General features: G+C 42.5%; 3 protein-coding genes and 1 long non-coding RNA gene across 4 annotated transcripts; 3 read left to right on the top strand and 1 right to left on the bottom strand.

Annotated features, from left to right (window-relative positions):
- The first annotated feature begins 10,949 nt into the window (after positions 1-10,949).
- On the top strand, positions 10,950-27,766 carry LOC124256634. Its single transcript, XR_006893015.1, has 4 exons — positions 10,950-11,017; positions 11,763-11,925; positions 16,364-16,368; positions 27,755-27,766. It is a non-coding gene; the product is annotated as an uncharacterized LOC124256634 (long non-coding RNA).
- Positions 25,551-41,641, bottom strand: LOC124256633 (mitochondrial carrier homolog 2-like). The gene is given in 12 exon segments (XM_046690609.1): positions 25,551-26,968; positions 31,993-32,059; positions 33,031-33,098; positions 34,332-34,367; positions 34,969-35,062; positions 35,505-35,564; positions 36,277-36,328; positions 37,482-37,539; positions 37,743-37,832; positions 38,860-38,966; positions 39,941-40,025; positions 41,540-41,641. Coding segments are annotated over 12 exon segments (912 nt in total). The 5' UTR covers positions 41,630-41,641; the 3' UTR covers positions 25,551-26,863.
- A 5,578-nt stretch (positions 41,642-47,219) lies between these two features.
- LOC124256628 (cation-independent mannose-6-phosphate receptor-like) lies at positions 47,220-54,273 on the top strand. Its single transcript, XM_046690602.1, is given in 4 exon segments — positions 47,220-47,391; positions 52,461-52,752; positions 54,027-54,209; positions 54,211-54,273. Coding segments are annotated over 4 exon segments (693 nt in total). The 5' UTR covers positions 47,220-47,236.
- On the top strand, positions 54,140-122,949 carry LOC124256632 (cation-independent mannose-6-phosphate receptor-like). The gene is made up of 41 exons (XM_046690608.1): positions 54,140-54,265; positions 55,485-55,687; positions 56,813-56,975; positions 62,132-62,318; positions 62,883-62,986; positions 63,621-63,785; positions 64,251-64,373; positions 72,336-72,488; positions 73,561-73,698; positions 74,523-74,697; positions 75,716-76,003; positions 76,808-76,979; positions 77,578-77,751; positions 79,642-79,857; positions 86,543-86,720; positions 86,928-87,227; positions 87,923-88,110; positions 94,196-94,276; positions 94,831-95,050; positions 96,141-96,509; positions 97,157-97,223; positions 98,052-98,205; positions 99,112-99,250; positions 99,800-99,925; positions 100,687-100,946; positions 101,741-101,965; positions 104,223-104,372; positions 107,195-107,365; positions 108,343-108,553; positions 109,147-109,226; positions 112,585-112,742; positions 112,974-113,116; positions 113,843-113,987; positions 114,286-114,354; positions 116,320-116,412; positions 116,946-117,127; positions 117,621-117,739; positions 117,894-117,979; positions 119,405-119,572; positions 120,380-120,455; positions 120,862-122,949. Exons 2-41 carry the CDS (start codon positions 55,550-55,552, stop codon positions 121,021-121,023), a joined length of 6,516 nt encoding a protein of 2,171 aa, XP_046546564.1. The 5' UTR covers positions 54,140-54,265; positions 55,485-55,549; the 3' UTR covers positions 121,024-122,949.
- Positions 122,950-129,634: the final 6,685 nt, after the last annotated feature.

Here is a 129,634-nt window from a genome sequence, read left to right as displayed (position 1 = left end):
ATGGTGGCTGAGTTTCGGTTACGTATTGCTTCTCCTCTCATTTACCGCTGACTAACCCATCTCGAAGTGAGGCTATGGGGCGACCTCCATATGAAATCAACACTTCGTTGTTCTCATACAGTCGGGTTTAGAACCAACAGTCAGCCTCCTAGCCGAGTGCCGACAGATCTTATTAAATCATGAAATCAAAATTACCTTTAAAAGAAAGATGCAGTGAACACCAAGCTATCCACTTCATTCATTTTACTCCATAGAGTGTTATATAGAAACAAAACTTGTAAGACATCACATTAGGGTTGAATTCGAATACATTTTCAATCCAGCATATTAGTGGAGTCCGCATCATAATGAGAATTCCATAGTCACTGAGGCTGGTTTCAGTAACTCTATTCAAAGATGCATTTGCTTCGCATCAATAGACCAAGGTTCGCATCATTTGAACGAGGAACACTTTTCTCATTTACCATGATGGCTTACTCGAGATTCAAAGTGAATGGGAGTCATACAGTCGGGTTTAGAAACCATCAGTCAGCCTCTCCTAGCTGGTGAATGAAATTTAATTCTCACCTTGCATAAACAATATAGTAGCTAAATTAGAGATGTATAAACTTAAAACAGTTAAATAACAATAGGTTTTAAAGCAAAGGAGACAATTCATTCATACCAAGCTTTAACACTACACCTGCCCCTCGCTAACGGTAGGAGAGGAAACTGTGAGCGACATTAAAGTATTCTGTCTCCCGAGAAGCTCGAAAAAACGTCTTCTCGATCCCGACTGACCGCTGATAAAATGACACTTGAAGCAGGTTTTCCATGCAATGTCAACGCTGACAAGCAAGAAGCTGTTTGTCCACGTCCTGACGCCTACTGCTGGAGTGATAAATGAGATAGCGTAAACTTTCATATAAGTCAACAAATAGAAGGGTTCATGTTAGCCACGGGGGTGGCGAGGGTGGCATTCATTCATTGCGTAAGCCTAGTCACCTTAAATGGGTCAGTGAATCACCCTTTATCATTAACTCGGCCAACCGTTACTCAAAGCCCCGTGCTGTGGAGCCAGTGGAATGCGTTGCGAGAGAGATATCTAGATCACACGTTATCGCATAGCAATTCAGAGAGGGTTTGTTTATGATACGTTGGCGCACCCATCTACCAACCATACACAATTCACACAGGGGTGCGAGGGTTTACGCCTCAGCAATTCACAATCTCTCTGTATATCGGTTTGCGGTATACACTGAGTTTACGTAAAATATTCTCAATGTTTAATAAGTTTGAATTGTTTGAGTATGGAAGTCATATTCCTGTATGTGTATTACAGCTTTGTTTATCGTGGACTGATGACAAAGCAAAGTGAAGACTGGCAGTAAGTGAAAGGGTAGTTGAAAGATATGGCTTGGGTGCTGGCACAGTCATTTTCATTATGTCTCAGCCTGTATTGCAAACCTGACAATCGCTCGTCGATTTCAATTCAAACTGGCTAGATGCGACCTACTTTTTTAAAATTTAGCTACACCACATTTTGTGTTGTAATAATGAGTGAATCCATTTTTAACTAATTGCAACCTCAGTAATTGTTGATGCTTCTATAGGTTAGATAAACTCACTTTATGCACTCTGCGATATAAATAAATCAAAACTTGACTGAATGATAATTTTGTAAACACACTAGCCCTAGCCACTGTGTACAAGAAGCAAGCGCAAGGTGGGATGAGAGATGTGTACCGATAGTGTTGAACCAATTTGCTATGACCTCCATAGCCCATAAGCATACACGAGCATGTTAACGTGGTGAGACTGTACATAAACACCAGGCATTGCCAAGTTCAGCTAGAGCTGTGTTAAAGAACAACCATATCTATTTTTGGCGTGACGTCATGAGGCGGAATTAAAGACTGACCAATCAAAATGGCGTGGCACCATCGTCCAGGTGGCGTGGCTCTCTCATTTTACTATCATCCTTCTTCAAGCTGGCGATATTCTTCCCTGGAGTCTCATGCAATCACCACCCTGCAACTACATTAGTGTTATTTCTGTGTAGTTCTGTTCTGACTTTATCAGATTGGTAAATGTGTGGCTACTTGTGCTAGCCCAGACTTAAGCTGGCGAGTTCTCGTGTTCGGCTTTTAGCCCGAGAGCAGAGTCTATTTAAATAACTACCCTGTGAGGTGATTAACCTATACATACCCTAGTAAACTATAATCCCATGTGGCCCATATTTTTGGAAAACGCTACATTTACTAAACTTTCTTTCCCTTGCAGGCGTCTCTGGGGAATTGGAGGAATTGGTTCACTGATGCCATGCTGGACGGCTATTACAGGGTGTATGGGGAGCACGCATGAAGGGGTCCAAAAGATTCTACGAGCGCTACAACAGACATAATGATACCCAGTAACAAAGAGTGGGGGCGCTATGTTTCCCTGTTCAAATATCATCTAAATCTCAGGAAAAGAACCCGGGCGAATTGTTTCACTACTTTATAATAATATAATAATTGTGCATTCATAATGCGCTAAGCTTCAATCACTTGGTGGATGCTCATAGCGCTAACAATCTGACAGGCATTACCCCGGGTAACCCAACCTGCCAGTGAGACGCTAGGTTATTAGTCACATGACTAATCCCACCGGAGTACCAAGCTCTGCTGGATGAACAGAGGCAGGGTACAGACAAAACTCCCCACTTGCCTAAGGTGAGAGCACATGTATGTATCACATGTACTTTGGTGTGGGGCAGGACTGAAGTCCTGGAAACTCTCAGGAGCAAGCTGCGCCAAACACGGTCCACCCATCCAAGGACTCCACCCCTCCATGTACACCTCTCTCAAAATGTTTACAAGATTGACGTCATAAATATGTACATGAGACGGAGTATATACAGAAAAGATAGCATGAAACAGAGTTTTTATTAACTGTTACTGCCAGTGTCGTTGAAATACGTGCATAGAATACATTTGTTTGACTTGTTGATTGTGTTGTGCCAACCTTCCAATTTATTGTTAGTTCTGTGTTCATCATTTTCAAAATAATTCCATGTTGGCAGGGTCCATGGACCTTCTACCCAGGTGGTAGTAACGGAATCCAAATGTATCAAAATAAATGTTTTTAACAGCATTTCAATAATCCTTATACTCCCAATATCACAAAATAATTTGTAAGCTCTCTGTTTCTTTCCGGTATTATTTTTGCATGTTAAACTCCTAAATGGTAATCCTTCCAATCGCATAACGTAGTTTAAAAATAATAGTTTGTTTGCAACCTTAATTCTCTTACAAATTGTTAAAAGACATTCTCTATAATTAAAGTACTTCATTTACTCATGAAACGAACATGGTCACTTGCAAATCACTAAGCAAACATTCTCTTTCACTAATTAACACCGTCACGGTATGTTGAGCACGCGATGTCGACACTCCGGTTTTTATTGTTCTGTCGACGATTAGCAACATCCTATTTTTCATTTGTCGACAGATCTCGTCAGCCGTCCCCAACCCAGGCTTCACTGAGTAAAATCAAACATGGCGCCGGTATTAGACGCAGCTACTCAGGCAAGACTGGAAATGGTATTGGTACTACCCATCTGGCGCAGTTGATTCACGGCTGAAACAACGAAAAGGAATATATTAAAATCTTCTGATCTGATGATTGGTCTTATTTATAGATGTAGGCACATGAAAGAAACTAATTGTGTTAATAGATTCTCAATGAAAGGATACAATCTTGACATATCTGTCTGATGATAAATTCTATTTATAAATGAAAGGCTATAATTTGGAAAGGGCCGTACCGCGAAGCTCTTCTTTGTACAAATTCATTATTACATCAAGACCTATTAAAACAGTTCACAATTTATAATTGGCCTTTGCTCCCTTCTACTGACAGTGAGAAGTGTTCACCCGTGACACTAATTAGAACAGACCATAGTCCCACATCCACAGTCCAGTGACCTTCTAATCCCTTATCCAAACATTCAGATGTGGGGACAGTGAGGTTAAACCCTTAGACTAAGGCTTAGTCTCTGAATATATATAATTTTGATAGTAACAAACAAGCCCATTTATATTGAAAAGGAGCCCTAGGGAGACCAGAGATTAACCTGAGGAAATCTAGACTTGCTTTATTTAGGGCTTTAGCACTGCAGAGAGGGCTTGGCAGTAGGGAAATTAATGTGGTTCAGGGACTGTGAGACAGACTATTAAACCCTGTGCACATCACATTGCCCGCAGCGTGATCGCAGCCGCATTCTACAGGCACGCTTCGGCTCTTCTCAGGCGTACGACATGGCGACAGAGAGCAAGCAAGCCGCATATTCAGTAAGTCACGTTATGATGATTTTGTCTGTGACATCTCGTTGGGGTGTAAAGGCAGAGTTACCAGCTGTATGAAACATGTTTGTGACTCGATAGTTCGGCAATGACGTAGCAGTTGAGTACCTCATATACTATTGTGCGAACGTCTCTGGCTGGCTGTCAGCGTTGCCGTGTTCTACAAATTAACATTAAGGCCCAACAGGGTGAGAATATACTATGTACCATGAGCCCGCGCCGTTAGAATTTGTTGGTTGTGAATTGTAGATTCGTGGTGTGCGAATTAAACAGAGCGGACAAACAGAATGCGTTTTGCTAAGACTGTGAATGTAAGGCAAGGTCACGGGTGCGTTCATCGATCAATGCCATTCCTCCACTGACCTTAAAATACTGATATAATACCGACAAGAATGTGAATTACCGGGCCCAGCAACAGCCAGCGATGGCTGCCCGTAGCTGAGCAATTATCGCACTATATAGCGCATCTATAGAGGCAAACAACCCTTTCCGATCCTATGGGTTTAGGGTTAGGGAATGGCACCCTTTCCGATCCTTAGGGTTAGGTACCCATCCGATCCTTAAGGTTAGGTACCCTTCCGATCCTTAGGGTTAGGAGATTCGATGGCTGTTGTTATCTATGGCCTTTTTCCTGTGTAATATTGAGTGTAGAAGATTTTCACGTTATTGAAAAAGTTCTTGAAGTGTCTCTCTCTCTCTGTGAGATAATCCATAACTTTGTATATGGTATACGGTAAAGATGGCAGAGTAGATCTAGAAATTATTAAGCGACAGAATCTGTAATATGTGACCGGGAGGGTCAGCTATCTACACTACACACAACCAGTATCTTTCACCCTCTATGTCCTCAGGTCAATGACAAGGCCCTGGAGATTGACCTGACAGTGCAGGATATAGTCTGGGAGAAAGACCGACATGGGGAAAGTCTAATGTTTCAAATGTATGAAGGAGTCCGATGTGGCTGCTTCGTAGATCCCGGCAGAGTGAAGAACTTCAAGCTCCGACCTGATGACATCTATTTCCCAGGGTATCTAAGAACAGGTGAGATTTCTGGCTCTGTTTGCCTTTTGTCTTCACAGACGTTTTTATAAGCTGGATATATTCTCTCAATTGTCAGCACTATGTGAGTATTGAATCTTATTTGAAACATCAGGTTAAACGATCAGGTCATGGCATTCTTCAAAGGCATGTATCTGTTTTTGTTTGAATTACTGTTTCTTCAAACACAAGAGACCCGTGAAGATCTGGATTAGAATTGGTCTTCAGCAACCCATGCTTGTTGTAAGCGACTAACGGGATCGGGTGGTCAGGCTCACTGACTGGATGGACGCATGTCATTGTGTCCCAATTGAGTAGATCGATGTTCATGCTGTTGATCACTGGATTGTCTGGTCCAGACTCGATTACTTACAGACCGCTGCCATATAGCTGGAACATTGCTGAGTGCGGCGTAAAACAACATAAAACAACAACATTAAACATCCAACACAAAAGCCCATCAGTGGGTCCATGGTGAGGAGTTAACAGAGACCAGTGTGGTATACAATGGTAACAACATTTCCAATTTCAAAATTGAATTTAAATTTACGAAAAGCTGAACAACAAAAGGTTGACACTATTATAAAAAGTACCGCCTCCGTGGTGTAGTGGTTAGAGCGTCCGCCCGGAGAGCGGAAGGTCGCGGGTTCGATCCCCGACCGCGTCATACCAAAAGACGTTAAAATATGGTACTTGCTGGTCCCTGCCTGGCGCTCGGCATTAATGGGTACAACAAGGACTGGTCGGCTCGGAGTCAGTATAATGTGTCTTGAGTGGGGTATCTATGCTTCACTGCGGCATGGTATCTCAGTGGGCTAGCACTATAAAACCAGCTTAAGTCTGGGATAGAACAAGCAGCCGCACATACACACACACACACGCGCATGCACGTCGTCATATGAGCGATATATTCTCAAGCATGACGTTAAATCCAATTTCACCTGAGAAAGTTTCACCTTATAAAAAGTGAAACTTTCTCAGTTGAAAATACAGTGGAAACCTGATTAGTAAAATTTCAAGGGACTCGCCAAAACTGTTTACTTATCAGGTATTTTACTTATCCAAAGTTATCAAAACCTGCAAATGACAACCATATGCATGTATATGTAAACAGCAGAATTACAGACAACATTGGTAAGTAATATGACCAAGCTACATAAAACTATGAACAACTTATCAGGGTCGGCCTCCAGTTGTCAGTGTATTGTCAACTGCATGACGCCAGCGAGCTGTAAGTAGGATGTTTGTTTGACTGGAGACTGACACGTGCCCCTGATGCCGGATTATGAGGTGATCGCTAATTTAATTACCCGGCCTCTAAGTAATTTACTTCCAGGGACAGTGAGAAAACGTTAAGTTAAGCGGTATTGTTTACTTATCCTAGTTTAGTTAACCGGACTCTAATAGTGATAATGAATTATACAAATTATTTTGAATACAGCTGGTCTTTGAGTATCAATCAACCAAGGTGTTTGTGTTTAATCATTCGTCATTACTGCGACATCACCAAATCAATACGATCACCCTGAAACATGTCACTGTAGTAGATCAAATCTGGGACCAATAACAATCTTTGATGAGTTCGGTGAGATATTCTCCTGGAGCTTGTCTCTGTTGGATAGGCAACCAGTGTAAGGATTTGAGAACAGGAGAGATGTGATCAGATTTAGTCTTCAGAGAAATAATTCTTGCAGCTGTATTCTGTACTTTCTGTAGTCTTGAGATATTGTGTTTGCTGAGGCCGATCAACAGTCCATTGCAGTAGTCTAGTCTGGACATCACCAAATCAATACGATCACCCTGGGGAAACATGTCACTGTAGGATCAAATCCAATAACAATCGGGGCGGTGGGGTAGCCTAGTGGTTAAAGCGTTGGCTCGTCACGCCGAAGACCAGGTTCGAATCCCCACATGGGTACAATGTGTGAAGCCCATTTCTGGTGTCCCCGCCGTGATGTTGCTGGAATATTGCTAAAAAGCGGCGTAAAACCAAACTCAGTCAGCCAATAACAATCAAGGTGAACTGCTAATTGTATACATGAGTTATTGATCCATGGACTGCACAAGTCGATGATCTCAATATTCCACTATTTTACGTAGGGTTCACATGACTGTTACGTTGTGTACACGTGCAAGTTATTTTGTGTACACATGCAACTTATGTTATGTTGTGTACACATGCAAGTTATGTTGTGTACACATGCAAGTTATGTTGTGTACACATGCAAGTTATGTTGTGTACACATGCAAGTTATGTTATGTGCACATGTACAAAGTTATGTTGTGTATGTTGTGTACGCAAGATTATGTTGTGTACACATGCAAGTTATGTTGTGTACACATGCAAGTTATGTTGGGTACACATGCAAGTTATGTTGTGTACACATGCAAGTTATGTTGGGTACACATGCAAGTTATGTTGTGTACACATGCAAGTTATGTTGTGTACACATGCAAGTTATGTTGTGTACACATGCAAGTTATGTTGGGTACACATGCAAGTTATGTTGGGTACACATGCAAGTTATGTTACGTAAACATGCACGTTATGTTGGTTACACATGCAAGTTATGTTGGGTACAGGTGACTGTTACGTAGGGTACACGTGACTGTTAGATAGGGTACACATGACTGTTACGTTGTGTACACATGCAAGTTATGTTGTGTACACATGCAAGTTATGTTATGTTACACATGGCTGTTACGTTGTGTACACATGCAAGTTATGTTGTGTACACATGCAAGTTATGTTGGGTACACATGCAAGTTATGTTGTGTACACGTGACTGTTACGTAGGGTACACATGACTGTTGCTTTATTACCCACATGTTATGTTGTGTACACATGCAAGTTATGTTGGGTACACGTGACTGTTACGTAGGGTACACATGACTGTTACGTTGGGTACACATGCAAGTTATGTTGGGTACACGTGACTGTTACGTAGGGTACACATGACTGTTACTTTGTGTACACATGCAAGTTATGTTGGGTACACGTGACTGTTACGTTAGGGTACACATGCACTGTTACGTTGTGTACACATGCATGTTATGTTGGGTACACATGCAAGTTATGTTGGGTACACACATGACAAGTTATGTTGGGTACACATGACTGTTATGTTGGGTATACATGCAATGTTATGTTGGGTACACATGCAAGTTATGTTGGGTATACATGCATGTTATGTTGGGTACACATACAAGTTATGTTTGTACACGTGAATGTTATGTTGTGTACACATGCATGTTATGTTGTGTACACATGCAATGACTGTTATGTTAGGGTACACATGAATGTTACGTTGTGTACACATGCAAGTTATGTTGGTACACATGCAAGTTATGTTGGGTATACATGCAAGTTATGTTATGTACACATGCATGTTATGTTGGGTATACATGCATGTTATGTTGGGTACACATGCAAGTTATGTTGGGTACACATGCATGTTATTTTGGGTACATGACTGTTACGTAGGGTACACATGACTGTTACGTAGGGTATACATGCATGTTATGTTGGGTATACATGCAAGTTATGTTGGGTACACATGCAAGTTATGTTGGGTATACATGCATGTTATGTTGGGTACACATGCAAGTTATGTTTGGTATACATGCATGTTATTTTGGGTACACGTGACTGTTACGTACGGTACACATGACTGTTACGTAGGGTATACATGCATGTTATGTTGGATACACATGCAAGTATGTTGGGTACACGTGACAGTTACGTAAGGTGCACATGACTGTTACGTTGTGAACACATGGAAGTTATGTTGGGTACACGTGACAGTTACGTAGGGTGCACATGACTGTTACGTTGTGTACACATGGAAGTTATGTTGGGTACACGTGACAGTTACGTAGGGTGCACATGACTGTTACGTTGTGTACACATGCAAGTTATGTTGGGTACACATGCAGGGTACACATCCATGTTATGTTTGGCACACTTGCCTTAATCACCCACGGAGTGAACTAACATATAGTAAGATACAAAACCTCACTCACTCACTCACTTCATCTCTCGATCCAGGCGGACATTGGATATGGGAGATGACCTGCATGCTGATCAATGGCAAAGCTGAGACCATCACCCGGTTTAAGGACTACCTAGGACTTGCCACTGTTGGCGACCTTGACAAACAAGCCTCGCCCCGAGTCCTCAACTGCCATGCTCACTTGACGCAAGCTCCGTTGGACCTGAAGGAGAAGAAGTGCCGAGTCATCTTCACGATGCGCGACCCCAAAGACGTGGCAGTGTCGTTGTATAGGATGCACCTGGCCAAATGGCCATCGGGATGCCGGTGGGAACGTGTACAACGGAACATTTGAAGACTTCCTCCAGCTGTTCTTGGAGCAAAGGGGTTAGTGACTCTTTCTTCTGCAATGTTTAGGATTTGGGAAGCTGGAAACATTTGGCTTAAAATTGAAGCCAGTAAATATACTCTTCAAAAAGGTATGGGAACTTAATTGGGAGACATACTGGAGTCAATACATGTTCATATGATAATAATGAATGTTTTGAGAGTGCATCACCACTTGCACTTCCTTATGGCCATAGTTGTTTGTACAGTAATCGCTCTTTAAACATGATTGGTGTATGACGTGTGCACGATTTTCATTTTCAAACAAAAGTCGGCTAGAAACAAACACTAACAACCGTGTGCTGCAAGATGATTGTCAAAATGAATGGTCTACAGTGATTTTTCTAAAAACCGTCAAAATGAAGAATGACAAACCCGTGCACGTGTATGGGGCTACTGCGTTGTTCACGTGCACCCGATGGGATGTGTTTAGGGATGTAAAGAGAAATGGTGGTGCGTTCACAAGATGTCTGTCTTTGAAAAGTTTGTTAACGCTCATGCTTCCTATCCAAGTTCAGGTTCCCCTACGTTCTTTAAGAGTTATAATAACTTCCTCAGGAGTTGCACTGACAAGTCACACATCTTCAGTTGTATTGGAGTCGCTAGGAAACTGAAAGGTTGCTCTGCTTTGAAAATGGACAAGAAAATACACAGAACATCAAGACGTCCTGAATATGTTTGCTTAGAAAGCGGCCATTTTTTACAATTTGGTGTGAAGGTTTGGTTTAGAATAATTGTGAAAGCTAAAACAATTGAATACGTATGTTGATAAAGAAATTGTCGGTTGGAAAAGGTTCCTAAAATGGTATATCAACGGTAGAAACGGTAAAGAGCCTGGCGAAACTTAAATTCCAGGGCCACGTTTCACAAAGCTCTCGTAGCGCTACAAGCGTCGTAAGTCAATGTTACAGTACAGGAAGTACGAAAGCTACGAGAAAAGTTACGAGATCTGAGGCTTACGAGAGCTTTGTGAAACGGGGCCCAGAATGTTGGATTGTTGTGAGTTCCATCACCTTATCTCACATTTATACGTATTGTAAGAGAACGATACAAAGATCACGTTTACGGGGTTTAGGAAAGAAGTTTTCACAATTTAATGTGCAGCTTAACGGAAAACATTGAGGGTTATCAACAGTGGATATGTTAAATTGTATGTTTTATTGACTTGCAGTAAACAGAAATGGAATATTTGAACACGCCCGGGATGCTGAGAAATATTTCCAAGAAAACCCAGACATACCTGTTCACTACCAGCTATACGAGGACACCCAAAAGGTTAGACTATTAGAGAAGATGTGCATTCGCTCACACTGGTATAGATGCATACACATTCTCGGCTTGTTAAATGTAGGAAATTGTTTCGAAGTGAGTGAATACTACAGGCCCGCACGATGGTGGATACAGTGAGTGAATATTATGAACAGTGTTTTAGTGACGTCACGGCGTGTCAGCTTGTGGGAGCAAAACCCGGAGTACGCAGCACGCCTACCGCTTTGATGAAAACCACGTGCTCAGGTGTGGCTCTGGCAGGCCATGAAACATAACCGGGGCGACTCGGGATTATTAATAGTGTCCATTTATATAGCGCCAAACTCCACACTAAGTATGCTCATGGCGCTAACAATGAATAGCAAGTGCATTATTACCCTGGATAACCCAAGCTGCCTGTTAGGCGTTAGATTGCTTCAGTCACAGGACGTATCCCACCGGGTACCCATTTTCTGCTGGGTGAACAGACAATTTTGAACAAACTCACTTGCATAAGGTGAGACCACATGTATCACATGTGTTTCGTTGTGGGACAGTACAGAAGTCCTATAAACTCTCAGGACTCAAGCTGCCAAATCCGGTCACAAATATAATGACTCTCTGCTCTCGACGTTGCTTATCTTCAACTAATTTGTGACCTGAGCCCTATGCACTGGACCACATGAAGACAATCGAAGCATAGAACAGAACGTAAATGTGGTATAACAGGTGTAAACAGTGCAGGTTTAACTATGACGTTCTTATTATTCAGGATCCAGTTGCAACGGTGCGCGCTTTATCCGACTTTCTGGGTCTCCAAAGGGATGATGATCTGTGTTGTGCTATTGCTGATGAATGTCACTTCTCCAAGATGAAAGTGAAAAAAGAAGCCTACGCAATGAAGGTTGATGGTGCAAATAATCTTTACGGAAAAGGTTTGCTGTTGTTTTATTGTTTGAAAAATCATGAGTGAGTGAGTTTAGTTTTACGCCACACTCAGCAATATTCCAGCTATATGGTGGCGGTCTGTAAATAATCGAGTCTAGACCAGACAATCCAGTGGTCAACGGCATGAGCATCGATCTGCGCAAATGGGAACCGATTACATATGTCAACCAAGCCAGCGAGCCTGACCACCCGATCCCGTTAGTCGCCTCTTACGACAAGCATAGGTTGCTGCAGGCACATTGTAACCCGGACCTTCACGGGTTGAGTGAGTGAGTGAGTGGTCAGCTTTTAATATTGCACCAAAGCACGTGATACAGTTGTTTGCTCTAGGCATTTGAATGTCATTGTTTTATGCAGTCAAGTATGGGATTTTAATTCACAATCACAGGATTTTGACACACTGAAAGACTCGACTGTACAAAGCTTATTGTGTCACCGATGCTCTCTATATTATACTCAAAGTATCGACTTCCGCAAAGATAACGACCCATATTTTCGACCATCTTGGTTCCAACTTTAGTCGATATAGATACGAATACGCTGGACTGATTACTTGTTTGTGTGAAGGAATATATACTTAACCACCGTGGAAAAAAGACACGCCCTGTTCACATTCTAACGCAGTGAACGTGCAGGTTTGTCATAAGGAACACAACCCGTGAAGGTCCGGGTTAGAATGAACCTTCAGTAACCAATGCTTGTCGTAAGAGGCGACTAACGGGATCGGGTGGTCAGGCTCGCTGGCTTGGTTGACACATGTCATCGGTTCCCATTTGCGCAGATCGATGCTCATGCTGTTGATCACTGGATTGTCTGCTCTAGACTCGATTATTTACAGACCGCCACCATATAGCTGGAATATTGCTGAGTGTGGCGTAAAACTCAACTCACTCACTCACTCATAAAGAACAGCCGTTACTGCATGACGAATAATATCACGAAAGCTCACTTCCTCACAAGTATCTTCACCCCACCCAGATCCCACCCGACACACTATCCTTATGGGATCCTTGTGTGGATTCGGTGGTTACGGTGTGTCACGTGTACAATTATCTGTCTATTTCATCATGCTTAAGACTTCAGCCATCGGTTTGTCTGTTTTTGACTGGAACCCTTACCGGCCCTATTTGGTGAGTGAGGTGAAATGGGGTTTCACGTCGTACTTAAAAATAGTTCGCTCATATGACGACGATGGGTGTACCCCAGTTTGCCAGCAGCCAGCAGGGGGATTACCTGGGATTAGAGGACACACATGAATGAGCGTACAGGGCAAGTTGTTCCCTGTCTAATCAGGCTACCCATAAAACTGACACTGTGGACTTCTTTCATTCATTCATTTATTTCAACATACATATTATCATCGTCATCAATCTCATCAACAGTATTATGAAATGCAACCATTAGGCAATATTAGCACCATCATCATGATACAAACATACATTATAACAAAATATCAAATTATACACAACATCACATGCATACATATTTATTCATAGTGTGAGAAACACTATCCGATCCGTAAGCAAGTGGAGTCTTGGTGTATGAGGGCACATGAAGGGGTCCAGATTCTACGAGAGCTACAACAGACATAATGATACCCAGTAACAACAAGAGTGGGGGCGCTTATATTTCCTGTTCAAATATCATCTAAATCTCAGGAAAAGAACGGGCAGATGTGGTTTCACTACTTTCTAATCATATAATAATTGTGCATTCATAATGCTCTAAACTTCAATCACTTGGTGGATGCTCATAGCGCTAACAATCTGACTATTATTACCCCGGGTAACCCAACCTGCCAGTGAGACGCTAGGTTATTAGTCACATGACTAATCCCACCGGGTACCCATTTTCTGCTGGATGAACAGAGGCAATTTTGAACAAACTCACTTGCCTAAGGTGAGAGCACATGTATTACGTGTACTTTGGTGTGGGGCAGGACTGAGAAGTCCTGAAACTCTCAGGAGACCAAGCTGCCAAACACGGTCACCCATCCAAGGACTCCACCCCTCCATGTACCCTCTCTCAAAATGTTTACAAGATTGACGTCATGAATATGTACATAAGACGGAGTATATACAGAAAGATAGCATGAAACAGAGTTTTATTAACTTTTACTGCCAGTGTCGTTGAAATACGTGCATAGAATACATTGTTGTGATCTCTGAGATGGCAGCTTCCATTTGACAATATTTTTCGCTGCTGATCCACACGCCTTGTGTGTGGACGCATGAAGCTATTGTAGTTGGTCACATCGGTGTTCTGTTTGTTCGCAGCTTCCCGTGGTAGTGTTTTCTGAATATCGACGGGTTGCATCAGACGTAGAATTTTTTTAGGAGAAATGGCCTCAAGACTCCTACTTGAGCGAGTATCTCCATCGTCTCTTTCGTCATCAAACGTCTAGTCCGTCTCCAGACAAGTTTTATACTGCTCCGAGAGTGGTACTAGTGCTAACAACCTCTGTAGCAGTCTCGAAAAGCCTTGGCGGAGTAGTTGTTTCCAGTGCGCCGCTTTGGTTGGAGTGCTCCACACACACCTCTGTCATGGTGGTACGCCTGGTAGAAAGCGTTACTCTCATGTGGCGAGTTCAGTCAGTTCGGCGCTTTCAACACAGTTCGGCGCTTCAATATACGCCGCTTAGCTTCCAATGCGGCGTTTTGTTCCAGTTCGGCGCTCTCGCATATCTTCCTGTGGTGACATCAATACTTGACGGTAGCGCAGTGCGGGCGCGTTCAACACCTTTCCGTACCTTGCAGGCGCATTCGATTGGATCAACGCCTTCAGCCCTGTATGCCTTTTCGATTAAGATCAGCAGCAACCAGTGTTCCGTTTTCGATTAGAACAACGATTCCAGCAGTGAACTGTTGTTTGATTGGAACACCTTTCAGTCAATTTACCTGCTTACTGTATGGTACGACGTTTAAGACAGATGCGGAACAGGTTGGGACAAACGGACGGACGGGATAGACGTGAACTGGCACTGGAATGGATAACGGACCGGGCGGGATGGCGGGCGGACTGGATAGAACAGGCGGATGAACATCGGCGTATGAAGTGGAACGGATGAACTATGGACGGATGGTGAGCGGGATGGACGGATGGAACAACCGGGCGTGACGGTGGGCAAAGCCGGACGGATGTTCCGGAGATGACGGATATGGAATGGGCCTGCGGTAGATGACGGATACCGGATGCTGGGATACATCCGTCATACCGCCATCCGGGTATGCGTTCGGGATTTCAACGGAATATCGCCGATGGAACGATGGCTGAATGGATGAACTCGCTGCTGTATGAATGGAACATGGAGACAATGAACGGGTTGGGCTGGTGCGGGCCGACAGGGCGGAATGAACGTTTCTGGTGGGCGGGCGATGAACGAATCGGCGGGTTTGGATAAGCTGGATGGATGCGGATGGTGCGATGACGGACCGGATGGATGGAACTGGATATGCAGGATATTCGATGATGGGGACAATGAATCGAACAGGATGGCGAACGATGGGATCGGATTCAGGAACCATCCGGATATGAGATAATGAATATTCGAATGGATGAATGAACTTTCTTGAACCAATCAACTTTACCAATGTTCCGGTAGACTGACGATCCCATGCATCCCACATCTACTAACTTTCTCACTCCATCTGGCGGACCAACACTTCATTTGGCGAACTATACGTTCCTGCGATCACTGTTTATATGGCCTTCATCACTCTGTGTACAATGTGTACGTTCCTGACATCTCCATGCCACGAACTTCCTACATTCAGCACTTTTTCAGTGCTGTCATGGTAGCTTGGCTACTCGAACGTATCCTATCTCAGACAGCTGTTCTAGGCTCCACAATCGACACTCTCCTTCAGAAACTTGCGATCGAGCCCTGGGCCTGGCTCTGACTGGTTCTATTTGCCAATCTTTCTGGTGCCACAGAAAGATTCGGACAAGTTGAGACTAATTTTCAATATGAAGGTTTTCCATAAAATGGTTTTACAACCTCCGCCTCACTTTCGTATGGTGTCGGGAGACTACATGGTCAGTCTCGATCTCCAGGATGAGTACCTTCACATTCCGATTTTTCCGGCTCTTCGCAAGTGCCTTCGGTTTGTCTTCGAGGGCACCCACTATCAGTGGCGTGTCCTCCCGTTTGGATTTTCTTCGGCCCAGTGGCTGTTTACATGGGTAACGAAGCCCATCCCCAGTTTCCTTCACTGCAAGGGAATAGTGTTCGAGGTTTTCATCGACGACTGCATTCAGGCGCAGACCGATCATGCCCTTCTGCTTCGTCACATGCAGTTTACGATACAGCTTCTTTGCCAATTAGGCTGGTTAATCAATCTGCAGGAATCGGAACTAGTCCCTCAGCGCCGTCTTCAATTCATTGGAGCAGTGTTAGACACAGAGGTCAACAAACTCTTTGTCGAGGGATCGTTTCTGCAAGATACAGTGATTGGTCTCTCTGGCACTGGCGCACCCCAGGGCGCTTCGTCAGTGGAAGGAGCTTCGGCTCGGCGTTGGCTATTCAGGCGTTGACCCTCCGGGTCAACTACAACTTCATCCTTGCAGTTCTTTCTAGCCTTACATCAGGTGGGAGATCCCGTTGCTTTGATCACTCTACCTCTGGAGCTCCATCCCCATCTCCTGTGGTGGATGGAAGAATTGAATGTTTGCGACGGAGTTTGTTAGGGCCGTTTGTTCCGTCTCACCACCTGTATGTGGACGCTGGCGTCTCAACACAGGTGGGGAGCTCATCTTCTCAATCAACAAGTGGCAGGGCTGTGGTCTCTCGTCGATCGCGCCTGTCACATCAACGTTCTGGAGTTCAGTCGCGGTGATTCTTGCAATCAGTCACTGGCAGGATGTCCTACGAGCAACTTCCCTCATGATCCGATTGGACAACGCAGGCGGTGGTTTGGCATATCAACAGGATGGGGTCCACGGGTCTGCTCAACTGCTGCAGTGGACCCAACAGTTCTTTGATCTGGTGGACTCTCTCAACATCTTAGTCCAAGCCAACCACATTCCGGGGGTGAAGAATGTCATCGCAGATTTTCTGTCCGGCCAAGTCATCCCTCTCCAACGGAATGGAAATTACATCCTCAGGTGTTCCAGACCCTTTGTCTTCCATTGACGACTCCGGCAGTAGATCTCTTTGCCACCCGATTCAACCATCAGCTGCCTCGGTTTGTGTCACCGATTCCGGACCCTCTGGCTTGGGACCTCAATGCTCTAGCCATTCCGCGGGAGGACCTGAGCGTTCTACGATTTCCACCAGTGGCCTTTCTTCCTCCAGCAGATTACTGAAACTTCGCGGCGCAACTCAGAGGATGAGTGGCTTTTGGTCGCCCTATTGGCCGGCCAGAAGCTGGTTCGTAAACCTTCAAGACCTAGCCGAACCAGATTGGCTTGGCATCTACATCGGTCGTTAGCGGCGAAGGGCTATTCTAAACGGTGGCTACTGCCATTACTGGCGCATCATACTTCTCACGAGGTCACTCTCACGATGACAAATGGAAGAATTTTGAAAGAGTATTGCAGGAAGAAGGCGTCTCATCCCCTCTGGCCTCCCTGCAGATGGTGGCAGAGAGTACCTTCAGCATCGAACCTCCAGAAACTCAAAGGTTCTACACTATCTACCTACCTGGCTGCTCTTAACACCATTATTGCAGCGGCCTCGGGTGTGAAGGTGTCCACTGTCCCTGAACTCCAGTCTCTCCTCGGTGTTACAAACTGGCTGACCAATCTCGGAAGTTCGGCTTCGAGCTTGGGATCTTTCCGTTAATACTTGCTCATCTCACGTCAGCTGATTCACGAACCTTTGGAGGAGAAAGATTTGAACATGTCTCCTTTAAGACCTTCTTTTCTCTTGGCCTTGGCTACAGCTGCCCGTTTTTCCGAGTTGCATGCTCTTGATGTTTCAGGTGCGGTTTTGAAAGGTCTAGACATTCGAGTTTTCCCTTGGTTTGCCGTGGGATTTTTCGCCAAGAATCAGTTACCAGGACAGCCGGATCGCACATTTACGATTTCGCCGTTGTCCACTATCTTGGGCCCAGATGACACTGAGGATCTGTCCTTATGCCGGTCGCGTGCATTAAGGATTTACCTTGCTGCCTCACAGGATCGCCGCCCAGACTGTAAAGAGATTGTTCATTCCATTGTCTACTGCCCCAACCTCGGAAGTCTCCTGTACTACCTTGGCGTTTTGGATCACGAACTACGATCCTGCGTGCTTATGCCTTTGCTGACCTACCTCCACTGTCGGCCCGGTGAAACCTCATGAGACTCGAGCTCTTGCCTCCACCATGGCTCTTCACAGAAATTGTTCCCTGCAGTCCATCATGGAGGGCTGTTTTTGGAGATCCAATACAGTGTTTGCTTCACACTATCTGAGGGACCCTGCTCCGGTTACAGACGTGGAAGGTCTACATCAATTAATGCCCCTTGGTCCTGGCAGCGGAAGCAATTGTCATCGGCCCGTGTTCGCAGATAAAGCAATCCTTACTTGGTTGGTTTTGCTCTGTACCTAATATAAGATATCGATGTAATCCATATATTGGTACTTTTTTCTCTTGGGCTTAGATCATTCTCACCTATGGGAATAGGGCGTGTCTGCACTGTCATAAGTTATGACTTGATAGACTGTGAGGCCAGTCTTGTGCTACGTGCAGAGATGATCGACACTCCGCTTACTGACCTCTACTCTCTGAGCAATTACGTCAGTGAAGTGTTGATTTCCGATTACCTCCATGGTTTTCGAAGCGTTCTGCTCCTAAGTCCTTTCTCACCTTTGGTAAGTTAGGGAGATTGGTACTGAACGTTAAACTAGTTGAGCAACCGGGCTATTCCTTCTTTCACCGTCTTCCAGCGTGTGTCTGTGGGGGATAGTTTCGAAGCAGGGACTGGCCAGATTAAGGTCTTCGACTTTAATTCACTGGGGTCACCTGATAAATCTTTGGGGCGGTGGGGCCTACTTGCCAAACTGCGTCCTTTGCTTGTCAAAAGTTGCGGCTGAAAACCACATTAATTCGGGAGCGCCCTCCTAGAGTTTTTGTGCTGTGTAAGCCAAGGGGTTACAAGAAACCCATGTCAAGTTTGGAGTCTGCATATCGGGAGTTGGTGCTTTCTCCTGGCCTCCTTCCTTGGGGGTTATGCGTCTTCTCGGTTGTACGTGACGGGGTAATCCTCGGCCCTCCTACCAACCGTGGGATTGTGCATATACCGTGAGATAGGATAAGTTTAAAATTTGTAAATTTTATAATAAATTTGTATATTTATATACTTATCCTATCTCACGCGATGGATATCCACCCGACTTGCCCCACATCACAGATTACTGGAAGCTCCAAGACGAGAATGACAGGCACAGGTAGTCACATGATCATCTGAGCGAGCTGCACGCTTACGGAGATGATTGGCAGGTGCTGATGTCGGAGTGGGGGCAGAGGTCAGGGCGGGTCAGAGGCCAGTAAGATTTGATTCAACTTAGCCTACAGCACGATTCCACACATGCTGGTAGAAGAAGAGAGGTGCATACCGTGAGATAGGATAAGTATATAAACATACAATTTATTATAAAATTTACAATATTTATGTATCAGGGACGAGTTTATTTTAACCAACCCATTTATCCTATTAAACATTATATTTCTTGCTGTTTGACACAAGAAAGGAGATACAGTCATTAGCTACAGTGTGCATTACTTTATGTAGACGCCCTCAATTCCGGTAAATATATTATGACATTTCGAATCCAACTTCGTGTAAGGACGTTTACGTACGCCGGTGACAAATTAAAGAGTGAGTGAGTGAGTTTAGTTATACGCCAGCACCGCCCCCTGTTTCCTCGTGACATTTCACATGGAAGGGATAGAGGGGACTTGATTATGAGAATGGTTATACACAGGTGAAAGAATCAAACCCTGGCTTTGCTTTAGGTATGCCAAGCAAAGCGCTTTGACCACTGAGCTATCAACATGTTTCACTTCAACATGAAAAAAGTGATATGTTTCACAAAAACTTGAGTCTCTTTCATGAAGGAATATCCAGAGAGGAGATTATTCCATCTATCAGCAATATTCCAGCTATATGGGGGCGGTCTGTAAATAGCCCAGACAATCCAGTGATCAACAGCATGATCATCGATCACTTAATTGGGATACGATGACGTGTCAACCAAGTCAGCAAGCCTGACCACCCGATCCCGTTAGTCGCATCTTCACGACAAGCATGGGTTACTGAAGATCAATTCTAACCCGGATCTTCATGGAGTCGACAAATTAGGAATTGTTTGCGAAAAGCTGATCAGCGTTTGGTTTATAAAACCTCTACAGCAGCACATTGCTGGTGGTATCATCATCTGTGAAGCTGTGGTATTATTTAGTATGGATTTCATTAATTCCTTGTATTGCACCCTCGTAGGCTCATTTGTAACAGCTTGAGTGCATGGGTGGCTCAGTAAGCTGTACAGAGTTGCTTGCCCTTTGGAGCAGCAAAATCCTGTGGTTGTGGGTTCGAATACAGCAGGATGTTCCTAGGTTTGTCAGGACCATGCCTGTGTGTGTGTGTGTGTGTGTGTGTGTATATGTGTGTGTGTGTAGAGCGATTCATCGATAGTATCGAGATCGCCATCTCATGTGACCACGATGCATCGATAAAAAAAATTCATTCAGGCAATATGTCACGCGATATTTTTATCGGGTAGGAAGAAGATGGTTCGATGTATCGCATACAAATGACAATGTATTCGATGCGACTTCGTCAACTCAAACAAAACAATCTGTTTTACTCGAAAGTAAACTCATGAATATAAAAGCAAAAAAAATTCGTAGTATTGTGCCAACACTTGATCTGCTTGCTCCCTAGCATAGTCTATCTGGCAGGGAGGAAGTTCGCGTTCATGCCAGTTGAATTGGTCAGTTTTGTGTACGATAGAGTCCAAGGTGCTGACATCAGGGGTATGGAAGAGACATGCCAAGAATCTTTATGAGGGAGACTCTGAGGTCCATGCCAGTTGAATAGGTCAGTTTTGTGTACGATAGAGTCCAAGGTGCTGACATCAGGGGTATGGAAGAGACATGCCAAGAATCTTTATGAGGGAGACTCTGAGATTCGAACCAAGAGACTCAGGTCGGGAATCAACTGGGAGTGTAGACCACTCTCACAAATGATCCGAGTCTCCCGAAGACTGGTGTTAAGTGGATATTCTATCACGCTGTGCGCAGTATTACTGCTACACTATCACGTTGGAGCGTAAGCACTCGGACACAGTCAGACAAACCAATGGGTGATCGCACGACGACAACCCAACTCTTCCTGGTATGATGGCAGTCGGGTAGGAATTAACACTGAACCAAATATTCTTTAAGACAGAGATCGAGACGAAGTTTCGAACCCCCTAAAACTAGAAGGACATCTTGCCAATGACCATGAAGGAAGACAGTTATCATTACCTAAAGCTATAAGCGATTTGACCATTCAGCACAAAGGAAAGCTGAGTAATAAGGGTTCACTCACAAATTTCTTTTCGTTTCATAATTAGTTTTTCATTCCAATTACGATAAATGGGAAGTGACTCTCTTCAGGACTGTCAAAGAGTGAATGGGTTGCGTGGCTTTAAGCAGTACTCCACCTATATAACTGAGTGGAGAGAGTTATAGTGACTGAACTTACCACATCCATTAGCAGGTGAACTGTGCTGACATACCAAACACCTGGATCATGGGGAATCTGCGATTTCAATCATATCATAAAAATCTTTCTGCCCTAGCGGATATAACTACACACGATGGCACACCTAAGATGACTGGGCTACCTGTCAACATCACTGTAACTATGGGGAACTGAGATAACCCTAGCTCCCTGCTGCTTCCTATACAGGAATCTGTGAAGATCTGGTTTTGAATTGGTCTTCAGCAACCCATGTTTGTGGTAAGAGGCAGTGGTCAGGCTCGCTGACGTGTTATCATATCCCAGTTGCCTAGATCGCAGCTCATGCTGTTGATCACTGGATAGTCTGTTCCAGACTCCATTATTTACAGACAACCGGAACATGAAAAGAATTGCTGAGTGTGGCGGTAAACAACAAACAAACAAAGATTCTATGAACAATGTTGACATTGATCTGCATCCTGGCACAGTAATGGGATACAACTTGGGCTGCACAATATAACCGGTTCAGACATAAAAACGATACGTATTGCAATACGCTGATCAAAAACCGGTATTTGGACTTGCATTTGGAAAACTTTGCAACACTCGAAAATCTTCGGATATTTCCTTGTTTCAATAGAGCCAAATATTATTTACATTTCTATTTTGTCATGATTAAAGGTTGTTGTTAAAGCTTAATCAAGCATAGTTATTTTGTTGTGTTTATGCTCTATAAATCATGCTTTAACTCGATTATAAGTAGTTTTTTGTTTAAAAATACTTCTTGCAATATATTGCAATACATATCGCAATATATGCTTTCGCATCGCAATATATCGCAATATGAAAATTATCTGCAATACCCACCCCTAGATACAACCATTAACAGTTGAACTGTCCTGCAAAACATCAGAGGTCACTATGTCCCATCAACACCCATGGCAAGGACGGACACCGCTTATACATTTTTATACACCTCACCTCTTGTGAAAGAACAAATCTGATTCATTATTCAATGAAAACTCAACAAGTGACAATGGTTTTACTGCTGGCTTTATTCCAGTAACAATGGATTATTAAAGGAATTCACATATACATTATCCCAGTCCTCCAACTATCTGTACATCAATACCTGGTAACACAGCTGGGAACACTCCTTCATCCAGCAGCAAAACACTCCTCTCTATCTCAGTCTCTATCTCAAGCTCAGACTCCAATCAAGGGCTACTCAAAATAATCATTATCTGGTTTCTCAAATCAATAGTTGCTCAGCAATGCAGATTTATACTTAACGAGCGAAAATCTCCATACAGCTTCAGGACAGTTTACTGTTTCTCTGATGTTGTTTGCACTGCCTGCATCTTATAAAGCAATATGAAGCTTCGAAACTGAAAGCATAACCTGCAGTACTAGACTTCCAACTTCTAAATAGCTCTTCTAACCTTTGTCTCTGCACCTATTCTCTCTACACATTACAGTAGTTAAAACAACTTTATGTCAGTGATGGAAGGCTAGTTTAACTTGGACTTTTCATAAGAAAAATTATATTTACATAAACTGACCGAAATGACTTGTTTTTCTTCTGGTATGAAAATTTTGAAAAAATATCTGTGCTGACAAACAAATCCTTTCAGTGTTCACATTTCCAATATTAGTTGAGTCTGCCGAAGAAGAGTTTTAGACAACTAAACCAACTCTGACTTTTAGTGCCATTTTCAGTTCTCACTATTGTGCTCATTTTAATGAAGGAAAATTATCTTTCTGATTTATGTGTAAACAAACACATCAACTAAAGCCATACCTCAATTTCATCAACACAACCTTAGCACTTTTGTTTTATACAGGATTCCAACATCATAAAAAAGGCTATTATATGATAATTCTTCCAAACTGTTTCACCTAATTGGAGCTTCCTCAGGGATGTTGCAAAGACCAGCTTAGAGGTTCAAAACACCAGAAAACTATCAGGCATATTACAATAATAAAAATAATTGAAAAACAAACCACACTGCAGTTAGTAGATAAGTGCTGAAGCAAATAAGCTTTAAGTAAAACAACTTTAATTTGCGAAATGTGCTGATTCTTTTTTGGACCCTGTAATCATAAAAAAAATTATTTTGAAATATGATATGTGTATTTTAACGGAGAAACCAAGCTGCAAGTGTGTCACAGTAAAACATCTAGGAACTGAGGTAGCATACCTCTGTGTATCATTCCTCAAGTCTTGTGAATTATGAACTCATGAAGAGCTGCAAGTAATATCAAAGCCTGACTACACAACCATGAGAACAGGCACACCAGTATTGTAACACTGCAATCTAACTGTCAAAAGAATGTATTTCATACCAACATAAATATCATTAATATACATAGACTTATTATTAAACATCATATTCAAATATCCTTAATGACACTTAACACTGACAAACATTAATGGTTATCGGAAGTGTAATAAGAGTGAGTGAGTTTAATTTTATGCCGATTTCAGCAATATTCCAGCAATATCACAGCACCAGAAATGGGCTTCACATATTGTACCCACATGGGGAATCGAACCCGGGTCTTCGGCGTGACGAGTGAACGCTTTAACCACTGGGCTACCCACCACCCTGTAATAAGAGTGTTACAAGAAGTTGACATACAAGGGGCCAGTACAAGCACAGAATATGCTAAGCAATTCATGTTCAGAAACAAATGTGTTACAAATAGTTTTGCTGAAGATTTATGCTTGCATACCCAATAACCTAGTTTCAATCTTTGCACAAAAATGGGGACATGAAATACTACCCAATACCCAACCCTTAACCTGCATCTGATATTAACTGTTATCAACTTAGATTTGGACTCTAAGAAGCGGGGTCAGCTTCCTCATGTCGATCAGCAATATTGGGCGAAAGTAATACAATAGGACAAGCACTGGTCTCTAAAGCTGCTTCATCATAGTCAGGCTGGATAAACAGTTGCATCAGGTAACCTTTGAGCAACCTATGACCGTCCAATCAAACGCGAGACGGCCGAACGGATTTAACCAATCAGGCAACAGCTACTATTTAGTGTTCAGTGGGACTTTCAAAATGCATTTTTCTTCCCCGCTGACACTGATCTCTCAACAAAGGAAAATCTGCACAAAACACACATATTTGACCTGCAGTATATACGATTAGGGGTTTCTGATGACATGGTTATTATTAGTTTCCGCAAGAAGACACCATGGAATACTGACAAAAACGCTATTTTCAGCAACTGTGTACTCCCTGTTGTGAATAATGGCATCGTTCGAGTAAAAACGTTATCGAGGTAAAAGTTCAAACAGTATGTGCGAATATTAACTTTCGCGGTTTGGTAAGCTGTGTTCTGATTGGTCAAATCAAAAGGTTAGCTGACGCGACCTTCTACTAGGGTTTGTTATACTCAGTATAGCACTGTAACGAATAATACTAAGCCTAAGTTTACTTAGACTGGCTGTATAAATGAAGTGTCCTGAAGAACTACTGGCATGTATGAAATGATAGGTCCCTACCACACTCCCTCCTGCTCCCAAGTCTCTGTATCATTCTGTGTTCCCATACACAATGTTAGCAGCAAGGCCATACAGGGCCACTGTTTCCTCGTGACATTTCACATGGCAGGGGGTAGAGCGGGACTTGATTATGAGGATGGTTATACACAGGTGAAAGAATCAAACCCTGGCTGTAGGTATGCCAAGCGAATGCTTTGACCACTGAGCTATCAACATGTTTCACTTCAACATGAAAAAAGTGATATGTTTCACAAAAACTTGAGTCTCTTTGATGAAGGAATATCCAGAGAGGAGATTATTCCATCCAAAGGTAAATAGATTGTACTTTGAGGGGGGTAGTACATGGTCAGTGTAGCAGTGCTTTGAGTGTTACAGAATTGGGGTATAAGCAGTTTTAGATCTCACATGAGAAGAAAGATACTGCAAGTGGTCTGATTGTTTTTAACTATCTTCTTTGATATCCTAAACAGTGATCACTCAGTTTAACTGTCTAATAAACAAAGTTTTATCATTACTATGTCTCAGTATTCTCATCTATATCTCAGTATTCTCATCTGTACCCCTGTATGCCCGCTACTGTACCCCTGTATTCTCAAAACTGTACCCCAGTATTTTCATCCATATCTCAGTATTCTCATCTGTACCTCTGTATTCTCACTACTGTACCCCTGTATTCTCAAAGCGGTACCCCAGTATTCTCATCCATATCTCAGTATTCTCATCTGTACCCCTGTATTCTCACTGCTGTAACTCTACACTCTGATCATTCAATTCCCGTATTCACATGAATGTAATGATGCTGTGGTCCACTGTGATGGACTTCTGGAACATCACAACAGGTCCCGGCTCTCAAGTTGAAACCGAGCCCGTTGAAGGGTACATACTATGTAGCTGAACAATCATTTAGAAACCAAACAAATACACAGAAACTGATACAGTATCTGTCCTGGAAGTCAAATTATGTACAATCAGGGACAAATCAACTCAGAATGATTTCAGGGAAAGTCGGGTAGCAATAAATTATGGACTATCTTTCTCTAGATTACTAAAACATACCCAGTTGTTTGTGTGAAGGTCAGATGTTGGCTGGTTATTAATTACAGTGAAACACAGTGGATGCCAGTATTCCAGACAATAACTATTGAAGTATCACCACTTACCAATGACTTGTTAACCTGGGGAAATCATTAATCCAGACAATTCCAGTTCGGTTCAGGACAGGTCCAAAATGGTGAGATCGGGTCTGGTCAGGTCGGGTCTAGTCAGGTTGGGTCGGGTCAGGTCGGGTCGAGTCGGGTCAGGACGGGATGGGACGGGACGGGACGGGACCAAAATGGTGAGGTCGGGTCGGGTCATGTCAGGTCGGGTCGGGTCGGGACGGGGCAGGACAGGTCCAAAATGGTGGGGTCAGGTCAGGTCGGGTCGGGGTCAGGTCAGGTCAGGTTGGGTCAGGTCAGGTCAGGTCAGGTCAGGTCGGATCGGTGTTTATGTCATGTTATACTAAACAGTCACATGCCAGGTCAAATAACAGACTTGACACTTGAAACAATCATTCATATTTCTATCATTTACCCCTATCATCACAAAAGATCAACAGTCACATACACATCATCATCAAATGAGAATGAGCAATGGACGCTACAGGCTATTTACAGTTGTGTCTATGTTTGTTACAAGGGCCAATTTTACAAAAATATGGTATGATCCTCCAGTCATTATGCTATCCGTGTGAGTGGGAGGACGGTACGAGGGTGGTCTCACTGTAGAAACCTGGAGTTGGCAGGGTAAGGCTTCCCATCCATCAGAATCAGTGGCCCCTGGTAGTACCGCCAGAACATGCTAGAGCCTCGCTTCAGGGCACCCTGTGGGGAGAACATACAGGCCGGTCAATAATCAGTGGGTGTTTCGGAGTAGCAGGATTCATCAACTATGGCTTTCATTTCATTTTAGCAGACCATGTTTCCTTGTAGATAAGTAGCAGGCAATTTGGTTGTTAATGTAAAAGCTGCAATCCATGAAAGAGTGAGTGAGTGAGTGTTTCCTAAGCCGCATCAGTTTGCAGCTATTCACGTGGAAATCCATGAAAGGTGACACAGCTATATCGAGAATATTGAAAATTTTACTATAAATCGTATATTTACATACTTATCCTATCTCACAGTATGCACCTCTCTTCTTCTTCTACGACCATGTGTGGAAACGTGCTGTAGGCTAAGTTGAATCAAAAGTTATCTGGCCTCTGAACCCCCGACCTCTGCCCCAACTCCGATAGCAGTACCTGTCAATCATCTCAATAAGAGTGCAGATCACTCAGATGATCACGTGACTACCTGTGCCTGTCATTCTCGTCTTGGAGCTTCCAGTAATCTGTGATGTGGGGCAGGTCGGATGGGTATCCATCACGTGAGATAGGATAAGTATATAAATATACAATTTATAGTAAAATTTTCAAATGTCTAAACTTATCCTATCTCACGGTATGCATAATCCCACGGTTGGCAGGAGGGCCGCAGATTACCCTGTCTGTTCTACAACCCTGAGGACGCATAGCACAAGGAGGCCAGGAGAAAGCACCAACTCTCGATATGCTAACTCCAACTTGTGATGGGTGGCTTCAGATAACCCCTTGGCTTACACAGCACAAAAAGTCTAGGGAGTGGGCGCCCCCGAATTAATGTGGTTTTCAGCTGCAAGCAAAATGACGCAGTTTGGCAAGTAGGCCCCGCCGCCCTGCGATTTATCAGGTGACCCCGGTATTCCGGCCAGTCCCTGCTTCGAAACTACCCCCCACATACACACGCTGGAAGGCGGTGAAAGAGGGAATAGCCCGGTTGCTCAACTAGTTTAACGTTCAGTACCAATCTCCCTAACGTACCAAAGGTGAGATTGGACTTAGGAGCAGAACGCTTCAAAAACCATGGAGGTAATCGGAAATCAACACTTCACTGACGTAATTGCTCAGAGAGTACAGGTCAGTAAGCGGAGTGTCGATCATCTCTGCACGTAGCACAAGACTGGCCTCACAGTCTATCAAGTCATAACTTATGACAGTGCAGACACGCCCTATTCCCATAGGTGAGAATGATCTAAGCCCAAGAGAAAAAAGTACCAAGATTTGGATTACATCGATATCTCATATTAGGTACAGAGCAAAACCGACCAAGGAAGGATTGCTTTATCCGCAAACACGGGTTGATGACAACTGCTGCGCCAGGACCAAAGGACCAAAGCAGACCTTCCACATCTGTAACCGAGAGATCCCGAAGGTAGTGCGGAACGTCCAGAGAACTTTGCCCGTCCAATCCAGCAGGAAGGCGTCGGAAGCCAACGCCCTCTGGTCCGGTATTCGAGAGCAGAACACGGGTATCTGATTCCTCCTGCCAGACGCAAAGCAGATCCACCTGGAACGATCCGTACAACTGGGAGATAACTCTGAATATCTGCCGGTCGAGCATCCACTCATGCGGGGCCAGGATCCGGCGAGAGAGAGCGTCTGCTCGCACATTCTCCAGCTGCGGGAGATAAACAGGAAGCACCTGACAGTTGCACTGGTCACACAAGAGGAGAAATTCCCACGTCTCCCAAAGGAGCGCTAGGGACACCATGCCGCCTTGCTTCAGGAATGTACGTCATGGCCGTACGGTTGTCCAACTGAAGACGAACCACCTGGCCCTGGACATGCTCCCGGAAGCGCTCGAAAACCAACCACACAGCTCTCAGTTCCAAGACGTTGATGTGAAGGCGGGCTTCGGCTTCAGACCAGAGTCTGGACACAGACAGACTGCCCAGAACACCCTCCCAGCCCGTGAGGGACGCAACAGTTTGAACTGTAAGAGCTGGCGTCGGGATTTCCAAAGGGATCCCCTTGGAGAGATTCCAGACATTGGTCCACCATTGAAGGTGAGGAGACAACCACCCGGGGACTGTGAGACACTGCTCCAGATCCTCCGAGTGAGCCCACAGACACGCCAAAGCTTTATGTATAGGGCGCATCCTCAAAGATAGTTCCTCCATATGACCCAGTAGACGGAGCCAAGTCCGCGCTGGTGCCTGGGGCTGGTAGAGGAACAAAGACACCATCTCCCGTACTCTGGTGACCCGGTCAGGCGACAAGGAGACAAGACCCTTGTGAGGTGTGAACCGCGCCCCTAGAAAATCCGAGTCCTGGGTGGGTACCAGGTAGGATTTCTTGAGGTTTATCATCAACCCCAGTCGAACTAGAATGTCTATCACCGTGTGGGTAGAATCTAGGCTCGCCGGCACTAACATGAGCTTGGTGAACACCCTGGGCATCCTTAGTACTAGGTCGATCGACGTAAGCCAATCGAGCGAAGTGTCTCCATCTTGAGGGATGGAACCTCTAGCTTGCAATTCAACCCCTTGAGGTTGAGAATGGGACGGAACCTGACGTAGGCTGGTGAAATCTGGCGGGCCTCGCTTCCACAGTGGGGATGGCCGACACTGACGGTGGAGGTGAGGGGAGATGAAATTGGGTTTTACGTCGTGCTTGAGAATATTTCGCTCATATGACGACGTGCAAGCATGTGTATGTGTATGTGCGGCTGCTTGTACTAGCCCAGACTTAAGCTGGTTTTATAGTGCTAGCCCACTGAGATACCATGCCGCAGTGAAGCATGAATACCCCACTCAGACACATTATACTGACTCTGAGCCGACCAGTCCTTGTTGTACCCATTAAATGCCGAGCAGGGACCACCAAGTACCATATTTTAACGTCTTTTGGTATGACGCGGTCGGGGATCGAACCCGCGACCTTCCGCTCTCTGGGCGGATGCTCTAACCACTACACCACGGAGGCGGTCACTGACGGTGGAAAGCACCCAAGTGTTGCTGGTAGCCTTCTCCCACTCCGGCAGGAATAGAGAGAGGCGGCCCCCCACTTGGGACGTGTGGTAAGAGGGCGCAAGTGGTCCCTTGCAGACGAACTGACTGGGACGGACCCACGGCGACAGCCTGCAGGTTTAACGCGAGGTCAGGGCAGACCTTCCCGCGACCGCGAAAAGGCTGATGGGAGCCAGACAAAGAGGACTGCTCCTTGCCCTTACCTTTGGCGGGATGGCTTCTCCTCCTACCCCTGCCCAGCGGCCGAAGCCAGCCGGCAGACTTGGGCGTAGGCTGCGCCCTGGAGGAGGAACCCGCTACGGGAGCGAGGGGGCGAGAAGCCCACGGATGCTCCAACAAGGCCTTAGAGTCCTTGAAGGAGGGAGCTCCCGAATGACCTGCTGTGCCCCTGGAAACAACGTTGCTCCCAGCCGGAACGGAAGGGCTAGCAAGGTCTGCTGTGTCGCTGCCGAGTAACGGGACGTAGACAGCCACCTCGTTTTAGGTTGTTTGGCTTTTTTGGCTTTGGACGGGGGGACCACCTGGGTAAGATCCCCTCCCGCCTCTCGCAATTCCTTATAGAAAAGGAAATCCCCTGCCCTTCTCTTCTGGGCCCGGGGGGAAAAGGCCTTACAGAGCTCGCAGACATCAGGGTTATGTCTCACCTTCTCTAAGCAGCACAAGCATTTATCATGCTTGTCGGCTCTAGGGATATTCTGCCCACAGACCAACAAATAAAGACCATACATACAGTTGTTGAAGTCTCAGACATTCTTCTAACGAGTAAATCAGCTTGTAACTCAGGTAGTAAATACGTGTGAACGCTTGAGTGACAGCAGAAGGAATGATGATACGGGCCTAGGTGCTTACCTGGTTGGCTGCGCATGCATAGCAGGGAGGTAACTCCACGTGGTGGGGGCCGTATAATTGATAAAAAAGATTTTTATTTATTGTACAATATTTTTATTAAAACATTGATACAACTGTCACATGACATTTTCAGCAGCAGAAAATGCATATATGTACCCCAAGGACGATCTCTATGAAAAAGAATTCATATGTTCCATACATCTCAGTAAATTCACCATATTTGGCCTGGTTAAATCCATTTTGGGCTGGTAACATTTTGAAGTTACCTGGCTGGACTTATGGCTTATTTCATACATTGTGAAAGCGCCGCACTGGATACTATCGTCATGCCTGACAAACCGATCCCTGTGGTTGAAAGCCCCGAAATGACTGCACTCGCCGCATGAGTGAACGCTTCATCAAGCGCACCTACCATGACAGAGGGGTGTGGAGCACTCAACCAAAGCGGCACATTGGAATCAACCACCTGAGGTAAACTAGGAGTCTGTGAAATCGTACCAAGCTAGAAGGCCGAGACTGTGCTGCAGAGGTTGATAGCACTACCACTCTTGGAGGGGATAAAACTTGTCTGGAGACGGGACTAGACATTTGATGACGAAAGAGACGACGGAGATACTCGCTCAAGTAGGAGTCTTGAGGCCACCACTAAAAAAGCTACGTCTAGATGCAACCCGTCGTTATTCAGAAAAAACATCATCATTGAAGCGTGAACAAACAGAACACCGATGTGACCAACTACAACAGCCTATACAATCCACACACAAAGCGTGTGGATCAGCAGCGGAAAAGTTGCTGTTGCACTGATTACAGTGTTTGCGTTTCTTAGAAGAACTTTGATTCCATTTATTTCCCATCTTGACAATCAAATAATGTCTAACTGAGAGAACAACACATGTCCACTCGGTGTAGCGACAAGAAAGAAAATGACAGGCACAGACCGTCACGTGATCATCTGAGCGATCTGCACGCGTATTGAGATGATTGATACAGGTACTGCTATAGGAGTGGGGCCAGAGGTCGGGGGGTCAGAGGCCAGATAACTTTTGATTCAACTTAGCCTACAGCACGTTTCCACACATGGTCATAGAAGAAGAACAGAGAAGCATACCGTGAGATAGGATAAGTTTAAAAATTTGTAACCCTAAGATTCTGATTAATCTCATCATCATCTCACCTGTCTTCTCAGTTGCCCAAAGCACTCATACCAGCTTCCATACTGCACCCTACCAGCAGCCTGAAGCCTGGAACAAGCAAGTGGCGTTATTGTCTGGGGACCAAGATATGTTCCTCATCATCAATATTCACACTGTATCACAGCATCCTGCTGCCATGGCCAATGGTTCAATGACAAATCATAGATTGACTGAGTAAGGCACATATTAATATATAAATTGTTATAGAAACACTGAAGTGAAAACACCTCATCTACAACATGCAGAGTGCGAAATAGTTTCCAAAATTTGCTACCCAGTAGGGCGAGCTATGCCTGAAGTTACCAGCCCCCAAAATAATTCCCTAGCCCAAAATCTGAACGTAGAAACTAAGCAAAACATTCAAAAATAGATGAGAATAAGATATTGTCGACATGACTCAGGTTTCATCATTACGCTGCCAATATGATGAACATTTCTACCAGGCCATAATCTTGCATGATATAAAAGTGTACACTATCTTAACAAGTCGGAGAGAGTGATATATTTACAAAATGGTCCCATGAAAATTCACTAGCCAATCGGGCCAGTGACTGTGGAGATTCACTGGCCCAAATGGATTTTTACTAGCCAGGGGCTAACGGGCCAATGGCTATTTCGCACACTGACAACATGCCACTTGGAGAGTTCTCATTTTAATCCATTCTTATAGTAGCATAGTGTGCTCAGGTCCTATTCTGCACTGTAAATAAATTTGAAATAATGTTTGGTTGATTTCGTCAAATAAAACACAACTCTCACCTGACTTTCTTAGTTTTTAAATTTTTACTTATGTCTCTGCCATTCATGAAAACATCAGCTTTGTCTGGCCACTCATTCAGATGAGCATCTTCGTCTTATTATTGTGCAGCATCAGTATCCTGTATTAAACAATTGTCTTGAAGAGCAATAACAACCAAGGAGACATCCTAAACAGCCTGAAGTTCCACTAGTCACTGGATACCATTAACATCTGACTGTCTCGAGCAAGTACCACCTTGAACTGCTACTATTCCACTTACCCTGAGCCATTGATTGCCATGATGTTTGTAACAAGAGTGAAGGGGTATGTCAGATGGGACACAATCAACTGAAATGAGACAACATATTTGTTTGAATACACAATACCATGTAGAAAATGGTCAAATGTAACATATGTTATATACTGGACAGAAAAAGGTTGGGATATATGTAAATTTTGAAATTATGAATAATGATCTATTTATTCATTGACACACTGATAAAATATATATCATAAAAATACCAATATCCCTAACTTATTTTGTCCAGTATATTTGGGAATACACTTTCTTAGTAAAGTACAGATTCTAGTACTTTTGTTGGGTTGAGTCCAACCCGGGATTCGAACCCACACCCTCAGACTCAGGCACCTAACCGCCAGCACACAAAGTCAGCCGCCTAACCATATTTGTTTGTTTGTTGTATAATGCTGTAGTATTTCATCTATATGACATCAGCCAGCATATACTTCAGTCTCGACAAACTGATCCAGTGATCGATATCATGAGCAACACTCATGTAGCCTGAGGATATTGAACCACCGAGTCTGACAACCTGATCAATTTCATAATCCAGCAAAGGTTGCTGGAAATTTACTCAAACAATTATTTTCTTTAAAAACCCAAGAAACAAGAGGGCAATGATAATCAGATAGCTCCATCCATATAACAAATAAGGTTAATCAAACAATGCAAATTATATGCTTTATGGTCATGCAAGAGAAACAGTTCCTTTCCCATTATATATACATATATACTGAGAGAATCAAATAAAGGATCACAGAAAAAGTCAAGCGTTGCTATAATACTTTCCCGTTTTCATCACCAGCTTTGAATAGCATTGTGGTGATGAAAACGGGAAAATAATAAAGGAATGCTTGATTTTTCCTGTGATCCTTTATTTGTTTCTCTCAGTATATATTTTATCAGGGAAGACCAGCAGACAATGATAGATTCCACTTCCAGTGACCCTTTTTATGTTTACATACATATCTTTAGCACTTTGCTCATTCAATGAACATACACATTATAAACGAGTGAGTATGGTTTTATACTATTTCAGCATCACTCAGCAGCATCTCAAGAGGGTGTCTGGTGCCTAGTGACCACCTTCACCTCTAGGCTAACCTTGTACTGCTACTAGTTTTACTTGTTTTCCTGAAATTACTCTTGTATGAAAAAGCTGACAATACAACATGAAACCACAGTGGAGTTTGCCATATAAATGGACATTATTTATTATTATGCATTATTATTATTATTATTATTATTATTATAGTCCCTGTAATCTGATCGAGCATTACTCACCCACATGCTGCAGCAGTAACAGACTGACTTAACTATGTCCTGAAATTAGATGTCAGAACAGTTGACAATACAACATGAAACAACTTATTCACTCATTTGTGTATTGAATTAAGCCAGAGAACCCAGCCAGACATCTGGGCTGGTAACTTAGGAAACTTACCAGCCAATCGAAAGAGATTTATCCAGTCAGTGCCAGTGGGCATGTTATCGAATAATTTTTTTCACCCGTCCATTCCATTTGCACGAACTGTAAAATTAGACGATCGAAGGTATTTATGTGCGGCAGAAAATCTATTGTGTCGTCTAATTGACAGACTGCAGTCATATAACAATAAAAACATAGCTGTAACTAGAGATAAAATCAGAAATGGCACCATGAAACCCCGCAGCATCTCATAAGCTGTGATACTTGCACAACTCAAAATCAAAAGATTAAACACAATTATTGACATAGCAACATTTTTGACTGTATATAAACTGTATAGTGTTACAGTATTGAACACCAAACCATGTTTATAGTTTAGGCAAGAATGACAATTTCTTCTGTTCAGAAATATTCATGCTTTCAGATGACAGCTTGTTAATAGAACCAATTCTAACCCAGAATTACCACAGGGAAAGTTCTTGTCTTACCTTATCCTCTACTAAGTATTTGTTGACTAGCTGAGCAAGGAAGTTGGTTATCCACACTGTTATCACCTCTCCCACCAGTCTTGGTACAATGCCACTGTAAGTAATGTGACAAGAATAGTTGCATTCCTAGATTCTGAATAAGGGAAAGTTCTGTATCATTGTAACCAGTTCCTTCATATTCCTACATTCTGAATGAATGAATTTTGTCCAACACTGTGACAAGTAATATTGTATTCCTAGGTTCTGAGAGAGTAATTACTCTATAACACTGTCACAAGTAATATGGTATCCCTAGATTCTGAGAGAGTGATTACTCTGTAACACTGTCACAAAAAATATTGTATCCCTAGATTCTGAGAGAGTGATTACTCTGTAACACTGTCACAACAAATATTGCATTCCTGGATTCTGAGTTAGTCTTGGACATTCAATTGCCATGCTAAAATAGGTTTTGGAAAGTTTTGTTCTATATTTTCCACACATAAAAACTGTTACAAAATGGCATTCCCACTGTGTGAGTTCCTCATTAAACTTACGCAAAGAAGCCAAGAATTCCATCATTCCTATAGACTGCTCCTATAGATGACCATATGGAACTGAAAGTGGAAGGGCATATACACTCAACAGACAATCTGAATCAACATCTCTACACCGAATATACAGTCATAACCTGAAAAACGTAAACATTTCTAAGGCTGTGCATTTACCTGGTATCCATGGTAACAACTCCTCTTTCATTTCCGCGAGTTCAGCAAATGAATCAACTCCACTGAGTGGTAAGAACTGCAAAGCATAGTCTAAGACTGACTGACTGACTGAGTTTGGTTTTACGCCGCCGCTTTTAGCAATATTCCAGCAACATCACGGCGGGGGACACCAGAAATTGGCTTCACACATTGTACCCATGTGGGGATTCGAACCCGGGTCTTCGGCGTGACGAGCCAACGCTTTAACCACTAGGCTATACCCCACCGCCCCATAGTCTAAGAGACTCACAGGGGCCCGAACTACTTGTATGTTTGACATCAATCAATATTTTGTTAAGTGATCCCTAAAAGAGACCAACAACCACCAGAGACTCGTATCAATCATCATGTTTAAGTGGCTGAGGCAAACCCCTAAATCTGAAGAGTTTAACAACAAACAAGGGTTTTTGCTGAAGTTGGACAAGAGAGACAGAGGTGATGACATCACTTCCCAAACAAAGACCAGGTAGCCAATGGAACCCTGGTACATATCAGAAAGGGTACGCAGTATCCTAGATAATCCCTGTCACCTCTATCATGTCTATACACTTCCAATACTCACTTGTATTCTGTTTCCTTGCCTACAAACTGCACCATACATCTCAGCATAATCACTGAAAAAGCATACACAAAATGTTACTCATCTAACAATTAACCACACTGAACAAACTTCACCTGTAGTCAGAATTATTACTGCAACTGTTTGACAGGCTAGTGGCCATTTGACATGTTCAACCAGCAAGTTCCAAGCACATGGCAGTTAAACTTCACTCGTGGTTGGTGTTTAACACCACACTCAGCAATATTCCAGCTATATGGTGGCGGTCTGTAAATACTCGACCAAACAATCCAGTGATCAACAGCATGAGCATCGATCTACGCAATTGGGATACGATGACATGTATCAACCAAGTCAACAAGCCTGACCACCCAATCCCGTTAGTCGCCTCTTAAGACAGGCATGGGTTGTTGAAGACCAATTCTAACATGGATCATCACGGGTCTTCACTTATGGCTGTCACAAACCAAAATGTTAACAGCAGCTGTGACCTCACCACTTCAGATTTTAGTCTGAATGAGACACTAAAATGGCTGCCCACTGCTTTTAGTAACACCACTGTGGGAATCTTCAGAACATCAGGGACACCATGCCCCTAAATTACAAAATCAAACAAGGATGTTGACCATTATCTGTGAACCTTTAACTTAAAGCATGTCCTTTGTTACCCCACTTTCCTCCAGTCAGGAAGAGCACAGACAATGCTCATGTTCCTACATGCAATCTGAGATATGACTTGTGATACTCCCATACTGAATCTCAGATTATGCCAGTTCAGAGCCGGATATTCAACCAAATGTCTTCAGAAAGTGACAGTCCGAATTTCCAATTTGAATAAAAAAATGTACATTTAAAGATTTAAAAATACAACTATATTTACCAATAACATGATTTTTTCCCAATTTGAATGCAGTGGCACTTAGTTTGGAATCCTTGATAAAATCCAGCACATGAAAAAGGCACAATGCTAAGTGAGTGAGTGAGTGACTATGGTTTTAGCAATATTCCAGCAATATCATGGCGGGAAACACCAGAAATGGGCTTCACACATTGTACCCATTTGGGGAATCGAACCCGGGTCTTCAGTGTGATGAGGGAATACTTTAACCACTTGGATACCCCACCGCCCCACAATGCTAAGATTGCTGCGACCTTCCTGCCCTGGAATTAACAAGAGGCGATGTTCATGTCAGAGGAAGTTCCCTTACCATGGAAAGGATGACTGGCTACAATACCCAAACATCTACCAGCAGTTTCTTGTGTGGTCTAATGAAAAAATACAGGAAACAAATTTCATTACATAAAACATTTCATAAACACATTTAACAGACAACAGGAAACGACCAGCATTACAGGAAATTAGCAGTGTTCAAAATATCAGTTACATATCATGCTGTGTTGGTATATCTAAAAAACACAAAAGAATTCAAAATAGTTCTACAATGTTAAAAGATGGATTTGATCAATACCTCTTTGCAGAAAGTTTTAATCCACGTCACAAGTTCATCGTCAGTACTTGACTTCTGTTCTTCTTCAGCTTTATTCATTTCTTTAAATTTCTGTAAAGGTAAATAGCAGTAGTGAGTGGGTGAATGTATCTTTAGACCTTACTCAGCACAATTTACCTGCATCAAGCAGGCTTGAACCTGACAACCTGACAGGCAGACTGGTGGTTGATAGCATGACCAACGACTGCCAGGCTTCAGCTGCACACAATCAGGCAGGTCTCGTATCCTATCAATTACAGAGGATGACAACAAACGATGACCCTGGACTGCCATGTATGAAGCTCCCTTTCATCATCCCTTCAAGGTGAACTTCTAATTACAAGGATCTATCTGGACATTTCCTTTGATTTGTACAGAGTTGGAATGAAAACTGATCCTATTTGTATATGTGGTGATCTTATTGAGAACTTGTATCATTATCTGTTTGAATGTCCATTGTACAAACAACAAAGAGTTAACTTCATGTTATCAGTTAAGCGCATTTGTTCATCAGCAGGTATTTCAGTCGACCTTAAACTTGTGTTAGAAGGAAGGGCAGACCTATCATCATGTGAAAATGCAAAACTATTCAAGTTAAGGCAATCGTTCATTAGTGAGACAAAACGATTTGCATAGCATTTTGATATTATTTTGTATAAGCTCTATCTCTTTTTACTAAACTACTTTCTTGTCCACTATCTGTCATCTTTATTTGCGGAAATCTAAATTACCTATGTACATACCAAGGAGAGGGTATTCTAAGTTGGAGAACTTGTTCCTAATTCTTTTCTCAGTGAATAAAATATGTTTAAAACAAACAAACATTTCCTTGGGAAACATTCTGCCAAAACCTTAAGCAAAGTGAAAATAATTCCTGAAATATTCTGGCTCTTTTTATCCATAATACAGCAAGAAATCGGAGTTCAATAACTGATTTCTGAAATTTTGGGTACATCAACATGATATTTTTTTTTAAATAGTTCTGACAAAGTCTTCCTTGATCAATAACTACATAACACATATGAAGAGTTTTCACATATTAACGGTATACAGGAGTTGCATTAACAAGATTATCAATGTCCATGGTCAAATTGTGTACCTCCATCACTGTATTCTGGACCACATTTCCCAGTGTCCCGGACACAACTCTGGGGAACACGCCTCTGTACAACCCCCAGAATCCATCACATTTCTTAATGTACCCAACTGAAAGTAAAACAAATTGTTTAGGAAGTATACAATAAATAATAGGGGTTGGAAGGATACACTGGTACATCATGAGTTTTCATGTTTCCTTACAATACACAATGTGTATTTTTCTGTTTTTATACACTTGCTAAAATACTTATTAATCATTTAATGACACATAAAAACTCAAGCATTTTTGTCAATCAAATATGGCACAATGAATTGTAAGTTTTCTACTAAGACAGTATTTTTTAATTACAGAAACATTTCATGGGTATTTGGCCAGTGTGCAAATAACACATGATAAAAATCACAGTGACATCATTCAGTACAGTCATCCCTCGTAATAACGCTCTTCCCGATACCGCGGATTCGGTTAAACCGCGGGGTAATCCGTAGCTCCCATAAAAAAAGTTGCCCAATGATCACACATATTCACGTCATCGAAAATAGCACATCAACAAATCCGCTCTTGAGCTCCGGTTAATCACGTTGTAAACTAGTGAAATTCAGTGTGGACTGCAATTAATAGTGTTTATCGTACATATCCATGGTTTTTCAGATGCTTAAAACATGCAGGGTTTTTTCAATAATAATAGAAGAACAGAGAAACATCGTATTTTCATTTACAAAGTTGGGTTTTTTTCACCTCCAACAATACAATATAGTTTTGACTGGGCACAATACACGAAATAGCAGTTTTGTTTTGTCCATGGAAAATATGATTTTACTTGGCCTTTGTTCCACGTTATGTAATCGTTACTATAACGTGGGTGTATAATAACGTGGGGGGTCATCCATGGACCCTAAGACCCGCGTTATGGCGAGGGATGCCTGTATGATGAACATTAAAAGATGATATTGTAATAGCAAAGTGGAAAGAATGAAACTTCATTGTACGGATACACCATAATCATGATAATTATAGTGACATAATCAGTGATAATACTGGAAAAATGTTATAAGTCTTAAACATGTTAAATAGAACTTACCATATTGAATTACATTTGGGTATACTAGTGATTCCTTGCCAAGAACGGACACCGATGGTTTGGGTTTCATTGGCTCATGTCCAACCTGAAATGTGTCAGTATTTGGTTACTAGAGACAACTACGCACAGTGGATTGCAATCAATAATCATACTTAATGTATTAACCATTATTATTTTCATAAAATCATAGACACATTCTTGTGCTAAATTCAGAAATCTGGTGTCCATCAATAGTGATATAAACAAGTGACCCTCCCTCAGGTAGCCATGTCTTGTCGAGGTGAAATGATATACTGCGGTATAAGTAGAACCGTGGTATTTTGCCTTGAGTTCACTATACTGTAATGCAATCCAAAAATTTGGCATTTTCGGTTTTCCTATCTCCATTTCATTAACCTGTTTAAACCTTTTCTAAAATGTCTAGAAATCGAATCATTCTGTGATCATCTGCTGATCAATAATGATCATTGAGACGTGATTCTCTATTATCTATACCAAGTACTGGTAGTGACCTACTCACAGCCAACACCTGACTTAACGAGTTAATTATTACTTAGCAGTTAATCCAGTTACAGGGTGGTGAGTACAGCTAACAGAACAGCCAGGCGAGAGGGCTAGAGGTACTAATTAGTGGCTTGTAACAACAGGGGGCTAGTGGGATGGGGGGCTAGAGGGGTGGAGTCGTTATGATAAATATTTAGCAATTCATGTGAAGTGCATTCATCAGTTGATGACACTCAGGAGGAGTGTATACCTGTAATAAAGTAGATATTTGTTGATGTGTTTCTACTTTCTATTTCCTTGCTTATTATGCTTATAATGCTTATAATGCTTATATTGCTTATATAATCCCTAATCCAAGTAAATTGTAGTGCTACTGTTTGGGATGACTGGCTAGTCAGTGAAGCATCAGCCACGAATTACGTGTCCAGTAAACTGCACTTTAGTAACAACCCTTTCTAGATAACCACGCAATAAATAGCATTAGCCAACTCACAAGACTACAAGGTGTGGAAAGACTTCCGCCCGTAAACCCCCTTAAATTTAATTCTAGTCAAATAATATCACCTGAATATATACCCCTCATCTGATAAAGATGAGTTTTAGCAAGTTTCTTTAATTGTATCTGAACATGCTGAAAGCCATATCCAACTTCTGAAAATGCTACTCAAAGAATTTTATCCTCACCGTTAAAATTTAGAGGGGGATACGGGCGGAAGTCTTACCCAAGGTGTTCTAGATTTTACTGAAAACAAATTACATTTTAGTCATTTGGAAGTAGTGGACTTTCTACATTTTTATATTGTCGGATAACATGATCTTATACTTTTTTTTATTATATTCTTTTTCTTCATCCCAGTTATGATGTGAATCTTCGGACATATCTGGTGAAACATCGGTCCACGTCACTGAAGATACGTCAATCTGAACCCCTGTTGTGTGGTATTGAAACATTGGCAAATAGCTATTTTTACCACGAAATAACCAGCACTAGGAAGAGACTGCATTTTGGTAACTTGTGAAGTAATAACGACATGGATTTGCAAATTGACAACTAATCACTTGCTGCATCTAGACCTGAGTTAAACCAAAACATACCTGAATTAGGACTTTTGCATATCCAAGCGGGTGCAAGGTTGCAGTAACCAATGCCCCCACCCCATACTGAGCTGCGAGAAGAGCCGACATTTTGGATATCTAAGCAAGGGAGATAATACGTGACCTTGCGGAGTTATGTCCCTTTGTGTATATTAACTTTAACAAATATCTGTCATAGTGAAGCACACAACTACTGATAAAATTTCACAAAAGAATTATTACATAATGCCATATTACAAGCAGCATAGTAGTACCATTATATGGCTATGATAATGGTATACAGTATCCTTTTTCTGAGTGTAACGCCTTCGTAAAACCCAAATGTAGTGCCTTTTATGTTTTTGCATGTCTTTCCATACGTTATAATAGTGAATGTTGGAATTCGGTGGGTATTTTGGAAGTTGATGAATAATAAGAAAGGTATATGATATTAGGGAACAGAGGTCAAAATGGCCACACGAAAAATGGCCACACTGACCCTAGGTAGTCAAAATGGCCACAACCCCTAGTCAAAATGGCCATACCAAAAAGTCAAAATGGCCATACCAAAAAGTCAAAATGGCCATAGAAAAAGTCAAAATGGCCATACATTGTTGTTGTTTTCCAATTAATGAGTATTGTTACTTATTTAATACTTTGAGATGTTTTCTTATGTAATACTTTGAGATGTTTTCTTACGTAATACTTTGAGATGTTTAATTACTCTCGCAAACTCATAGAATTTATCACAGCAACCACGGTCATGAAGGACCCAACAGCCAAACAAATGCACTCACTCGCCCACAGAAATAAACACTACCATAAAAGCCTAGTCAGTCTACTATTAGCTATTAAACGTCTATTCTACACATCCTACTCTACTAAGCTACCCTAAGCACCCTATGTTTCTAAATTATTGTCCCACCCACGGTCTTTTATAATTTTATCTTCCATCTTGCAGCAACCATGGCTATATTACAGTGGAATTGTAATGGTCTCCGGGCAAATGGGCATGAGCTTAAGGCACTCATAGCCCAACATAAAATTACATCCCACCCCAACCTCAACTAATATTTCAGCAAGAAACCAAATTAATCCCCAAATCCGAGTTCAAAATTCCGAGAGAAAAATGATGAACTGCAGTGCAACTGTAATCCAGGACCAGGACACCTGTACTAAGGACTCTTCACCACTCTCCCATCGGGGTGTTCCTCTTTTGCCAGTCGGGCAAGTTGTTTATTTAGGGGTTAAGAGGATCACCAGACCATGTTAATTAGCAAGACAATGGTGGGGGATGGTTATGGCCAGGGAAAGCGAAATCTGGACCAAACCTCCTCAATTTAGGTGTCGCTTTCGCGGGAACGGTGAAGCTACAGTGAACACTGAATTTAGCGTTCCCGGGATTCTCAATACACAAGAAAAACAAAGAAATGTGAATCGTCGTCTGATGCCGTAGTCATGGTAGAAAGGTAGCTCTTACCTGCGCATTTGCCATTTTGATCTCAGTTAATCTCAGTTAACAGGCTTCAAAACTAAAACATTTAATTTTTAATTACCATAATTGTTTAATCCGGAGAAACAGATAAGCTGCGTATCTGCGTAAATGTCGCAAACATTTATGTGAAAACTCAATTCCTTTCAAGTCTATTGCGTACAAGTACGCTTGATATTTTGTAAATACTCAATACATTTGATCTAACATGCGTACTGTAACATTCAGCAAACCTACTAGAATGTGAAGTAAGCAGACCCATGTGCTACAGATGGAGGTTAACTTTATTCTATTTTCACAAATAATGGAAAATGGCAAAATACCCAATTTAGTTTGAGTGAGGTTGGTATAATTTATTTGGTTACTCAACGGAATATTAGGATACCCAATTGAGTACATAACTCAATGACCCAAAAGGTTATCTGTAGCTCTGTTATTCTTTGTTAGACAAATGTCACATTAAAATAATCCGACTTATTCATTTATTGTATTTATAAGCTAACAGGAAACTTCATCACAGTTAAGAGGCTCAGAGATCGAGTATTGGGGTCGCGCGCTAATCCGAAGTACGGAAATCCTATTTTTTTCATAGTAATTCGCTTTCGCGGCACTTCTAGCACAACTTTGGTTTTCGCTTTACCGGGAATAGGGAATACATGTATTGAAATTTCGCTTTCCCGGGCCGACACCGACCAAGCCAAGAAAGACACAAGTGGACTATCATTTGTACTTTTATGTTCAGCATTCATAAATGACCCAGAAAACGAAAATACAGAGAACTTAACGATAGACTACAGAGAGAAAAAGACCATCTTCAAGCAGGAAGGAAGACCATGATAGAGTATGGAGATGCTCTTTCTCATCTTGTTGGACTTTAAAGTCAATTGTGTATGAACCATTATTGTGGACATTGATGATGTAAGATTGTGATTGTGATTATTACCATATCAATTTCTTATATTTACGCAGTTACATAATGCTAAACATTGTGTACAGTTATGTATGTTATGTGTTATGTTATGTATGATTGTATGATTGTGATTAGTAATTTATCAATTTATATATGCTGAACATAAAAATACAAATGATAGTCCACTTGTGTCACTTGTGTACATGGCCTGTGATCTGTTCTCACTGTATCCTCGAGGGCGACAAGGAAATGATCTCTGTAGCTTGTGATCAAGTCGTCCCTAGTGTTAATCGTTGCTCAACAAGAAGGATAGCAACATCTCCAATGTGTTGTATTACGCTTGCTAGTCATAATTCGAAACTTATATATCCCTGATACACTAAACTTCTACCACCTCGACCATTTGGAACAAACTGAACGTTCACCAAAGCATTTGCCATCATGGGATAAAGTGAAGACTTGCCACCTAATATACCTTACACATGGGCGGATCCAGGAATTTTGAAGGGGGGGGGTGGGGACATGGAGATGTATGGAGAACAGCCATGTAATAACTGAACCAAAATCATTCCCTCTACTAGTGAAGGCCGTGTGGGATTAGTTAAACAAACAAACCCAGTCGACCATGCCTCATAATCCTCTTACTCTTTAAATGAACAACTTGCCCGACTGGCAAAAGAGGATACCACCCTCCCATCCCATAGAGCCTTGTAAACTTCAGGAGGCACAGGTGAAGATGAAGGTAAGATGCATGGGTATTAGAATAATGACCACTTATCCTTTAATTGGCTCGTTAATTACTACTCAACATGTGATTACGTACATTGTGTAACCTTAATTAAGATGTGAATCCAGAAGTACCTCGTTAACTAATTAAGCCGAAACTGATCAAGGACGGAAAGCTGAGCCCTGTGGAACTTCTCCGCTTGTGTGCCCAGCTGACTGGACAGTGGAATGAACAGTTTTACTGTTTCTGACTTGTTGTAACTGATCTACATGGATGTCATGTAGTAGTAAATAGTACAAAAGTGCATGTGCATGAAGAAGGAACAAACATATACATATGTCTTGTTATTTGTTGAAAATATGATTTGTTGATGTGTAATAAACATCAAGTTTTATTCTGATATAACTTCTTTTGTCATATTTCACCTTGATATCAAACAATACAACATGGGAAAATGTTATCACTATTAAAAAAAATAAAAATATATATATGGCCATTTTGACTGACTGACTGAGTTTGGTTTTATGCCGCTTTTAGCAATATTCCAGCAACATCACGGCGGGGGACACCAGAAATGGGCTTCACACATTGTACCCATGTGGGGATTCGAACCCAGGTCTTCGGCGTGACAAGCCAACGCTTTGACCACTAGGCTACCCCACCGCCCCTATGGCCATTTTGACTTTATGGTATGGCCATTTAACTAGGGTTTTGTGGCCATTTTGACTATTTTGAGGCCATTTTGACTTGGATGTTTTATGGCTATTTTGACATGTGGCCATTTTTACTAGGACCCAGATATGGATGGCAACTTATTTATTCTATCAGGATGCGACGGTATACCGAAACGTCGCATATATATAAATATAGACGTTGTCATGCCTAAAGTACCTTACCTTTCATACAAGTTACGAGTGATTTACCATTTCTCATGTGAATATTTAGAAAGGTGTCGGGTATTCGCTCTTCATGCCGAAGACCCGGGTTCTATTCCCCGCATGGGTACAATGTGTGAATCCTTTTTCTGGTGTCCCCCGCCGTGATAAAGCTGGAATATTGCTCAAAGCGGCGTAAAACTAAACTCACTGGAACAGTCAACTTGGGTTGTTCCGAACAAACAGTGTGCCATACAACTTCAGCTGTGACCTTAGTGCTGTTGCTTCGCCCGATTCTCGGTTGATTTCAAAGTGTTTTGGAACTTAATAAACCATTTCCTCATTCCTGTTACTATATCTTTCGGTAAAGGGAACGAGGAAAGAGTACCTGGATCGGTAGTCAAGTATTTGAAAGATGTATGTCGGTAACAGGTCTGAATATGCCAACAGATTTATGAAGTATTTGAAGGGATCGAATGAATATAATGAAATCATATAAAGGATGTGTACACCACCCAAATTTAAAAATAAAGTAACAATCTTCATTTGATTGGTCACTTACAGTCTGCTCAGTGTAACCCGGATAATCGGGTGCTATTCAAAGCTTGTTTAAAAAGCCCTAAACATGATTTGAACTTCCTTGGTATGTTCTGAAGTAAAACAAAACATTTAACTTGGTATTCATAGTAAAATTGATTGATTGGTGGTGATACGAGCGTTTTCACATTTGGTTTATTCTATATTTTTTAGCATAAAAGATTACTAAGTTGTAACATTTTGCTAATATCGCTCATGTTCTGCCACCATTGCAGATATGTATATTACGTACGGGGTCGATCAAACGACTTACGTATGTATTTGATGAAGCGTGGAGGGAATATATCTTGTTTTAATGTTCTTTTAAGGGGTGATGGAGTACACCCTCATGGGATTTCTTATTTCAACATGGACAGTAGTGTTACTATGATTTTTGTTTTTTGGTGTACTTATAGCGTGAGTGAGTGAAATAGTTTAGTTTTACGCCGCAGGCAACACTATTCCAGCTATATGGCGGCGGTGTTCTTATAGAACCATGCAAGCACATAGGCGGATCCGGGATGGGGGTGGGGGGTTGCAGGAGTTGCCCCCCCCCCCACACACACACCTTTGTCCAGAAAGTTTATAAAATGACGATTGAAACTCTTGTGAACACGGTTGAAAATGAAGTGTGCACTCCACCTTTGTCAAAAGTGTGCACCCCCCTTTGTCAAAAGTGTGCACCCCCCGCCCTACCCCACCCCACCCTCTTTCTCATAAAGCTTGAATATCAGCTAGCATTGACGTATGACACTGAAAATGAAATGAGTAATTAAATACATTTCCGTTTCTGATACATGACGTGCAAGGTTTCCGTCGGTCAGCAGCACATGACAAATGAAAAAGTAGGATATGTCCCAATCATTTAGATCTACTCTTACACGTATGAGGAGTAGAGTCTAATGTCAAAGGTATAATGAATAAAGACATTCTTTCTATGTATGCTTGTGCGTGTTGAATTATACATAATACGATAAACATTTACTTTAAAGTTTGGACCCAACAATTATCAGGTGTTCGAGCCTCAACAATGAAGACAATCCAGTCACGTGACAAGCAATCGGTCAAAGTCCCGTGACTATCATGTGATCAATTATTAATAAATGCGCGGTACCCAACTGCGCACAGTGTTGTGAAAATGGCGACTGCCAGCATGAAAACTTGTCCGTGCCTCGGACTAACGACGCAGTCAAGCACACTGCTTTTCGTTTTCATAATATTTGTTTCATCAATACCCCAAAGTTTTGGAGATGACTGTAATATTCAGGGATACGATGTCAAAATGCTTTCAAAGTAAGTACACAGGCTGAAAATCAAGGATGTCAAAATCACATGACAAAACTCAAACATTACAACAATTTCCGGGTATTTTTAACCTAAAACAACATTGATCCTATGGACAATCTATACCTCAGTGACTCCAAATCTGCTTCCTACACTTTACTTGTTGCCAAGATAAATGTCATAAATAGGAAGCATCGTTTTGAAGTTGATAATGGCGCTGTCACTTGCACGTAACGGTAATAAAGATCACGATACATTTTGCCTATCAGCAAGTTGGTAGGTAACAAGGCTCGGCCTAGGTAATAATAACAACATATAATAACTCAGATTCATGTTATATGCTTAAAGTGTCTAAAATCATTTTGAATTCATAACAACTTAACACATGCAAATTTAGCAGATGACATGAAGCAAACTTGCAGTTATGTGTTCACCACTTGGCTCTCTTTGGTTGCAGCTCACAGGTTTTGAGATGTAAAGCCATGTATAGGCTTCAGGTATATTGATATGGGGAGCTACACTTACCAGCAAATTTAATATCAGCAGGGTGACATGTAAGTTTGACTCAGGCTTCAGTTTACTGTATGAAGATATATTATTTAATTATTTCTTCAAAATCCAAAGTAGAAATGTAGGATGGTTCCTAACTGTTTTAGATTGTGATATGAGTGTAAAAATCTTACAGTTAGTGGGTTGAACATGTTTAACAATATCTTCTTAAGTGGCGAACATAGAGTTAAGCTGTACTGATGACATTTGTACCCTGTCAGCTTATTAACACGCCATTTAGTCTTTGAAAATATGGTCTGTGGTTTGAATCCCATCACAAGACTCAAAACTTTTATGGCTGCTGAACTGATGCCCAAACTGGAGCTGAGCACTTTCATATAAATTTGAACAAGATGAAAGTCTCATTAGCCTTCTATATGGCTGGTGTGGGTTTAATGTTAATAATGTAGCAGGACATGGAATATCCCACAGGTGACATCCATACCATGTCAGCCTGCTGACGAGGTTAACCTGTTTGGTCATGGCGAAAAGCCGACCTTGGACGAGAAGGTCTGTGGTTCAAACTCGCAGCAGGACTGAGACATTAACTGACAGATGCTCAAATATATGACCTGTGCTAATATATCATCATGCTTAGTTGCTAGTTTATGTCTTCTTTGCAACCATGATTACATTCCTGTTGCTAATATTTTCCTTGTTATTACATATGCCACATGAAGTTCATGTCCTCGCATGTATAAAAGACAAACAGCAGGACAAACATGACTAAGTCCCGTCAGTGCCTGGAAACAGAACATTTTATAACTAACACTTGCATACTAAAACTCCAGCAAAATACAGACCCGTGAAGATACGGGGTAGAATAGGTCTTCAGCAACCCATGCTTGCCACAAAAGGCGACTATGCTTGTCGTAAGAGGCGACTAACAGGATCGGGTGGTCAGGCTCGCTGACTTGGTTGACACATGTCATCGGTTCCCAATTGCGCAGATCGATGTTCGTGCTGTTGATCACTGGATTGTCTGGTCCAGACTCGATTATTTACAGACCGCCGCCATATAGCTGGAATATTGCTGAGTGCGGCATAAAACTAAACTCACTCACTCCAGCAAAATACTGAAAATATTTTAACATTGTCACAAAGAAATGGTTGTTCAGAATTTCATGACTTTCAGAAAATGTTAATCTGATGATATAAGCTTTTCAGGTTATGCCTGCCCCTATTACACAGATGCAATGTCATGCTTAGACACAGAGCACTAATTAGTTATTGCGAAGTCAAAATATGTTGAATAAAGTAGCATTAGACAGTGCAGGTATCCCTTTAATGTTGGAATTTAAGAACAGTTAGGATCATCAGATTTGTCAGCATTTATGGTAATCAGACAGCCAGATATAGTGATGACCACACATGTTATCTGGGAGCTGTTACACAATGATTACTGATCATGGCTGCAGATAAATCTTCTAGCCACTATGTATGTACTTGCATGTTATGATTCACTTTGGGTAGTTTACTTTGGGTATTGATGATATTTATATTCCCTCAGATCCTGTCTATCGAATGTTAAGAAACCTGTGAATGAACTGTTTATAAACATGTATCTTAGGTTACTGTGAATGGGACGTAGCATTTATTTGTCATAATTCCCTGCAGGACAGTTCATTCATTCATTCATTCATTCATTCATTCATTCATTCATTCATTCATTCATTCATTCATTCATTCATTCATTCATTCATTCATTCATTCATTCATTCATTCATTCATTCATTCATTCATTCATTTACGGAAATCGTCCGGATATCTGGATTTCTGTCATCCAGGCTTACCGTATACTACCGTCCATAAGCCGAATTTTGAGGATGAAAAAAGCAGTGTGTAGAAGGCGGTCGGCTTATCTTCATCAGTTACGCTTTCGTCAAACTTTTTTCCAGGGGTTAGAAAACAACATCACATCACTTCTCGTGAACAAACAACAGAAGACGACTTTGTCAGTAAAAACATCAAATTTGCAATTAAACATCACTAGACAAGATTATTTACCTTTTAAGTTCTAAGTTGTTATTGTTGGGCATTAAGATTACCGTGTGTATTTGAGCCGGAAATAGCAATCAGCTGTGCACACGTTTTCCGGCGAACAAGTTCACACATGCACAATAATATAGTAGGTGTTTGAACGGTAGCGAGAATACACTTCTGGTTTAAAATCACTTCCAAAACAGCATGGTCGCTTTGATTTGCCAACTATAATTCACTCTGTGTCAGACAGGCCTACTAATCACCACCAATACCCTGCTGATCGATCATTAATCCGGATTAGCAGACCTTGTCTTGTGTCAAAACACGTGGGACACTCCGTTTCACTTCACACGGTCAGCGGAAGATCAAAGCTTCGTGCGGATAAGTGAGTCAATTTTGTGTTGATTTAACCGGTTGGTTTGTAAAATTTACCGTCCGGGAACGGAAACCGCATATCCGTTATAGACAGTCACTTTTATAACGTAAGAGATTGTTTTTTTATGAAAATTGACTGGAAGGCGGGGTTTCTGGATATTTGGGGTCCGGGTATCTGGGGTCTCACTGTATATATATGTATATATATATATATATATATATGGGGGTACGCATTTGTATGTATATTCGTATGTAGTCAATCAGTAAATACAAAGCTATATAAGTATGCAAGGTGAAGAGGATACTAGGGGTAGCTAAGCATCTTGTCATTTTGTGTGAGTTGTTTCAATTCACATCAATGCATATATCCTTACATACTCAACTTAAAGTTGATTATCCTATGGTTATTTATTGTGCATATTTTAACTTGTAAGCTTGAGAGCTGGATTTCCTGAACACTATATGACTGCATGAATATTTCAGCTTCATTTGTCCTGGACCAACCCACAAACTATGTTATCATCAAAAACAGGATTTCCTTTTATTTAGTTATGTGCGCCGGCATTCAAAGTGGCTATGCTCAGGTTAATCTTTGAGATTTAGAGTGCCACTGATAAACAGTTTGATGGGGTGCCCCCAAAAATTTGAATCATGTGAGTTGGTCAAATTTATCACATTTTCCATTAAACAAATCATAGTGAGTATTAATTATCTTTATAATTTTAGTCATGCAGCCAGGGCTGACTCAAAATATTTTATCCAAGCTATTTCAATATTCACAATGCCATGGCACACAAACTAAGCTCTATTTCGATACAGGTACTGAATGATGTAGATCAGCCTTGCAGTCTCTCTTAACCATTCTTGACCATGCTTCTTTAGGAATTGTTATTCAGGGACTGAAGTTTGTGGTGTTAATAGATATGATTGTAAAAATTATACTGAAATATGAGCAGTTCATCTCACCTTGGGAATATGTAAATATGACTAATCTGGTTAGTTCCTTTGTTTCAGTGACCGTTTATGTCACACTTACTTTAAAGAAGGAGTGTGGGGTAGACTAATAGTCAAAGCATTCACATCCTGATATATTTGTTCCATACATGGCAGGGGTGGAAATAACCCATTGCCTGACGCCCGAGTCCAGTGTTTTTTTCTGTTGGGCAAGCAAATTTGTATATCACACTGTACCGGTGTCCAGTTGACTTTCCAATATTAATTATGTTGTTTATTTAAAAAATCAACAAGAAAACGGCCGGTATAGTGGATAAATTATCAGGGCAAGTGATTTTACATGTGCCACTGTACCGGAGTACACTAGCAATTTTAAAGTTATTTCCACCCCTGCATGGATGGGGTCCCATGCCATATGTTGCCTCTGTTCACCCAGCAGAAAATGGGTAACTGGTGGGATAAGTCATGTGACTATAACCTTCCCGCACTTCACAGGCAGCTTGGGTATTCGGGGTCATAATGAAGTGTGACTTGTATGTGCTTTGAGCATGTCCCTCAGTGACGTGGATGAGGCGCTATAATAGTAATCTTATAATTATTATTTTATCTGGAATATCAATAACATGGAGCTAAACCATATCACCCACTCAAAACTTAAACTGACCATAACCATGATAAGAAGTTTAAAATGTTCTTACACACCACATTTTAATGAAAAGGAATATATAATCTGGTAATAAACAAAAGAGTGAAGAGGAAAGCTGAAGGGTTGTGTTGTTTTTTATCTCCCCTGTCTGAAAATGGGTGGGCATAGCGATCACCATGTCTGTTTGCGGAGTGTAACTTTAAAACCACTGAATGTTTCTTGGCGAAAGTTATGCTGATCAGTCTGTTGGTGAACTGATGCCTTTTGATGATTTGGATGTTGGAAAATTCTGAGCATCAACATCAGGTGACAATGTACAAAAGTGGTGTGACTAGGCGAACACATTTGCCCAAATACACCAGGGTCCTGTTTCACAAAGCTATCGTAGCGCTACGACTGTCGTAAGTCTGTGTTAAAGTATGGGACAGTCGCATCACAACGCGTTGTGAAACTGGGCTCAGACCAGGAGGATGTTTCATCTGATGACCTTGTTTAGTCACAAGGTAGGTGGGTTGATGGGGATTTGGTATTGGGACACATAGTACATAATCTTTATGTTTTATTGTTGTAGATATAACCCTTGGATATCGTCATCATTCGATGGAAACATTACATACAAAATTAGCCTGTGCGAAGCTGTGACAGTTTCCAATGCGGCCAACGAGTGTCCCCTAAAGACTTCCATCTGCCAGCTGACGAAGGGAAAACAGGCCATCTCTCTGGGCAACCACACAACCACATTCAATGCAACAAAAAATAGTAAAGATGGAGAAGTTATTGCATTCTTTCGTGGTGACCCTTGCCCAAGTATGCCGACGGAATACAGAACAACAATCATTTACTTTAAGTGTGGAAAAACATTGGTAAGCAGCACAAATATAATTATTATTCAATGTAGATATTTGTTGTTGTTGACTGGCTGAAGTATTCAGTGCTTCAGATAGGGAGTCAGAGTTGGTCTTCACCAACCCAGTAAGATAACAGGATCAGGGAGTTGGTCTTCACCAACCCATGCCTGTTGTAAGAGGTGGCCAACGGGATCGAGGGGAGTTGGTCTTCACCAACCCATGCCTGTTGTAAGAGGTGGCCAACAGGATCGAGGGGAGTTGGTCTTCACCAACCCATGCCTGTTGTAAGAGGTGGCCAACGGGATCGAGGGGAGTTGGTCTTCACCAACCCATGCCTGTTGTAAGAGGTGGCCAACAGGATCGAGGGGAGTTGATGCATGTCATCATATCGCAGTTGCATAGATCGATGCTCCTGATGTCAACCACATGGTGTCAGGAACAGACTCAGTTATTTGCAGACTGTCGTCATATAGCTGATTGCAGCATGAAACAAGAAATAAACAAATGCAGTGCATCTTTTCAAATGAAGTTATGCAATGAATTAATTTGACTAACCTGTGTCTGAAAGTATGCCAAGGTCCGTATTTCATATCGTAAACTATGTATTGACAAAAAAAAGAAGGGGAATATTATAAAAGCAATTGTTATTTCAGTTGATTCCAATATATGATGTATTTATTGACAAGCCTGTTTGCACTCGTTCTTAGTAAGGAGGTCCGTTAGTTCTAAAAAATGCATGAATGAACCTGCTAGCATTGCTCACTGGCCATCATGATAGTATTGATGTATGGTCTTAACCAGGAAACCATGATACACATCCGTTTTAAACTTCACCTTTGGCAACCTGTGCTTGTCATAGCAGGCAACTTGTGAAGATCTGGGTTAGAATTGGTCTCTTCAGTAACCCATGCTTGTAAGAGGTGACTAGCGTGATCGGGTGGTCAGGTTTGCTGACTTGGTTGACACATGTCATTGTCTCCTAGTTGCGTAGATTGATGCCAATGCTGTTGATCACTGGATTGTCTGGCCCAGACTTGACTATTTACAGATTGCCGCCAGATAGCTGGGATATTGCTGAGTGCAGCGTAAAACTATAACTAAGCTAAGCTCACTCACCATCATGGTAGTATTGATGTATGATGTTAACCAGGAAACCATGATACACAGATTGTCTGGTCCAGACTTGATTATTTACAGACCACTGCCACATAATGAGAATGTAGCACACAAACACTAGCAATTTCCATCAAACATTTCACTCTTACAGCCTTATGTATTTTCTCTTTCAGGGCTCGCCAGTGTTCTTGGGAGCTTTTGAATGTTCCACTTACTTTGAATGGGAATCTCATGTGTTCTGTGAAGACGTTAATAAACCTGTGGAGGAAGTGCCTTGCTATCTGTATCTCAAGAACGAAAAATATGACTTATCTCCCTTGGCTAAAACAACTGGGGCCTATTTAGTGGACTCGACGGGCGAATCGCCAGTTTTACATCAACGTCTGCCGAGACATTACAGGAGCAGGTTCTGGTAAGTGACTAGAACTCAGGTTGTGGAATGTTGGTCAACTTTATGTTGTTACTTGTTGGTATGTTGTTGAGACCCGTGAAGGTCGGGGTTAGAATATTAGTCTTCGTAACCCATGCTTGTCGTAAGAGGCGACTAACAGGATCGGGTGGTCAGGGTCGCTGACTTGGTTGACACATGTCATCGGTTTCCATTTGCGCAGATCGCTGCTCATCCTGTTGATCACTGGATTGTCTGGTCCAGACTCAGTTATTTACAGACCGCCGCCATATAGCTGGAATATTGCTGAGTGCGGCGTAAAACTAACTCACTCACTCACTATGTTGTTGATTTTCAAGTTGAAACAAAAAAGTTAACCAGAAATCTCTTTGTGAAAGAATTTGGAGTGAAGTTAACAAACAGCGAAGATATGCTATACAATAGAATGTAGTATATTCCTCATCAACTGATCACGACCAGTAAAGGTCCGGGTTAGAATTGATCTTCTGCACAGTGTAACCCATGTTTGTCGTAAGAGGAGACTAACAGGATCTGGTGGTCAGGCTCGCTAGCATGGGTGATGCATGTCATCGTAGGCAAATTGCAGAGATCAGTGCTCATGATGTCAATCACTGGACTATTTACAGACCGCCATCATATAGCTGGAATATTGCTGAGTGTGGCATTAAACAATAAACAAACAAACAAACAAATCAACTGATCACAGGAATCAGCCAGATGTAGGTAAAAGACACACACAACAGACAGGGCAAATTTTCTGTTTAGCACTGTCAGCTAGAGCTGTTATCACGGATAAGATAATTTTAGCAAGATGTTATAGGAACTTTTCGTTACATGTGTTTTCAAAACTTGCATTCTGATAAACATGTACCTGGGTAATTTCTATCTTAATGATGTTAAGTATATTAACTGTGTTTGTATTATGTATAGTCCTGAGAAATGTTGCTGTAGATTCTGTCATAACTATTTGGAATTGAGCACAAACGCCAGGTCTTCTGATCATAACCTGAATATTGAAATGACCTTCACGTGTTTAAGGTTAAAGACGTATGGGTAACTAAATTCCAATACTCTAAGAGAGATCCAAATTATCCCTTGACCCTGCATAGCATTAAGTATTGTAATATATCTGTATTGAAATTCATCATCAGTGACCAGAATATTGGTCATGAAATCCTTCAGAGCATAACAGTTCATTTGAATGTCCATTTTGCATTTCAAGACCCATCCAGCAAATGTCCTGTTGGGACAAGTGCTTGTCGGATCCTTGACGGCAAGGCGGAGGATATGGGAAAGCCATTTGGCAGTCTACAGCGCTCTGTCGATGGCAACCTGTTGTTGCAATATAAGACTACGGTAAAGCCAGATGGATGTGTGGACAATCCAACAACAACTATAACCTTCGTGTGTCCCACCAGAGGAGGGGTAGGTGAACATGTCTTGCAGTCTAGGCCCGTGAAGGTCCGGGTTAGAATTGGTCTTCAGTAATCCATACTTGTGAGGATTGGGTGGTCAGGGTCGCTGACTTGGCTGACACATGTCATCGCATCCCAGTTGCATAGATCAATGCGCATGCTGTTGATCACAGGATTGTCTGGTCCAGACTTGATTATTCACGGATTGCTGCCATAGAGCTGGAATATTGCAGAGTGTGGCGTAAAACTAACTCACTCACTCATTCAGTCTTGCAACCTATAAATATAAATGTGAGGTATTCACTTGATAAAGATTTTCGTTTAAAAGAACTAATTTGATGAGGGCAGATATGTTTATAAGTACTTTCACTGGACAGTCTCCACAGAATGTCATCATGTAGTAGGAATTTTGCTGAGTTTAGCCCTAAACAGCAAAAATAAAATTACCATCATGTTTTCTCATTTGCCTGTGAAACAACCCCTACTGTGAATGATTTCGTCAAGCAACACTTTGTCCCCAAGTATAAATAAAGCATTTGTGTGCTTGGATAGAAAACTTGATCTTACTTAAAGTAAGCTAAGTAAATTTGGCTAAGGGAAGTAACTCTTAGACTAATCAATCCAAGACAACAGTTTGTATGGCTGGAATAAGCCATGACATGTTAGAGATCACCTTATTATCATCCCCCGCCACGCGTTAAGTGCAAAGCGGGGGATATAGTATTAGGCTCCGTCCATCCATCTGTCCGTATGTACGAATGGGAATATCTTAAGAACCGTTGACTAGATTCTTTTCTTATTTGGTACCTAGGTTCATCACAGTATAAGAAAGGTCCCAGTCAGGTTTGGTGACCTTGACCTTCATTTAAAGGTCACAAGGGACTTTAACGTTTTATTTTTCTTTTGCTGTCCTTTATTGTTGTCAAATACCTTTGGGACAAAAATACCGGTACTGTGCACAAGTGATACTGATGTATTGGCGATAACGGTTACGTGGCAATTACTGTTCTCTAGCTAGTATGGCTCAAATCTGTACGCTTATCACTGATAGATGTCCTCGCTAAATTGTGTCCTGACAATGCTGTGTGACCTATATGAGGAACACTAAACATGGCTTCTGATCCTTGACCTTCAGAGTAAGGACCCGCTGCTGATTGACGACCGGCTGTGTCACAACCAGATCGAGTGGAAGACAGAGTATGCATGTCCAGAATCCACACTGACCAGCGACACCTGTGTACTGACCCAGGAAAACCACAATATCGACATTGATCTTACACCTCTTAAAAACCCACCTGGTGAGTAGGGCTGACTAGTTTAACTATGCACGGTTAACCTTTTGGTGTGGGATATGCTGGGGTGGCTGTTCTGTTTCCAGGTACCAAGAGAAGTGAGAGAGTGGGGATGTTAGGTCTTCTGTTTCATCTATTCTGAATTCGGCCAAGGAGGTTTGTCAGTGAGTGAATGTCAGTGAATCAAGGTTTGTCAGAGGGTGAATGTTTTATCAGAATGAAGGTTTGTCAGTGAATCAGGGTTTGTCAGAGAGTGAATGTTTGTCATTGAGTCAACATTCGTCAGTAAGTCAACATTTGTTAGTGAGTCAACATTTGTCAGTGAGTCGAGGTTTGTCATTGAGTCAAGATTCGTCATTGAGTCAAGATTTGTCAGTGAGTCAAGGTTTGTCATTGAGTCAACATTGAGTTTGTCATTGAGTCAACATTCGTCATTAAGTCAACATTTGTCAGTGAGTCAAGGTTCGTCACTGAGTCAAGATTTGTCAGAGAGTGAATGTTTTATCAGAATGAAGGTTTGTCAGTGAATCAAGGTTTGTCAGAGAGTGAATGTTTGTCATTGAGTCAACATTCGTCAGTAAATCAACATTTGTTAGTGAGTCAACATTTGTCAGTGAGTCGAGGTTTGTCAGTGAGTCGAGGTTTGTCATTGAGTCAAGATTTGTCAGTGAATCAAGGTTTGTCATTGAGTCAACATTCGTCAGTGAGTCAAGATTTGTCAGTTTGTCAAGGTTTGTCAGTGAGTCAACATTCGTCAGTGAGTCAAGATTTGTCAGTGAGTCAAGTTTTGTCAGTGAGTCAAGGTTTGTCATTGAGTCAACATTCGTCAGTAAGTGAACATTTGTTAGTGAGTCAACATTTGTCAGTGAGTCGAGGTTTGTCATTGAGTCAACATTTGTCATTGAGTCAAGATTTGTCAGTGAGTCAAGGTTTGTCAGTGAGTCAAGGTTTGTCATTGAGTCAACATTCGTCAGTAAGTCAACATTTGTTAGTGAGTCAAGATTTGTCAGTGAGTCGAGGTTTGTCAGTGAGTCAACATTCGTCAGTAAGTCAACATTTGTTAGTGAGTCAAGGTTTGTCAGTGAGTCAACATTCGTCAGTAAGTCAACATTTGTTAGTGAGTCAAGATTTGTCAGTGAATCAAGGTTTGTCATTGAGTCAACATTCGTCAGTGAGTCAAGATTTGTCAGTTTGTCAAGGTTTGTCAGTGAGTCAACATTCGTCAGTGAGTCAAGATTTGTCAGTGAGTCAAGTTTTGTCAGTGAGTCAAGGTTTGTCATTGAGTCAACATTCGTCAGTAAGTGAACATTTGTCAGTGAGTCAACATTTGTCAGTGAGTCGAGGTTTGTCATTGAGTCAACATTCGTCATTGAGTCAAGATTTGTCAGTGAGTCAAGGTTTGTCAGTGAGTCAAGGTTTGTCATTGAGTCAACATTCGTCAGTAAGTCAACATTTGTCAGTGAGTCAAGGTTTGTCAGTGAGTCAAGGTTTGTCATTGAGTCAAGGTTTGTCAGTGAGTCAACATTTGTCAGTGAGTCAAAGGTTTGTCATTGAGTCAACATTGAGTTTGTCATTGAGTCAACATTCGAGTCAGTAAGTCAACATTTGTTAGTGAGTCAAGATTTGTCAGTGAGTCGGGTTTGTCATTGAGTCAATATTAAGTCAGTGAGTCAACATTTGTCAGTGAGTCAAGGTTTGTCATTGAGTCAACATTGAGTTTGTCATTGAGTCAACATTCGTCCAGTAAGTCAACATTTGTTAGTGAGTCAAGATTTGTCAGTGAGTCGGGGTTTGTCATTGAGTCAATATTAGTCAGTGAGTCAACATTTGTCAGTGAGTCAAGGTTTGTCATTGAGTCAACATTGAGTTTGTCATTGAGTCAACATTCGATCAGTAAGTGAACATTTGTCAGTGAGTCAACATTTGTCAGTGAGTCGAGGTTTGTCATTGAGTCAGCATTCGTCATTGAGTCAAGATTTGTCAGTGAGTCAAGGTTTGTCAGTGAGTCAAGGTTTGTCATTGAGTCAAGGTTTGTCATTGAGTCAAGATTTGTCAGTGAGTCAAGGTTTGTCATTGAGTCAACATTGAGTTTGTCATTGAGTCAACATTCGCCAGTAAGTCAACATTTGTTAGTGAGTCAAGATTTGTCAGTGAGTCGGGTTTGTCATTGAGTCAATATTCGCCAGTGAGTCAACATTTGTCAGTGAGTCAAGGTTTGTCATTGAGTCAACATTGAGTTTGTCATTGAGTCAACATAGATCAGTAAGTCAACATTGTTGTTAGTGAGTCAAGATTTGTCAGTGAGTCGGGTTTGTCATTGAGTCAATATTAGCTCAGTGAGTCAACATTTGTCAGTGAGTCAAGGTTTGTCATTGAGTCAACATTGAGTTTGTCATTGAGTCAACATTCGTCAGTAAGTCAACATTTGTTAGTGAGTCAATATTAGTCAGTGAGTCAACATTTGTCAGTGAGTCAAGGTTTGTCATTGAGTCAACATTGAGTTTGTCATTGAGTCAACATTAAGTCAACATTTGTCAGTGAGTCAAGGTTTGTCATTGAGTCAACATTCGCCAGTAAGTCAACATTTGTTAGTGAGTCAACATTTGTCAGTGAGTCAAGGTTTGTCATTGAGTCAACATTCGCCAGTGAGTCAACATTTGTTAGTGAGTCAAGGTTTGTTAGTGAGTCAACATTCGTCAGTAAGTCAACCTTTGTTAGTGAGTCAAGATTTGTCAGTGAATCAAGGTTTGTCATTGAGTCAACATTAAGTCAGTGAGTCAAGATTTGTCAGTTTGTCAAGGTTTGTCAGTGAGTCAACATTTCAGTGAGTCAAAGATTTGTCAGTGAGTCAAGGTTTGTCAGTGAGTCAAGGTTTGTCATTGAGTCAACATTTCAGTAAGTCAACATTTGTTAGTGAGTCAAGATTTGTCAGTGAGTCGAGGTTTGTCAGTGAGTCAACATTTCGTCAGTAAGTCAACATTTGTTATTGAGTCAAGGTTTGTCATTGAGTCAACATTCGTCAGTAAGTCAACATTTGTTAGTGAGTCAAGATTTGTCAGTGAATCAAGGTTTGTCATTGAGTCAACATTCGTCAGTGAGTCAAGATTTGTCAGTTTGTCAAGGTTTGTCAGTGAGTCAACATTCGTCAGTGAGTCAAGATTTGTCAGTGAGTCAAGTTTTGTCAGTGAGTCAAGGTTTGTCATTGAGTCAACATTCGTCAGTAAGTGAACATTTGTTAGTGAGTCAACATTTGTCAGTGAGTCGAGGTTTGTCATTGAGTCAACATTCGTCATTGAGTCAAGATTTGTCAGTGAGTCAAGGTTTGTCAGTGAGTCAAGGTTTGTCATTGAGTCAACATTCGTCAGTAAGTCAAGATTTGTCAGTGAGTCAAGGTTTGTCAGTGAGTCAAGGTTTGTCATTGAGTCAAGGTTTGTCATTGAGTCAACATTCGTCAGTAAGTCAACATTTGTTAGTGAGTCAAGATTTGTCAGTGAGTCAGGGTTTGTCATTGAGTCAACATTCGTCAGTGAGTCAAGATTTGTCAGTTTGTCAAGGTTTGTCATTGAGTCAACATTGAGTTTGTCATTGAGTCAACATTAGATCAGTAAGTCAACATTTGTTAGTGAGTCAAGATTTGTCAGTGAGTCGGGGTTTGTCATTGAGTCAATATTCGTCAGTGAGTCAACATTTGTCAGTGAGTCAAGGTTTGTCATTGAGTCAACATTGAGTTTGTCATTGAGTCAACATTCGTCAGTAAGTCAACATTTGTTAGTGAGTCAAGGTTTGTCGGTGAGTCAACATTAAGCCATTGAGTCAAGATTTGTCATTGAGTCAACATTGAGTTTGTCATTGAGTCAACATTCATCAGTAAGTCAACATTTGCTAGTGAGTCAACATTTGTCAGTGAGTCGAGGTTTGTCATTGAGTCAACATTCGTCAGTGAGTCAAGATTTGTCATTGAGTCAACATTCGTCAGTAAGTCAACATTTGCTAGTGAGTCAACATTTGTCAGTGAGTCGAGGTTTGTCATTGAGTCAACATTCGTCATTGAGTCAACATTTGTCAGTGAGTCAAGATTTGTCAGTGAGTCAAGGTTTGTCATTGAGTCAACATTCGTCAGTGAGTCAAGATTTGTCAGTGAGTCAACATTTGTCAGTGAGTCAAGATTTGTCATTGAGTCAAGGTTTGTCATTGAGTCAACATTCGTCAGTGAGTCAAGATTTGTGAGTGAGTCAGCATTCGTCAATGAGTCAAGGTTTTAAGAGTGATAATCTGCCTGAAGCTCTGAATGTGTTTCAATGAATTCTAACATGTCACATACATGTTCTCACAAAGCTTTAGTTTGAATAAAGACTATCCCGGGCATCAGGAGGTGGTGTTGAGTATAAGTAACCAACATTGTCAGTCTGTATTTTGTACAATGAAAGTTTTAGGGTTTTTATAAAAGACATTGTGTTTCTGTGAAGTTCTGTTAACTGTGGTCAGTCAAGCATGATGTCACTCTGGCCTGCTCTGTTCATGAGATTGTATGTTTCCATGACAACATAACTTGCCCACATAATCTGATGATGTCATGTTGAGATCATATGCTTCCATGACAACGGAACCAGCCCACATAAACTGATGATGTCATGTTGAGATTGTATAGACCATGACAACAGAACCTGCTCTATAAATTGAAACTGGTGATGTCATGTTGAGATTGTATGTTTCCATGACAACAGAACCTGCTCTATAAATTGAAACTGATGATGTCATGTTGAGATTGTATGTTTCCATGACAACAGAACCTGCTCTATAAATTGAAACTGATGATGTCGCGGTTGAGATTGTATGTTTCCATGACAACAGAACCTGCTCTATAAATTGAAACTGATGATGTCATGTTGAGATTGTATGTTTCCATGACAACAGAACCTGCTCTATAAATTGAAACTGATGATGTCATGTTGAGATTGTATGTTTCCATGACAACAGAACCTGCTCTATAAATTGAAACTGATGATGTCATGTTGAGATTGTATGTTTCCATGACAACAGAACCTGCTCTATACATAAACTGATGATTTCATGTTGAGACTATTGTTTCCATGACAACAGAACCTATCCACATAAATGTAAACTGATGTTGTCATGTTTTGATCGTCTCCCCTGTGTTCTAGCTGCTGACAACCCCTACAAAATGAATGTGACTGACGGAACCGACCACTACGTGTACGTTCTCAATGTGTGTGATTCCCTCGGGCTCGAGTGTCCTGAGAAGAAGGACTCAGCGTCAGCCTGCCAGTTGAAGGATCATGACTCCACCTTTGCCAAGAGCCTCGGAAAGAAGGACACCATGAAACTTCGGTATAGACATACTGATTTATCTTGACATGCTCACAGGCTGATATTTGGCCTTTGTTTGCAGCTTGTGTCAGTGGTTTAGTTCTATATAGTGGAACTGAATTCAATGTTAAAATATTGCTGAAATGATACAAATAGTTTTTTTGTTTTTTTATGAAAATCATTGTTTAACAACCAGTGAAGATCTAGGATACAATTGGTGATCAGCAACTTGAGCTTGTTGTAAAATGCCCATAATTAGTATCAGCTGTCACACGTGTTGATTTGGTGAATGAATGCCTTCGAATTCCACTGATTATGGTAATAGCCAAGTTGATAGAGGATTGGATGGTCACTTAAGCTCTACTGTTGACATTTTTTCAGCAGATTTTAAAGTTAACTTGAAAATATATCATCATGGTCAATGTCATCTGAGGACCACAGTTTTACATGAAGAGTTGTGTCCCTTATACATGCCAGGATCTGATTTAGATAGTTAAATTAAATGATGCTTTCTGGATTAACCAAATGCATGCATTTCTCATTAGAATAATTGCTTAAGCATGTACATGCTGCTTTTAATTACAGAATGACAGATGGAGAGCTGACCTTGACCTACAAAGATGGAACTGCATGCCACACCCATTTCAGGAGGAACACCATCATCACATTCAAATGCAACATGACTGCAGGTCTGTGGACTTCAGTGACATCTTGATAAGACATGTTATATCATGGCACATTGTGTGAAAGTAGCATTAGTTTTGTCTCTTTGGCCAGTCCCCCATTCAACATCTAAACTGATATGCTGTAACATAGACTAAATAGCATGCAAGCATTAAGATCACTTTGAGGAACAGGTCCAACAAGTTGACCACTGTGCAACTTTTAAGTTTGAAACATATGTTAAGGTTAATTGGTAGTTTAGAAAGTATTGATGTCAGGACAGCGATGACAGCTTGGTTGTTTTTGTGTAGGTTATCGTGTAAGTCTTATCGTGACTAAGTTAATCTGTATTTTTGGGATTACACTTTCTTAGTAGAGTACAGATTCTACTACTTTTGTTGGGTTGAGTCCCATGTGGGATTTGAACCCACCCCCTCAGAGTCAGGCACCTAATCACCTGCACACAAAGCCAGCCGCCTAACCCGCTCAGCCACCGCGACTTCCACAAAAATGGAAGTCGGACAGCTGGCAGTCTAGACTGCAGACTTTGTGTTCCCTCTGATAAGTGTAATGATCCATCTGGACATTGTTTCATCAGCTGATGTTCCCAATAATCTGGTCATTAATGAACTTGACGATGTTACTTTCTCCTCCCCACAGCTAATAACGGTCGGGGCTGGCCAGTGTTTCGGGAGGCTAACAACTGCACCTACCTGTTTGACTGGGAGACCAAGTACGCTTGTGAGAACCACTTGGCCTTGGGGGCGTGTCGGGTTGACCACAACCAGCAGCGGTATGACCTGTCAGCCCTCGTTAGGAACTCAGGTGAGTGGCTTCAGTTTAGAATTTACCTTTTAACTTTAGGTCACCCAGACAAGAATATTATGTGCCATTTATCATGATTTATCTCCATCTGATCACGATGATTGTGCCTCTGTCCTACTTCTAAACTTGTGTTTGGTGGGTTTGGAACCTTACTTCACTGTATTGTATTTTCAATGACTTATAAAAGTTAGATTGAGCATGGGTAATGGAACTTCACATTCTTAGCGTTGATGATTTGAATAAGGTAATGGCCAACAACTGTCATTCCAGCCATGTTTTCAACAACTTTCATCAATGAATGCAATGTCAAAGACGCTGAAGACAAACATCCATGCATAGTGTTGGGTGCTGATAGTAATATAAATATGATATATGAAGACTCAGGAAATTACCCTGGACTGTTAGTACATAGCCATTATAAGATCTGTGACTAAACCTTGAACATTTGTCTCCCCACACACTCAGGTTCAAACTGGGTGGCTCTGGATGGTGAGAACCAGTACGAACAGTCTCGCTACTACGTCAACGTGTGCAACGACATCCTCAACAGCACCTCAGGCTGCACTGCCAACAGTATCTGTAGGAAAGGTATACTCAGTTCATATAAACAAATGTACCTAACCCTTTCAACACCGCAGGCGCTTTAAGTGGCCACAACGCTATGAGTCCCCAGACACCGGAGGCCGCATTGCCGCCAGGCAGTAGTCACGCCAAAATGAGACATAATTTTAGGAACCTACCTGACTTATGATTCATATATTAAATCTATCACATTTCACAATGTCTGAAAACACTTATTAAATTTCAATTTATCATATATTATCAGCAGAATTAAAATTATAAACTATTTTTCGCAATGTTATTGAAAACAACGATTCTCGACACATGCTTCGGCAGCTGGTCTACAATAACATTGTGAAAGAGCAAAGTAACGATGTTTCGAGGAATTCATTAAATAAATTGAATAAACTAATGAATAAAATCAACAACAACATTCATAAAAGTTGTCAAACGCACATATAAAATTACTATTTCCATCTTTTGTGCGATCATGTAATGCAAGTCAAGTCACTGACGAAGTGACATCTCGGCTCTCACTCAATCTTCACCGGACACGATGTTTAATGCTTAAAAATATATACATGAAGCATTTTTGTCACAGGTCATAACCTAGCACGACACGTCCAATAAGTTCCATAATTTACATACAGGGTAGCGCATTTCTTGCTTAATATGTTCAGAATAGCATTATTTTACCCAAAACTTTGTCTAAATCTGAAGGTTTTCGCTATTTAGGACGGTATCCATTGCCGAATATGATTGGCTGCCTTAGGTCACGGTCTGATTTTGACCAATCACGACCCTTATAGCAGACTGTGGCTTAAAAAGCGCCATTAGAAACCAATCTTTATCCAATAAAATCGCTTCTTACAACTGTGAAAATACTCTTGGCAAGGGTACAGTGATATTGTTGATGTTCAGAGCTTTAACGATGCCCGCCATCAAACGATTCGGCCTCGCATGTTATGCATACGAAGCTCGAAAACGGAGGTATTTTCCGTTGTTATGTCATGTTACCGAGCCGGAAAGCCACAGATATCGGGAAATAGGCGACCATACATATTATTTAAGAAATCTTTTTATAATAATTTTCTGATGACGAAAATGAAAATATAAAAGAAAAGGCACGGGCATGTTATCACATGTCACAAATGGAAAAAATCGCCATAGTTTTTGCTTCTTCGTGGTTTATCTGGACGCTATAAATGTAAGCTTGCATTTTCATTCAAAAATACATTTATTTAAGTTGTAGTTGTATTATTTGAATAATATTATAAAAATAAACTTCATATTTTTCCTTATCCTGACTCATGCTCTTTGCTTGTCCCTTCCTCTTGCTAACATAGTGGAACACTTGTATCTCCTTAATTGAAGCCCTTCAATGTAAAATCACTAATTGGTACTCACCCACGAAGTTACCTCCCCCGCCGAAGCTGAACAGGTGTCGCCACCCTCTGGCCTCATGCTTCACTCTCTCCTTCTTCACCAGTGAGCAGGATGTGAGAGCTCTGTGTCTCCTTACACACTATATCCTTTTGGTTTTCTTAGTTAGTTACCTATTATAGTTTACTATAAAGGTATAGCTAGTATCCTTCAGTTATTGGCATTGATAATTAATCGTGATTTCTACCGTTTATTCACGGAGTTCGCGGATTGTTCAGCTAGTTTTACATTGATGAAAAACTGTACTATTTGTAGATTACGCTTTTCCGCTTCGCGGATCCGCATGTGGTATGCCCTAGTTGTACTAACGCCTTGTGCGCTTGATTCACGCTGCAGTTACTGCATAAATTTAACCAATTCTGCCTTTGATAAATACCATCTTTGCGCCTTTGAGACGTGTTGCAGATAGGTCACGCAAACTAGGTGTAGACATGGCCGATACGCCGGATTGCCCATCCAGTCAACTGCTGTCGAAAGCGATCCCTCCCGCCTGGTGTTCTGCTTGAGACCCCATCGGAAGAGGGACGTGGGATGCAGTCCGTCACCTCTAAGAAGCGACCAGCCTCTCCAGACATCCAGTCATCGCAGACAAAGTCCAAGAGGGCCTCAACGCTTCTCAACGCAGACTTCAGACTTGCCCCAGGGCAGCGCCATCCTCCAAAGGGAAATCTACGAAGTCATCGAGAACTTTCTCAGCCGAGATCGCTCCAGCAGCAGAATTGGGCCTCACGATGACCAGCCTATCATCATACCCGACATACCACAAGAAGTTTCTACCAGTGACAGCGACAGTGACGCCAGCAGAGATCACCATGCAGCCTGATGCCTCTACACTGATGTCAGACGAGATCGCTGAGGGCCCCACCGCTAGCACAGCAGAGAGGGCACCATCTACTACGCCGCAGATCATCCCAAACGCATCTTATGAAACAGATCATGATTATGATGGAAGGCCACTATAGACTGGAGAAGCAGCCATCCCAGGGTCCGAGCTTTCGCGAAGGCTCCAACGTAGACAGCACCCCAGAGGCACCATCTGTCAACGTAGCAGCCACGACAATGCAGCCTTCGCGAAGGAAGTCACAGACCACCTCGACGAAGGACCCAGATGTACAGCCTTCGCGAAAAATCATCACCTTCTTCGGCGTCATACTCAGATACGGAATCTGATCATCAGACCACACGCAAGCCTTCGCGAAGGTCATATCATCGCTCCCCAGGACCGACGTAAGCGAAGCTTCGCTGGCGAAGGCGTTCTGGCGACACCTGAACCCAGATCGCCTTCATCTAAAAGGTCATCAAGGGACTACAATAAGAGCTTCGCTGGCTACCATCAGTCCCCTCATAGGTCGCCAAGAAGGTCAACCTATCGATATAGATCACCAAGACGATCGCCGCTGATCACCATCACCCGCCGTCGATCACCTCACAGGTCTGCACATAAGCCTACAACTAGATCTCCACAAGCGCCAAACGATATAGAGATAGAGCCACACAGCCCTACATCAGAAGAGCAACAACCTCTTAATTATGATGATGGAATAGAAGATGATGGAGGAATTATTTTCCTCAGATGCAGAGATAAGATATTGGATTGTCAATAATCTAGATCTCTCATCACCTTCCAAGAGTGGCAATACGGCGCAGACTTATCTGATGAAAGAAGACGATGCAGATGCTATTACACTACCCCAATCGACCCGGATTGCGCGGCGTACCTCAGAACCTAGATACAGCATTTAACAAAGCCACGAAGGTTCAGACGCCACATCTCGTTAAATTTCAGCCAAGAAGTTCTCCACGCGATAATATGGACCCCTTCTTCAAAGCAAGACATCGATGAGAACTATAAGCTGATCTCCCGATGCCAAGAACAAGTACTACAAGATTGATGATCGGAAATTGGTTCAGATAGAAACCATGACGCAGGCGTATGTTCTTTGGTCTAAATAGATCTAGAACAATAAATGAGACACTTATCTCCAGATTTCGAACACTCCACCTTGAAGATGACAGAATGATTTACTCGGCCCTACTGATGCAAAAGAAGGACCAGCAGTTTTTAACAGATCATCTGACGCCTGTCTCAGCAGCACTGACCGCGAGCTACGGCAGATGATTCCCCATGGACTACATGGGCAGTATAGATCTACAAGATGCTTATCTGCACATCCCGATACATCCCGAATCCAGGAAATACCTTCGGGTTTACGCTAGACGGTTACATTACCAGTGGAAAGTACTCCCATTCGAATAGCATCAGCCCCATGGTTATTCACGCAGGATAACGAAACCGATTGTTACCTATCTACATCGTCAAGTACTAAATGAGTGCGTTTCTTCCTCGACGACGGGATACAAGTAGATCAAGATCCACAGCATCTCAAACTACAGTTAAACTACATCATAAAGCTACTAACACAGCTGGGATGGTTAGTAAACTTACACAAGTCGGACCTAGTACCATCGCAAGATCTGCAATTCCTAGGCATCCGATTTATCACCAATCTCAACCGTATAGTCGTACCAGAAGACCGTTGGCTCAAGATCCAACAGATCATTCCACCAGCTCTACTTTCGCTACCACTTCGGACAATGGCAGAGCTTACTAGGGTTCTAACATCAGCCCAAGACTTGACAGTCATAGGCAGATTACAGTTACGCCCATTACAGGTCTTCGCCAACACACATCTCGACGACCTACAACCATTCAGTCTACCAAACATCTCAGACCTCATCTATTATGGTGGACAAAGAAATCGAATGTCTGCTAAGGGATTTGTTTAGCAGAGCAGGAATTCAAAACCCATCTATATGTAGACGCTGCCGCCCAAGGTTGAGGGAGCTCATCTCACCAACCGGACGGCATCAGGGTTATGGACTCAGCTAGAAAGCAAACTCCACATAAACGCATTAGAGATGAAAGCTGTAATCAACGCCATAAGACATTGGAGCAACATTCTACAGAATGCTACCTGATGATACATACCGACAACTCGACAGTGGCGTTTTATGTGAACAGACAAGGCTCAACGAGAGTCGCCGAACCTTTTGAATTTAACCTTTCAACTGTTTGAATTAATCCAAGATCTAAATCTACATGTCAAAGCATGCCACATTCCCCGGAGCCAGGAATATACTAGCAGACGACTCTCTCGCCACATCTACCATCGCCCGACAGAATGGATGCTCAATACGGAGATATTTGCACAGATAATCAAGCAAATAGGAGTCCGCTAGTAGATCTATTCGCCACAAGGTTCAACAATCAACTACCGACATTCGTGTCACCAGTGCCAGACCCACAAGCATGGGCAACGGACGTTCTAAGCATATCATGGGAAGACCTCAATGCGCGTACGCGTTTCTCAGCCCAGCAATAATACCTCTAGTATTACAGAAAATCAGCCAAACGCAGAGCTTTACAACTCACTTTGGTCGCCACTCTATTGGTCCGGCCAGAACGTGGTTTCCACCTAATACAAGATATCCGGGTCAACCGGCACTAGAACTACCCAAAGCGCCAAGCAAAACCTGTTAATACATCCTCACACCAAACAGGTGCACAGAAACCCAGAAGTATTCAAACTTCAATGTATGGACTGTATTAAAATGTGTTTAAACAAGAGAGGATATTCTACCAGGGCTGCAAAAAGCGGTCATGCTTGCCTTCACGATACTCAACGCGTAACTTGTAATGCATGACAAGTGGCAAAGTTTCAAAATTATGCAGCAAACAAGGGTTTTACAGCGATGAGATGCCACGCGATCCTCAAGTACGGCAGACTATTTGTGTTACTTAACGGCAAAACAAACATTTAAAAGGCTCCTCGGACATTGTCAACATATCTTGTCACTTAGTTCTGTGGATTTCTATGAGAACGGGTGTTAAATTAACAAGAACACCAGAGTTACTGGCCTTACTACGTGCTTCCCGATTGAGGACCAAAAGCGAAGTTCCACTTCCAGCTTGGGATCTGAATGTAGTTTTACGACACCTCACAAGTGAGGATTATGAACCATTGGAATCGACAACTTTGAATTTCTCTCACAGAAAACAGTTTTCCTGTTATCGCTAGCCACGGCAGCCAGAATATCTGAAATTCATGCTCTAGATTATGAGAGGATACAGTTTGATGACAATCAAAAACAGCACCTGGGATTAAGATGGGATTTCATGCGCCAAAATCAACTACCAGGTCAACCAGACAGGTTATTTCACATCCCTGCTTATCCCTCAATTCTCGATCTCAAGATACATTGGACTTATCTCTATGCCCAGTCAATGAGCTCTCTCATAATCTATTTACGCCGTTCCAAAACAAAGGCTTAAGATCGCTCTGAAGATTGTTCATCCCCTTATCGCCTCCAAATCAGACAGAAGTCTCTCGCACTCACCATATCTATATGGATAAGAACTGTCATTTTACGCCTATAAGGCAGCAGGACTGGACCCTCCAACAGCATCAAATCCCCATGAAATCAGGGCATTGGCATCCACCTCGCCCTTCACGGTAACTGTTCATTGAATACAATTATGGAAGGATGCTTTTGGAAATCTAACATGGTGTTTGCTAATCACTATCTCAGAGATATCACCACGAGGGCGCCTCTGGCATTCACCATTTTCGGTCCTTTGGTCCTCGCTCAGCAATTGACAGTCCCTCAGTAGCGTTAATATTCACGAGATTATTATATATATGATACATATATTCATTAGCTTATAACTCCATGGAGTTCTAGGGCTATGTACATATTTAGCTTAGGTTATTCAACCTTAAGCTCATACTGAGTTTATATTCAGTGTACAGCTACTTTTAGAGTAGCAGTTTATATATATATTGATATATCAGTATATTAGTAAGGTAATACCCCACTTATAGTGTATATATCTGATGGCTTATTATAAAGGAAATATCCTAAGTCTCAATGCCTTATGAAGTTCCCCTTGAAGGGTTATTACTATATCACTTATTTAAATCACTAATTATAATCCAAAGTATTCTGTTTACCCACCACCTCTCCGGTGGAGTTCTACAAGCAAAAAGAGCATGAGTCAGGATAAGGAAAAATATGTAATTTTTTTTAGTAAAATTGATATTTTATACTTATCCTGACTCATGAGTTAACTCCCTCCCATCCTCCCCACATAACACTTTGGATTTCCCTGTAAATTCAAGTGTTGGGCTCGCAAAATCAGGAGAGAGTGAAGCATGAGGCCAGAGGGTGGCGACACCTGTTCAGCTTACGGCGGGGGAGGTAACTCGTGGGTGAGTACCAATTAGTGATTTTACATTGAAGGGAGCTTCAATTAAGGAGATACAAGTGTTCCACTATGTTCGCAAGAGGAAGGGACAAGCAAAAGAGCATGAGTCAGGATAAGTATAAAATATCAATTTTACTCAAAAAATTACATATTTATCAACAGTAGGATTAGATCTTTTTAAATGGTGTATGGGATGTAGTAGCAATAACGTTTTACAAGCTTATAATTTCCTTCATAATCATAGGCTTCATCTATGACCTCAGGGTCTCTAAGGGAACTCGGTGTCACGGCAGTAAATGCCTCTGGTTGACTGGTGTTGAAATACTTAAAGTGATATTTGTTTCTTTAAAGCTTCGATGATGCAAATTACAAATGCTTGATGAAGGTGTCAGCAACTTCAGTCATGCTTGACGGTATCAGCGACTTCAGTCATGCTTGACGGTATCAGCAACTTCAGTCATGCTTGACGGTATCAGCAACTTAGTCATGCTTGACGGTATCAGCGACTTCAGTCATGCTTGACGGTATCAGCAACTTCAGTCATGCTTGACGGTATCAACAACTTCAGTCATGCTTGACGGTATCAGCTTAACTTCAGTCATGCTTTGACGGTATCAGCAACTTCAGTCATGCTTGACGGTATCAGCTTAACTTCAGTCATGCTTTGACGGTATCAGCAACTTCAGTCATGCTTGACGGTATCAGCAACTTAGTCATGCTTGACGGTATCAGCGACTTCAGTCATGCTTGACGGTATCAGCAACTTAGTCATGCTTGACGGTATCAGCGACTTCAGTCATGCTTGACGGTATCAGCAACTTCAGTCATGCTTTGCGGTATCAGCAACTTCAGTCATGCTTCGGTATCAACAACTTCAGTCATGCTTTGACGGTATCAGCAACTTCAGTCATGCTTGACGGTATCAGCAACTTCAGTCATGCTTGACGGTATCAGCAACTTCAGTCATGCTTGACGGTATCAGCAACTTCAGTCATGCTTGACGGTATCAGCAACTTCAGTCATGCTTGACGGTATCAACAACTTCAGTCATGCTTGATCGAGGTGCCAGCAACTTCAGTCATGCTTGATCGAACTGCCAGCAACTTTAGTCACATTTGATCAAAGTGTCAACAACTGCAGTCATGCTTGATCGAGGTGCCAGCAGACATATTCTTCTGGTACACAGCAACTCATTGCTAGATATCATACAGTTCTGTGTACAGTGACTTGTTGAAGCTTCTGCCTCATGTTTAGTTGTTACACAAGTGGTATGGTTGCAGATGCTAAGGGTAACACCAAGAAGCTGGGCCGCTTCACACAGGGCCCAACATATAACCCCTCATCGAAGACCCTCCAGATTACCTACACAGGGGGAGACAACTGCAAGCCAGGCAAGAGTACGTCCTCCAGGATCACCTTCATATGCAAACCAGGTGAGACAAGGACGTCATCAAGTGAGATGTAGTATGGGTCAGCTTGCAAACTAAGTGAAATATAGGGACATTGGGGCTGCAGACCAGGTGAGATAGTAGGATTGGGAGTTGCAAGTTGGGTGACATAAGGGTGGGGTTTCCAAGTGGGAGTGACTTCCAAGCCAGGTCAAATAGTGGGTGTTACAAGCCAGGTCAGATAGTGGGTGTTACAAGCCAGGTGAGATAGTGGGTGTTACAAGCCAGGTCAGATAGTGGGTGTTACAAGCCAGGTCAGATAGTGGGTGTTACAAGCCAGGTCAGATAGTGGGTGTTACAAGCCAGGTCAGATAGTGGGTGTTACAAGCCAGGTCAAATAGTGGGTGTTACAAGCCAGGTCAGATAGTGGGTGTTACAAGCCAGGTGAGATAGTAGGTGTTACAAGCCAGGTCAAATAGTGGGTGTTACAAGCCAGGTGAGATAGTGGGTGTTACAAGCCAGGTCAGATAGTGGGTGTTACAAGCCAGGTCAGATATTGGGTGTTACAAGCCAGGTCAAATAGTGGGTGTTACAAGCCAGGTCAGATAGTGGGTGTTACAAGCCAGGTCAGATAGTGGGTGTTACAAGCAAGGTGAGATAGTGGGTGTTACAAGCCAGGTGAGATAGTGGGTGTTACAAGCCAGGTGAGATAGTGGGTGTTACAAGCCAGGTGAGATAGTGGGTGTTAACAAGCCAGGTCAGATAGTGGGTGTTACAAGCCAGGTCAGATAGTGGGTGTTACAAGCCAGGTCAGATAGTGGGTGTTACAAGCCAGGTCAGATAGTGGGTGTTACAAGCCAGGTCAGATAGTGGGTGTTACAAGCCAGGTGAGATAGTGGGTGTCACAAGCCAGGTGAGATCGTAGGAGAGGGTTATATATATTTCAACATCCTTGACACTTTAAATATTTTTTCAGACACGGTATATATTGTCTTCAGTATCTAGCTGTCAGGTACATTTATTCATTTCAGTCAGTACTCAAGATCTCTTATTTACTGCTTTTGTTCCATTTTGGTTGTTTTGTGACAATTTTGTAATTCCTTGTCTCTGTATACAGGAGACTTGGAGAGTGGTCCTGTCCTCATCCAGGAGACGGACGACAAATGCATGTACGAGTTTGAATGGCACACTGCTGCAGCTTGTGTGTTGTCAAAGAAGAACGGATCCAACTGTAAAGTGTTTGATGATGATGCAGGTAGGATTGCATTGACTCTCTTGAACAACTCTATGGATCAGTCTGCACAGACAGCCAAGTTATCCAAGGTTACATGCATTAGGTTCGCCAGCATCTGATTGTGTCTTGTTTAGCCCTAGATTTGCCCTGAGTAAGATCCTTGGTTTGTTAGTATCATGCTTGGAGTGGTGGGGTTGCCTAGTAGTTAGGACAGCCGCTCGTCACTCCGAGGGCCTGGGTTTGATTCCCCTCATGGATACAATGTGTAAAGCCCATTTCAGGAGTTCCCCCTCCATGATATTGCTGGAATATTGCTAAAAGTGGCATAAAACCATACTCACTCACTCTCTTGCTAGTACCATACTTTAGGTTTTACTAACATGAAATATTGCCTGCATCTCTTTGAGATTTTCCGCCATGTGCAGTGGGCACACTGTCATATAAATGAAGTACTGTGACCTTAAACCCAAATCACTGCTGTTGTACAGTACCTACTTTGACATATATTGCCACCTATAGCAACACAGGGGGCTGGATGGAGTGAAGGCTTAATGTAAGTGGGTTGTGAGGGCAAGGACATCTTGTTAATGGGGATGTCAGACTCTGTTTGGCAGATTCCCAGACATTGTGCAACAGTGTCATGGAGTAGTTTCCTGGCTCTGGCGCCAAACAATGTTCACTCACACAGAATCTGGTACAAAACTTGATGTAATGACCGGGTCATCGACTGGAATTGGTTAGAATTTCAGATTGAAAGATTTCATTAAAAGGTATTATGTTCCGTGTATTTGTCTGTATTTGGTAAACCAAGTCAGAAGTGTAGTATGATGTTCTACTGTTGCTAGGTTACAGTTTTGACGTGTCGCGCCTCACAAAGCCAGATGGGAAGTACTACAAGGTGTCCGACAGCAAGCAAGAGTATGACTTCTTGTTGAATGTGTGTGGTTCTGTCACTGGCACCAAGTGTGACACAGGTCACACCAACACAGCAGTGTGTCAAGTCAAGAAAAGTGATAACAGGTAGATGACCTAACTCACGTCTTTCTTAACTGCTGCTGAGTGTTTGACATGATCGAGACTTCTGGTCACAATGAGTTCAATGTAGACCGTGCTTTTCAGGACAGCCAGAGTTTTTCCAGAGATTTGTGGTTGCAGAGTGTTACTTGGCTGGTTGTGGGGCATCATACTCATTTGACTGTTTACAGACAACCATGATATATTGCTAGAAAATTGATGACTGTTAAACTCCCATTCCCTCACCTGTAGGAATTCAGTATTATACTGTTTTGTCCCTTCTTCTTATTGAGTGAAGGGTCGGTGGGGTAGCCCAGCGGTTGAAACGTTCGCTCATCACTCCAAAGGCCCGGGTTCCATTCTACACATGGGTACAATGTGTGAAGCCCATTTCGGGTGTTCCCCTGCCTTGATTTTGCTTGAATATTGCTATAAGCAGCATAAAAACCAACTCACTCACTCACTTGGAGTGCAGGCAGGGTAACAGCAAACATCATCTTTTCATGTTTTGGTATGACGCTGCCAGGGATTGAACCACCTACCTTCCATCCCTGGGCAGTCACTGTATCTGCTAGACCACGGAGAAACAGAAATGCCAACAACTCCGATTTTGGTAGAGTTACTCCGATTTTCAAGTACAAAATCCACTCTCTGATTAGTTGTCACTGGTAAAAGCATTCGCAAGGTTAGCATGTGATCTTTTGGATCTTGATTATGTATATTGCATGTCATTGATTACGAAGTTTCACGAAGTTTTCCGAATGCATGTCATAGCCCGTATGTAAGTGAAACAAAATGGTGGAGCTGACAACAGGCTCACCCCTAACTTCGCATCTTCGGTGCTCGGGCTGGGCTTCCAGCATTTCATGATTCCACTGTCATTAGATTCAGGGTTGGCATCTCTGGAGAAAGACAAGAAGTAGGTGCCTGTAAACATATTGTATTAGGAAATACAGAATGTGACTCTGTGTTGTCTCTTAGTTAAAACTGTGCTTTTCTTTCAATCTATTCCTTCTCAACCCAGCATCTTCCACAAGACTGGGGAACCCAACGGTAACCTGGAGTACTCCGACGGCATGATCAACCTCACCTACACCAATGGCGACAGCTACAACAATGCTGGCCATACCCCAAGACAGACCGAGATTGCCTTCCTATGTGACTCTACCAAGGGTGCCGGCACCCCGGAGTTTCTCAGCGAGACCAACTACACATACAGCTTCAAGTGGTACACAGCCTACGCCTGTCCTGCCCAGCCGATCGAGTGTGTGTACGAAGACAAAGTCAACAATAAACAGTATGACCTGTCAAGGTGAGGTATTTTGTTGTAATAATAAAGCGCTAACAGAGGTCGTAGATATCACATGTGTGTTCACAGATGTTAAGATGTTTCTCGAAACAAGTTAGAGTTGGAGTTTATTTTAGATCAAATGGGAGAGCATTCCATTCAACAGCAGCATTATATGTGAATGATCTTCCGTCAAATGTCTTGAGCATGATGTTGGGGACCTTTAGTAGCATTTGATCACTGGAACGGAGAGTTCTTGTAGGGACATAGTCTTCTACTAGATCACACAGATAACCAGGAGCTGTATCACTGATACACTGATATGTGAAGACTGCATTTCATTTAAAATTATAAGAACAATCAGAACATCAAAGTAACGTGCACACTGTGTTCTTTCTTGTATTTTGTTATAAAAAATCAGGGTATTTCTGGAGAATTTTCCGTATTTTTCGTAACAAATAAAATCTGAGCGCGAAGTTGGTTATTTCCAGAGAAAAGTAGCAAAAACAATCTGACTCCCAAGTTGGGTTTTCTAGAGAGAAGTAAGAAAAAACAGTCTGACTGCCAAGATTGGAAAAAATGTTTTCTAATTGGACAACCCAATATGTCCTCAACGGTAATGAAACCAAATTTGAAAAGACATAAAGATATATATTATGGAAAGAGGGTTATCTAATTTGAAAAAGTTGAAAAATTTGTTATCCTTTGTGAAAATGACACAATTTACCTGGAATAGTGTATCCTCACAGTGTCATAAGGTGAAGGAATTATTAAGATAGGAAGTGCATCTTTCCATTGGTAATCTCCAACACTGTGCTCTCCTTGCAGATTGTCAATGTCGGAGACGAAAGACAACTGGATGGTGGTCGGGGATAACACGGACACGTCTCGCAGATTCTACATCAATGTGTGCAGGCCAGTCAACCCTGTACATGTGGACAGTGGTCAGTCGTGCGGACCATTTGCTGCAGCATGTGAGACCCAGGTCAAGGATGGCAAGGTAGGGATGAACAAAGTTTGTGAAATGGAAATTGTATTTAAAAGATGGTTTCTTATATAAATAATGTTTATGTATAGAATGTATTTAGCTCATTTGGTCAAATGTATGCTTTGGAATACATATCTATTCCAATCTCTTTTGTTTAGCTGCATTGCAAAGAAGAATGTTCTTACCTTAGTGACCCATGAAGATCGGGGTTAGAATTGGTCTTCAGTGACTTGGTTGACACATGTCATCGTATCCCAATTACGTAGATCAATGCTCATGCTGTTGATCACTGTATTGTCTGGTCCAGACTCGATTATTTACAGATCGCCACCATATAGCTGGAATACTGCTGAGTGCAGCGTAAAACTAAACTCACTCACTCATTCGATTATTTACAGATCAGCGCCATATAGCTGGAATATTGCTGAATGTGGCGTAAAACTAAACTCGGTCACTCACTCATAATGATAACCCTTTCATTGGAAATTTTTGGAACTAACATCATACCGTGTTATGCTTTGTTTCAAGGTCATTAAAAGATAAATCTTGGATCATGCAAGTTACATTGTATGGATGATGGTGTGATGCAAATGTGTGATCCTTGCTGCAGGAAACCGTTGTGCACAGCAGTCTCGGGGAGGCAAGGGTCGGCCCCACATTGGACGGAGACCACCCAGGGCAGCTGATGTTGAGGTACACGGGCGGAGACCAATGTGTGGACCAAAATGGGGTCAACACAACAATGACCACTGTCATACACTTCAGTTGTGACAAGGGCAAGTTGGTAGGTAGTCCTTATACATACCATCAGTTGATCATTGGAAGTACCATGAGTTGATCAGTGGAAGTACCATCAGTAGATCAGTGAAAGTACCATCAGTTGATCAGTGGAAGTACCATCAGTTGATCAGTGGAAGTACCATCAGTAGATCAGTGAAAGTACCATCAGTTGATCAGTGGAAGTACCATCAGTAGATCAGTGAAAGTACCATCAGTTGATCAGTGGAAGTACCATCAGTAGATCAGTGAAAGTACCATCAGTTGATCAGTGAAAGTACCCAGTTGATCAGTGGAAGTACCATCAGTTGATCAGTGAAAGTACCATCAGTTGATCAGTGAAAGTACCATCAGTTGATCAGTGGAAGTACCATCAGTTGATCAGTGAAAGTACCATCAGTTGATCAGTGAAAGTACCATCAGTTGATCAGTGAAAGTACCATCAGTAGATCAGTGAAAGTACCATCAGTTGATCAGTGGAAGTACCATCAGTAGATCAGTGAAAGTACCATCAGTTGATCAGTGGAAGTACCATCAGTAGATCAGTGAAAGTACCATCAGTTGATCAGTGGAAGTACCATCAGTTGATCAGCGGAAGTACCATCAGTAGATCAGTGAAAGTAGGAAGATCTACCATCAGTAACATCAGTTGATGAAAGTACCATCAGTTGATCAGTGGAAGTACCATCAGTTGATCAGTGAAAGTACCATCAGTTGATCAGTGGAAGTACCATCAGTTGATCAGAGGAAGTACCATCAGTTGATCAGAGGAAGTACCATCTGTATATCAGTGAAAGTACCATCAGTTGATCAGTGAAAGTACCATCAGTTGATCAGAGGAAGTACCATCAGTTGATCAGTGAAAGTACCATCAGTTGATCAGAGAAAGTACAGTAGATCAGTGAAAGTAGCCAGAGTACCATCAGTTGATCAGTTGAGGAAGTACCATCAGTTGATCAGAGGAAGTAACATCAGTTGATCAGTGAAAGTACCATCAGTTGATCAGAGGAAGTACCATCAGTTGATCAGTGAAAGTACCATCAGTTGATCAGAGGAAGTACCATCAGTTGATCAGTGAAAGTACCATCAGTTGATCAGTGAAAGTACCATCAGTTGATCAGAGGAAGTACCATCAGTTGATCAGAGGAAGTACCACCATCAGTTGACAGAATGTACCATCAGTTGATCAGTGAGGAAGTACCATCAGTTGATCAGCAGATGTACCATCAGTTGATCAGCAGAAGTACCATCAGTTGATCAGCAGAAGTACCATCGGTTGATCAACAGATGTACCATCAGTTGATCAGAGGAAGAACCATCAGTTGATCAGTGGATGTACCATCAGTATTTTCATACTTCCATGTAAATTAAATCATCACGGTTTGAAACATTTGTGTGGTTGAAAACTTAATTCATGTCAGTGGACATCCTCAACCTTCTCACCCACCTTTCTGCTTATTATCCCCACCACGAAGTGGGAGGGTGTATATGTTTGAGCTCCGTCCTTCTGAGATGATGGGGACAGATTTTCTCAGTAACTGTTATAGATAGGGAAAGCAAATGTGGTATGTATTTTCAGGACAAAGATGTCTTGATGGAGTTTAAAAATGGAAACCGTGTTACCATTCTGTACAGTGTTTTGCGTTTCTTGACTTTGTGCACGTTATCCCCAAAGGGAACAGATTTTTTAAATAACCGTTATAGATAGGGAAACCCAATGTGGTATGTGTTTTCAGGACATGGATGTTGTGGTAAAGTTAAAAAACAGGAACCAAATACGAACAGAACACTGTGGTGTTTGATGTCGATGACCATGTGTTCTTGTTCCTGATTGTAAACATCTAAAACTAGAAGTGTTCTTGATGGCACGCCCTCTAGTTTCGTGTTCTGTTCCCAGACAGGAGCCCCTTTGCCATTCATCAAGTCCGGCCCTTGTGAGTACAGCACAATCTGGAGAACGGCCGCAGCATGCCCCATCGATGATGTCGAGACCAATACAAGCACCTGCAGCATCAAGGATCCTAATTCCGATTTCATCTACAACCTCAAACCTCTCATGAAGAAGGGAGAAGGCTTCTATAAAGTCACAGCATTTGACAAGCGGACTTTCCTGGTCAGTTGCATGTGTGGTACCTCTGATTCTAATTTGTTACGTAATTTGGGGTTCAAGAGGTCATCCTGACATTTGAAATCTAAGTCGCTAAATAAGGCAAAACTATGACTGTCTTGAGAATATCTGATTTTTTCAGCTACAATGATCAGTAGAACAATGGTGATTTTTTCCTTATCCTGACTCATGCTTATTGCTTGTCTTCTTCTTCTTGCGAACCTAGTGGAACACGTGTATCTCCCAATTGAAGTTCCCTTCAATAAAGAAATCACTAATTAGTACTCACCACGAGTTACCTCCCCTGCCCAAGCGCGGGAACGAGGGCGCCACCTCAACCCATGTGCCTCACTCTCTCCTTCTTCGCCCAGTGAGGTGGTCGTGAGAGCACCTGTGTCTCCCGACACACTATATCCTTTATTTATATTTAATAAAGTACCTCTTATATTCATTTATAGAGGAGTATCCTTATTCAACTTGCATTGATTATTAGTCGTGTTTCTGCTGTTTTATTCACGGTTCGCCGTGTTTGTTCAGCAGTTTACGTTAATGAGAATCTACACAGGTTGTAAACTACGTTGTTCAGCTACCGATCCACATTTAAAATGCCCTAGTTGCATTACTCCATGTTCTATTGTTTCTAGTTGTAAATTATGTATTAATTTACCAATTTCTGCCTTTGATAAATATCTATGTTCCGTTTTGAGACGGAAGGCAGATAAATCTCGCAAACAATCTTCAGTCATGGCTAATAGATCGGAAGCTAATATACCCTGTCAACTGTTGACTGACGACCCGCCACCGGCTGGTGGCATGCCTGAGTTTCCCTCAGGGGATAAGCGTGGGACGCAGTCCGCTATGTCCAAGAAGCGACCTGCATCTCAAGATCTGCCATCTTCTCAGTCTAAGACTAGCAAAGCGTCCATATCATCTCGTACGCTTCGTACACCCAGGTCTACAACTACGTCAAAAGGGAAATCTACAAAATCTAATAATTTTGCCTCTGATATTTTACCAGTCACAGAATTAGCCTTATATGATGATGACATTCCGATTATTATTCCAGATGTTCGTCACAAGAAACGTCCTGTATCTGCGACTGTCACCTCAGCGCAGATTAGCACACAACCGGAGATGCCTACGCTGTCACCAGAAATTTTGACTGAGGGTCCCGTCACCTTCGCAGAGAGACAATCCTCATCATCAGGCGCAGACCGCCTCAGACTCCACCTGGTCAACCAAATCATGAGGCTGATGGAAGACCGTTACGGTTTACAGAGGCCCCAGAGCCACGGGCCCCAGAGCCCAACCCATATTAAGTCATACAGGGCCCCAGAGCCCGCCTTGGTTTCGCGTAGGGCCCCAGAGCCCACAGACGCGCCTCCGCGAAGGGCATCCCAGCCCTGAGTGAGCTCTTTGCATAGGAAGTCTCAGGCCACCTCCGCGAAGGAGCTAGAGCCTCACCTATTGCGAGAGGCTTCGCGGAGAAGGAGCGCTTCGCCGAGCATGCACCTTGTAATTCACAGAGGTCGTTCGCGAAGCAAGCACTCATATGTCGATTCGGACACTGACTTGAGACATTCGCGAAGGACGCAAAGGCTAAGTGGTTCCATTTCTACCTCGCCTAGAAGAGCTTCGCGAAGCCCCCAGTGTTCGAGAAGCCCACAGCGTTTGCAAAGCCCTCACCGTTCGCGAAGCCCCAGCCTTCGTGAAGGATGTCTTCTCCAAGGTCTCCGTACACTAGCCACTCGTCAGTCCGTTCTCCGCAGTCCTCTCATAGATCTTCCTATAGATCTAGGACTCCGACATATGACCATACGTCAGAAGAGGAGGATGGTATCATTTCTCAGATGCTGAGATAAGATATATCCCCGGCGTTCGCCGAGGAAGTCTCCTCCAAGGTCTCCATATACTAGCCACTCGTCATATATAGCCTCTCGTCAGTCCGTTCAAGACATCGCATGAGTTGTCTATTCAACTGTATACCATATCCCGTCTACAAGCCTACGCGAAGACAATTGCACAGGCTATTTACAACACAGAACGTCGCTGTATTAATTTATCAACAGATGAAGAGCCTAATTAAGGATCTTCAAGCCGACTACCTACATCAAGGGCATCAACGACGTTTCCTAGATCTTCACAGGAATCAACATTTTCGTATAGATTGCTAGGTATGCAATCCCGGACTACGATACGATTATCTACATGCGTGACCATTACGCAGATCTACAGACAATTCAATAACGAAATTGTACAGCAGCCTTGTTACAGCGAGTAAAACTCATAATCATCAACAATTTCATGAGAAGAAATATGTACAACAAGTTCAGCTTTAACAGTCTACAAGCTGACAACTTGCAAGTTTTATTGAACCTTATATAAGGAAGTCGGAATTATCTTCAAGACTGAAGTTATTTTCACGACAGCCTGGAAAATAACCTACCCAGCATTAATATTACAGAGCGAGGTATTTCGCGCCGGAGGTTTCGCGCGTTTACCATTAACCCTCGAAACACGTGGTCACTCGGGTTACCGGGAAGTTACGTGAAGACCGACTTCCATTGTTCTAATATCAACGACGCACTATATTATACAAGGTTCCTTTTCCTGCTACACCGTGACATCACAGCGGGTACTCTACAGAATCAAAATGCCTTGTTCTGATTGGACCGAGATGGACAACGCCCTACATGAGAGGTCGATCATAGTTCACAGTTCAAGACATAGGTTGCAAGTGACAACAATATATCAGTGAACGAGCAAGCCTCCTTACAGTCCAGCTAATCTGAACCTTTATGATTGGGCTGCCTTCTTGAGGTTAGAGACCTCCCCTGTCAAGTAAGGACGAGGGCACGGCAGTCAGGCGAATTTTTACATAAAGTTCAACGATGGCAGTCACCCCTGGTTATGCACCTACATCGTCAAGGACTTCGCAGCGAATTTAACTCGACGGGATACAAATGGATCCAAATCCATAGCGTCTCAGACTACAGTTGAATTCATCATCAAGCTACTAACACAACTAGATGGTTAGTAAACCTACTTAAGTTGGACCTAGAACCTTCGCAAGTTCTGCTATTCTAGGTTTTTGATTTGTAACGGCGCAGAATCGTATAATTGTACCGGAGGACCATGGATCAAGATCCAACAGTCATTCCACAAGCCTTACTATCTCCGCTACCACTACGACAGTGACAGAGCCTGTTGGGGTTACGCACTTCAGCTCAAGATATGACAGGCAGAGGCAGACTACTATTACATCCGTTACAAGTCATCATCAATTCGCATCTAGACGAATCTCTACCGTTCAATTTACCGGTTCAGGTCAAACCTCATCTACTATGGTGGACCAAGAGATCGAATGTTTGAATAGGCGTCTCGTTAATAGAGCTGGAATCGATAACACTTCTCTACGTAGATGTGTCACTACAAGGTTGGGGAGCCCATCTTGCCAACAGGACGGCATCAGGGCTATGAGCAATCAAGAGAGCATATTACACATAAATCTGCTAGAGATGCAAGCAGTAATAAACGCCTTAATGCACTGGAGCAACTTACTACAGTATACCCAGTGGATGATTCACACAGTCAATTCGACAGTGGCGTTTTATGTGAACAAACTAAGCTCAACCAGGTCCCCGAACCTATCGACTCTATGTTTTCAATTGTTCGATTTAATCGACAATCTCAACATACATGTCAGAGCATATCACATTCCAGGAGCAAAGAATGTGATAGCAGACGCTCTCGGCCACACATACCATCACGACAGAATGAAGGCTCCATACAGAGATATTAACTCAAATTATTAAGGAAATAGGAACTACACTAATAGACCTATTTGCCACTCGATTCAACAAACAACTGACAGCATTCTGTGATAAATCGCCAGTTCCAGACCCACTAGCTTTGGCTACAGAAGCACTAAGCATATCGTGGGAAGGACTCAACGTTAAGCTGTTCCGCCACCAGCGTTAATCTCACAAGTTTACTCTAAATCAGTCAAACGCAGAGCCTCCATCTGAATTTGGTCGCGGCCTACTGACCAGCGAGAACGTGGTTTCCAACTCTTATTCAAGAAATCGGACAACCAATACTACATCTTACAGAGTGCTCGAATCTGTTAATACATCCGCACACCAAACAAGCGCACGGGAAGCCAGATATATTCCAACTTCAACGTATGGATTGTATCATATGCGGTCTGAATAACAAGTTATTCAGCCAGAGCGCAAAGCAGTCTAGCTTGCCCCTGCGTAACTCAACTTGCAACTTATAATGATGACAAATGGCACAGTTTGGCAATTATGCTGCAAAGGAAGGATTTACAGCTAGATATGCTACTCATCCTCAAGTGGCTGACTACTTATGTTATCTACGTCAGACTAAGATTTTATAAGGCTCAACTTGTCCACCTATCTTGCAGCAATAGCTCTGTCATAACTGAGAACGGGCGTCAAGTTAACCTAAACCCAGTTACCGCCTTGCTACGAGCTTTTCTGATTGGAGGTTTAAAACGGAAGTTTCACGCTCCAACTTGGGATCTGATTATAGTGTTCCAACACCTCACAAGTGAGGTTTATGAACACGCTTTGCTGATATACTTGGACCCCATGATACAATGAATCTATCACGATGGCCAGTAGAGCACTGAAAATATATATCCACCGAGCCAAACAGGAGGGAAAAATTCAAGAGATTTATTTCCTCTATCAACAAGCTACGCAGACTGAAGTCTCACGTACTACTATCTCCTTTTGGATCAGAACTGTCATACTACGTGCCTACAAGACTGCAGGACTCGACCCTCCAAGAGCTTCTAATCCTCATGATATTAGAGCGCTAACATCTACACTTGCTCTACTCGACAAGTGCAATTGAAATAACATAATGGAGGGTTAATTCTGGAGATCCGATATGGTGTTTGCCAACCACTATCTGAGAGATATCACCACCGAGGACGTCTCAGGTATCCACCAATTCGGTCCCATGGTCCTCGCACAACAGTTGACAGTTCCTCGGAGAAGATAAGTCAATCTTACAGATTTCTACTTATCTTATAACAGTACTAAATAGCTACATGCTATATATATTTTGCTTAAGTTCTTTTATTATCTTAAGCTCAGTACTATGGTTATTATATCATACAATATATAAGCTAACAACTCTACGGAGTTTGTTATTATATATTTAGCTTAAGTTAATCATATCTTAAGCTCAGTACTATGGTTACATTATAAATGTATTAGCTAACAAACTCACAGAGTTTTTGCTATTATATATGTAGCTTAAGTTAATTATATCTTAAGCACAGTACTATACTCATATCATAAAAATATATTAGCTAACAAACTCTACGGAGTTTTGTTATGATATATGTAGCTTAAGTTTATTCATATCTTAAGCTCAGTACTATGTTTATATCATATAAGTATATTAGCTAACAAACTCTAACTCATTTTAGCTACTTTTTTATATTATATATTTAGCTTAAGTTTCATCATATCTTAAGCATTATGATTACATTATAAAATGTAATAGCTAACAAACTCTCACGGAGTTTTTGGCTATTTAGGTAGCTTAAGTTAATTATATCTTAAGCACAGTACTATACTCATATCATAAAATATATTAGCTAACAAACTCTACGAAGTTTTGCTATTATATATATAGCTTAAGTTTTATTCATATCTTAAGCTTAGTACTATGTTTACTTCATAAAAGTATATTAGCTAATAAACTCTAAGGAGTTTTTGCTATTATATATTTAGCTTAAGTTTAATCATATCTTTAGCTCAGTACTATGTTTATTTCATAAAAGTATTTTAGCTAACATATTAACAAGCTTAAGTCTATTAGTCTTAAGCATTGTATTAATGTTATATATACTTTTATCATAATAAGTACATTGTAATAACCTTTATATGGCAGCTGATAAGTTAGCAGCAGGAATTCATCAGTTCAGTGCCTTTATGAAGTTCCCATAGGGTTATTACAATCATCACAGTTCAAATCACTAATTATTAAAATCCAAAGTATTATATATTCCCACCTCCTTTTCTGTCGGATTCTACAAGCAATAAGCATGAGTCAGGATAAGGAAAAATATGTAATTTTTAGAGTAAAATTGATATTTTATACTTATCCTGACTCATGAGGTAAGCCCTCCCATCCTCCCCACATAACACTTTGGATTTCCCTGGAAATTCAAGTGTTGGGCTCAGTATATGAGGAGAGAGTGAGGCACATGGGTAGAGGTGGCGCCCTCGTTCCCGAGCTTGGGCAGGGGAGGTAACTCGTGGTGAGTACTAATTAGTGATTTCTTTATTGAAGGGAACTTCAATTGGGAGATACACGTGTTCCACTAGGTTCGCAAGAAGAAGAAGACAAGCAATAAGCATGAGTCAGGATAAGTGTAAAATATCAATTTTACTCTAAAAATTACATTATTGTTTAGAAGTTTATATTTGAAAGTAAATTTGTATCAAATATTTGCCGACTCCATTTCCTGTGTTTTTATTCAGTACCTTCCAATGTATTGAAATATTTGGAAAAATGTTCATTAAAACTAAATGTTATAGATTAAAGATGAGGATGAAGATTTGGTTTCATTTTGATAACTTTCATATCTTTTCTCAGTCTTATATTTGTATGGTTTCTTTGTGAAATACTCGGTTAATGTTTTCAGTTGAATATCTGCGGCAACGTGTCATCCTGCGACCACCTCCAGCCGGACAACGTGAAGGCCTCGGTGTGCGAGGATCAGAACACCAGGAAGCCTGCACTGGCTATGTCCAGCGGGTCACTGGAATTCTCGGACGATGGACAGTTGATGCTGACATATGGTGGGAAGAGGCTCATTAGCGGTATGTAATGATGTAGAAAAACAAGCCAGGGACCGATTTCTTTAAATCGAAACCTGCAAGCTAAACAAAAATTCCTGAAGATGTAAGATTTACATATACAAATGGTTTTCCTTTTATGTTTGGGAAAGAACCTTGAAAAGACATTGCATGTTGATCTGAAATTCTGTACCCTCTATGTATTGTTACAGTGTAATTGTTTGTCTCCAGAACAACAAGTGCAGGTGAAGATTTCCTTCGTCTGTCGAAGAGACACAGGTGATAAGCCGACATTTGTACGCCAAGAAGACAACACATATTATTTCAAGTTTGAGACCGCTCTGGCCTGTCCCCCACAACCTGTTGACTGCATGGCTATAGATAAACACGGAAACGAGTATGACCTCACCGCCTTAGCCAAGACCTCATCCAACTGGGTCGTGAGTGACACAAGGGCAGGATACTCCAAACTGAAGTACTACATCAACGTGTGCCGCCCCATGACCCCAATAGCAGGCTCCACTTGTCCTGGTAAGTTGTTGTGTTTACACATTACATGTACTTTAATAAACATGATGATGAGTGAGTGAGTGAGTTTGGTTTTACACCGCTTTTAGGAGATAAACATCATGTGTTGGCCAATTTCCGGGTGTTATTGAGTATTTGAAGCACGGGAATATTCCATTTGAAACCTCAAAATGGAATATTCCCGTGCTTCAAATACTCAATAACACCCGGAAATTGGCCAACACATGATGTTTATCTACATTGTAAACACAAAAGTAAACAAAAAGGTCCACACACTTTTTTGTGTCTGCACTCATTGACATCGTGTACGGGTACAGCAGTGAAATGTTATCAACCGGCCGTTTCGGCTGTCTCTCATGGTAGCATCTGGAACTGCTCATTTGTGACGTCATTCGGACTTTACGTCACAGCTGACGAACGTAACAATACAATGGTGTGAGCGATGTTTGTATGTATTAATACGCAGCGAATTTCCGGGAATCGAATACCATTTGATCACGCTTTTCAACCAATCAGATTGAAGAACACAGTGACTTTTGGTTTACAATTAGCAATATTCCAGCAATATCACGGTGGGGGACACCAGAAATGATGATGATGATGACTCACTCTTTTAGATTATTGTGTAAGAAGCATCCTTTCTTCAAGTCTGTTTGTCGATGCTAGCTCATCCTGTCCTCCCTCTCTGTGTGTTGCAGGTGGACCCATCGGAGGCTGTCAGACTGGGGACAGAGCCTTCAATCTGGGGTATGTCCAGTCCAAGCCCGTTGTCACAGAGGACGGCTCCCTTGTGCTGGAGTACCGCGGAGGGACGCTGTGTCACAAGGGCACAGACAGGGAGTCACATCGCAGCACCCGGATAAACTTTATCTGCTCACATGCAGAGGTAACATCACTTACTCTGTTGCGTGCCTGGCTGGGCCTAGTAGACAATTTGAGTTTGGTGAATAGAATACTTAATTCTTTTCAGAAGTCCTCCTTGGGGTACTTATAAGCATTAAAATGTCCATTTTAAAACCTACAACAGTTGTAACTATATTTCAATAAAAATATTTACAAAGCGAAAAAACACGTTCTGCGTTATGAGACCACCCTACAGGGCCCAGCTGAAATCTCCTACCGGCAAGAGCAGGTAACTCTAGCCCGACAACCTCGCACCTCACTTTTCATGCTGTCGTTTTCCATGTGAGGCGTGACATGTGGCAGGCAAGATGGCGGTCAGTTTGGCTCCTTCTGTCCCCACGGTTGTAACTTTTGGGTTACATCGCTAGAGGCGGTGGGAGTTTTCTTGTACATTTACTATTGTAGGCTTGCCTAACGTTTTCACTTTCAGCAATGTAAGGTGAGTTGGGTAAGTTTTTCATATTTTCATATTTTTTACGCTGTATATGTTACGAGGAAGCTTGCATTTTAAGCCTCTTGTTCATGATACATGTTAAAGGGTTAAAATTGCTTTAGCTTTCACAAAGGGTTTATTGCCCGTCGTATTCTGTTTTGTCTTGTGTTGCATATATGTGTGTAATTTAGACTGTACATCAGTTTCCATTAAAATGGTTCTGTTTGTTACAGTTTCACCCGTCGTTGCATGTGGCTGCCATGTTGCCACCACAGGATACACCATGCGATGTTTGCCTCCGTTGTTTGGCGGTAGATCACCATGATGATCTAACTTGTGAGAGTTGCAAGATTTTCTCACCCAAGACTACCAAGCGTCGGTCCGCCCGATTTTTTGTTTTACAAAAATTTGCTGGAGGCGGGGGGAGACTTATGGGCTCAGGACCCACCATCTAAAGCGGGTAAAAGCAAGAAGAGTTCTTCTTCTGCTAGCGGGGGTGGGGGTAAGCGGGCCAAGACGGCGGAAAAACCTTCTTCCCCTATCCCCTCCACTTCTACTCAATCTGATTCCGCACCCTTACATATAACAGATTTAACCTCTATTTTGCAGCAACAGATGACGTCGGTTCGCTCACTTATCTCGACGCTGATGTCCGGTCTCCATGAGGAGATCGGTTTCCGTTCAGGAGTTAGCGGCGGCTCGGGGGTCGTCTGTCGGGTTCCCCTGCCTCGGGCTTAGGCCCGGGGACGAGTTCTACCACCTGAGGGGTGCTTGCCTTGAGCCTCGGCTCTGGCGACCCTCTGCTGGTAGCGCCTGTGTCTGGCCCGAGCCGGCTCCGGTTCAGCGCAGAGCGCATAAGCGCTTGTGGCTACGGGTCTCGTACTGTTGTCCATCAGCTCTGGCGGGGGTTACCCGCGCCCGGTGTTACCGGGTCGACTCGGGGCCTTCCGTTACTTCGGGGAATCCTGTTTCGGCAGGCTCTTCCCTGGGTCCTCGGCGACCTGGCTCATCCTCGAGCCTAGGGTCGGTCGGGCCAGGCGCCTCGGCTCTTATGGCTCCCCTATCCTTGTCCGTGGAGCCGACTTCCGTGCTTTCGGAGGTGACTCTTGACACCGAGAGTTCGCTTCCGGGGGGGCGGGAGGAGGAAGCCATGGATGAGGACGGGGGGCATGAGGCGTCGGGGGAAGGTTCCTTCGCTGGTCCGTCCCTGCGGCAAGTGAGGAGCGCGATTGCTTCCATTTTGCGCAGGTGGTCGTGCAGTCAGGCGACCCGACCCCGCTGGAGTTTCGTCTCCCTGGGAGGCGTTTGCTCCATGTCGGGTCGCCGAGGCCCACTTACGCATCTTACCTTCACTTATTAGTGAGGTTATTAACCCTCTCCTCTCAGGTGGCAGGTCACGCCGATCTCCCGAGCTGAACCGGCGCTACCTGATGGGAGAGGGGCTCTTTATGACCCCCGGTGGTAGATGAGTGCATTTATGCCTCAAGTAAGCCTGGGGGTTATCTGGCCATAGCCAGGCTTCGGCTCGTCGGTCGGGCGCTTGCCTCCATTTACTTCCAACAACCAGGTGTTGAAATCAGTATATCGTTCCTTTGAAGAACAATACCGTAATGCAGTGCAACACCTTAAGGTTTCCGGTCCACTCAGCATACCTCTCGGGCGCTGCAGAGGAAGCTGGTGGACCAGGAGGGCGTGGACGACGCCGTCGTCGCGTTCACGCGAGAGCCAGATGATGACTGCAGTTATGGGCCTCCGTCAGTTGTGGCGCTAACCGTGAGCCAGATATTCACCGTGGGCTACATTCACTGGCTACTCAGCTGCTGCTGTCTCTGCCATTCAGGATTGGCTCAACCCTTTTCCTGGGGGCATTGACAGTGGTCAGGGGAGGCCGCGGAGGTGGTTAGCCAGTTTAAGGACTCAAAGCCCCTTACTAGAGCAACCCCTCACTTCTCGCCCGGCCTTGGGCCTTGCCTCAGCTTACCCTTCCTCTTCAGGAAAGGAAGCGCCTAAGTGGACGGCTCCACTTCAGGCACGTAGAGGCAAGGGCAAGGGTAGAGGTAGGGGCAAGGCTGCCTCCTCTCAGCAGCATTTTCAGAGGAAGGGGAAGTCGGGCCCCGCTTCCCAGTAAGCATTCCTCCGAGCCCTTGTTGGTCCCGGCACAAGCAGTTGTTACACTGCCCGGCTGCCGGGATTCACTGCCTCTTACCCGGACGCCCCTGTCGGGCGCCGCTACCTGTCTTCTCTTCGGGAATGGGAGAAAGTCACTTCAAATCCCTGGGTCCTGTCCACACTCAGGGATGGTCATATGCCACAGTGGAAGCGAGGCCCTCCTCCTTTCTCCGGGATTCGTTGCACACCAGTGCGGAACTCTCGGAGAAGGCAGATATTCTCCGTGCGAGGTCCAGTCATTGCTGGACAAGGCAGCCATCTCCGGTGGTTCCACGGGCCAGGAAAATCAAGGGGTTTACTCAACCTATTTCCTGGTAAACCAAGAAGGACGGAGGGTTCAGGCCCATTCTCAATTTAAAGGGTCTGAACAACTTGCTAGAGGTACCGCCCTTCAAGATGGAGACACTGGGCGCTCAGTGATCTCATCTGTGGAGGCAGGGGATTGGCTTACGCCAATCGACCTCAAGGACGCGCGTACCTTCATGTACCAATGCACCCCGAAGTTCAGGAAAAACCTCCGGTTTTCCTTCGACGGAGGTGCTATCAGTTTCGCGGTGCTCCCCTTCGCATCTCCACGGCGCCAAGGTGTTCACAAAGCTAATGTTAGTGTTAGCTCAAAGTCGCCAGGGCACAGGGCAACTTTTGTTACCCGTACCTGGACGACTGGCTTGTCAGAGCTTTCCACTTCACTTGAGTCGGGACTCCACACAGACAGTGATGGATATTCTCACCAGGTTGGGTTGGGTCATCAGCCTCAAGAAATCCGAGCTGGTTCCATCCCAGGATCGGGTTTTCTTGGGCGAGATTCGAGACACAGCAGGGCTTAGTCTCTCTGTCTCAAGACCACATTTCCAAAATCCAAAGGGTTGTTTTACAATTCCTTCAGTCCCCAGGGCCTCAGCTCGCACATGGCTTCAGTTGCTAGGCAACATGGCGGCGACGGTGGACGTAGTTTGGCGGCTTGGCGCCTGAGGATGCGACCAGTTCAGCAAGCGTTAGCACAGCTGTGGTCACACTCGGGGAGTTACGGAGACAATTCTCCTAACCCAGAGTGGCTTCTCCCTCACCTGAGGTGGTGGACCGGCACGGGAATCTAGCCAGGGGTATCCCACTGGAGACCCGGTGCCTACACCACAATTCAGACGGACGCCTCCCTCACAGGGGACTCATTCGGGTTATCTCCCAGTTGTTCGGTGCGTTCCAGGTGGATTCCGACTAACTTACATGTATGAGGATAGATGGGCCTGTTATGGGTGGCTTGGTGTGGAAACAGAGGGATACTTGATCCCTTTTTTCGGACTGTAGTGAGGATAGAAGTTTTGGAGTTTTACAGTCTCAGTTAGAAGAAGTTTTGGGCCTAGCCGCGTCTACATCCGAGGCTACTCCACAGCTATTTCAGCTTTCCACATTCCTACCGAGGGTGCCCTTTTAGGACAACACCCTCTGGTCCAGCGTTTCTTAGCAGGTGTGGACAGAGTGCGCCATGGGATCTGTCCATCGTTTTACATTGGCTATCTAGTCCTTTCTTCTACGATATGTCGGGATTGTCGCTTCAACTGTTAAGTTGGAAAGCGGCATTTTGGTGGCCATTACTTCAGGTAGATGGGTTGGGGACATTCATGCTATGTCCTCAGACCCGAGCTTACCGTTTTCACAAGGATAGGGTAAGTATTCGATTACCTGATTCCTACCGCTCAAAAAAATCGATAAAAGCGTTTCATGTCACCGCTCCTATTGATTTGCCTGCCTTTACGCTTCCTGCTTCGTCTGGTAGAAAACGCAGAGTACATGTGTTGGATGTCACGCCAAGACACTTAAGGCGTATGTCAAGAGAACAACGTCCATCCATAAAGAGAAGCAGTTATTCTGCTGTTACGGGGGCGGTAAAGTAGATCACCCGGCTACAACACAAACCTTATCGAGGTGGATTGTGTCGGCTATTTGTATTGGTTACATACACAAGGGTATGACTCCCCAGAGGGTTTAAAGGCTCATTCGGTTTGAGCAGTTGCCACGCCTAAAGCGTATGCTGCTGCTCTGCCCATTGAGGAGATCTGCTCCGCGGCTATTTGGAGCCGACTGAGTACGCTCATTCGCCATTATCAGCTGGACAAACATTCGCGTGAGCGTGCTCCTCGGTTTGGCCAGACGGTTCCCCACAGTGGACAGAGTAACGCCTCAGGCCAAGTGAGCCTTGTCGCTGATTTACTCCAGTGTTTTACACTGGTGTCGGGTCTATACTTCCCTATTTTGCACTGATGAAGGTATATGGTGGCGTTTTTATTTCCGTTCTTTTGGTATCGGTGCCTTTGGCTTATATTTTCCATTTTTCCCCGGCTAGTGGTGTGCTATGGACAGTAGTTCGCTTTGGCGAGTCCCTAGTTTTACTCTCTCCCCACCAATCAGGCTGGGAGGTGGAGTTTTATCTTGGGGGTGTGTACCGATTGACCAATGGGCACAAAGCTTTGACCTCCCAGGGTCCTTGCCTTTAGTCAGCCCCGCCTTGATTGACATTGGCGGCCACGTGACTGGGTAAGTGTGATTTCTATTTCCATATCGGCTGTAGTTACTGGCGATCGACCAGTGTGTCAGACAGAATGCCACTCCCCGGATTTCTGGTCTTTGGGAGTCTGTTTTATGCTTATAAGTACCCCAAGGAGGACTTCTTCTGAAAGAATTATACAAACCTGTAGAGATTATGAATTCTTTGAAGAAAGTCCTCCTTGAGTACGGCCACTATATCCCCTCATTCTGTCTGATCCGTTCAGCATGAAAAGTGAGGTGCGCGAGGTTGTCGGCTAGAGTTACCTGCTCTTGCCGGTAGGGCTTGGGGGGCCCTGTAGGGTGGTCTCATAACATAGAACGTGTTTTTAAGTTTTGTAAATATTTTTATTGAAATATAGTTACAACTGTTGTAGGTTTTAAAATGGACATTTTAATGCTTATAAGTACCCCAAGGAGGACTTTCTTCAAAGAATTCATAACCTCTACAGGTTTGTATAAGTTGTTTGGGCTTTTTTATTGTAAAAATGTAGCTGATTTAAAAATTCAGCTGTTTCAAATTGTCAAACTCAGTTTGAAATTTGAGTGAAAACTTAAGTTTGTTTCGAGAAATTGGGGGCCAGGGCTGGTAACTTAAAATGTTATCAGCCCAAAATGGATTTAACCACACCAGACACCAAGATACGGTGAATTTACACAGATTTTACCAGACCATCGGGCTGGCTAGCTGTAACTTTAGACCGTCCGTCAGAAATCTAGCCCGTCTCGGGTGGTCGGACGGGCCTTACTTCATACACTGATTTATGACAGAAACTGAGTTCAAATAATGTGTTACCATGGTTACTGTTACTTGTAACTATCATCATACCAGAGTAATCTTGTAACAGTGGGAGAAACTTTACTCAGTGTTTGAGAAATTATGTGTTACCATGGTTACTGTTATTCCTAAATTTCTTCATTCCAGAGTGATCCGGTATTCATGGGAGAAACTGAGACCTGTGAATATTTGTTTGAATGGAACACACCCAGTGCCTGTCCCCAGCATGTGAGCATCTATCATCCTCAGCAACCTGTCTTTAACTACAGTTATTTCCATATATCCTATTTCTTGTATACTCCTAAGGGAGCTGAGAAGATAGTTGTAAGTCGACTGATCAGTTGACCATGTTGACGGGAGTACAAATACAAGTAAACAAATGTACATGGTATTATGGTTGCTGTTGTGACTCATTATCATTAACAATGGATATTTATATAGCGCACATAACCATGTTTAATGAAAATATCAGTGAAAATAATATCTGATCTAAACACTGTTTGGAATTGAGGGGCGTCATGTGGTCCTTTCAACTTATTCTCATCGTTTTCGAATTTTGGGATCTCAGTTGTTCACTTCAAGAGTGGGTAATATGAAGGACCCTTGTTAGTTATTCTTCATTGTGAACACTGTTTGGTATTGTATTAGCTTACTGAGGTGGAAAAGCTCTACAAATTCACAAGGATTCTTGGCTCCTATCGACGACTCAGATAAGCCTACTACTCATCCTCTGTGTCCACAAAATGACAGTGAGTTTAGTATCTGAACTGCTTCTCTTACAGAAAATAACTGGCAAGGACTGCAAGGTCACTGACCCGGTGTACAACTATCAGTTCGACCTTTCACGTCTGCACAAAACAAGTGAGGATTACAAGGTGAAGGCCGGGGAGTACACCTACCTGATCAACGTGTGTGGTCAGCTGACGGCCGGCACGGGGGCATGTGCTGGTGTGGGAGCGTGTCAGACCAAGGATTCTGATAAGTCCTTCATGATCAATGCAGGTAATGAAGGGCAGTTATTTCATTGTATTTTGGACATGGGTATCCATGTTGTCATGTTTGCTTTTGTCTGTTGTTTAATGCCACACTCAGCAATATTCAGTTATGTGATGGCAGTCTGTAAATAATCAAATATGGACCAGACAATCCTGTGATTGACTTCATCACCATCAGTCTACACAGTTGGAATGTGGAGACATGCACAGCGGTGTCAGCGAGCCTGACCACCCCATCCCGTTAGTTGTATTTTTTACGACAATCTTGGGTTGTTGAAGATCAATTCTAACACCAGATCTTCTTGGGGTCTAAGTTGTCTGAATTTGAGGAACAGACCCAAAAATATTTTCATCTTAACGCAAACAAAGAAGTATTCCTGAATTACTGCAGGATTTTTGGATATTGTGATTTTGTGTATATTATCTTTCCTGGTTTCAATAAATACTTCATATACAACACCTCAATTACATCACAAATCCTGGACTTTGGGTATCATCACATAGTAGATTTTCAACAGAAGGCCTCTTCACTGTTGACTAGTCACAACTAGTTGAGACACTAATAGTATCCTCCTCCCCAATCCTCAATCCATGAGAAGGGGGAGACCTTCCTTTTTTCTGTGTGCTGCTGTCATCCTAAATTTTTGTAGTTGTCATTGAACTTATTCATAGTCGTCATGATGGATTGAATTGTACATTCAGTGAAAGGTATTCAAGTAAGACTACATAGTTTCTATCTTGTGATACAGTTCATCACTTATTTTCAGATTATCCTAGGCTCCTTGCTCCCAGCAATAATATGTTGTAGGACTAGCCCTTCAGTGAGTGACTGAGTATGGTCTTATGGCAATTTTAGCAAATATTCCAGCAATATCACAGCGGGAGACACCAGAAAAAGGCTTAAACATTGTACCCATATGGGGAATCGAACCGAGGTCTTCAGCGTGACGAGCGAATGCTTTAACCACTAGGCTACCCTACCATCCCCCGGCCCTTCAGCATGTTCAGCTGAGGAAAATATTCTTTCTCAAACCGAACTCAAACTAACATCTGTGTCATTAACAGTTACTTCTAAGCCTTTTCTGTTTTTATTCCAGGAAAAGCCAATAGTGACATTATATACAACGCAGGGGAGCTGTCTCTCCGCTACACAGATGGCAAGGCCAACTGTCACCAGAAGTACAACCGTACAACTATCATCACCTTCACCTGCGATCACACTATAGATGGGAAGAAGGGACCGAGGTATCTGCATGAAGATGCTGACTGTACCTACCAGTTTGAGTGGCCGACTAGCTACGCTTGCTCCCCTCACAAGGTGTCCGACTGTACAGCAACAGATCCCGACGGAAACGTTTACGATTTGTCGTCTCTGACCCGACCCAATGATAACTACATTGTGGATAAATCCTACAAGCAGTTGAAGTTTATACTCAATGTATGCCAGACATTGGTTTACAAGAAAGGTATGTGTTGCTTTGGGATTGAGGGATAGAATAATTCCCAGGTAGCCCATGTTATTGGCTTTGGGCAGCTATTTGCCAGATGGTCAGAATCAGCGACTGGGTTCACATTTGCTGGTGGGGATTCGAAGGGTGAAATAAAAAAAATTGAACCTGATTCTTTAAGGATCCTGGCCAAGATTTTCGAAGCTCTCTTAGAGCTAAGATAGTAGTAAGTTAATGTTAATGTATGGCACTTTACACTAGGAGAGCTTCGAAAATCTAGGTCCTGAGTGTCACTTTTGTTGGCATTAATGTGTAACCTGGCTGATTATGTCCCGGATGTTGTGAGTAGACCCTCATACTGTCAACCACTGGCTCACTGATCAAGACAGTTCTGTGATCTCGATGTTATGTTGTTGTAATAGGTGGATAAATTCTAGTCAACTCTCGTGATGCACAAGCTGAATAATGTTTCACCTCTGTCAGTTAAGTTTTCAGTGCATAGTAAGTCATGTTCATTGTTTGTGAAGCATTAGATTGAAAATGTATAAACATATAACACATTAAGATGGCTAAAAAGTTGCATCATTTCTATGCATTTTGACATCAACATAAGAAAACTGTGTTTCTTTATTGACAAGAGAATGATGAAATGTTTGTATGAGCAGATCAGACCTGCCCACCCAACTCTGCAGCATGTATGGTGAACTTAACCGAGACACAACAGGAGAAAAAGTGAGTTGTCTGTTCCTGGTTGATTTATCTCCACAGTATCATCTGTTACACACTACAAAACATTTGTCCTTTGTCACAAAATGATGACGAAAGAGCTGCCATGCCTTCTTTCCAAAACCTTACGATAATATATCCAATTCCTTGTGCTTCTAGTAATCATTATAACAGACAGGGAGTTATCAGAGAACATTGTGCTAGTAGCAGGAGGCAGAACGTTATCCCAATGACTTCAAAAGCAACATTTGATAGTGGGATCAGTCAACTAACATGGATGTTGTGGTCAAGTGAATGATTTTCTTGATTGTAAGCATTCACCATCCCAGTGCTTCAAGCTTGGTGCATTTTTGTTATATTTTAATGTGGAAGTATTTCACTGAAGGTCATTTTCCAAGCCAAAAATGAAATACTCAACTTGGGTCATAGACTTTCATAGATTCTCATTTGAGCTTCTGAAAATCTCACACAGTTTAGCCATATTTGTGTAACTGATGATAACACTGTATCGCATGTTCAAAACGTTCAAGTGGAAGAAACAAAAGAGGCTTTTTGTCAACCATTTGAACATGTCTGACAGCATTTTTACTAGTTTTACAAAGTTTGCAATAAATTTAAGAGTTCATGTTTCAAGTGGTCCCAAAGGTTAAAGTATCTCCTCCTTGTCAGGCTGGAACTGTATGAACTCTATAACTATAACATTATATCAAGCCATATCATGAAGGTGGACTCACAGTATGAGATTCACCATGGTGATGAGCCAGCACTTTTACCACTTGACTACCCCTACACCTGCAAAAGTACAGTTTCACTGACCAGTCCTGTGTCCATTAGGTTCCACAAGATCGGAGAGCTGACCGACAAGCCAGTGAAGTTCGACACTTTGTCCAAGACCCTCATCATCCAGTACGAAAATGGAGAGAAGTGTCCAGTGTCTAACCAGTCAGTGTCCACTATCATCATCCTCACCTGTGACCTCAATGCCTATGTGAGTATGGGGTGTATTGTCAAGATACCCGAATGTGAATGTAATTGTTTTCGTAGTTCAGTAATTGAGGGATCTTGACATGCTACCATCAGGAACCCCAAATGGAAGTAATTAACTGTTAGTCCAGAGATCAATTCTGTTTTGTCAGTTCATGATAGTCGATATGATAGCATTAGACAGTACTGAAAGTAATGCTGAGAGACAGGGTGGGGTTTTGTGGTCTTGTTCTGGCTCAGTAGGGTATTAACTATTTTCTATCTTTTGTAAAGAATTGTTAACCTCAGCTATGTAATAAACTCATGTCAAGATAATAGCAACAGTTGACTGTGGTATGAGGTAACTAACTTTGATCTTGTGGTCAGGTGGGTCACTTGCTTGATTGTGTGCAAATCCTTCCCAGATGGAGGGAATGTAATATCTACCACTCATGTGTCAGGCCACTATGGTATGGTTATGTTGTACATTGCTATGTGCGGAGAGCGGAAGGTTGCGGGTTCAATCCCCGACCGCGTCATACCAATGGACGTTAAAGTATGGTACCTGTTGGTCCCTGCCTGGCGCTCGGCATTAATGGGTACAACAAGGACTGGTCGGCTCGGAGTCAGTATAATGTGTCTTCAGTGGGGTTCATGCTTCACTGCGGCTTGGTATCTCAGTGGGCTAGCACTATAAAACCAGCTTAAGTCTGGGCTAGTACAAGCAGTCGCACATACACATACACACGCATGCACGTCGTCATATGAGCGAAATATTCTCAAGCACGACGTTGAACCCAATTTCACATCACATCACATTGCTATGTGAGTGAGTGAGTGATTATGGTTTTACACCGCTTTTTCAGTTTCATGTATGCACCCTTCACCCCTATCTGTTGATCTTGTGTTCCATGAAACCTTTTTCCTTCAGGACTCGGAGCCCTCCGATCACTTCCTGGCCAACCTGTGTCAGCATCGGTTTGTGTGGAAGGCCCGTGCAGCATGCTCAGTGGAGGCGAGGGAAAAGAGTGCCAAGGGAGGCAACTGCACTGCCATAAACCCAGACTCTGGTCAGTCAGTCTTATCTGTCACTAGCAGCCTTGGGAACCAATGCTAGGAAATGATCTGCATTCTCCACTTTGTCTGTGCCAGTCAATCCAACATCAATGATTTTGTGATCCACATTGTCTTAATTTCATGCCAGGGGCTCTTTAAAAACGGGTTATGCAGTTGGTCAACTTTAAACATAAATTTAAAGTGGAAAAATATAGCTGTAAAGAACGTGTATTCCTCCAAATTTAAAGATATATGTTCAAAGCATTGTTCTTGCAGTAAATGATGCTTCAAGATATCAAGGAGTTTACAATGAGTCATCTCTCATCTGATGAGAAAAAATGGCTTGGGTCCCATTAATGGTTAAAGCGTCCGCTCCTCTGATTCCCCACATGGGTACAATGTGTGAAGCCCATTTCTGGTGTCCCCCGCTGTGATATTGCTGGAATATTGCTAAAAGTGGCGTAAAAATAAACTCACTCACTTTTCCATTCATCTTTATTTGAGGTAGCTAAATTATTCAAAACTTGAGGCTAATGTTGAGCTTTTGGTTCTCCTTGTTTCAGGCTACACATTTGACTTGAGTGCTCTGAAGAAGTCCACAGGCTATCACTTCGATGACGGCAACAACCATGACTTCCGCATCAACGTGTGTGCTCCTGTGACTGGCAGTGGCTGTGACAGCAATGTTGGTGAGGATTCTTTCTTTCTGAGATGGAAACAACTTGTGCTGCATAAGTTGTTGAAGTTTGCGTTGTCTTCAGTTTGGTTGCATCTTCATGACTTTTGTGGGAGTTGCCTTGTGGGTAAAGTGTTGGCTTGTCACACTGGAGACAAGAGTCAGCTTGCATCAGGGAATCTTAAACCTTGTGATGATTGTTGCTGGCATACTTTGACAAAGACTGTCATCTGCAGGTGAAAACAGATACTGATCCCCCATAAGGTGTAGCATAGTGGACACAGTGTTCACTCATCACATTGAAGACCTGGGTTCGATTCTCGAAATGGGTACACTGTGTAGAGCCCATTCTGGTCTCCCCGGTCATATTGCTGCCATTTGCTGGAATAAAAAGTGGCATGAAACCATAGTCAGTCACTCACTGGACTACAATGTGTTAGATCCATTCTCCTTGTCATAGAGGCACCATAAGAGTTATGTCCCTTGGATACAAGGATCTACTGGTTGTGGATTTGAATCCCAGATCAACTCCAGTCAGAATCCTTGGCCTGTTAACACTACACCTGTTCTCATGTTTTACTTACAAATGATGTCACTTAGGCTGAGACTCCTTGACATTGCTGAGAAAGTACTGAAAACAACTCACTCACATTCACTCATTCACTCATCCACACATACTCACACTCACTCATCCATCCACACACACTCACTCACTCAACACACACTCACTCACTCACTCACTCACTCACTCACTCATATACTGGTTGGATTCAGGATCATGTCAGAAGGAGTTAGTGGGGGAGAAGCGGAACTTCAGTGCTGGTATTGCCAACAGCAACTTGCAGTTTAGAGGTGGCTTCTTGATGCTAAACTACTCCGGTGGTGCCCTCTGCCATGGCAATTACCAGCGCTCCACCATCATCAACTTCATCTGTGGCCATGGCAAGGGTGATGGATATCCAATACTGGTGGACGAGACAGATGATTGTGTGTATCACTTCAACTGGCACACAAACAGAGTCTGTGAAAAAGAGGTTGGTCCAACTTTCTAACAGTTTCCAAGGACTTTAACCAGTCTAAATAAACTTATGCTCAGTAGTATTCGTTACACAGCTATAATGAGTCTAACAAACCCTAGTAGAAGGTTGAGTCAGCTAAATATTTGAATTGACCAATCAGAACACAGCTTACCAAATCACGAAAGTGCACATACCGTTTGAACTTTTACCTCGAAAACGTTTGAACTCGAACAATTCAGAATGCTATTTTCCGCACGATCACTTCCAAGTGATAAACATGGAGGACGCCATTATTCACAACAGTGCGTAAACAGTTGCTGAAAATAGCGTTTTGTCAGTATTCCAGGATGTCATCTTGCGGAAATATAAGCTAATAGTAAGCATGTCATCAGAAACCCCTAAGCGTATATCAGATCAAGTATCTGTGGTTTTTGCAGATTTTCATTTGTTGAGAGATCAGTGTCAGCAACCAGGGAAGATAAAATCCATTTAGTAAGTCTCGCCAAACCGTGAATAGTAGCCGTTGCCTGATTGGTTAAATCCGTTCGTCCATCTCATGTTTGGTTGGACGGTCATAGGTCGCTTGAAGGTTAGCTGACATGACCTTCTACTGGAGTACTCAGTATAGCAATGTAACGAATAATACTGAGCCTAAGTTTTCTTAGACTAGGACTTTAACAGATATGGAACTGATATTCAGATGTCAAGTAATACAATTTTTCTCTGTGAGTATGCTGTGTAAACATGTGTTGCCACGAAAGAAACTAGTTTGTAGCACTAATATTGACCCTGCCAATTTCCACATTCAGGTAGAGTGCAGCGTGGAAACACAGGGCCCAAGTGGCAGTTACAAGGTCGACCTGTCTCCACTCATCAAGGCATCGGGACATCATGTCGCCATCACCATGATGCCAGGGGCAAACTCTGGCACCACCTACTACATCAACATCTGCCGACCGCTGAACCCCATACAGGGGAAACTGTGCCCACCAGGATCAGCCGCCTGTAGGGTAGAGGGAGATAAATCTCCTCTGGTATGTATGTGACTATCCACCTGTGTCCACTGTATGATAGTATCAGGTTAACGCTGAAGCTCTAGGTCTTCAGTTAACTGCCTGACAAAGGAGGCTAAAATGGATAGAATTTGTGTCCAAAAAGACAAAACAGTATCATAAATTTAATTGTAAGTTTACTTGAAACAACACAAAACGGGCTGTTGACCCAACAATGTTAGGTCATGGAACAAGATTTATGATGTCATTATGGACCGTCATTAGGTTGCCAGAACAACACAATACTGTGACATTATTTGACAAAGAACTGATACGGTTCATGATGATTCCATTCATTTTAGCTATAAAGGGAGATAAAACTCTTTGTGGTATGTATGTAACTGTGCCCACCTGTAAGATAAAACTCTATGTGGTATGTATGTAACTGTGCCCACCTGTAAGATAAAACTCTTTGTGGTGTGTATGTAACTGTGCCCGCCTGTAAGATAAAACTCATGTGGTGTGTATGTAACTGTGCCCACCTGTAAGATAAAACTCTTTGTGGTATGTATGTAACTGTGCCCGCCTGTAAGATAAAACTCAATGTAACTGTGCCCACCTGTAAGATAAAACTCTTTGTGGTATGTATGTAACTGTGCCCGCCTGTAAGATAAAACTCATGTGGTGTGTATGTAACTGTGCCCACCTGTAAGATAAAACTCATGTGGTGTGTATGTAACTGTGCCCATCTGTAAGATAAAACTCTGGTATGTATGCAACTGTGCCCACCTGTAAGATAACACTCCTGTGGTATGTATGTAACTGTGCCCACCTGTAAGATAACACTCCTGTGGTGTGTATGTAACTGTGCCCACCTGTAAGATAAAACTATGGTATGTATGTAACTGTGCCCATCTGTAAGATAAAACTCTGGTATGTATGTAACTGTGCCCATCTGTAAGATAAAACTCATGTATGTATGTAACTGTGCCCACCTGTAAGATAACACTCCTGTGGTGTGTATGTAACTGTGCCCACCTGTAAGATAAAACTCTGGTATGTATGTAACTGTGCCCACCTGTAAGATAAAACTCCTGGTATGTATGTAACTGTGCCCACCTGTAAGATAACACTCCTGTGGTATGTATGTAACTGTGCCCACCTGTAAGATAAAACTCCTGTGGTGTGTATGTAACTGTGCCCACCTGTAAGATAAAACTCTGGTATGTATGCAACTGTGCCCACCTGTAAGATAACACTCCTGTGGTGTGTATGTAACTGTGCCCACCTGTAAGATAAAACTCTTGTGGTGTGTATGTAACTGTGCCCATCTGTAAGATAAAACTCTGGTATGTATGTAACTGTGCCCACCTGTAAGATAAAACTCCTGTGGTATGTATGTAACTGTGCCCATCTGTAAGATAAAACTCTGGTATGTATGTAACTGTGCCCACCTGTAAGATAAAACTCATTTGGTGTGTATGTAACTGTGCCCACCTGTAAGATAAAACTCTGGTATGTATGTAACTGTGCCCACCTGTAAGATAAAACTCATGTGGTATGTATGTAACTGTGCCCATCTGTAAGATAAAACTCATGTGGTGTGTATGTAACTGTGCCCACCTGTAAGATAAAACTCTGGTATGTATGTAACTGTGCCCACCTGTAAGATAAAACTCCTGTGGTATGTATGTAACTGTGCCCATCTGTAAGATAAAACTCCTGTGGTGTGTATGTAACTGTGCCCACCTGTAAGATAAAACTCTGGTATGTATGTAACTGTGCCCATCTGTAAGATAAAACTCTGGTATGTATGTAACTGTGCCCATCTGTAAGATAAAACTCTGGTATGTATGTAACTGTGCCCATCTGTAAGATAAAACTCTGGTATGTATGTAACTGTGCCCATCTGTAAGATAAAACTCATGTGGTGTGTATGTAACTGTGCCCACCTGTAAGATAAAACTCTGGTATGTATGTAACTGTGCCCATCTGTAAGATAAAACTCTGGTATGTATGTAACTGTGCCCATCTGTAAGATAAAACTCTGGTATGTATGTAACTGTATCCACCTGTAAGATAAAATTCTTTGTTGTATGTATGTAACTGTGCCCAAAGATAAAACACAGCTTCGCTTAGTTCATTTGACATAGTATGGAGAATGCATTTTCCAAGAAATGACTATTTCTATGAACATGATGTACAGCTCCACCTTTTACTGCTTGTGTGTTTATTTTCTGTGTGTATTCACGTGAATAGATCAAGCATCCGATGGTCCTAATTCACTGTGGTGTTTCAGAGTTTGGGTCACCTGGCTAAAGGCCCGTATGTGGACTCCGTGAATGGAAAGGTGACCTTGGCATATGTGAATGGCAGCAAGTGCACAAAGGACCCCAGTAGGAACATCACAACCCATATCATCTTCACCTGTAAAGCCGGCACGTCACGTGTGAGTTTAATTCATTCTTTTCCTACCCCAAGTGAAGTCGAACAATATAATGGCGACATAACAGTTGGGAGTACCAGCAAGTTGGCTTCATCATTCAAAAGACATTTTAAGTATCTTTAGCTAACACAGTTTAATGAGTTTTGAACAGCATCAATTAAGTCAAGACCAAATAATGTAACCACATCCTTAGGCATCACAATCTGTGTGCAGGTGTGACACCATTGGTCACATTAAACTAGTTTGCTACTCACTTTGACTAGTGGATAATTGTGTAACATCTTCATTTTGAACTAGTCTCTCTGGATACTCAGCAGTCTGAGACTGAAGGTCTCTTGACACTGTTGAAACCTGCCCCATTGACGTAAACACTATTGTAACCTGCCCCACTGACGTCAACACTATTGTAACCTGCCCCACTGACGTCAACACTATTGTAACCTGCCCCACTGATGTCAACACTGTTGTAACCTGCCCCACTGACGTCAACACTGTTGTAACCTGCCCCACTGATGTCATGACCATTCTAACCTGCCCCACTGACGTCAACACTATTGTAACCTGCCCCACTGATGTCAACACTGTAACCTGCCCCACTGACGTCAACACTATTTGTAACCTGCCCCACTGATGTCACTAACTTGACCATTCTAACCTGCCCCACTGACGTCAACACTGTTGTAACCTGCCCCACTGATGTCATGACCATTCTAACCTGCCCCACTGACGTCAACACTATTGTAACCTGCCCCACTGATGTCAACACTATTGTAACCTGCCCCACTGACGTCAACACTGTTGTAACCTGCCCCACTGATGTCAACACTGTTGTAACCTGCCCCACTGATGTCAACACTATTGTAACCTGCCCCACTGATGTCAACACTGTTGTAACCTGCCTGCACTGATGTCATGACCATTCTAACCTGCCCCACTGGTCAACACTATTGTAACCGTCAACACTGTTGTAACCTAACCCCCACTGGCGTCAACACTATTGTAACCTGCCCCACTGATGTCATGACCATTCTAACCTGCCCCACTGATGTCAACACTATTGTAACCTGCCCCACTGATGTCAACACTGTTGTAACCTGCCCCACTGATGTCAACACTGTTGTAACCTGCCCCACTGATGTCAACCTGCCCACGCACTGCACTACTTGTAACCTGCCCCACTGACATGTCAACACTGTTGTGTAACCTGCCCCACTGCCCCACTATTGTAATGTCAACACTGTTGTAACCTGCCCCTGCTGACTGCGTCAACACTATTGTAACCTGCCCCCCACTGATGTCATGACCATTCTAACCTGCCCCACTGATGTCAACACTATTGTAACCTGCCCCACTGACGTCAACACTGTTGTAACCTGCCCCACTGATGTCAACACTATTGTAACCTGCCCCACTGATGTCAACACTGTTGTAACCTCAACACTATTGTAACCTGCCCCACTGATGTCATGACCACTCTTGTAACCTGCCCCCTGCCCCACTGACGTCAACACTAACCTTTGTAACCTGCCCCACTGATGTCAACACTATTGTAACCTGCCCCACTGATGTCAACACTGTTGTAACCTGCCCCACTGATGTCAACACTGTTGTAACCTGCCCCACTGATGTCAACACTATTGTAACCTGTCCCACTGATATCAACACTATTGTAACCTGCCCCACTGATGTCAACACTATTGTAACCTATTGTTACCTGCCCCACTGATGTCAACACTGTTGTAACCTGCCCCACTGATGTCAACACTATTGTAACCTGCCCCACTGATGTCAACACTGTTGTAACCTGCCCCACTGATGTCAACACTGTTGTAACCTGCCCCACTGATGTCAACACTATTGTAACCTGCCCCACTGATGTCAACACTATTGTAACCTGCCCCACTGATGTCAACACTATTGTAACCTATTGTTACCTGCCCCACTGATGTCAACTGACTGACTGACTGACTGAGTTTAGTTTTACGCCGCTTTTAGCAATATTCCAGCAATATCACTATTGGCTGGCCAACACACCAGAAATGGGCTTCAACACATTGTGCCCATGTGGGGAATCGAACCCGGATCCTCGGCGTGACGAGCCAACGCTTTAACCACTAGGCTACCCCACCGCCCCACACTGATGTCAACACTGTTGTAACCTGCCCCACTGACGTCAACACTATTGTTACCTGCCCAACTGATGTCAACACTGTTGTAACCTGCCCCACTGATGTCAACACTGTTGTAACCTGCCCCACCGATGTCAACACTGTTGTAACCTGCCCCACCGATGTCAACACTGTTGTAACCTGCCCCACTGACGTCAACACTATTGTAACCTGCCCCACTGATGTCAACACTGTTGTAACCTGCCCCACTGATGTCAACACTATTGTAACCTGCCCCACCGATGTCAACACTATTGTAACCTGCCCCACTGATGTCATCACTGTTGTAACCTGCCCCACTGATGTCAACACTATTGTAACCTGCCCCACTGACGCCAACACTATTGTAACCTGCCCCACTGACGTCAACACTATTGTAACCTGCCCCACTCATGTCATGACCATTCTAACCTGCCCCACTGATGTCAACACTGTTGTAACCTGCCCAACTGATGTCAACACTGTTGTAACCTGCCCCACCGATGTCAACACTGTTGTAACCTGCCCCACTGATGTCAACACTTTTGTAACCTGTCCCACTGATATCAACACTATTGTAACCTGCCCCACTGATGTCAACACTATTGTAACCTGCCCCACTGATGTCAACACTATTGTAACCTACCCCATTGATGTCAACACTTTTGTCGCTTCCAGGGAGAGCCCAAGTTTGAGTTGGTCGCCGATGACTGCGACTACGTGTTTATGTGGTATACCAACCTGGCCTGTCAGGATAACCAGGTCAGCACGGAGACATCGACATGCACGTACAACGACCCCAGCACCGGACAGCACTACGACATCAGTGCCCTCAGCACCCCAGTTCCGGTGAGATAACCATATTCACTCCATATGCACCGTGTGCTCTCACTTAAAAAACTGAAGGTTGAACACTTTAGCAGATATTGTCAGTACATTGTCAGAATGTACTGTCTATCATGAAGTATCACATGGCTTCAATGTTGATGTAGACACTACATTAAGATGACATAGCTTCTGTATAAAAGCATTACACCAGCTGTTTGAGAAATACAAAGTTCACTTCACATTCCAGTGGTATGAGGTTGCTGGGTCCTTGTGTGGGATTCAAACCTTTTGCTGAGCATTGATGCTGGGTTTCAATGAAGTACAGATGTTTGGTCAGTCAGCACTATGCCTATTTTAAACAAGCTTTCCTGTGCTGTACAGGTCAACTACTTGTGACAGTTACGCTATCTGTGTGGTGGATCAGGGTAAGAATTAGTTCCACAGTAGCCTATGCTGACTGGAACTGGCGACCAAATGGATTGTGTGGCCTGGTTTAGTTACTTACATTGTGTCTCATCATATGTCAGTGGCTAGACAGTTTCTCACATCATCGGTCACTGGACTATGGTTCAGACTTACATTTATTTCATATATTTATAGGCTGCATTGTGAAGTATAGTGTAAAACAACGAACATACTTCAAGATTATAAGTCTTCATGTAAATGAATTACTGATGCTGCACACAAGTGATATGGAGTATTCCTGCCTGGTTGGTTGGTTTGTTGTTTAATGCCGCACTCAGCAATATCCCAGCTAAATGACAGCTGTCTGTAAATAATCCAGTCTGGACCAGACAATTCAGTGATCAACATCAAAGCATTGATCTTCGACAATTGGGATACAATGACATGTGTCAACCAAGTCAGCGAGTCTGATCACCCGATCCTGTTAGTTGCCTCTTACGACAAGCATGGGTTGCTGAAAACCAGTTCTAACCCGGATCTTCACATATCCATTCCTGCCTGATGTGATCAATGATGGTACGATGTGTATTCAGGTGTACCCAGCTCAAGGGGGCAGCTTCTACATCCAGCCATGTGGTGCCATCAACAACCCCAAATACCCCGGGTGTGCGGGTTCGTCCAGCTGCCATATTGACCACAACACCGGCGTGTCGTATGGGGATGCCAGGAAGGGGATGTTCATGATGGAGAGTCGGGAGATCTTAAAGTTGCTGCTGACCGGAGGAAGTCAGTGTGTTGCCGGAGGTAAGGTCGTGATAACAGAACTGGTAGGTGTATTAAGTTTGTAAGTATTAAAATGTCTAGGTTATGATATTCATAGAACTATGATCACTTGGTGCAGATACCACCAGACCTGGAGGGACTATCTCACAGGGCGATGTCGTGTCTTTGTCATCGTTTTATGTGTGTATAAATTGGATTGAACACAACTTGTTGAATCAAGTAACAGTTGAAGAAGAACCATGATGCTTTTGTCAATGATGTCACGAGTGAGTGAGTTAATATTTAACGTCACATCGGCAATATTTCAGCCATATAGTGACGAGAATGATGTCATGAGGTTCGGGTTACAATGTACTATGAGTAAACAACTAATTATTGATATAGATATATAACAGGCTACACAATAGGGAGTTACATATATCACAATGTTGTGCTAAGCCTATTTGTGTCATTTGTTCGATCACTGTGTGGCTGAAATAATGTGAAATCATTTCAATTTCAGTAACATATCTGAGGTTTTCTGTTAGTGAAGCAATTTTGGCAATAGCTGTGTGTTTGAAGGAGTCAATATTTGGCTATTTGGCATCACCATTCTTCTTGTTATTTTGATCCAGGTCAGAAAGTGCAGGCCAAGACGGAGATTCTGTTCCAGTGTGACTACAGCGCTGGCAATGGGAAGCCCCAGTCCTGGCCAGTAAGTTACAGCTTGTCCATCTCTTAGTGCTTGTTCTACTTAGGAAGGGGGTGGTTTTCCACATGGCAATGTACAGAAGTTGTCACTGGTTACTATTTGCTTTGCTATATGTTTTTTGCAACATACCATACATGATATGTCTGGAAATACTATGATTGACTGATGACATCAAACCATGCCTAATGTAATCAAACAGTGATGGATGCCATCGCACAATGACTGATATCATCAAACATGATAGATGCCATCATGCAATGACTGATATCATCAAACAGTGATGGATGCCATCTCACATTGACTGGTACAATCAAACAATGATAGATGCCATCACACAATGACTGATATCATCAAACAGTGATAGATGCCATCTCACATTGACTGGTATAATCAAACAATAATGGATGCCATCGCACAATGACTGATATCATCAAACATGATAGATGCCATCTCACATTGACTGATATCATCAAACAATAATGGATGCCATCGCACAATAACTGATATCATCAAACAATGATAGATGCCATCACACAATGACTGGTATCATCAAACAATAATGGATGCCATCACAATGACTGATATCATCAAACAATAATGGATGCCATCACACAATGACTGATATCATCAAACAATGATGGATGCCATCACACAACGACTGATATCATTAAACAATGATAGATGCCATCACACAATGACTGATATCATCAAACAACGATAGATGGCATCACACAATGACTGATATCATCAAACACCAATAGATGCCATCACACAATGACTGATATCATCAAACAATGATGGATGCCATCACACAATGACTGATATCATCAAACAATGATAAATGCCGTCACACAATGACTAATATCATCAAACAATAATGGATGCCATCGCACAATGACTGATATCATTCAAACAATAATGGATGCCATCACACAATGACTGATATCATTCAAACAATAATGGATGCCATCACACAATGACTGATATCATCAAACAATGATGGATGCCATCACATAATGACTGATATTATCGACGCAATAATGGATGCCATCACACAATGACTGATATCATCAAACAATGATATATGCCATCACACAATGACTGATATCATCAAACAATGATAGATGCCATCACACAATGACTGATATCATCAGACAATGATGGATGCCATCACACAATGACTGATATCATCAAACAGTGATAAATGCCATCACACAATGACTGATATCATCAAACAATGATAGATGCCATCACACAATGACTGATATTAAACAATAATGGATGCCATCACACACTGACTGATATCATCAAACAATCATAGATGCCATCACACAATGACTGATATCATCAAACAATAATGGATGCCATCACACAATGACTGATATCATCAAACAATAATGGATGCCATCACACAATGACTGATATGATCAAACAATGATAGATGCCATCGCACAATGACTGATATCATCGATATCGTCAAACAATAGATGCCATCACACAATGACTGATATCATCAAACAATGATGGATGCCATCACACAATGACTGATATCATCAAACAATGATGGATGCCATCACACAATGACTGATGTCATCAAACAATAATGGATGCCATCACACAATGACTGATATCATCAAACAATGATAGATGCCATCACACAATGACTGATATCATCAAACAATAATGGATGCCATCACACAATGACTGATATCATCAAACAATGATAGATGCCATCACACACTGACTGATATCATCAAACAATAATGGATGCCATCACACAATGACTGATATCATCAAACAATAATGGATGCCATCACACAATGACTGATATCATCAAACAATGATAGATGCCATCACACAATGACTGATATCATCAAACACCAATAGATGCCATTACACAATGACTGATATCATCAAACAGTGATAAATGCCATCACACAATGACTGATATCATCAAACAATGATGGATGCCATCACACAATGACTGATATCATCAAACAATAATGGATGCCATCGCACAATGACTGATATCATTAAACAATGATAGATGCTATCACACAATGACTGATATCATCAAACAGTGATAAATGCCATCACACAATGACTGATATCATCAAACAATTATGGATGCCATCACACAATGTCTGATATCATTAAACAATGATAGATGCCATCACACAATGACTAATATCATCAAACAATAATGGATGCCATCACACAATGACTGATATCATCAAACAGTGAAAAATGCCATCACACAATGACTGATATCATCAAACAATGATAGATGCCATCACACAATGACTGATATCATTCAAACAATAATGGATGCCATTACACAATGACTGATATCATCAAACAATAATGTTTGCCATCACACTATGACTGATATCATCAAACAATAGTTGACGCCATCCCACAATGACTGATATCATCAAACAATGATAAATGCCATCACACAATAACTGATTTAATCAAACAATAATGGATGCCATCACACAATGACTGATATCATCAAACAATGATAGATGCCATCACACAATGACTGATATCATCAAACAATAATGGATACCATCACACAACGACTGATATCATCAAACAGTGATAGATGTCATCACACAATGACTGATATCATCAAACAATGATAGATGCCATCACAATGATAGATGCCATCACACAATGACTGATATCATCAAACAATAATGGATGCCATCGCACAATGACTGATATCAAACAATAATGGATGCCGTCACACAATGACTGATATCATCAAACAATGATGGATGCCATCACACAATGACTGATGTCATCAAACAATAATGGATGCCATCACACGACTGATATCATCAAACAATGATGGATGCCATCACACAATGACTGATATCATTAAACAATGATAGATGCCATCACACAATGACTGATATCATCAAACGATAGATGCCATCACACAATGACTGATATCATCAAACAATGATAGATGCCATCACACAATGACTGATATCATCAAACAATGATGGATGCCATCACACACTGACTGATATCATCAAACAATAATGGATGCCATCACACAATGACTGATATCATTAAACAATGATAGATGCCATCACACAATGATAGATGCCATCACACAATGACTGATATCATCAAACAACAATAGTTGCCATCATGCAGTGACTGATGTCATCAAACAATGATAGATGCCATCACACAATGACTGATATCATCAAACAATAATGGATGCCTATTTTCAAATTTAAAATGATTTCATTGTGCTAAGAAGCCAAATGTGTTTAATTCATTTTTGTCAACTTTGAATCCATTATACCCATGATGATATTGGATGTCTGATGGCGTGTTGCAGAGTGCCAAGTGTTCCGCCTTGTTTATGTGGAAGACAAACCTCATATGTCCTCCCATCATTGAAGACTGTACCCTAGTGCATGATGGGACTGTGTATGACTTCGGGATACTGTCACGCGACACCGGCAGCTGGAACTACACAGACAGCAAGAAAAACACGTACGTCTTCTACTACATACAAAATAGTATAATGATATGACTGGCATATGTCATCATGGATTTGATGACTGATAGTAAGATATTTGGTATTACATGCTCTGAATTATTTTCATCGGGGTGAAAAAAGGCTATGTATCTGCATTTTATATTTATCCATTCTCTATCAAAGTTGTAATTATTTAGGCACTATACTCAAAAATAGGGTACTCACTCCGTCATTTTGTTTTTCAGTTATTTCTTGAACATCTGCCAAGGAGTCCATGGGCAGGCTCGAGGTGAAGGTTGTCACATGGACTCGGCTGTTTGTCGGAAGACTGCAGACAAGATGACCGACATGTTGGGAGCTGTACGAACACAGAGGCTCTACATGGATGGTAAGTTAACCAGATTATGGTAGACAATTATCACTTCTTTGATTGGCATTCCAGAAGTTGGGGAGATGAAGAATGAGGACATTTTATGGATATACAACTTCTGCAGTCTATACTACCAGTTGTCCTACTTTCATATTTGTGGAAGTCTTGGTGGCTGAGCGGGTTAGATGGCTGGCTTTGTGCTCTGGAGATTAGGTGCCTGACTCTGAGGGTGTGGGTTTGAATCACAAATGGTACTCAACCCAACAAAAATACTAGAATCTGTACTTTACTAAGTAATTGTAATCCCAAATATAACATATGTTACATTGGTTAGTTAAGATAATCAGTCATTTTACCGTATTAATTAACTTTTGATGTATACTTCCCATGGTTCCAAGGACTTTGAATTGACATTGTGACAAGAAAGGCTGTAAAGAATCTCTGAATAGATTTACATTCTTGTCAGTTTCAATACCAAATACAGCCTTGTATCATGTTAATGTCCCATTTATATATCCTGATGGTGTGGATTGTAGCTTACCGCATCGATCACTGACCTGTTTGGTCCAGATTCCATTATTTACAGGCTGTTGACACTATGCCTCAACATGGTATGTTTTTAACATCAACCAAAGATAAATAATCTCAGTGGGGATGGGTATTTCATGTCACTATTTGATGAAATTGCTGCACAACAGCACATCTCTGGTCACTTCTTTCCTAACACAACTGTTCCATCCACAGCTGATGGGAAGACTATTGTCTTGGAGTACTCCCAGGGGGCCTCGGCCTGCTCTCACAGTCGGCGCCGCAGCAACAACCGCATGGCCAAAACCATCATCAAGTTCCGGTGTGATAAGCTGGTGGGAGGCCCACGATATATTGAAAGGTACGTCCCATCAGTTGATTGTTGGTATCTTCGTCATTGGTAGTATGTTTACATATTGGTGGTTGATACTTCTCTTTTAAAATGTTAATGTATTTTATCTAAATTAAGTTTCAAACAGCAAGAATTCTTCTTTAATTTCTATGATATATAAGGGACAGTTGTGGCTCAGTTGTCTGAGGTGTCACGAAATTCCTGCTTCCAGGAAAGTGTTACACAGAAATGCTGTTCAAAGGGTACTGAACCCAACTGACTCACTCACTCACCTTGTTCGTGGTGATCATTTCATGAATGTTTTCAGTGCAAGAAATACCGAGGACTGTATCTTTGAATTTGAATGGAAAACAAGATTGGCTTGCAAGAAAGACACGTGAGTGAATATAAATGCATCTCTGAATTCCTTTCCTTGAATTCCTTAGTCTGCCAACTTCTGGATATTTAAAGACTACCACCCATCTTGAAGCCTGAAATCCCTGCAAAGATTGTACACCATGTGGGATGGGCTTCTCTGTCAGTACGCCATGTAGGATGGGCTTCTCTGTCAGTACACCGTGTGGGATGGGCTTCTCTGTCAGTACACCGTGTGGGATGGGCTTCTCTGTCAGTACACCGTGTGGGATGGGCTTCTGTCAGTACACCGTGTGGGATGGGCTTCTATGTCAGTACACCGTGTGGGATGGGCTTCTCTGTCAGTACACCATGAGGGATGGGCTTCTCTGTCAGTACACCGTGTGGGATGGACTTCTATGTCAGTACACCGTGTGGGATGGGCTTCTATGTCAGTACACCGTGTGGGATGGGCTTCTATGTCAGTACACCGTGTGGGATGGGCTTCTATATCAGTACACCCTGTGGGATGGGCTTCTCTGTCAGTACACCATGTGGGATCGGCTTCTATGTCAGTACACCGTGTGGGATGGGCTTCTATGTCAGTACACCATGTGGGATGGGCTTCTGTGTCAGTACACCGTGTGGAATGGGCTTCTATGTCAGTACACCCTGTGGGATGGGCTTCTCTGTCAGTACACTACATAGGATAGGCTTCTCTGTCAGTACACTGTGGGATGGGCTTCTCTGTCAGTACACTATGTGGGATGGGCTTCTCTGTCAGTACACCATGTGGGATGGGCTTCTGTGTCAGTACACCATGTGGGATGGACTTCTATGTCAGTACACTATGTAGAATGGGCTTCTCTATCAGTACACCATGTGGGATGGGCTTCTCTGTCAGTACACTGTGGGATGGGCTTCTGTGTCAGTACACTATGTGGGATGGGCTTCTATATCAGTACACCCTGTGGGATGGGCTTCTCTGTCAGTACACCATGTGGGATCGGCTTCTATGTCAGTACACCGTGTGGGATGGGCTTCTATGTCAGTACACCATGTGGGATGGGCTTCTGTGTCAGTACACCGTGTGGGATTGGCTTCTATGTCAGTACACCCTGTGGGATGGGCTTCTCTGTCAGTACACTACATAGGATAGGCTTCTCTGTCAGTACACTGTGGGATGGGCTTCTCTGTCAGTACACTATGTGGGATGGGCTTCTCTGTCAGTACACCATGTGGGATGGGCTTCTGTGTCAGTACACCATGTGGGATGGACTTCTATGTCAGTACACTATGTAGAATGGGCTTCTCTATCAGTACACCATGTGGGATGGGCTTCTCTGTCAGTACACCATGTGGTGTGGGCTTCTCTGTCAGTACACCGTGTGGGATGGGCTTCTATGTCAGTACACTATGTAGAATGGGCTTCTCTATCACTACACCATGTGGGATCGGCTTCTCTGTGAGTACACCATGTGGTGTGGGCTTCTATGTCAGTACACATTACAGTACTAGCACACAGCCAGTGTTTGTGTTTGAACGGATGATCTTCTTGTAAGTGACCTGTCAGTATGTTGTAAGTGACTTCTCAGTATGTTGTAAGTGACCTGTCAGTATGTTGTAAGTGACCTGTCAGTATGTTGTAAGTGACCTGTCAGTATGTTGTAAGTGACCATTGATCTTGTTGTAAGTGACCTGTCAGTATGTTGTAAGTGACCTGTCAGTATGTTGTAAGTGACCTGTCAGTATGTTGTAAGTGACTTCTCAGTATGTTGTAAGTGACCTGTCAGTATGTTGTAAGTGACCATTGATCTTGTTGTAAGTGACCTGTCAGTATGTTGTAAGTGACCTGTCAGTATGTTGTAAGTGACCTGTCAGTATGTTGTAAGTGACCATTGATCTTGTTGTAAGTGACCTGTCAGTATGTTGTAAGTGACCATTGATCTTGTTGTAAGTGACCAGTGCTCTACCAGTGTGAGTGTAGCTTGTGTATGACTGTCTACAGGCTGATGGAGGCAGTCCAGGACAAAAACGGTATCGTCATAGACCCCCGGTCAAGTGGCATGGTAGACATCAAGAAACTCTCAGCCACACATCGGTATGTACACACGCTCACCTGAACAGATGATTGTTACTGATGGTTTCTGACCGAGCTACAAGCAGATATGTACCATCTGTTGTAGTAGATTAATGTTTCACTACTGAATGAAGCGAGAGAAAAAGCTGCACCCACTGAAAGATTTTGCTGTTCATGTGATTGCCGCTACGTCCTGTAAGAAGTCTCTTACTCGCTCACCTTGACTTCTGTCTTTATGTTCAAAAAGAACAGAAAATCAAAGAGACATGCATAGCTCAAAGATTAATGTAGGATCAGTTCTGACAAGATGTTAGATCTGCGGTATTAGACAAGTATATTTAAACTTCAACTGCTTGGTGATAGTGGCGATACCTTGTGTGTTCTCCAGCGACCAAATCAGCACGTGAGATGAGCAAGGACAACTCCACATACTCCATCAGCTCAAAGATTGATGTAGGATCAGTTCTGACTAGTCAGTAGATTTGGGTTACTAGACAAGTATATTTTAACTTCAACTGCTTGGTGATAGTGGCAATGCCTTGTGTGTTCTCCAGCGACCACGTCGCACGTGAGATGAGCAAGGACAACTTCACATACTCAATCAGCCTGGAGGGCAAGCTGGAGGGGACCTCAGCCGGGTCCTGTGTCGGGGCGGCGGTTTGTCAGCGGAAACCGCAGGACTCCAACGTCAACAACAACCTCGGCACATTCAGCAGCAGGAAGTACTACTTTAAAGGTCAGACTGCATGTGAAACATTATATGGTTTTTCAGGCCAGTTTTCCATATGAGATGAGGGTGATAGGTTTTGGTGGCTTTTCTTTTCATGAAAACAAGACTGATGTTTGAGGAACATTTTCTATTTTCCCCACCAACAATGCCAGTTGTGAGACAGGTCATTATGGTGAAAGAGAGCAAGCTTCATATGACATGGAAATTTAGAAGATTTTAGAAATAGGCAATCCAAATATTTGATAGACAAGATTTAAGTTCATGTTCCAGTGGCCTAAAACATGTTGCTTTTTGTCCTAAGATGTTTTGATATTTTTAGTTAATCATGATGCAGAAGTTGCAGCCTTTCACATTTTAATTTTTTAAACTTGTAATGTATTCCATTACTATTCTTTTTCTATGTTAGACCATTGATATTGATGATGGCCACATGAAAGTATTCAGTTATCTGACCAACAGACTGGTAGTGTGTCAGTGCAGATGTTCCTGACTGTTTCAGATGATCAGCTGGAGGTCGAGTACACTTCACCAGACTTGTGTGTCGGTAGAGATGGGCACAGACTAGCCAAAAATGTCACCTCTGCTATTGTGTTTAACTGTGACATATTGAAAAATAAGGTGAGCTCTTTGAACTTATAGCATACACTATGTACACTGTGTGGCACCCACTGTTGTAATGTAATAGTGAAAGACTGTATCCAGTTCACCTGCTTCTTATTGAACGTGTGTTTAGGTAGTATTGCTATATTAAAGGACCCTGCATTCATTTCAGAGTGAACCTACCCTGACGTACAAGTCCCGCAACTGTTTCTACCTGTTTGAATGGGACACCGATGCTGTCTGCTTCTCTGCGGTTGTGTAAGTCACATTTTGGGTAACACATAGGGTTTTACCTCTGAGAACACCAGTGGGCCACACCAGATTCACACATTTTGGAACACCTTTAGGTCACACGTTGGGTAACACATAGGGTCTCACCTCTGAGAACACCAGTGGGCCACACCAGATTCATACATTGTGGAACACCTTTATGTCACACGTTGGGTAACACATATGGTCTCACCTCTGAGAACACCAGTGGGCCACACCAGATTCACACATTGTGGAACACCTTTAGGTCACACGTTGGGTAACACATAGGGTCTCACCTCTGAGAACACCAGTGGGCCACACCAGATTCATACATTGTGGAACACCTTTATGTCACACGTTGGGTAACACATATGGTCTCACCTCTGAGAACACCAGTGGGCCACACCAGATTCACACATTGTGGAACACCTTTAGGTCACATACGTTGGGTAACACATATGGTCTCACCTCTGAGAACACCAGTGGGCCACACCAGATTCACACATTGTGGAACACCTTTAGGTCACACGTTGGGTAACACATATGGTCTCACCTCTGAGAACACCAGTGGGCCACACCAGATTCACACATTGTGGAACACCTTTCGGTCACACGTTGGGTAACACATAGGGTCTCACCTCTGAGAACACCAGTGGGCCACACCAGATTCACACATTGTGGAACACCTTTCGGTCACACATTGGGTAACACTGTTTGGTAGGGCTGTAACGATGCATCAAACTATCGATAGATTGCAACTGTTGAGTCTCTGATAGCAATTAATCGATAGTAGAAACGAAAGACTATTGATGGTATGTGTGACTATCGATAGTTTAGTAATAGACTTCCATTGATAAATGGGCAGCACCAATCACAGGAAGTATCAGATTCGTTCACTTTGATTTAGAGTTATCCGCCCTTGTTACCACTTAAACAAACATGGCAGCAAACATGGCATGCAACTCGGAGTTTGAAATTGTGAATAAAAATGCTTGAGGACATTTTGGGGTTTTGAAGCTCAAAGAAACTGGGAATGAGGGTGAGAAATGTGTGGCTTGTAGAATATGCAAGCTTATTTTGAACTATTTTATGTAAACAATACATTCATTTGGGAAATGATGTCAAAGAAGACAATTCAAGGAGAAGAAAACTATTGCAATAGTATGTTGCAGTAGACTATCGCTATCCCAATAGTTGTTTCCCCTTAATAGTCACCCCTACTATTTGGTGACCGTATTAGGTCATACACCAGACAAATACATAGGGTCACATCATTCCATCACATATCGTGCAACACCGTTCCATCACACACAAGGCAACACCATGGTCACCATTAGGTCACACAGCAGGAAATGTTCTTGAGTCACACATCAGGATTTGTGATTGTGTCTCTCCATTGGGTCACATGTCATGTCCTTGTCTGTGGTACAGAGATATCCAGCATCCAGCTGTCAATGGCGCTGTCAATGAGGGGACTGCAAGTAATGGCGGCAAGTCCAGCAGCATCAAGCCCAAGACAGTGGGCGTCATCATCTCCGTGTTCCTGTCAGTGATAGTCATCTGCATCATCCTCATTGTCTTCCATAAACCAGAGAGGAGGTACGTCCACCCAATACACTTAGCAGTCAGTGTGGCACCAAGCTGTCTGTTCGGCGCCAGAAGGTTATAGTCATATAGTCTGTTCAGTCTAATAATTCCACTTGGTTTTAATTTGCATAGATGTTTGTTTTGTACTGGAACCACAGTTTTCACAATAATATTTGAACAAATTCAAAGAGACACAATACATTCTTGTAGGCAGATATCCTACAATCAGTTTTCAAACTAAAATCCTTGAAAATGGAACAAATTTTTGTAGTGTTTTGTCCCAAAGGATGCACAATTAGTAGAGTTCTGTAGAATGGAAAACTGAGCTTTGTGATGTAGTCAAAAAAAAGTCATAGCACCGAAAGCGAAGCTGATTTAATGTCGTTGTATTTTACAGGACATTCTAAGAATGTCACACTCATTGTTCAGTTGCAGATTATGCCACACATTCTGGAAAAATTGCAACACATTGTCAAGAAATGTTAGAGAAGTTTTGGAATTTACCGAAGACGGAATTTTCTTTCAGAATAAATATGATGTATCTCACAGTAATGCAGTAATTGTCTTGATAGATTTTATACCTCAGATTGAAAAGATGGGCCTATTTAAGTCATCTCATGATATATACTGGAATGCTTGTGGGAGAAATATTAAGACAAAGTGCATGTCTTTGAATGAAGTGAAGTTATGTGTAATGCATTCAAAAATCAACTGTTTCCTGTTATGAGTGCTTAGGAATACAGCTGGACTTGGATGCCAGTGTGTGCAGTTCATTGATATGACATCCTAGTCATTTGTGAACACCTCACTTCTTTTCAGAGCTGCTTTTGCATCCCGAGTTAAAAGAACATGCAGATGTCACACACGGACTGAAAGGCACATCAAGTATTCAATGGTGAGTAACACAACACTTTAGAAGAACATGTAGCCCATTTGTCTAAATATAGTTTATAATAGATACCCTATCACACTGGGGTATAGTTTGTACCTGAAACAAGTCCAACAGACAAAGGATGAAGATACAGCCTGTTGTGGTGACGTCCAGCAGCGTAAAACTAAACTCACTTACTCATTTCTTTAAATGAAGTCCTTACAAGTTGTACCACAAGTTTAATTCACAGATGCACTGTGATAGTAATTATTGGTCTGTCTGCACCTATATCATGTCATGATCGCATGAAAGTGAAGAGAACTGTAGCTCCCCGGTCTTTCTTCCCTCACTAATCAGACAGGTAATGAAGCAGCTGAAGCCTTAACCCAAATCACTCACTCACTCACTCACTCACTCACTCACTTTCCAGTTGACCCAAGATGATGAGGACCCAGAAGTGGATGAAGACTTCTTCATGGACCATGACAATGATATCACAACTCTGCCCAATACATCTACAGACACTACGATACAGACGACGGCACAAGTCCGAAGTTACCATGACGACAGCGATGACGACCTGCTGGAATGAGGACTAGATGTATATTTTCCATAACCATTGATCGTAAATGCTCATGACCACATCATAATATGTCATCGTCTCATTGAAACCTCAAACTAACTTCACGACAGAGGGTTATTTATTTTTCTGCTTGTGTCACATCCATTGGTTTCACATATATACAAATGTATTTATTTCTAATGGTGGACAGTCATGACGAAAGTAACTTACGTGATAAACAATTGAGGTGATTGAGAGCAAAAAGTCATTGGGAACACAATCATCGCATGTCATTTTGTAGTTACTCTTCTGTTTACACTGGGATCGTACAGAATATGAAACAGGAGTGGGTTCATTAACAGCTAGGGATGTGGACAACCTTGTCGTCTAAGGCACCATAATTTGCTTTGCAGAGTTGCTTCCCTTAGACTTCCCACAAACCTAGGATCATGATTTCGAAATCCTGGTTCTCGGATTATGCCCCTAGGTTTGTCAACACCCTGCCCGTGCCGGCTTCACCGAGGTGGGGAACGTCTGACGCCTGCATCACTTCAGAATTTCATCCACCATGATTCTTTCATGCCATGATGTAATTGATATTATGTTAACAGCAACTTCTCCTACTTCAGTCAGTCACGAGCAGCAAGGGTCTGTTTGTAATAGTTGTCAGTCGGCTCATGACCTTGGTGTGCTGGCACATCCACGTTCCTGTGGCTTTCACCATAGTGGTCATGTCAACGACCTGCATTCACTTCAGCATTCCTTTCAGCAGTGGTGGGGTAGCCTAGTGGTAAATGACCCGGGTTCGATTCCCCACATGGGTACAGTGTGTGAAGCCCATTTCTGGTGTCATCCGCCATGATATTGCTGGAATATTGCTAAAAGCGGTGTTAAACCATTCTCACTCACTCCTGGTGTCCCCTGCCGTTATATTGCTACAAGCGGCGTGAAACTAAACTCACTCACTCACTCACTCACTCACTGTACAGTGATGTGTTTACTGCTATAGTTCCATCCACATGGGGTAAAAGACCCGGGTTCGATTCTCCACATGGATACAATGTGTGAAGCCCATTTCTGGTGTCCCCTGCCGTGATATTGCTGGAATATTGTTAAAAGTGGTGTAATATCTGAGTCGCTTACTCCATCCATCTATTGTTTTCCCTGAGGCCATCAATCAAGCTTGTTTTCATGTTGCTAATTATCGAGCAATAAAACCTTTTGCTTCATTTGGTAGTGTTCTAGAATGAATCAGTGAAAGTGTTAGTTGGATAGTTTGAAAATGAATGATTTCAAAATTTTTAGAAAGTGTGGCTTTCGCAAATGGTGCTTCATATGTTGTGAGATGTGCTGCCTGTTGATTATCAGGTCACTACTTAATGTCTACACTTGAAGGTATGTCACTCACAATTCCATGAAAACTGTCAATATATTTTGTTCTGGATGTTTTCACTTCATTAGAGTTATGTGTGTCCTTTGCCAGTCTCTTGGAAATCAGTATGCCAGAGTCAAGTAGACTTCAAGGTGTATCGTTATGTATTTTGTATTGAAGTACATGTATTTCTGTATCAGTATGGGAACTATAATTGATCATGCAGAGTTGCCTCCCTTGGTTTCTCCAGGATTTAGGGGTTTGATGTTCCAAGTTGATGTATTATTGAAACTGAATTTGCCATGTTCTTTTGGAACAAGAAATGACTGGAAAGGTTTTTTCTAAGCATGCACCCAGAATCATAAGCATCATTTTCAAATGATATTTTCAATTTACTGGGGTTTTCTTAAATAACCCTTTCAAAATTGATTGACATTTCCTGCCTAAATGGTAATTTTGTAACTTAGTATGTATCTTTTGATTTTGAAGAAAACATTCAATTTTCACAAACAATACTTTGCATTTGACAGTTTCACAAAGAACTATTTGCTTGATTTGAACTGTTTTGATGAGCTTGAGTTTTACAAACATATCACCATATAACTGTACATTTTCATTGTTTTGTATATAAAGAACCATCTGCCAAACATGTTTAGTAACAGTTATGTAAACTCATAACAAACAACTTGAATCTGTCCCTGTTTTATGATGTTTATGTATAACTCAGTCTGCCACGTCATTGTAAAATCAACCATTTATAGACAATTTGACACAGATCTGAGAATCTGACATGAATCTTATTTCCACAATCAGGGTTTTACACAGTACCAAATGTCATGTCTTATACAAATTCAAATTGAGAATGAGTGCAAATAATTTGCAGTGAAAATCCGGCACAGGAAAATGTTTTGCTGTTCTAATTATTGAATTTATAGATGATGTAGATGTAAGCCGCATAGTCCTATATTATTATTGTGGGTGACATATGAAAAAATACCCCAACCATTGCAGTGTGCAGCGGAATGTGATTTGTATCATTCTATAACATCTGGACAGCTATGATTGTTTGAAAAAATCAACATCATTATTGTAGATTCCGCTGACTGAGTGAAATCAATCAATGGCTCCAGCTCTTGTTGTAGTATTGTTAATGTAACATGTTTTTGCTCACACATCTATACACATTCAAAGTGAGAACGCGTGCACATCATTCACAGTGTATCCTGTGGGACCGAAATTTGTTTGGCAGTTTGAATTATTGAATTTATATTGAATGAATAATGTAGAGTACATGTTCCAATTCACTGCTGTCACATGTTTTACTGCAAACAAGGATAAATTGAGCACCGACCTGACAATTGACCCATAGTAGCATGTATGAGTGCCGCCCACTGGCGATTGCCATTGTTAGCGAAGGGGCCCAAGGTTGTCCGCGATCAAGTGTAGTGCAACTTGCTACACAGACGTGAGAGTCCTTAGAGCAAGACGTGTGCAGCTACTCGCAGAATCAATTTCATCGTCATGCTATGCACATGCACTAGCCTACATCTGCTCTACCTTTCACACACCACATGGGTTTGCTCACTGCCATACACCGCCTACTTATCGTAAACGCCTTCTCTGCGCCGGTCCAACTTATCCTTGTTTGCCAGTAGGTCTATTATGAAGCTGTTATATTTATCATGACTGTCCAGGCGGAGGGGTAGCCTAGTAGTTAAAGTGTTGACTCATCACACTGAAAACCCGAGTTCGATTCCCCACATGGGTACAATATATGAAGCCCATTTCTGGTGTCCCCCGCTGTGAAGTTGCTGGGGTATTGCTAAAATCAGTGTAAAGCTAAACTCGCTCACTCATGACTGTAGATTTATGTGTTCACTTGTACATGCTGTTAGTTTAAAGGGTATTCTGGCTATCCAGGGTGTGTCACAGTCAGGCTATCCAGGGTGTGTCCCAGTGGGGCTATCCAGGGTGTGTCCCAGTCGGGCTATCCAGGGTGTGTCCCAGTGGGGCTATCCAGGGTGTGTCCCAGTCGGGCTATCCAGGGTGTGTCCCAGTGGGGCTATCCAGGGTGTGTCCCAGTCGGGCTATCCAGGGTGTGTCACAGTCGGGCTATCCAGGGTGTGTCCCAGTCGGGCTATCCAGGGTGTGTCCCAGTCGGGCTATCCAGGGTGTGTCCCAGTCGGGCTATCCAGGGTGTGGTCCAATCGGGACTATGAGGGGTAGACACAGTGGGCTATCAAGCTTTCGGGCTATCCATGGTGAGGATCTGGAGTTTGTGTCCCCACATGGGTACAATGTGTGAAGCCCATTTCTGGTGTCCCCTAGCCGTGATATTGTTTGAATATTGTGAAAAGCGACATAAAAGCAATCACAATCACAGCATACTCAATCACACACCGTATCTCACAATACAGAAGAAGGGGTTATAAGTGCTTAAATATCTCACAACCAAAGAAAATAACTGTAAAAAAATAATGATTCTTGCCCCGGTTTGGTTTTCTCGGGCTCTTAGTTTATAATGCCAGATATACCCCAGGCTTGTTATGATGAATATTTGTACATAGAAACCTGCAATACAGCTAGTATTTAATGCGTGGGTATTTGTCTTTTTATCTATGATGGGATTGATGTATTTTCATGCTTTATCAAATCTAGTGCATTTAATTGACAAGAATTTTGCTAATAGATTTCACACTCAAATTTGTTTTGTTTGAATTCCTGAATAAGATAAAAAAATAATATTAAGTTGTATTTTCTCGCCGGTGGGATGTATTTTCATTGATTTAAATACTCTGAATGATATGTATGTATTTTGTAACCACCAGTGTAAATATTGGTGTCTGCCCAATAGACTCCAAATGTCCACACCTGTGAGGATTGCTGTAGCAAGTGTAAAATGTAAATACTATTTCCCTATAGACTTAGAAATGTAGGGAATATGCAGAACAAATGTTTCCTGAAAGAGTCGCTTCCCAAGGAACTGAGGAAGAATTTTCTACTCACACAGTATTAAATAAACTATTTTTGAGCAAACGTTTTTATTTACTGTTAAACAAACCATGCCAAATACAATTGCTGATTCATCTATTAAATCAAGTCAATACAATTGTTGATTTGACTCTGAAATGAATGATAATCTGTTCTTCTATGTGATGGTTGTTATAATGTATATTTGCAAGTTGAGTTCACTTGGTAAGCTATTTCATTATCCAGTTTGTAGCAGACCACAAGTTTAATAGTTTTATAGAGAATTTGAAGGTCAGGTCTGTGTAGACATGCAGGCAGAAATATACTGACAGAAACAAATAAAGGAACACAGGAAAATTTAAGTGTTCCTTTAATATATTCCAGTTTTCATCACCAGCTTTGAATAGCGCTGTGGGAGGAAATCTGAGAATAAATAAAGGAACCCTGCCATGAAGTGGTGTTCCCTTATTTGTTTCCCTCAGTATATGTTATACAGAGTATTTGTAGTCTGATAAAAGTATGTGCAATTTAATACTTAATATTAGGAGATTTAGTTTCAATATGTGGTATGGTATGTTTTCTAGATCTCATTACAAGTTTCAATATCACAGTTTACATTAGCTAGCTCACATTGGTGGGTCATATCAGTTATATCAAGTCCCAGGGCGGTGGGGTAGCCTTGTGGTTAAAGCGTTTGATTGTCACGCAGAAGACCCGGGTTCAATTCCCACATGAGTATCATGCGTGAAGCCCATTTCTGGTGTCCCCCGCCATGATATTGCTGTAATATTGCTGTAATATTGCTAAAAGTGGCGTAAAACCATACTCTCACTGTCACTATATCAAGCCCCATACAGACCTGAGGAGTATTGACCTCAGGTGCAAATGGTGTTGTCCATATTCAGCTTGGACTGGTCACATGTTGACCCTGAAATATGTTACTGCTGTGAATATAATATTTAATGGGGATTTTGGTAACATGGTTAATGAGTTTGTGGGGTATTGTGAAAATATCATGCCAAGCAAGAAGCTGATTTGACAGATTGTAAATGACATTTTACTGATTGTCCCTTTGTTTTCCTGTGCTCAGTTGGCTTGTCTGACATTCGTATGTTGGATTCCATTTATGAACAGTTATGAAAGCTGTGATATGAATATTGTGATGTTTGCATGCGGAAGATGAATATAATTCATTGAAATAAATTATTATTTTTTTGTATCATGTCTAAAAGTTGTAAAGAATATTGAAGCCTGTGCATGACAGTGGAATATTTCATTTGGTTAGATATACGTCAATGGGGACATTAATAACATGTTTGTGGATAATAAATTGATATACTGTTCTGTGTTGTTGTGGTTGTCATTGTTTGAATGGAAAGTGTTTGTTTGGGTTGACAGTGGAAGGTAGAACTTGGATATGATGTTTAATATAATGGATATTAACAGGTAAACTAGCATGCCATGCTTGTGTAAAGCACAGGCAAACATTAATCACATGTAACCCATACTTGTGTCCTTTTTATTTCAAGGGACACATGGTCACAGAAACATGGTTGCATTTTTTCAAGAGGAAAATAAGTCCCAGTTACCCCTGTTCATCACTTTCTGTAAATGACAAGGGGAAGTGTTAGCTGAGGTACCGCATCCTTGCAAGTTGTTGAAATTTAAGAGTGAAACTTGGTTTTAGTTCCCAATGCTTGTTTCCTGAGTTTCTATGGGAGCATGAATCCCCCCTTTGCCCTGGTTTTGTGCTGAGGGGTTTCCATGGGAACATGGAACCCCTCCACACCCTGATTGTGTCCTGAGGGGTTTCTATGGGAACATGGATCCCCTCCACACACTGATTGTGTCCTGACAGGTTTCCATGGGAACATGGAACCCCTCCACACCCTGATTGTGTCCTGAGGGGTTTCCATGGGAACATGGATCCCCTCCACACACTGATTGTGTCCTGAGGGGTTTCTATGGGAACATGGATCCTCTCCACACTGATTGTGTCCTGAGGGGTTTCTATGGGAACATGGATCCCCTCCACACCCTGATTGTGTCCTGAGGGGTTTCTATGGGAACATGGATCCCCTCCACACCCTGATTGTGTCCAGAGGGGTTTCTATGGGAACACGGATCCTCTCCACACCCTGATTTTGTCCTGAGGGGTTTCTATGGGAACATGGATCCTCTCCACACCCTGATTGTGTCCTGAGGGGTTTCTATGGGAACATGGATCCCCTCCACACCCTGATTGTGTCCTGAGGGGTTTTATGGGAACATGGATCCCCTCCACACCCTGATTGTGTCCTGAGGGGTTTCTATGGGAACATGGATCCTCTCCACACCCTGATTGTGTCTTGAGGGGTTTCTATGGGAACATGGATCCCCTCCACACCCTGATTGTGTCCTGAGGGGTTTCTTTGGGAACATGGATCCTCTCCACACCCTGATTGTGTCCTGAGGGGTTTCTATGGGAACATGGATCCCCTCCACACCCTGATTGTGTCCTGAGGGGTTTCTATGGGAACATGGATCCCTCCACACCCTGATTGTGTCCTGAGGGGTTTCTATGGGAACATGGATCCCCTCCACACCCTGATTGTGTCCTGAGGGGTTTCTATGGGAACATGGATCCCCTCCACACACTGATTGTGTCCTGAGGGGTTTTTATGGGAACATGGAACCCCTCACACACCTGATTGTGTCCTGAGGGGTTTCTATGGGAACATGGATCCCCTCCCACACACTGATTGTGTCCTGAGGGGTTTCTATGGGAACATGGATCCCTCCACAACCTGATTGTGTCCTGAGGGGTTTCTATGGGAACATGGATCCCTCCACACCCTGATTGTGTCCTGAGGGGTTTCTATGGGAACATGGATCCCTCCCTCCACACCCTGATTGTGTCCTGAGGGGTTTCTATGGGAACATGGATCCCTCCACACCCTGATTGTGTCCTGAGGGGTTTCTAGGGGAACATGGATCCCCTCCACACCCTGATTGTGTCCTGAGGGGTTTCTATGGGAACATGGATCCTCTCAACACCCTGATTTTGTCCTGAGGGGTTTCTATGGGAACATGGATCCTCTCCACACCCTGATTGTGTCCTGAGGGGTTTCTATGGGAACATGGATCCCCCCACACCTTGATTGTGTCCTGAGGGGTTTCTATGGGAACATGGATAGCCTCCACACCCTGATTGTGTCCTGAGGGGTTTCTATGGGAACATTGATCCTCTCCAAACCCTGATTGTGTCCTGAGGGGTTTCTATGGGAACATGGATCCCCTCCACACCCTGATTGTGTCCTGAGGGGTTTCTATGGGAACATGGATCCCCTCCACACCCTGATTGTGTCCTGAGGGGTTTCTATGGGAACATGGATCCCCTCCACACCCTGATTGTGTCCTGAGGGGTTTCTAGGGGAACATGGATCCCCTCCACACCCTGATTGAGTCCTGAGCGGTTTCTATGGGAACATGGATCCTCTCAACACCCTGATTTTGTTCTGAGGGGTTTCTATGGGAACATGGATCCTCTCCATACCCTGATTGTGTCCTGAGGGGTTTCTATGGGAACATGGATCCCCCCACACCTTGATTGTGTCCTGAGGGGTTTCTATGGGAACATGGATAGCCTCCACACCCTGATTGTGTCCTGAGGGGTTTCCATGGGAACATTGATCCCTCCACACACCCTGATTGTGTCCTGAGGGGTTTCTATGGGAACATGGATCCCCTCCACACCCTGATTGTGTCCTGAGGGGTTTCTATGGGAACATGGATCCCCTCCACACCCTGATTGTGTCCTGAGGGGTTTCTATGGGAACATGGATCCCCTCCACACCCTGATTGTGTCCTGAGGGGTTTCTATGGGAACATGGATCCCTCCACACCCTGATTGTGTCCTGAGGGGTTTCTATGGGAACATGGATCCCTCCACACCCTGATTGTGTCCTGAGGGGTTTCTATGCTATGGGAACATGGATCCCCTCCACACCCTGACTGTGTCCTGAGGGGTTTCTATGGGAACATGGATCCCCTCCACACCCTGATTGTGTCCTGAGGGTTTCTATGGGAACATGGATCCCTTCCACACACTGATTGTGTCCAGAGGGGTTTCTATGGGAACATGGACCTCCTTCACACCCTGGTTGTGTCCTGAGGGGTTCCATGGATCTGCTCCACGCCCTGATTGTGTCCTGAGGGGTTTCCATGGTAACATGGATCCCTCTTCGCCCTGATTGTGTCTTGAGGGGTTTCCACAGGACCATGGATCCTGAGGGGTTTCCATGGTAACATGGATCACCT

Source organism: Haliotis rubra, unplaced genomic scaffold, assembly GCF_003918875.1.
Source record: "Haliotis rubra isolate DU_JTF1 unplaced genomic scaffold, ASM391887v1 Scf632, whole genome shotgun sequence".
Lineage (NCBI taxonomy): Eukaryota > Metazoa > Mollusca > Gastropoda > Lepetellida > Haliotidae > Haliotis > Haliotis rubra.
Note: the sequence above shows the minus strand (reverse complement) of the source record. Positions and strands in the feature narration are given on the sequence as shown.

What these genes read in the sequence shown, in the direction of transcription:
- LOC124256632 (XM_046690608.1), top strand. Translation starts at nt 55,550, where the DNA reads ATGGGAAAGCCATTTGGCAGTCTACAGCGCTCTGTCGATGGCAACCTG. An exon ending in TTATCTGCTCACATGCAGAG is followed by an intron (nt 88,111 to 94,195) that starts GTAACATCACTT and finishes TCTTCATTCCAG; the next exon opens with AGTGATCCGGTATTCATGGG. An exon ending in AAGTCAGTGTGTTGCCGGAG is followed by an intron (nt 108,554 to 109,146) that starts GTAAGGTCGTGA and finishes ATTTTGATCCAG; the next exon opens with GTCAGAAAGTGCAGGCCAAG.